General features: G+C 41.8%; 2 long non-coding RNA genes across 2 annotated transcripts; one reads left to right on the forward strand and one right to left on the reverse strand.

The window, feature by feature from the left end:
• Positions 1-7,880: 7,880 nt before the first annotated feature.
• Positions 7,881-115,715, reverse strand: LOC123602839. Its single transcript, XR_006714612.1, has 5 exons — positions 115,499-115,715; positions 17,060-17,137; positions 14,523-14,580; positions 11,113-11,218; positions 7,881-7,987 (listed from the first exon to the last, which is right to left on the reverse strand). It is a non-coding gene; the product is annotated as an uncharacterized LOC123602839 (long non-coding RNA).
• LOC123602850 lies at positions 78,560-80,308 on the forward strand. The gene is made up of 3 exons (XR_006714617.1): positions 78,560-78,643; positions 79,072-79,462; positions 79,728-80,308. It is a non-coding gene; the product is annotated as an uncharacterized LOC123602850 (long non-coding RNA).
• Positions 115,716-144,179: the final 28,464 nt, after the last annotated feature.

A 144,179-nucleotide genomic window follows, 5' to 3' on the forward strand; every position in this document is an offset into this window, starting at 1 on the left:
CTTTTGTCAGAGGTGCCAGGATCTCTCAGCTACAGCAGGTCACAGTGAGCAGTGTCTAGCCCGCTGTGATCGCCAACTGTAGGGGCAGAATTTTCCTTTTGCTCTTCTAGGTTCTTTGGCTGGTCTAACAATCAAATCGACACAAGGCATATTAACCAGAGAAAACCAAAATGATGTACGTTGGGAAGCCCCATAAAGATATGAAGATTCAAAAGGCAATCACAGAATAGAAGCTTCTAGAATACCTTGAGCTATGGAAAAAGTCTAGGGATGCAAAGGGGAGGGAGGTCTTTCATAAGAAGATTTAGAAGATAAAGGCTGCCCTGCTAGGGAGCTAAGTTTCTTAGGTAAGAAGTTATCTGCGCTAAGAGCTCTCTCCCTCTCTGGTGTAAATGTAGGCATATGAGGGTACAGGGAAGAGCTTTTCTCGAATCTGCTGGGTATTCATCACCTTTAGGTTAAAATAATCCTTTTGCCAAAGAAACATATTTTGGGGTGGCAAAATCTGCTCCCCTTCATAGCTGAATCCTAGATCTGTGATCAATTGCTCAGTTTAAACCAAAGTATATCCGGAGGATATCATTTTCACACCTCGGATTCACATTCAAAGTATTTTTCTGCTTCTTACAGTGCAAGAGAAGGAATGAAACCAACACTGGAAGCCAGATTTGAGAGGGAGAGACACCTGGGTAATCAGAAGGCTTTGTTCCCTAAAGCCCAGTTAAATAGTGTTGAGCTATCACTCAGTGCTAACAGAAACAGTTTTCTCTTGCATTGCTCTAAAACCAACTACTAAATAATGTTAAGATATCTTTGAGGCAATAATGTATAATCACTCACAGTTCTTTTGAAGGGAATGTGGCTAAGATAAAAAAAAAAAAAAAAAGAAAAAAGCCCAAAGGCAGAGAGCTTTTAACTACCAGCCATTTGGCAATATTACCATCCACACTCCCTCCTGCCCTACTCCCCTCCCTCCAACCCTTAGTATAAATCTTCTCTCTGGATTTAGCGTTGGACAGAGAGACTGTGAAGTCACTTAAAAAAAAAAAAGTTCTTGGTGTTGTTCTTCATTTGTTCTGTTCACTTTGGTACATTTTATTTATTTATTTATTTTTATTTTTTTTTTAACGTTTATTTATTTTTGAGACAGAGAGAGACGGAGCATGAACGGGGGAGGGTCAGAGAGAGGGAGACACAGAATCCGAAACAGGCTCCAGGCTCTGAGCTGTCAGCACAGAGCCCGACGCGGGGCTCGAACTCAAGGACCGTGAGATCATGACCTGAGCCAAAGTCGGACATCCAACCGACTGAGCCACCCAGGCGCCCCAACTTTGGTACATTTTAAAATATTGATGCGGTAGGGGCTCCTGGGTGGCTCAGTCGGTTCAGCGCCCGACTTCGGCTGAGGTCATGATCTGAGTTTGAGCCCCGTGTTGGGGTCTGCGCTAACAGCTTAGAGCCTGGAGCCTGCCTCAGATTCTATGTCTCCCTCTCTCTGCTCCTCCCCCCACCCCCACCTCTCTCTCTCAAAAATAAATAAACATTAATTTTTTTTTTTTTTTAAATATCAGTGTGTTAGCGTGCTGAGTTTTGAGGTTGTATATCCACCTGTTCTGGAAGAGGATTTCAATCCATCAGTCAGAGAACTCAAGTTGCCTCCATAGCAGGTGGTCTTGACCTCTAAGGCCAGTAAATATCAGATGACACAGAGAACCACCAATTGAGAGAGAGAGAGAGAGAGAGGCAAGCATGTGATTTCTCTCAGAAGCAACACTACTTATATCTTTTCTGCTTATCTTACAGATATAGAGAAGAGAGGGGAGCTGGTAACAAAGTCCCCAAAGGACATATGGCAGTCACAGTGTTGTCTCAGGTGCTGATGAAGAAAGGAATCCCACGTGATGGGCAGGCATGGTCCAAGCCTGTATGGACAATTCTTTTTTTTTTTTTTTTATAAATTTTTTTTTTCAACGTTTATTTATTTTTGGGACAGAGAGAGACAGAGCATGAACGGGGGAGGGGCAGAGAGAGAGGGAGACACAGAATCGGAAACAGGCTCCAGGCTCGGAGCCATCAGCCCAGAGCCCGACGCGGGGCTCGAACTCACGGATCGCGAGATCGTGACCTGGCTGAAGTCGGACGCTTAACTGACTGCGCCACCCAGGCGCCCCCTGTATGGACAATTCTTGATGTACCTTCAGATGGAAGTGTCCATGGAACAATCGTCATCTGTAGTGGCCTATTCACAGTTTTTCTTTATTCAATTTTCATATAGTTCTACTTGGAGATACTAATAGCCAAGGGAACAGTCTGAGGGTCAAGGTCTAGGTGTTACGTTTTCTCCCCAGGTAGTGGTAGCTATCCCAGCTTCTCTGTGCTCCAAGGCCTCTGAATGACAGATTGTTCTTTCTTAAATCTCAGCATTATTTCCTTTTTTTTTTCACTTCTGAGAGCACACTTCAAATAGAGACATTTCAAAAAGCAAATGCCCTCTCTGTGCTTCTTAAGGGATTTGCAGAGGTACGCTTGAATCTTTACTTTTTTCATACATATCAAATTTATCTATCTACCTATCATTTATCGATCTGTTATATATTTCAACTATTTTAAGAGGGAGCTATAACACAGTTGGGGCCAGCTTCCACAGTTGGTCAGTGAATCAAAAAATTTGCCAAGGAATCCATGAAATAGGAAACACGTATATATTAGACATCCATCTAGCAGCCTTTTTATGAGGGGATGGGGCGTGTCCACCAGTTGGGAAATTCTGCATGGATTTTCTTGCACATACTCATAACTTCTAGTAAAAGTATACAGACAATTAAGAAGCAATGAGCAAGGAGAGTCACTCCCAATAAGTGAGTCTCAGATGTTGACACATGAACCACTTGGAGGGCTTATTAAAATACAGATTGCTGGGGTGCCTGGGTGGCTCAGTCGGTTGAGCGACTGACTTCGGCTCAGGTCATGATCTCATGGTTTGTGAGTTCGAGCCCCGCGTTGGGCTTTGTGCTGACAGCTCAGAGCCTGGAGCCTGCTTCTGATTCTGTGTCTCCCTCTCTCTCTGCCCCTCCCCACTCATGCTCTGTCTGTCTCTGTCTCAGAAATACATAAATATTTAAAAAAATTAAAAAAAAAATACAGATTGCTGAACCCCATCCCTAGAGCTTTGGATTCAGTAGATCTGGGATGGGGTCTGAGAATATGGGTTTCTAGCCAGTTTCTAGGGGATGCTGATGTGGCTGGTCAAGGGATCACTCCTTGAGAACCACTGTTGGAGATTTTCATCAGACTTCACAGAAAATACGTCATATTTTATAGAAAGAAGAAATAATGTTGGTAAGTAGGAGAGGTAGTTAATAGAAAGTAGGTTGAGAGTGAATGTAAATATGTATGTATTAGGGCCACCCGGGTGGCTCAGTCGGTTGAGCATCCAAATTCGGCTCGGGTCATGATCTCGCAGTTGCTGAGTTCAAGCCCCGCATCAGGCTCACTGCTGTCAGCACAGAGCTCACTTTGGATCCTCTGTCCCCCTTTCACTGCCCTTCCCCCGCTCACGCTCTCTCTCAAAAATAAGCAAACATTAAAAAGTATATATATATATGTATTTTATAAACTTGGATATACAGCAATCCATATTCACTTGCATGTTTTCCCCTAGAGCACTTGTAAATTGACATATGATGTTGATAAAGTGCTATGAATAGCTGGCTTTACAAGAGGAGGAAGGAAGTCCTTTTAGGAAATGAGTTTGTTCTTTAAAACCCTTTACCTCTACACTGAACAAGTTAAGCTCTCAGGGCTTCCTTACACCCCTGTAAACTGGCCATGATTGCAAATACATGACAGGGTTCTTTTGAAGACAAAAGGTATGCTATATAGCAGTTTTTTTTTTTTTTTTCATGGTAAGTAGGGGAGGAAATGGGGCAAAATCCCTAAGGACCTAGTAGACAACAACTTTATTGAGGTCTCCTTGATCATGTTTTAAAAACAAAAGCATATTTTCCCTTTTTAATCTATAAGAGATGTTTGTTTTCATATAAAAATATTTTACACAATTTGACATTAACCACATTTATCTTTTGATTTTTTTTTTTTTTTTCATTACCCTTCAGGCCCAGGGGTGAGCCCAGTGCAGGGCTCACGACCTTGGGATCAAGAACTGGGCTGAGATCAAGAGTCAGACACTTAACAGACTAAGCCACCCAGGTGCCCCTATGTTTAGATTGCTGCTATGAAGAACAACTACTTTAGTTTGACAAACTTAGGAAAATGCTTTGTAAACAGGAAGGTATCACATTTTTCTTATTATTAGATGTTGTTTTACTTTGGCAAACATGTGAGGCATTCATTAGCGCATCCGCTGACTTCGATGTCTCATGTATAGATTTCTTGGGCTGATGTTGGGGCTTTAAATGATCAAACATGTGATAAGATTTTTTGTGTTGTTTTGTTTTTGTCCCGGTGTTGTCTGTAATCTTAAAATTTTACTTCCAGATTGAGTTTCAGAGATGGAACAAGGTCAACACCATTTTGAGAGTGTAATTGACCCATGGATTTATTTATTTCTCTCTCTCTCTCTTTTTTAAAGTAAGTTCTACACCCAGCGTGGAGCTTGAACTCACAACCCAGAGATCAAGAGTCACACGCTCTACTGACTGAGCCAGCCAGGCACCCCTTGTTTATCTCTTAATACAGTAACAAATTTAGGGACAGTGAGTGAATATAACAGCTAATGATTTCTGTGTTACATCGTTACCCCAGCTCTAGCATAATCAAAATTTTAAATGTGTATCTTACGTTCACAGAAAAGTACTGTTTTAATGTCATGTCTAACTAAAAGAATCTGAAAACAAATATTCCAATTTATGCATGATCCATTTAATCATTATTTCTTGAACACCTTTGCTGACACTGATACCATTTCCATGAGGGAGGTAGAGATACGTAAGACACAATTTTGATTCTTGTCATTCCAGCAACTGACCAGAGAGCCGTTGGACTTTTTCCCTCTAAAGATAACCATCTACTTAAAGCTAATAATCTTAACGGCACGGCTAAAGTAACTGGTCTGGGAACTGGGGAGTCAGACAGAGGTTGTTGTGAAACCCTGTTCAGCTACTCCCGAGGTATGTGATGGTGGGAAGGTGACTTAAATCTTTCCACTTGTCAGTTTTTCATTCTGTAAAATGGGGACAATTTACTGTGCAGGGTCTTGTGACGAGTGGAAACAATATATTTTAAAAACGTGATGGGGCGCCTGGGTGGCGCAGTCGGTTAAGCATCCAACTTCAGCCAGGTCACGATCTCGCGGTCCATGAGTTCGAGCCCCGCGTCGGGCTCTGGGCTGATGGCTCAGAGCCTGGAGCCTGTTTCCGATTCTGTGTCTCCCTCTCTCTCTGCCCCTCCCCCGTTCATGCTCTGTCTCTCTCTGTCCCAAAAATAAATAAAAACGTTGAAGAAAAAAAAAAAAATTTTAAAAACGTGAAAAACAGTGACCCGTGCTTAGATCTTCCATCTCGGCTCCTTTCTACTTGCTTTCTGAGTAGCTTGAGTTTGTGAGTTGGTCTCACGCCAGGACTTTTGGACACGTGAAAATGGATGCCTGGTTGCGTGCCCAGATCATGGTTCTGGGAGCTGCAATGAGATGGCCAGGAAGGATCCCCTATGGCTGTTCTTGTCGCAAGAGGGCAATGGCCATCGTAACCATGTACGATGTCACGTCCTTCCCTGCCCACCAGCGAAAGCTAAAAAGGGAAGATAGAGTTCATCTGTAATTGAATAGAACTCAAAGTTAACTTTATGGTTCAGCAGGGAGCATACCACAGTTTTACATTGGACGTGGAGATCCAAATTAAGCTTTCTTTTTTTTTGTTTTTTTACTCTCAAAAAATTTTTACTATGGGTGTTAGAAATGTCCCTGTGTAAGAGAAACAAGGACTGAGCCCCATTCCTTTCCTCTTTTAATTTTTGAAAGTCTCCGAGAGTAGATGGGTGTTAGGTAGGTACTTAGGAAGAGTTTCCATATAAATTCTGGAGCAATAAAGACCAAACTGGGAGTGCCAATACTCTATTTAAAGATGTGTAAATTAAGCATTGATCCATGAAGGGTTTATTGTTAATGTCTCATGTTAATGTCTTCAGGATTGCATAGGCAAATCAAAGATGCATGGATATTGCAACCATATATAAATTCGATAGTGGTGCAAAAAAGACCACAGCTCACCATGTGTTTTGATTGTATGTATAGTTTTCTTTTTTAACTCTTTAGAGATAAATTAGAAGCTTTAGGTACACCTGTATATGTTTTTGTGGGATACAAACACAGTGTTGGGGCTCAGAATGCTCTACCCTGAAATATGACAGACTGCATGTTGACTGTATTTAAACTGGAGGTATTTGAGAAATAGAAAGTACAGGGAGGACTCTGACCTCCCCCTTTTTCCCCGAAGCAGGTCACAGACCTTAATGTGAGGGTGCCTGGGTGGTTCAGTCCGTTGGACATCCGACTTTGGCTCAGGTCATGATCTCACAGTTGCGAGACGGAGTCCTGCTACAGGCTCATGCTGGGCATGGAACCTGTTGAAGGTTTTCTCTCTCTCTCTCTCTCTCTCTCTCTCTGCCCCTCTCCCACTTGCAGGTGCATGCATGCTCTCTCTCTCTCTCTCTCTCTCTCAGAAACAAAAAAAAAATTATAAAAGAACAAGCCTTGATAAGTGTGCCCCAGTTTACTACTCTTAGTTCAGACCCTTTCGTCCTGTCTCATTTTTCCAAGACTTTCCACTCTTCATCAAACTTAGTATAAAAACACATAGGCTTAGCTGTTTCTTCGGGTCCTCATTCCAAAGGTTCCTATGCCACGTGAATCTTATGTTAAACTAAACGTATCTGCTTTTCTCCTGTTAATCTGTCTTTGCCAGTTTAGTTTTCAGACCCAGCGAGGGACCCTAAGGGGGATGAGGAAAAGTTTTTCCTTCTCTCCACTATGCACATACCTCTGCGTCTAACGACTTATGTATTAATTCAACACTTGCTTTTTAATATTACTGGCACCAAAAAGCCCACCAAGAAATCGTCATAAATTTACTAACATCTAAAAGTAGGGTAAGTGCCCTGCTGCACATTGTTCGTATAATCCTTTCACCTCATCTCCTCTACATTTTGAAAGCCTGATATGCCTAATACCAATAGGTTTTGACTTATATCAATTTACAGCCAAAGTCCTTTGCCAAGAGTATCCCATGTTATTATTTGTGGATCTAAAAGCAGGCACGTCACAAATTATATTTGTCAGTAGGTCTCCCCTCTTGTGCCCTGGCATATAAAATCTTCCTTCCCTCCTCTTCCCTCTTCTCCACTTGCCTGGCCTTAGTCTTTCTGGGATCTGTGACCATTGGCTTCACACACAATTCCTATTCTTTCTCCTCTTTAATCACAATACGGGATTGGGGGACTTGGGTGGTTCGGTTGGTTAAGCATCTGACTCTTGATTTCGGCTCAGGTCATGATCTCACGGTTTGTGAGTTAGAGCCCCATACTGGGCTCTATGCTGATAGCACCAAGCTTATTTGGGATTCTCTCTCTCTCCCTCTCTCTCTGCCCCTTCCCTGCACGTGCACAGGAGCATGTGTGCTCTCTCTTTCTCTCAAAATAAATAAACATAAAAGAATAAAAAAAAAAAACCATACAGGGTTGGATGTTCTATGAATCTTGTCACACCATACAGAATAGAAAAATTCTTTATCAGTAATAAAGTAAGGTATTTACTCCCCCCCCCCGCTTTTTGTCCTAAAAAGTTTGTCATCAAGGTCTTCATGGGAATATAACAGTAAATTACCCTTTAATGGAAAAATCATATTTGATTTATAGATTTCTTTTCCCTCTAAGAATGTAATTTACCAACCTACCTTTAGTTAAGAATTGCCCGTGTTGGCTAATAATTAATGCATTTCTGTGACTTCTAAGTAACTAGCATTCAAATGTGGACCTAAAAAAAAAATCACAATATTCTTTTCATGATAATCTGAAATCTTGTAGGCAATGCATTAAAGCTGATCATTTGCAAATGAAGAGAAGTTACTCGCCAAATTCACAGTTTCCCATTTAAGAAATTAATAAAGATATCCCCAAATGGATCTCCATATGGATTCTGGCATAAAATTTTCTGGCGGAGCACTGAAACTTATACGTGGATACACATCAATAATAAATCATCAAAATCTAAGTGAACAACAAAGCCCCAGGCCACTTCCTATCAGTCAACTTTCTTCCATCTTTTGCCTTGTGGCAAGAAGTGTTTTGGCAAGCTTTCTAGGAGCGAGGTGTTAACAGTGCACAAACACAAGTGGCTCTGGTGCCGAGAAGAAGCATGGCTAGATTTTTGTGAAATGCAAACTCACTCCATCATCCCCCAAAGGAAACCGCGGGAGAGTGGGTACTTTAGTTTTTCTTATGCAGGAAGAAAAGAGTGTGCACTCCCAACAAGCACATAAAAACAAATAGTTTGTGGTGGATTTCGTGATAAGGAATGACTGCATCTCAAAAGTGATTTCTAAGGTTTGGACAATGACAGTGGTCAAAATTCTCCCAATAGGATATTTACACGGAATTACTGCAGCCCGCTCAGATTCAGTTGAAAATAGTCTCACACCAGCAGAAAAGGAAGTATTGACACAAAAATGGAAATTATTATTATTATTTTTTTCCATCTGGAACTGAAATTGTTCACAGGTCACAGCTAAAAGAGGAAAACAGGCAGATTGGTTACCCTTTCTTATTTTCTCAGCTGGACGTCACGCATGTCAACGGAACGTATCTGCACAAACAGCACACTTTTATATTCAGGAAGTGATATTTCAGAACAAGCTTTTGTAAAACAATACTCCATTTTCTGTGGTTTGGGGTAAAGCCAAGGCAAAATTTAGATTTCTTCTATTTCATAAATGAACTCTATCATAAACAAAACTAAGTCCGTAAAGCAGATTTATAACACGGCCATTGTATGGGATTCAACATGACTGCAAAATATCACTTTTGACAAAATCAATGCCACTGAAAATACTTGCTGCCAGAAGCGCTTATAATTACAAGGAAAGGCAATTGGTAATGAATTCTTTTAACTCTGAATTTCAAATCTTGGGACTGAATGTTGCCCATTATTGGAGTTCAAAGGCAACTATCTCTAGAATTGTTCTTTTAATGCTTGTTGGATGGTTTTAGTTGTTCTTTTCTTGTAGGCACACAATTGTTGTCTTGATCTTTGTGATAAAAAGAGCTTCGCTAGATCTTTGTAGTGAACCCAGTTGGCTTGGTAACATGCCTGTAGTCAGAATTCCAAAGTGGGGAAACAAAGGCTCAGAAATTATAGGCTGAGAACTGTTTGTTCAGGACTGTGGGAATCTTACTCTGGCCTGTGGAACCAATGGACTCTCTTCATTAGATCCACATTCATCCATAAACTCCCCAAATTCCTTGCCCTTTTGTCTTTTCCCAAACTAGAGCTTTAACCACAATAAAAACAAACGTGGCCATTTCTTTTATAAATCAATTCCTAACCAAAATTCCCAGTGTGCTATAATTCTTCCCCTCCGTGTCATAATTCCAAAAGAATGACATTACTCATTCAATGTTACATTCATTTCCATAATGAGGATGTGCCAAGGGGCAAGACTTTACTTAAAGGGGTGGAGGGAAAGGGCTGCAGTGAGGTCTCTTTGAATGGTGATGACGGCTTTCTCCCTGTCCAGATATGGTCCTTTTTCCCAAGTCAATTAAATAAGCAAATAGAGTCCAGCGTGACTATTTTAGGCTGCTTAGTTTAAAAAATTCAGTCCAAATTGAATTACAATGCAGTTCAATTAATTTCACCGAAGAACACCATAGGATGGGAAGAGAAAACGGCAATTTCACTTTTTTTTTTTTTTTTTTTTTGCTGGGTGTAAAGGTATTCTTAAACCCAGTGACACGACGTCATCTGATTAAACAATTGTGACTTGGAAATGCCAGGAATTTTCCTTTGTGTGCCTAAATAATGCAAGTTGAATTCAGCAGTGTTCATATAAATACTTTAATTACACTGAAGCTGTATCAGCAGGGAGTCATGGGAAGTATGTGAAACACTGGATAAACATTTTAAAAAGTAAGGACCATTCAAGGTACACAAAAGACAGGACAGTCACAACAACAGCGGCAACCACAACAAACTAGGGAAGCGGGCAGCTCAGTACTTTTTATGAGCACAGGGCCCCACTGTTTTCTTTTTATTTCCCACCATTGTTTTGGGGTAAAACACCTAAAAAATGGGAAAGATGAAGCCCAACAAAGCTAAGGGACCTAAAGAATTCTGAGTCGTGTCGTGTGCAAAAAGCCAAAAGAAGCCTGAAAAATAGTAAGTCGGATAAACCGTGTTGAGTTAGGCTTGGGTGTTAGATCTGAAAACCGAAACAAGGATACACACAAATTTCTTTCAGGAAAGCTTTAATAAGTGGTGTTTAAATTTAAAAAAAAAATTTTTTTTTAACGTTTTATTTATTTTTGAGACAGAGAGAGAGAGACAGAGCATGAACGGGGGAGGAGCAGACAGAGAGGGAGACACAGAATCGGAAGCAGGCTCCAGGCTCTGAGCCATCAGCCCAGAGCCCGACGCGGGGCTTGAACTCACGGACCGCGAGATCGCAAGATCGTGACCTGAGCTGAAGTCGGACGCTTAACCGACTGAGCCACCCAGGCGCCCCAATGGTGTTTAAATTTGATAAAATGCCTTCCCAGTGTGAAATCCCACACAGACCCATATCCACGGCTCACTCTGTTTTCTACATAGTCCTAGCCACCTTCCAAGTTTCCTTCTGAAATTTGTAGCCCCTTAGCATAATGGCATGAAAGTTTAATGTGGTGTCAGCTCCAGTGTCACGACTCACAGCCATTAATTATTGACCAAGCAATTCACGGCTTCATACAAGAAGGAAAATAAATAATGAGAAAGAAATCAGGCCACTTACCTTCAGTGGAACTTAGAGTATGGTTTTGTTTTTTTTGCCCTGAGTGTCATGGAGCTCGGAAACCAATCTAAACTGTATCACTGCAAAGGTGATGAATTCTCCCTGGCATATTTACCTTGTTCTTTCCTTGATCTTGCTCTCTGGTCTCTCTCTCTCATTCTTCTTTTTTTTTTTTTTTACTGTTTCATGTTGTATCTATTTGTTAAATGCGGCTTAAGTTTCTGAAAATAGATAGAAACCAGATAATTAAAATTACACATCCGCATAGTAAGGAAACCACATTATATATGAAAAAAAATGTTTAAGCATACTTTTCAGGCAATGTCCACATGGGAAAACAGGCAGTGGGGTGAGAAAAGTGTGGGAGAACTGAGCTTTTTGTGGATTCTGGGCACTTTTGGGGCTGGCTTTGTCTCATCAGCCGGTTTTGCTTCTGACCAGATAATCTTTGAACACCAGCATTCTGTGACTCAATAAAATGAGGAACTCCCGGGGCGCCTGGGTGGCGCAGTCGGTTAAGCGTCCGACTTGAGCTCAGGTCACCATCTCGCGGTGCGTGAGTTCGAGCCCCGCGTAGGGCTCTGGGCTGACGGCTCAGAGCCTGGAGCCTGTTTCCGATTCTGTGTCTCCCTCTCTCTCTGCCCCTCCCCCGTTCATGCTCTGTCTCTCTCTGTCCCAAAAATAAATAAACCTTGAAAAAAAAAATGAGGAACTCCCTATAAACAAACACAACTTTATTTTCAGATACTCTCTTTGAGCATGTGAATTAAAAGAAAAAAAAAAAAAAGAATTAGGTGCAGACTGAGGCTTAACTCGTGGGTCCTCATACTGGCTGATCATTACAATCCCTGTAAATTTGTAAAGCAAGCACAGGTTTCCAAGCTCAAGTGTGGTAATGTAGAACATTTTGCGCTGTGGTCTGGAAATTTGTGTTAAAAAAAAAAAAAAATTAACAAAAATTTCCCAGAGGAATCAGATGAATGGCCAAAATGATCCAAGTAGATTCCCCTGGTTGGGGATTTTATGGTCATTGCTACAAGGAGAAGTTCTCCATTTGAAACCATTTATTTTATTTTTTTTTAAATATTTTTAATATGTATTTATTTTTCAGAGAGAGAGAGAAGCAGAAAGAGGTAGACAGAGGGTCCGAAGCAGGCTCCACGCTGTGAACACAGAGCCTGATGTGGGGCTCGAACTCAGCAACCGTGAGATCATGACTTGAGCTGAAACCAAGAGTTGGATGCTTAACTGACTGAGCCGCCCAGGTGCCCCCATTTGAAACCATTTAAACCAGAGCGACAGAGCCTACATTTTCCATAACTGCACAGTTACTCTATAAAAACTGATGACTCCTGGTATAAGCAAATTCTCATTTGATACAGAGCTGTGTAAGCCTACTTCATATTTTTATGTCTTCCACTCATTTGGTAACTTTTCTCTTCAGGGTCCCTGTTTTACATTTATTTTTATTTTATTTTTTTAATTTTTTTTTTTAACATTTATTTATTTTTGAGACAGAGAGAGACAGAGCATGAACGGGGGAGGGTCAGAGAGAGGGAGACACAGAATCTGAAACAGGCTCCAGGCTCTGAGCTGTCAGCACAGAGCCCAGCGCGGGGCTCGAACTCACGGACCGCGAAATCATGACCTGAGCCGAAGTCGGCCGCTTAACCGACTGAGCCACCCAGGCGCCCCCTGTTTTACATTTTAAAAACACTATATTCTCGTGTTTATCTCCCCATACACAAAATGAAGGAAACTTTTTTTTTCCCCTGTTGGCTTCAAAAAACTGGTTCCAACTCTTCCGTAGAGTCTATAAACGAATGATATGCTTTCAATTTTCTCTTTTTCTGCTTAACTCAGTCACCGTAAGTTTCTCTTGGGTGCAAACAAGCGAGCACCCATCACAGGCTCGGTAAGGAAAGGTGGCGAACAACGGGTGTCTTTCAACATGCTTTGCAGGAGCTGCTACAAATACTCTTCCGGGAATACTTGTGTGTTTTGACAAGTTTGTGTCTGAATTAGGAAAAGTTTCTGAAGGGCAAAAAAATGAACTGCGTGCGTGTCTTGCAAAGTGATTTCCTCTTCTTGCTGGGGTGAGCAGACATTCCCTGCTGGTTTCACTCCTTGGTTCCACAGCTACCACGCTTGCTCCAAACCACCATAATAATCTCCAAAGAGCTCTCCCGGCTGATCTTCAGTAAATCCTGATCCCCTCTCCCACGGTAGACAATACAAAATGTATATTGTATCATTACATCCCCAAGCTCAAAAGCTTTGTAAGGGGAAAATGTCTCCCCCGACCCATCTGAGATTCTCCTGCCGGGGTGGGGTGGTGGTGGGGGGACGCTTTAAGTCAGATTGCCTAACGATAGATCAACAAGAGAAAGAAAAAAAAAAACAAGTTTATAACACGTGGGCATGCTCAGGGATGAGTACCCCAAAGGGCTTACCTACCGTTTTAGGCTAACTTAAGGAAAAGCGATTAGGGGATTCTGGGCTGGGGGGTGCAAGTTACGGGGAAGGGGACCAGGAAAAGTATGGTAAACAAGTTGTTTTGTAAGTTTTGTTACGCAAATTGAAGTCTATTGATAAGAGCTATGAAGAGTCCTCCTCTTCAGGGTAAGAGAGAGAATTATCATTATAAATGGTATCTGCTGGTTTGCACTGGACTTCAGCTCAAAATAATCCATATGCCAAAGAAGCAGATTCTGGGCTAGCATATTTTGGTACTCTACCCCGCTCCTTCCCCTTGCTTTCTGTAACCCTTAGAGGTACACTCTGTACCACAGTCTATAAAGCCCTCCCTCATCAATTCTGCCACTTCTCTTGTACTATTCTTTCTTCTGGCCCCACGCTCACTCTGTTCCATCACAGTGACCTCCCTGCTGACGCTACAGACACTAAGCCTGGTGTCATCTCAGAGTTGGGCATTTGCTAGTTTCATCCAGTGATTTGTATAACTTTGACCTTGGGGCCCCCAGGGGGGGCTTAGCCAGTTAAGCGTCAGACTTCAGCTCGGGTCATGATCGCACTGTTCGTGAGTTGGAGCCCCACAGTGAGCTCTCTGCCGTCAGCACAGGGTCTGCTTTGGATCCTCTGTCCCCCTTTCTCACTGCCCCTCTCTCTCTCTGTCTCTCTCTCTCTTCCCTCTTTCTCTCAAAAAATAAAGAAAGAAACTTAAAACAAAAAAACCTTTGACTTGTATTTCCTTCAGGTCTGTGCTGGAATAACTCCATAGTAGTGAAACCTTTCCTAAACATCGTCTTTAAAAACTACCGCAGCCCCACTCCCCCTACTCCATTTTGCTTTATTTCCCTCCACCGCCCTACACATCATCTGACACATATGCTCATAATTTGCTTGGGTACTTCCTAATTTTCTATCTTTCCCCATTAGAACGTAAGATAAAGGTGTTTCTGTTTTCACTGCGTCATCCTCAGCACCCAGAACATGCTCAGGAAGATAGGTCGGGTATGTAAGAAATAATATTTGTTGAATGAATGAATAATTAATCCTACGTACGGCAGAAGTGTAATCAAGGGTATTCATTCATTTGCTGGGTCAAGGACATTCAACTGATCTGTAAAAAAAAAAAAAAAAAAAAAAAAAAAAAAGCAAAACTTTAGAACAACCAAAAGAAATGACTGCATATCCTTTCCATGGAGTCTTTAGAGATTACAGTTTTTTACAACTCCGTAAAGTAGAAAGTAACTTGCAGAAAATGGATAGTCATGCAAATAGTTCTTAGCTACAGACAGGCAAATCAATTTGCAACTGCAAGTTTTAACTCGGCTACTCCACTGTGGGAGAAGCCAGTTTTGTATCTATTTGCCAATCCATTTCAATATTCTCGGTCTCTGTGTCTGCCCTTTAGATTCTTTGACGTGTGTTCCTTTTATATTTATATACAGAGCCATGATTTCTCCTCTTTTTGTAACTCGTCCTGTAACAAATTTGGGAATATGTCTTACGTGATTTTTGTTCTCTTTTTGCCAAAAGCTGATCTTTGGTGTGACTGTTTTTAGAGCCAGCCACTTCACGTCCCTCAGTTTGACTGCTCATCTCTGATGACTAAGTACACTAATAACTGGGAAGTAAACGTCATTCCAGAAAGGAGACATGGGAACAACAGATTGAAAGGCCAGGGCGGGTAAAAATATGGGAGTATACTGGGTGTAAAACTCTAGAAAATGAGAGAAGACATTGCTTTAGAAGTGGGCATTCCTTTGTTGATTAGGAAACAGTTCCTTGTGGGGTGCCTGGGTGGCTCAGTCCGTTAAGCATCCGACTTTGGCTCAGGTCGTGATCTCACAGTTCATGTGTTCGAGTTCCACATTGGGCTCTGTGCTGACAGCTCAGAGCACGGAGTGTGCTTCAGATTCTTTGTCTCCCTCTCTCTCTGTCCCTCCCCCACTCACGCTCTGTCTCTCAAAAAAGAATAAATGTTAAAAAAAAAAAAAAAAAAGGAAACGGTTACTTTCATTTGTGGATTAGGAACTGGTTCCTTTTTTTTTTTTTAATGTTGATTTATTTTTGACAGAGAAACAGAGCATGAGTGGGGAAGAGGCAGAGAGAGAGGAAGACAGAATGTGAAGCAGACTCCAGGCTCCGAGCTGTCAGCACAGAGCCCGAGGCAGGGCTCAAACTCACAGAAAGAGAGAGATCATGACCTGAGCCAAAGTCAGATGCTCAAATGACTGAGTCACCCAGGTGCCCTAGGAACTGGTTACTCTCTTAAGACACATCTCACTGCAGAGGCCAGGAGCGCTGATGCTGAATGAGAACTCTCGAAGAAAATCTTCATAATTAGGGGCACTTTTCATGATCACAAGTACTGATTCAACTACTGGAATTAGTCAAAGAACGATACAGTCACATCTCAAGAAAGTCAAATACAAAGGTAAAAAAAAAATGGGCAAACGATGTTTTGCGGGACAAACAGGTTTCGGTTTGGGGAGTGACGAGAAGCAAACGGATACTGTTGTCCACGTTGTGGACTAAAGCTAATGGGGGCGGGTGTGGGTGTGCCTACTCATAAGACTCATGCGGACACACTCCAGTGAGGCCTCCCACTTTTTCAAAGATCCCCTCTCTGAGATCTGGCATCACAAATGCCTTCGTGGGGCTGGAATTCACGACAAGGCACGCGGCTCTCGAGAAATCTTAAGAATTCAGAATATCCAGGGAGAAGGCGATAATCCCCACATCCAAGAAATCAGCCAAATTCCTTGACACTGACCGTAGTAGTCACTGGTGCTAAACTGAAATACCACCACCCGGCCATGAAGAACAGAGGTAAGCAGCAGTCCTGAGGGCAGAGTGCAACCCCAAAGCCTGGTGGCCACAGCAGGGCCTTAGACGGACAATAGATCCATAATGGCCCTTTGCTCTCCTATTCATTTTCCCTGTAGGTATTTTTTGTTCCTCTGTGGTGAGAAGGAACAGGCTAACTTGGGACTCTAGGGCGGGAGGGGGTGGGGGAAAACAGATTCTTTCCTTGTGGCTTCGAAAAAAATGCGGCTACCGCAGCTGTTATTTCTATGAAGACATCCAGTAGATAAAAGAATCAAGGGGCCAGGTAAAATAATTTAAGTATAATTGGCGACCAGGTTCTTACAGCCTGGAAAAGGGGGGAAACTGATTTGTTACTGAGGACCTAGGTCAAAGTCTTGTGCAGAAACATATGGTGTGTTTTCTTGATACGTTTCTAGACAGAGCCCTTTAGGGTGTAGATTTCTGAGGCTTAAGTTACAAATTTGAGGATTACGTAGACCCAGGCTTGGTGTTAAAAATGATCGATCTGAATAACAAAGCATTCTCCCCAGGATTATTCTAAGTTTTATTTGCTGGGGAGAGGCCATACAAGTCATAGGACTGCGACAGGTGCTTATTCCAAGGGCCTGGAGTAGAGAAGGTGCGGAAACCGTGAGTCTGGGTTTATTAGTTACAGTATCAGATTGCTGTTTATCTTGAAACTTGTACATACACGTTCAAGAATAAATCCTGTGAGAGTAAATTGTTTAGGTCCACATCGGTTTGGGGGTTTGCAACTTACTTACACGTATGTATGACTATAGCATAGTTCATCTGTTCCATAATCCTTTGGGCAGAAACTCTTAAGCCATGCCAGGGCCTAGCTATGTGTGAGAGAAAGAAAGAAAAAGCAAATAAAAATCCACCATGCTAAATGCTCTCAAGAGGGTCACCTTTCCAACCCAGTACCTGCCCCTAGGAAACACCGACACCAACGGCAAGTTTGTTTATGACTACGGTCCACTGCTCATCTGCACAATTTATTAGCCACATAAAATAGTTCGTGATTTTGTACTACGGTGGATTTGACAGATGTGTCCACACATCTTACATAATACTTGGGCCGGCTCTATTTAAATTTAAATTTACATACACTAGCTGAGAAGTTTCCAGGCTGGGTATATACCCTGCCCTGTACCTAGAGACTGAGAAACCTAATGTAAACTAACCATCACAGCTCTAGGAAATGTGTTCTTTCCATATTTTCTTTGCGTGACCAGAAAAAAAAAATGACCAGGACTTATATTTAGACACATATCAAGCTTCATCTTCTACTTTCAGAAGTGCAGGTTGTAAACGACTGTCTTGTTTCTTTTATAGAAACTCATATATTTCTACACAGAATTCCCTCAGCTAATTCACGACACTTGACATTAATCACATACACAGATCAACAAAGACTTTGCTTTCATATAGAAACTAATTTGGAACATATTTCTAAATTACTGCTTGCTATCGCAGTCAATTTAATTAGCTAGCTAATGACAATATCTGTTCATAATCAAAATAGTAAAAAAAAAAAATACCAAGTTTAGTAATTAGACCATATAAGTCCTTAACAACTCAATTTTATAATGGAAAAGTGCAGTGCTTTTAGTCAATTTCCTCCAAAAACTCCTCTATATTCAAAATTAGGAATTTGACAGCGTATTCTTCTGACATTTAAAGCTCAAGATGGAGTGGTTGCGTTAGAAAGCGTGGCTCCCTCCTGGATTGGATGTGAAATTGCCTGTAAGTCACATTACATTCCAAATCCATTTCCCCTCTAACCATTCTGAGGGTATAACATTTACTCTTTGTCACCAGTGTTCTTTTCTGTAAGAGACACCAATACAAATTGTAACACAATGAAACGATTAATCTTTGTTGGGCGATTTTAATGATTCTATAATTATAGAAAACTATAGAAAATCATGTTTACCCCTTTATCAACTCAGACACTCGGTGGCATTTCAAGGCTAAGACAAAAAAAAAAAAAAAAGGTGGTGGTGGGGGGCAATGCGAATCTCTGTGTTCTTGTTTTAAGAATATCATATTAACGAAAATCTATAAACCAAACGTAGATGGTGTCACAAATGCAAACTGACACATGGCTTAACGGGTGGCGGTGCAAAAATCCAGCCGGAAAAGCCCTAAAATAGGCTAATTTCATTTCTCCCAGCTGCCTGCCTTTCAATTCTTTATCTCAGCTATCGGGTTTGAATAAATTTCATCTCCCACACTACACGTAATGAGGAGGCAATGACTTATGAAGCACAGAGACCAAGTTAAGACAGAATTAGAATACAATTTTAATGAGACGGAGCTGGGAAAGTGGAAATGCTACTCATTTGACAGACTTGGCAAAATATCCAATATGATCTCAAATGCTCTTGCCTTTCTCCAAAGGGAACGTCAAATATTAAAATAAAAATTAAAAAAAAAATAGGACTCAGAAGGATTGGTTAGGGGTAGATTGTTAATGTGATTACACGCTGAAAATTAGTTATTAGAGAGGTAATCTAAGGATAGAGCAAATGTGTCTTAAAATGTAAGCGCGTGAAGTATAAATACTCCTGTGAAAACAAACAATATGCTTTGGTTTCTCTGGAAGAAAGAAAAACACATTAATATTCCGGTAACACACATCTCTTTGAAATGAGGTCCAGAAATTGTTGAGGAAATGGGGAGTAGACAAATATTTTCTTTGTTACTACTTACTTGGAACTCTATAAAATAATGTTACGATACGGCTTTGAGATACACCAAAAATAAGCTGGTGTGAAAACAAGATAAACTCAGGCGTGACGTTCTTTTTTAGAGGGTCGATATCCAATGTGAACCTTGTGGACAGGAGAAAGCATCTACGAGAGGTGGTAGGGACTGCCCTGGGGTGTGTAAAGGGAAGGGGTCCCTGGCTAGTAAGAAAGATTTGCACCAAAATGAAGGCATTTATTTTCACATTTGGAAAAAAAAAAAAAAAAAAAAAAACAACCAAAAAACCCCCCAAGAACATAGGGTATTTGTTCTATGAAAAACTTGGCTGCCTCAAAATAACAGTAACAACTAAAAGTTAAGGACTCCACCCCATCAAGAACAATGTAAAGGGATTTTCAAGAATGTTTTGCCACTCAGCTTATGTCATGGGATGTCCTGTCTTCTTCAGAAACCCTGTCCTCAGCTGGGTCGAGAGGGAGTCTGGGTCACATTGAACCACTCAGCAAGGCTACTCATATTCTGCATTTTAAATCCATTCCCCAAACATCCTCCCAGAGGTAAAAATAGCCTTTTTCTTTTCTCCTCCTGCTCCTACCTACTCCATACTGTTTCTGGCTTTCTTTTAGTGATTACTTCCTGTCGGTTTTTCTAGTGCATAAAACATCTGTGATTTGCTGCAGGCGCTCAATATTTATGCGGAGAGCCTCACAGCAGGTGCCACTTAAAAAAAAAAAAAGGCCCCTACGAGCCTGAGCACGCTAGTGTTATCCCATGACCTGAGGGTCACACTGCGGGGGGCTGCACAATGTTTAGTAAAGGAAGGCTCCTTCCATCAACAACTGATAAAACAGTGTTTTGTCTGGTAGACTCAACTTTTTAGGAAAGGATAAGCTAGTGTCTATATTAGTCTTCAAAAATGAATACATGGGGTTTCAAAATTATCTGTGGATATCCTCTTCTGATTTGCATCCTATAGTAAACAAAGACCAAAAAAAAAAAAAAAATCTACAAGTTTTCTAATGCTGATGGATAGTTTCCCTCCTGTGCCCCAAGCAAGACTCCCATGCCCCCAATCCACTTCCTTGACTTTGAAGTCTGGGTCCTCTAAAGCTGTGGAATTTCCTGGATAACAAACAATGCTGGGGAAGCTTTGTGGTAAGAAAATAAATTTGATAGCCAGGGGACCTGTAAATGTAGTATGCTTTTAACACCCCGTCACTGGGACAAAAAAGGGGTGTGCTACCTTTTCCCGTAAATGTCCCCATTCTTTACACAGCATGTTAGGAATTCAGTTAAAGGGAATTCATGGAGCCAATTGTAGCTTGTGAATCTCTCCAGCTTTCTTCTTGTTGTTGTTTTCCTCATGCTGACTCTGCAACATCACCCACTCCTGTAGCCCTTTCAGCCTGGTCCTCTATAGCGACATTCCATATTTGACAGGCTCTCCTTCAGCATACCTATTGTAACTGATTGGGAACACCAGGTCCAAAAAATCCAAAGAAAAGTCAAGGCAGTACCAGGAGTTTAAAAACTGCTTTCTCGAGTATAGCCAACAGATCACATTTTGGCACGTTAAAGGTAATCATTTTGGAGGACCGGATTAAATTGGTAGAAAAATTCTGTAATACATACGATATAATATACGACGTTATGCATGAAATAGTCCAAAACTGGAAGGCGAATTTCTGCTTCATGGGACAGATGAAAGAATCAACCTTTGAGAGGCTAAGAGAAAAATTACCAGGTATACTCACAACTGCAAAGAAAAGATCTTTCCCCTCTCCCTGCCGTTCCCGAATCCAGCCAGGGCACGCCGGGTTGTAGTCTGACATAAAGGCGGGAACCAATCAAGTTCTGCTGAATGGTTTGAAATAAAGGCGGGAACCAATCGAGTTCTGCTGAGTGTTCAAATTTAAATGTCAACCAGTAACAGCTCTGTAACCTCAAAAAAATCCCTAACTTGTTTGTGCCTGTCTATAAAAGAAGCTGTAAGATCCTCGCTCCGGGCCTCTTAGCGTCACCGGCAACGAGTGCGCGGAGGACCAGGTTCGAACCTGCAATAAACGACCCTTGCCCCTTGGCTTTGACTCCGGACTCTGGTGGTTTGTTTTCGGGGGGACTCTCGAATCGGGGCATATCACCTTCAATTGTCCGGCATGCTAGACATATGCACGAGGAGAGGTAACACTGTCAGCTTATGCCCATTCAAGATGCTTGAAGAAATTGTGACAATCACGAATAACAGAGTTTTATTCCGCAGCCCCACTCTGGCCTCTCTTCTACGCCTGCCACCTCCACATACACATCTGGTTCCTAATTGAGGACCAAACTGAGTCTTCAATAACCGAATATAAAATACTCTGGATCCGTCACTTGGCCAGTGGGTTTTGTAAGGCAAAAATTAAGGCGCTAGGTACTGTTGAACTCCCTTCAGTTTTTAGGAATCTTGCCCACAAAAGACGGAGGCAGACCTGAGACAGAGCCTGGGGCTTGGTGGACAGCGCATTGCCCTTGTCACACTCTGTGCCCTTGGTTGCAGATACTGTATCCCAATCACACCTTCTCTACCAACTCCTTCCTCCATTTTGGTTTTTAATTTTTTTTCCCCAGGGAAACTACAAATATACCTCCATTGTGGCAGCTCCTTACCATACTTATTACCGGTCAGTATTTCCCCCTAGACGGGTGGCCTCTTGAGAGCAAGGGCTCGACCTTGTTCCTATTCCTGTGTCTAAGGATTTCTGTATTGATGGTCAGGTGTTAAAAGGATGACTACTGGCATAGTGGCTAATCGTAGTGGCTCAGGCCACTGAGTAGTAGATAGGTGCTTAAGAAGCTGGACTTGGATTCAGGGACGGGGACCACAGAGTCCTAGTGTGTGAGAATCATCCTTCCGTATGTGAGCAGGCGAGAAAAACTAGGTATGCCTCCGCCCCTCAATTTCACTTTGGACTTTCCACAATGACACGGCAGAGAGATTAGGGTGGGACTGAATCAGACGAAGTAGGAAGTCCATTCCTAGTGATATCGGGACTCTCCAGGCAAATGGGGCCACTTCCTTAATCTCTCAGACTCAACTTCTCCCTTTAGAACTACTGGGATAATAGCAGCTGCCTCCCGGGATTAAATGAATTATCACGCGTGAAGCACCTAGGGCAGGCTCCAGAAATCTTATTGCCTTCTCCTTAACTTTCACCCAAAAAGTTTCTTGTCCCTGCTGCACGTGTGATATTTAGAAACTCGGTGTTGTCCGTGTCTAAGCAAGGACAGAGTCAAGGATTAATAAGCCTTGTACTGTTTTTTACAGGTTCCCCAGCCACACATCTCATGGTGAGAGGTTTTTCTGAGAGGCGATTTCTGATATTTTTCATGAATTAAAACTATCCAAGGAGTCAAAGGCAGCAAAGACCTTTGGTTTTTGTATTCCCTGATCCCTACTGGTGTTTCCTATAACTTACAGCTGGCTTTTGACAGGTACACAACGCATCCCACCTAGCCCATCTTCCTAGCCCTAGAGAGGACTTCTCTTGATTCTATTAGAAAAATTTGCAAAACATTTAATTGTAGTAAAAACCACAGAACATAAAATTTACCATCTGGACCATTTTAAGTACAGTAAAACCTTGGCTGGCGAGCAAAATCCGCACCAGAAACAAGCTTGTAATCCAAAGCACTTGTATGTCAAAGCGAAGTTCAAGAACCAGGGGCTCAGTTGTGATCACGTGACATTCAGCGTCACATACTACTCGTACTGTAAGACATGGCTCATTTTTTTTCTTAATTTTTTTTTAACGTTTATTTATTTTTGAGACAGAGAGAGACAGAGCATGAACAGGGGAGGGGCAGAGAGAGAGGGAGACACAGAATCGGAAACAGACTCCAGGCTCTGAGCCATCAGCCCAGAGCCCGACGCGGGGCTCGAACTCACTGACCGCGAGATCGTGACCTGAGCTGAAGTCGGACGCTTAACTGACTGAGCCACCCAGGGGCCCCAAGACATGGCTCATTTATCAAGTTAAAATTCATTAGGAAATGCTTGCTTGACTACTGGCAGAACAAGTTACTCCGAATCCAAGGTTTAACTGTAGATAGTTCAATGGTATTAAGTACCCTCACATTGTTGTGTAATGGATCCCCAGAGCTTTTTCACCTTGCAGAAATGAAATTCTCTACCCTTAAACAGCGACTCTCCATCTCCCCCTCCCCTGACACCTTGTTGGTAATTGTCGGTTTGGGTCTAATTTCATATGTGGTGATATAGAAACATGTATCTTATAATTATTAGAGTCTCTTTACAAAATAGCTAGTTTTTCGTCGATAAAACACCTATGTTCGTAAATGTGCTTTTGAAAATGCTCACTTTCTGCTACACATAGCTTTCGTCATCATTGCACCAACGAGTGTGGATCTTTAAAGCTCATCCTCACCAGTAAGACGCCAGATGAATACATTTGTGAGCTTCGGCTCTGATTTGGTTGAGAATGGATGATGATATCACGCGCTAGGATGGGGGTCCTGGAAGATGGTGATTATGTAGGAGACAAGCAGATTACATGCTCTTTAGCCAGGCAGGCTTATTTTCTCTGAATAAGCTACAACCCGGAACACAACTGCTAAATAAGCACCACAGTGAAGCCACAGAATTTGAAAAAAGAAGTTAACAACAAGGCAGGAGAATTTCTACTTCCAATCGTTGGTCCTTAGTATGTGTGACCAAGAATCCACTTCCATTTTCAGACTTCTCTGCTAACTTGCCACGTTGATTTCAGCTAGAAATGTAAATCCTAATATTACATCTGCCTAGCATTGCCATTTTTTTTTTTTTTTGCCTAAATGGTCACTCTATGTTTTCTTTCATCTTCATTTCCCATGTATACATAAAACGCTTTTTCAACATTAAAAATATGATCTTGGAAGAGGTTCCATGATGAGCTATCCTGAAAATAAAAAAATTAAAAAGAAAGAAAGAAATAAAAAGAAATATCATGACATTTATTGGGAAAGAATAGCAATTCCATCACAGGAGCACATTTCTCTTTACAAAAAATAAAATAAAATAAAATAAAGACAAAACAAAAACCCCACTCGTCTATTCTTACTGATGCATTTTGCCACGACCTGCATAACTAAGATGTCCCGAAGTTCAACAAGATGCCAGGTTTTAAAACCACAATAGAAAACGGGATCCACTGTTGTGTTTCTTCAAGTCAAATCATGCTGACAAGCAGAGGTCGCGTGAGGTCAAGCCCCCAAATGTCCTCCTGTCCCTTAGGAGGCTGGGAGGTTATTCATATGTTTCGTCAAGGAGGGTTTGTGGATGAGGCGGTCTTCCTCGGCACCCACCGAAATGAAAGGTGCACTCCAACGGCGCTCCCTGAAAGAGACAGGCGGCTTGCACAGAGCTGGCCGAGGATCCACTCTGCCGGCCCCTTCTCTCTGTGAGCTCCTGATTGAAGCGCCCTGGGATCCAGGGTTTCCGAGAGACCTTGGAAATGGCAAAGCAGGACCCCGCGCTCAGAACTGACAACACCGAGCTGAACAGAAGCAGCAGCAGCTTCTTCGAGAGCGCTCACCGCCTCAAATGTCACGGAGAAAAAGAAAAGCATGGGCGGGGGTTGGGGGGGGTCGGGGGGCTTTCATGCGATCCACAGACCTGAAACCGAATTACAATGCCGTGGAAGCAGAGGTTTTCTTGACCCACCGCACAGAAGACGAGCCAATGGTCATTACGGACAAAATAAATAATTGGAAACGGATTGCCTTCTGGAGTGAGCCTCATCAATACGATTGGATTTTATGTGGCTTGTTACATTAATTAGAAAAATCTGTACAGCACTGCTTGGCCTGCTAGGTGTAAGGAGATTCCAGAGAGCCCTAAATTATACACAAACCGTTAGCCTGAGCTCCAAGTTAGAGCTGAAAGGCCTTTGTTAACTAACCAGAATGAAAGGCGGTCATTTCTCCCCTGGGAGAATTGCTTGTTTCTTTATTTTTCTTAGCTTTTAAACACTTCTAACCATATTTTCCTCTCTTCTGCTAAGCCCCGTCATGAACAAAAATGTGTCTAGGGCAGCTTTTTGTTTTGTTTTGCGGCAAAACTGTTGATACTCCCATTGGTGTCCCGTGGAGACTTTCACTCAGACAAGCATCATAGTTGGGAGCTGACCTACCCAAAGGTGCCCGAGTTGGGTCCTTGAAAATCAAGAGGCCGTAAGGGCTGACCATGAGGGAGCCGTCTGCCCATGGGGCTGACCATGAGGGAGCCGTCTGCCCTTGCACAGGCTCCGCTGCGCCCAGAGGCACTAGATAAGGGTTATGAAGAGTGTGCCGTGCAGTGCTAAGCCGTTAACGGAACAGCAGTGTTCCATCCCTACCAGAGGACCATGCAGGGGACAGCATATTATCCTTAGCCATTAAGCCCAGTCACGAAGAGATGGCTTCCAGTGGGCTCCAAGATAAGGTGGGGAAGACTTTGTTGAAATGCAGACACAGCTGCGTTTGAAAATCTGTCTCGCGAAATTCAGTGCACTCTGGACATTCCTCCCTAGATGCTGGTTGGTCAGACAGTATTTACTCAGGCACATGCGGCCGAGGAGATAAATTTGCAAACACTCTGTTGTTTCAATAAAGATAAGTAGCAAAGCTGGTGATGTTATAATCAGGGACCTGTCTGCAGGACAATTTCGAACGAGGCAGCATATTATGGACATTTACACTATTTGTGAACATAGGGGAGTTTCTATGGTGAAGAGATGAACTCAGATTTTCACCGATCCACATAGTAGTTCTTTTATTTGGGTGTGTGTGTGTGTGTTTTTATGCCACCAACCTTCCAGAAAGCTGGGATGTCATCATGTGCACCTCTGCCTCTGAGCCTCTGATGATTCTCGTCATCGTGGAACGATTGGGCTCTGCCCTCTTGCTTCTGATTTGCTGGCAATAGACCTTCAGCTAACAGTATATCTGCTCAGCCGAAGATGGAGTGCTAATCTAGAGGGACTCGAAATGGCTCTGTCATTTTCTAGATGACAGCTCCTATTTTCCACTGGCTTCTGGCCCATGTGCTATCATCCATCTCTGTCAAGAAGACACTTGCTTATCTGGTTGCTAGAAATGCTTTTGTTAAAAACACGTAACTGCAGTTCATCAGTCTTGTGAGCAAGTTGTTGATTTTGCTAAACTAAGTTTAAACTCTGCTGTGGTTTTGTGATATGACATCTATTTTTATTAGATATTGTCATGATTATTTATAGTGTCTTAGAAGCACACTAGGGTTTACAAAAACGCGAGTTAATCAGCCAGTCGAGTGGTGTAAAACGAAACTTTCAGGACTCTGGGGTACACATATTAACATCATTCGTCATTTTTTGGCAACTCTAAATTAAGAAGTTACTTACTGAGAAGGGAGGGAAGTTGAATCAGGACTATAAGAAAAACAAAACTTAACGTAAATAATGTATGTTTCACAACAAACGATGGTAAGCGTTAAACGCTTTATTATAAAAATCGGTCATGTAATTATAACACATGAAATACTATCAACTACCAAAGAAGAGCACTGATTAGCTTGTAAGAAAGAACACTGTTATGCCAACCGGAAAATATTCATTTTGCTGATATTCTTTTGGTTTTGACCGGTGCGCTCATGTCCTTCTCGTTCAGTCATGACTTGACCACTCACACCTTGGGCAAACCCCGCGTAATGGGTCCAAACCAGCCCTAACCTTCCAGGGAGCTTCTGACGAGTTCACATCTAGCACCGTCAGCTAAAACTGGTTCAAACCCTCCTATCATATGTTAATTCCCAGCCAGTGAGGTTGCTAACAGAGTCCGAGGCGAGGGCATGCCACGTCATCTTTAAAGGGTGACGCCCAGATGGCAAAATCCAGTGCTGTTTCTGGTGGGCCTTTGTCACGCCTGGCCTGCCGGTCTGAACTACACCCTCTTTGTCTTCTCTCCCCTCCCTTCAGGCAAACGCAGACTCCTGGCCCTTCCCACCAGCTGCTGGGGGTCCGCCATGTGGCCTTATTAATGGGCACGGATGGAGAGGCCAAGAGGAGTCAGGGGATGTCTCTGTGTCTGCTGTCTACTTTCTCTCAGCCTTTTAAAACTGAGTGGCTATGACAATCACTGGAGAAAGGATAGGCAAGAGCTCGCGGTCGATTTGCTGCCCGCCAGATGCTTTTGCCTTGCACAGGACAGATGAGGCCAAGGCCTGAGGCCAGCACCACGGAACTCTCCTGAGATGTTCTCATCGTGGACGGGAAGTCGTGAAGCAGCTCCTGGGTGTGGAAACAGCCCTGGAGCCCTATCCTTGCATCCATTTCCCTCAGTTTTCCCTCAGTCAGACTGATGACACAGACTCTCAAGAAGAGATATGGGCCTGACCATTATTACTATCAGGGAGATAGCGGAGTAACACTAGTCATGTAAATAAAATGACAGACATGATCACAATGACTAAGCAAAGTGAGTAGGCATCGCTCATAAACAGAAGCACTGCCTTTCCTGAAAGGAAGAAGAGTATCAAAAAATGAAAAGAGAGAAATGGAAAGTCTTGGATTTATTTTCTTTGTGGCATAATAGAAATATGTCGGTAACAGATTGGTCTTCCCAACAGGGCAATGGTATAAATTTTACGACAAGGAATTCTATTTCTAAAAAGAAAAAGAAATGAAATTTAATAAAGAGCTTCCAATTATTTATATTGACATCCGAATAGTTGTAAATTAAGAGGGGAAAAAAGGTTTGATATGAAGGTAGGTTATTCTTTCAAAAACTCATTGCATTGTTTTGAAAACCGAATTTTATGTTGATTATTTTGCAACTTATGGGCACCTATAGCCATAGATATTTTTTAAAAATATCATGTGTCTCTTTTCTCCCTGCATCTCTGATTCCATTAAAAAGGGATGAAATAAGGGCTCTTGGGTGGCTCAGTCAGTAGAGCATGTGACTCTTGATCTTGGAGTTGTGAGTTCAAGCCCCACATGGGGGGTGGAGCCTACTTAAAAAAGTGGATGAGGGGCACCTGGGTGGCTGAGTCAGCTCAACGTCTGACTCTTGACTTCAGCTCAGGTCACACTCTCACAGTTTGTAGGATCCAGTCCCGCACTGGGCTCTGTGCTGAGTGTGGAGCCTACTTGGGATTCTCTCTCTCTCTTTCCCTCTCTCTCTACCCCTCGCCCACTCATCCTATCTCTCTCTCTCTCTCTCTCTCTCTCTCATTCTCCGCAAATCAACATTTAAAAAATGAATGAAATAATTCATATAAAGCAGAACAAAACCCAATAAAAAGTATATGAAATTCAGCTGTAGTAATGCGAATAATACTTTTAAACAATGAGTGCTTTGGAAATATACTAATCCTATTTGACTTTTTCTAATGTCATTTCTTCGGCTACCTTACCTATTGGTAAAAAATTAAATGCCTATGAAATTTTGACAGGTATGCCTTAGATTTTCAGAGTGGTATAGATCAATACTTTCACTTAAAAAACCACCTTGCAATATATGTCCTTATGCGGGAACAATAACGATGTATTGTATCAGATGAAGAAAGATCTTTAATATCTGTAGATGAGGGCTAATGCTTAGAATATGTCAAAAGTGTTAGCAGTAGCATGACAACTGTATTCTGAGAATGGAACCGGAGGAAATGCTACTAATCGGAGGGGAGAAGATTGGGGAAATAAATGATTTCCTAACAGGGAGTTAAGAAACACTGCTTACCAGGGCATTTTTATTCATTCATTTGAAGCACCCACACGGGATCATTTCTAGAGACCAGCTTTTTGCTGGGGTCTTGACACAGAGCTACATTCTCCCCTATGGAAGCAAAGTAGTATGGGAGTGAATGAGTCTGCATGCATAGGGTGCACAGAGAGAAAAACTGAGAGCTGGAAGGGAGATTGTAGGGCTTATGGTTCAATCTACAGAGAAAACGAAACCAAAGCCACCCTAGCACAAGCGAGTTGACAAGTTCAAAGCCGTGCTGAACCCAGGATGGGTCTCCTCCCTCCGAGCCACATCCATATCTTTTCTTTTTAAAATAATAAAGAAAAAGGTCTTATCAAGCAAAATAGTATGCCTTACAAAGTCTAATAGTTTGTACCTCGAATATGCAGTATCATTTGAAAAATAGAGAAATATCAAATAACAGCGGTGCCTGGGTAGCTCAGTAAGTTGAGCGTCTGACTCTTTTTCAAAATTTTTTTTTCATGTTTTACTTATTTTTGAGAGAGAGACAGCTTGATCGGGGAGGGACAGAGAGAGAGGGAGACACAGAATCCAAAGACAGGCTCCAGGCTCTGAGTTAGCTATCAACACAGAGCCCAACGCGGGGCTCGAACTCACAGACTGCGAGATCATGACCCGAGCCAAATGACCCAAACCGAAGTCAGATGCTTAACTGACTGAGCCACCCGGTCGCCTGCGTTTGACCCTTGATTTCAGCTCAGGTCATGGTCTCACGGGTTGTGGGTCCGAGCCCTGCACTGGGCTCTGAGCTGACAATGTGGAGCCTGCTTGAGATCTTCTCTCTCCATCCCTCTCCGTCTCTCTCAAAAAGAAATAAATAAACTTAAAAAAATAAAGTTTAAAAATGAAAGAAAAAAAGAAGCATCAACTAACAAAAACGCAGTACAAAAATGTTTAGAGTGTGACGTTCATGTAAAATACAAGTTGAAGCCATCCTACCTAGAAATGTAAAGGACTAGGGGGAAATGAACGAACAAGACCCAGATAGATATGAGATGGGAGGGGGGTATAAACACCATTTGTTTTCATTATTTTGGGTTCTACCGTATCAAATAAGATGCAGCAGACACAACAGGCTGACAAAGTGCCATTGAACATCAATGTCATCTGCTAGCAATGTGTCTAACAAGGGCTTTGCAGTCTAATTTTCCTCTGTGTAACTGGCGCTGTATTTGCCTGCCAGAGCCATGGTGACAGTCCCACATCAGGTGACATCTGGTGACATCCCACAGGATGGGCCCTGCAGCCAGCACCTCCCAGCCTCGGTGGCTTTGTGGTTCTACTTTATCCCAGAAGGACCACACAGCCACAGGCTTCCAGGAAATTAATCACAGGGCATTGCTTACTTTAGGAAAATCATACCTTCATCTCCTTATATCATTCCAGACATCAACAGCACTGGGCATAACCTCAGTAATAAAAAGCTGTACTAAAAATATTTCTTGAGCTCAGTTGCCCTGAGATTTTATTTGAGTTCCTGTTCCTTTCTCTGCAGATAGGAGGTGTCCTAGCTGGGAAGTATTCTTATCCAACTCATCTTGTATTGTGTCTTCTCTCTACATCCAAGAGGCACCGGATGCCTATTGTGCAATTGGGAATTGACTGCCCCTCTTCCCAGACGATACCAATCGGGACCGTTGCAAGTAATGGAGAGGGGCATGAAGTCAGCGGGGATGGTTTTGTGAGGGTGAGCACTTCAGATTTTGAACTTTCAGGGTTTTGAGAATATATCGTTTAGTGTAAGTTTCAGCCTCAGTTGATCTTAGTTCTAGCCAACACTAAGGTACTTAGTTGCCTTGGTACATAGCGGCTAGCATTTTAATTATTACTACCTTTATTCTCATTTGATTTAAGTGTGTCTGGAGGGGCAGGTCCCCCAGATCTTCGAAGGAAAATTCTGATCCCATTACTTCTGCTGGATACCGCCCGTCCTCTGTTGCCTCCACACGTACACGATTCTGCCCCCAGGGGGCCTCTTCCTGCCACAGTGGCTACCCATTCCTCTGTGTGCCATTCTTTGCAATTATTTACCTTGTATATGCCCTAGATGTATGTTCCTGGGTATGGAGACATCCAGCCCCGTTCTCACAATGGCTGAAGATGAAGCATCCTTCCCAAGCAGTGCGGTTATAATCCTATGCTCTGAATCAACATCAGGTGTGGTGTGAATTGCACACTTCATTGTTATCCCCAATTTGGTCTCATGAGGTGCCCAATTGACCACACTCGCTACTTTCCAAACAGTTACTTCTTCTAACTACTTATTAAAGCGTAGGCAATCCCATGGAAAATAATAATTATAAGAATTTTTGATGATTTCCATGAAATTACATTTGACTGTTGAAAACTTCTTATACACTTCAGTTTGATCTTGGCAGTGAACGTTATACTGTGGTCAGGAAATGCTCCTAAGTGTCTGGAATTTTCTGGAATTTTGGTCTATAGCTTTTGGGAACGCACATTTTCGGTGTGTTTTGAATTACAAGTGTTTTGCGTATCTTGAGGTCAAGGATTTTTATAAATACTCAAGTAATTTCATTACTTTTAATTTCATTAAAACATACACATTAGAGCCCACTGCCTTTTGTCCTTTTCACAATTTATAGAAGTTTTAATCTACCCAATTCAAAGATATTTTGGGTATGCCTCAAAAATATGAGCAGTCTCGTCATCAGAAATGTGAACCATACACAGAACTGACATGCAACTTTGAAGGACTAGCAAACTCATTGCATAATCAACTGGGTGAAATGCGTACGGTGAAATAGAAGCTTCAACTAAATCTACAGCTAAACACGAGCCAAAACTTCAAAACAGAGTCTTAAAGACTGCTGAAATTTCCCCAGTAACTTTGCTGTACATTGTAAGTGGATAACAGAAAACAGGTATTTGGAAAATCTGCAGTTTGGCTAATTTTTCTTTTGGCTAATAGGCTTTCAGCAAACTGACCTTGTTTACATTGATTTTTGGTAAACTGGCTCCTGAAAAATAAGCTTTTGGTAAATGAGTAAACTTGGAAAAGTTGACAAATTGGTCTTTCGGTCAACTGACTTTGAGAAATTGATTTGCAGGGAATTGGTTCTTTCACAATCCCCCAGAAATAAATGATGAATGGCACGAGAGCAAGATCGCACATGGTAATACCAATTAGGTGTCCAGTAAGACATCAATGTATTTTTTGGGGCCTCGAGTCAAGGAGTTATGATTATAGACTGAATTTGAGGACCAAAGTATTAAGTACGTGGTGGGGAACCACAGGGAGGACACAGGTTGAGATGGGTCTACAAGTGCCTCTTTCCTGAGGTGAGAGAGAGGGGTCCCACCCAGGCCAACAGGTCCAAGGGTTGGCTGTGTGGTAAAGATGACACCAGAGATGCCATCCTGATGAGATTACCGACACACAGGAGCAAAGATGGAGACATATGGGAGAGATGTAGTAAGAACAACCCTGCCTGGGGCCCACGAGAGAGACTGAATTTCACAGAGGACCACTATACCAACGCCTAGCGTTGGGGGCCACAATCCATTCTCATTGAACCCACAGATAATAGCAGCTGCAGCTAATCAGGGAGAGGATAGTACTCCAGCCTGGCTTAGCAAGGAGGTGTTTATGCCTTTCCCTTTTCTTCCTTCCCTCCTTGGATGAGTCTGTGACGAAAATGAAGACCCGGATGCTTCCACACCTGCCACCCCTTCTCCAGACTGCTGGAATCACAGGTTCCACGCAGCAGTGAAGGCAGGGAGGTGATCGTCTCTGCGTGCAGTGGGACCCTGGAGTTTTAAGAAAAAACAGACCTGACCTTTACAAAGAAAATGACACAAGGGGCGCCTGGGTGGCCCAGTCAGTGAAGCGTCCAACTCTCGATTTCGGCTCAGGTCACGATCTCCTACTTCCTGGGATGGGTCCCTAAGATGGGCTCTGCGCTGACAGCGTGGAGCCTGCTTGGGATTCTCTCTCTCTCCCTCTCTCTGTCCCTTCCCAGCTTGCGTGCACATGCTCTCTCTCTCTCTCTCTCTCTCTCTCAGAAAAAACATTAAAAAAAAAAAAGACACTATTATTTATAAGTAAAATTCAAGCAATTTAGAGGAACCCGATCTAGAAAGGAAATTTTCAACATAGCCTGGGTGGGGGGGAAGTTACTAGAAAAAAATAAGACCCTGTCAGGTTTAAACTTCAATGATTTGGACTCCTCACTAGTCAGTTTATGAAAGTCCATAGAATCAACCAGCTGAACGGTGGTAGAGCCACAATGAAAGTGTTTCCAAGGGGATGGAGACGACGGACGGAGTTTAGGGGAAATTTGAGGGAAAGGGTTTACAAGGTTCGGCAATAGAGTGGGTACGGAAAGCAAGAGTAGAGGACGACTCGTAGGGTTCTGGTTCGGATATCTTGTGTTGACGTTAACTCAGACACTGGAAAGACGGGTGGGACAGAAGAAAATAAGACATTAGGACTGGAGTTTTCAGTGCCTGTGGAGAATTGTGAAGGAGACAACAAGAACAGAGAGTGACTGAGTCATTTCTCTCCCTTTCCACACTTAACAGATGAATATAGAGTTAGGAATTTCCAACTATATATATATGTGTGTGTGTGTGTGTGTGTCTGTGTGTGTATAATATATATATATATATAATATATATGTAAAGGATTACTGAATACTGAAGTAATACTTAAAAGTGCTGTTCAGAGTAGAATATGCCCAATCAGGGGAGACCTTGTAAAAGATGTTTCAGTTCTACACATATTTTTCTACTTTGTTCAAAGTGTCTCTTTTATTAATTTAAAGACAAGAAACTTGTATTGTCTCATTTTCAAAAATAGGTCACATGTTTGTTTGTTTTTTTTTCTGTTTGGAAGAATTATACCTACTCAGAGTCGGAAAGGTGAAAAATACTGAAGGGAATGAACATGAACATGAACAACATGAACATGTTGTTTTCCATTATATAGATGTTTATTGTGTGCGTTTGAGTAAAAATATCACCTTGTATCCAGAATATAAGATCGAAAACAAGTTAAAATGAGCTAGGGAAATTGCTGATTTTTGCAGAACATTCCAAAGATAGAGAAGATGAACTTGTGACTGTGCGTGTCAGCGTATTGGTGGCAGGTGTATCAAGTTAACAATGACAGTGTTTGTGCTCTTAATATGAAAATAGAAAGTGTGAGTATGTCCTAGATACATGACAGCATATTATTTTGGTTCAATAGAAACAGATGTTATAAAGAAATTGAATCGGAAGTAATCTTGATGGAAATATTTGCATTACCTTATACACTGTGGAAAGAGGCAAATTCCTTTTGTCTCTTTTTTTTTTATTAAAAAACTTTTTTAACGTTTATTTATATATTTATTTAAAAAAATTTTTTTTTCAACGTTTATTTATTTTTGGGACAGAGAGAGACAGAGCATGAATGGGGGAGGGGCAGAGAGAGAGGGAGACACAGAATCGGAAACAGGCTCCAGGCTCTGAGCCATCAGCCCAGAGCCCGACGCGGGGCTCGAACTCACGGACCACGAGATCGTGACCTGGCTGAAGTCGGACGCTTAACCGACTGCGCCACCCAGGCGCCCCTAACGTTTATTTATTTTTGAGAGAGAGAGAGAGAGAGAGAGAACAAGCGTGAGTGGGGGAGGGGTAGAGACAGAGAAGGAGACACAGAATCTGAAGTAGGCCCCAGACTCTGAGCTGCCAGCACAAAGCCTGACACAGGGCTCTAACTTGTGAACTGCAAGATCATGACCTGAGCTCAAGTCAGGTGCTTAACGGACTGAGCCACCCAGGCACCCCACCTTTTCTGTTTTTACCTGTAACCTCAATTCTTCTGTGGGAAATAGGGATGGAATGGATCCTTTTTTTAAAATTTATTTTAAATGTTTTATTTATTTTTTTTTTTTTTTTAATTTTTTTTTTCAACGTTTATTTATTTTTGGGACAGAGAGAGACAGAGCATGAACGGGGGAGGGGCAGAGAGAGAGGGAGACACAGAATCGGAAACAGGCTCCAGGCTCTGAGCCATCAGCCCAGAGCCCGACGCGGGGCTCGAACTCACGGACCGCGAGATCGTGACCTGGCTGAAGTCGGACGCTTAACCGACTGCGCCACCCAGGCGCCCCTATTTATTTTTGAGAGAGAGAGAGAGAGAGAGAGAGAGAGAGAAACAGAGTGTGAGCGGGGGAGGGGCAGAGAGAGAGGGAGACGGAATCAGAAGCAGGTTCCAGGCTCTGAGCTGTCACACAGAACGTGACATGGGGCGCAAACCCACGAACCATGAGATCATGGCCTGAGCCGAAGTCGGGTGCTTAACCAACTGAGCCACCCAGGCACCCTATAGATACTTTTAAAGCAATACATAACCTAAAGCGAAAGTAAACTTAAAAGATAAAAAAAAAATCTGGTGCCCAGGATGCTTCCAGGATAAAGTATTTTATCCCAGCCCAGCTGTTTCCTTTTTCATCCAATGTCTGGACGATAAAAATGAAAGTAGAATCAGAAGTGACCAGCCTATTACAGTGAAAGTAGCATCTTTTTTTTTTTTTTAATTTTTTAGCGTTTATTTATTTTTGAGACAGAGACAGAGCATGAACAGGGGAGGGTCAGAGAGAGAGGGAGACACAGAATCCGAAACAGGCTCCAGGCTCTGAGCTGTCAGCACAGAGCCCAACGCGGGGCTCGAACTCACGGACCGCGAGATCATGACCTGAGCCGAAGTCAGACGCTTAGCCGACTGAGCCACCCAGGCGCCCTGAAAGTAGCATCTTAAGTCACGAAATGGACTGTGTCTTTTCCTTCTTTCTGATCTGTAACATTTCCAGGGGAGTTACTATTTTCATCTGCCTCATTTAGGGGTATTTAGACAAACCTGAGCTCTACCCGTAATGTTTTCTCACTCGTCATTCAATCATTAATTTTTTTAAAGTTTTCAGGTCCTAAGCCCTCACGCTTAGGCTTTTGATGTAGTTCATATCAATTTAATAATTTATCAGTCATGGTTCACTCAGAGAAGCAGAAGAGCTATGATGAATGAATACATATGAATTTTTTCTCTTCCTTCCTTCCTTCCTTCCTTCCTTCCTTCCTTCCTTCCTTCCTTCTCTTTCATTTCTCCTATCACTAATTTAATGTGTTTGGTTTTACTGTTGCTATTTACATATTCAATGCACTTGCAGTGCATTTTGTGTTAGGAGAGGTGAAGGCAGTGATCCAGACTTAAAATACTAAGTTTTTTAAATAGTAAGATTTCTACCGTCTCTTCCCCCCGATTTAGGAGTCAGTAGCTTAGAGGGTGTGCTGCCGATTGCATTCTAAATCAGAATTCCGGGGCTCTATAATAATCTGAGACGATCTCTTTCAAGCGCAGCACTGTCTCCTTTCTTTTATATGAAAACGCTCATGTGATTCATCTTCTCTTAATGTCTTTTCCTTTTTTACCTTTCTTAGATCAGGTTGGTGGAAACAGAGTCTGGGGCAGAGAAGTGCCCGCAGAAGGCTTATTGGGGAGGGAGTGCCTGTAAGCACTATATCCCTAGTGACGGGTGTAGGGATGCACTGGGCATTGACCACGTGGTTGCAGCTGAGGTCTTAGGCATTCCTGCAGGGAGCTCTGGAATGGGGACCGCCCTCCACAATGATGCCAAGGTGAGGTAAGGGGACCGGGTCTTTAGGACCTCGTACCAGCCAGTTATCCTCCCCTGAGAGGAGAACCTTAAGTGAAGCAGATCACTGTGGCCAGACAGCATCCAGAAAGTCTCTTGGCTGTGGTACATCAGGAGATGATATTCCCAGCCATAGGCCATTTATGGGTGGCCCTAAAGAAGGGCTCTGGGTCGGGGGCCACATACCCGCTGTGCTGCTAGACAGAAGGCAGTTCTCTGTGAATTTTGTTGTCGTTCTTACCTCTGCCCTGACGTGACAGCACAACTTCCACTCTGGTTGGATTCTAAAATCACCATAGGTATTTATATAGCGGCTTAGTTATTTTTGGCTACGTTGAGATTTTCTGTCAGTTTTAAAGCTGTTTCTTCATTCCCGTTTGTCTATGTGTGAAGAAAATTTAAAAATTTTAATATTTTATTTCCTCTGCCAATCATTTTTTTTTTTTCAACGTTTATTTATTTTTGGGACAGAGAGAGACAGAGCATGAACGGGGGAGGGGCAGAGAGAGAGGGAGACACAGAATCGGAAACAGGCTCCAGGCTCTGAGCCATCAGCCCAGAGCCTGACGCGGGGCTCGAACTCACAGACCGCGAGATCGTGACCTGGCTGAAGTCGGACGCTTAACCGACTGCGCCACCCAGGCGCCCCTCTGCCAATCATTTTTATAGGCAAATATATCTCGAAGTCATTGTTCCGGAATGGAGATCTGGGGCCAAACGGAACGCTAATTTCCAGAAATTTCACGGATATTGGTGTAACCTAAATTATGAGCACCCTGAGTGTCTTCCAGGGAAGGTCCAGTGCGTGTGGAGATAGGAGAAGGTATAAGGGAAGGGCATGCTCTCTAAAGACTGTGAGTTTAGAAAATTAGAAAGTATCAGCTACAGGTGACAGTAAAACAAACCAAACTGGCTAGGGTGATGGTCAATTTTATGTGTCGGATTGACCAGGTCAAGAAACTCCCAGACTAAACATTATTTCTGGGTGGGTCTGTGAGGGTGTTTCTGGACGAGGTTTGCATTTGAATCAGTAGACTCAGTTCTGGACACTGGCCTCCCCCAAGTCCACCGAGGGCCTGGATGGGACAAAAAGGCTGAGGAAGGAGGAAACTGCCCTTTCCACTTTCTGCCTCTTGAGCTAGTTCATTGGCTTTTTCTTGCCTTTCCACTAGGATTTACACCATTAGCTCCCTGGCTCCCAGGCTTTGGACTCAGACTGGGATTCTCCCACTGGCTTTGCTGGATCTCTAGCTGGTAGATGGTAGACAGTGGGGCTTCTCAGCCTCCATAATCATGTGAGCCAATCCGTCCAAACAAATCCGTTTATATCTATATCTATGTCTATATCTATATCTATCTCATATACATGTATATATGTATGTGTATATAGAGAGATATATATCTACCTATATATATATATATATATCTATATATCTTCTATTGGTACTGTTTCTCTGGAGAAACAGAGTACATTTTTTGGCTAATGTACTTAAAAAGTATGTGTGTGGCTGGATCCAGGGATTCAAATGATGTCACCTGGAACTGGTATCTCTCTATTGTTCTGCTTGGCTTTTATCTACAGAGCTATCTCCAACCTCAGACAAGCCCTCCCATGATGACCGAGGCTTCCGCCAGCAGCCCCGGACTTATTTCCTCTCCATAAAAAAAAAAAACAAAAAGAACAAAAGACAGGGCTCCTTTTCACTAGCAATTTCTGGACAGCATCTCTGTCTGAGACTCATTGGCTAGAGGGTAGAATATAATGATTAATTGACTTAGGACGTGGGTTCACCATTGAAACATATGATGCACCTACATGGCCTCAGAGTCAGAAAAGTGGGATTTTATTGGGGGAAAGTGGGGTGTGATTGGTAAAAAAGAGGAGAGGGATGCCAGGTAACCAAAAGAACACATGACTTCTAGAAAGAACCAAGCTATCTACTGGTATTTTCTTTTTTCTTTCTTGAAGTTTATTTATTTTGAGTGTGTGTATGTGTGTGTGTGTGTGTGTGTGTGGCAGGGGGTCAGAGAGAGAGGGAGAGCGAGAATTCCATGCAGGCTCCATGCTGTCAGCACAGAGCCTGATGTGAATCTCAATCCCATGAACCGTAAGATCATGACCCGAGCTAAAATCAAGAGTTGGACACTAAACCAACTGAGCCATCCAGGCACCCTGATATTTTCATTTAATGGATATTTAATGAATAGCTGATATATCCTGGGAACTGTATGCTGGAACACAGAGGAAAACAAGCTGAAGTCCCTGCCGTCCTAGAGCTTGTATGCTAGTGGGGAAAAAACAAAGAAACAGAGAAATATGTAACCTGTTGTCCTTGTTAACAGTTTATTGTCTCTCTGAATCTTCCCTTCTTGTCCTGCTCCGTAATACTGAAGCTGGGCCTGTGTACATTTCTACTTTTCCAGATGGTAGAATGTTAGATTTTACTAACACAAAGCCATGGATCAAAATGAGAGAGGCACGAAGATACTTCCTTTCGTTAGAGTAGGCAGTTAGTTAGGTTATAACAGGATACCTGGAGGTCAGCAACGAGGAAGTCATGGACAGCTATCAGGAAAGTCAGAGCCCTGTCCTGGCAACATTCCACAAGAAGCTGGATCAAACTAGACAGGCCCAAGATGGCAGATGCCATGACAGGAACCCCCTGACCAAATGAGGAAGAGAAAGCATGAAGACCTGGTTCCTGCCCCAAGTAATGAATATGCCATCTCCTAGTTAACAAGTGTCACTTAAACATAGAATCCCAGCCCTAGGCTTCATTTTCTCTCTCTCTCTCTCTCACTCTCGCTCTCGCTCTTGTATCTTGAGAGTGCACTTTTTGCTTTAATAAGCTTTCCCCTTGGGTCACTTATCTGCACCACTGTGTATCTGTCCTTACATTCATTCTCATGACAAGACCAAGAGCTTTTCGTGACTCCTTTGGGTCTGGCTGGGTTGAGGCCCCAGGGCCCAGGGTCTCCCCAGTTCACCTGGCAACACTTTCAAGAGTCTAGTTCTCCATTTTTATTAGGCTCAAAAGCCTTTATTAGGCTAAAAAGCCTGGAAGCTCTTGCAGATGAGCTCGAGCTGCATCCTTAGGTCAGGCTATCCCTACCAGGGTCACTTCCCATCAGTTCTGGTCTCCCACAACCTCCAGCAATGGTGGGCCCATTCTAGAGACCACCTCCAACTGTCCACAGCCTCTGCAAGAGCAGACTGCGTCTAAAGACTGGTAGAAGCCCATACCCTTAGACAAGTTTCTTTGCCATAGCCAGCCTGCTTGTTCCTGTGGTGGCCATGCCATTTCTGAAAAGATCTGTGCCTCAGCCTTGAAAGAGGGCAGCACTGTTAGTCCTTAGCTCCCTTATTGTGCATTCTTCCCCAGCCTAGAGGTAGTGGCTACCTTTTGCATAAGTTAAATCTAGACTCCTTAGGGTTTTCTACTAACCCTTTTATCACTTAACCACCTCCTACTAGTTAACAATTGTTTTTTTTTTTAAGTTTTATTTATTTGTTTTGATAGGGAGAGAGAGAGACAGAGACAGAGAGAGAGAAAACATGCATGCCATGTGAGCAAGCTGGGGAGGGGCAGAGAGACAGGGAGAGAAACAGAATCCCAAGCAAGCTCCACACTGTCAGTGTAGAACCCATTGCAGGGCCTGAACTCTTGAACTGTGAGATCATGACTTGAGCTGAAATCAAGAGTTGGCCGCTTAACCAACTGAGGCACCCAGGCAACCCAACAGTTCTTTACGTTACATTTTCCCTGCTTAATTATATAGTGTAGTTTCTGTCTCCTGACTGGGCGCTAATATGTAGGTCATACAGTGGTAAGTGCGAAAGGGAAAAAAAAAAAAAAAAAAAAAGGTGAGTTTGAATGGGAGAGGAGGAATTGTTTTGGATAAGGTCATCAGGAAAGATTTTGAGGCCAGAAAAGAATGGGTGTGTGAAATTTGTAGAGCAGATTGTTTTAGATGGAGCAAACGGTACATGCAAAGACCCTGAGGTGGGAATGAGCTTGGCATGTCCAATGAAGAAGGGAAGCCTAGTGTGACTGGGGTTGAGTGAATGAGAGGGAAAGCGGTAGGAAAGGAGGTCATAAAGGCAGTCAGGCATATATCATAGGGTCCTTTGTATCATGCTGAAGAGTTCAGATTCTGTTCTGCAAGCAATGCAAAGCCACTGGAGACTTTTGAGCAGAGGAGTAACATGGCCTGACTTGTATTTTCAAGAATCCTCTCTGGTTTCTGTACAAAAGAATCAATTAGGGCAGGTAACGGGCCTATTAATTCACGCAAAGCAATGGAGGTTGGGACTAGGTGTAGAGGTAAAGATGGTCGGAAAGGGTCATTTTCTGCCTCTATTTGAAGGTAGAGCTGACAGGGTTTCTTGGTAGGATGAAGTTGCCATTCGCTGAAGTGAGGAACATGCGAAGGAGCATGTTTGGGGGTGGTTTTGGGTTGAGCATGTTTGGGTCAAGTTTTTAGTTCGGGGCATTTTTTCTCAAATTAAAAAAAAATATATATTTATTTTTGAAATAGAGAGAGACAGAGAGACAGAGCATGAGCAGGGAGATGCAGAGAAAGAGAGGGAGACACACAAGCAGAAGCAGGCTCCAGGCTCCGAGCTGTCAGCACAGAGCCCGACACGGGGCTCGAACTCACAAACCGTGAGATCATGACCTGAGCGGAAGTCGGGCACTTAACTGACTGAGCCACCCAGGTGCCCCTGGGGGATTTTTTTTTTTACCATAGATTAAGTTTGATAAGCCTATTAAAATTCTAAATGGAGATACTGAGTGAGAAATGTGGCAGACAAGCTGGGGATTCAGGGGAAAGTTAGAGACCAGAGATGTATATTTGGCTGTTATTAGCATATAGATAGTCATTTTACTGGATGAAATTCCTAATGCAGAGAATACAGATAGATAAGGTGAGTCTGAGGATGGAACCATCGATCAATGGAACATTTAGAGGTTGGCGTATGAAGAAGAACCAGCAAAGAAATGGATGGGGGTGTCCAATGAGCTAGGAGGATCATACAAAACGTTGTTCTAAAAGTAAGGGAAGTATTTCAAGAAGGAGGAGGGAGGTAAAAATATTTTGTATCAATTGCTTCTGATAGAGGAGGATGGAACTTGAGGTTTGATCGTAGCATGTAGCCATATGGAAGTCAACGGTGACCTTGGCGAGAGCTGTTTTGGTGGAGCGGTAGGAACAAGAAATCTCATTGGATTGGCTTCAAAAGAGAGGTGAGGAAAGGAAGTGCAAATAGCTATTTCACAGCCCTACTGTTGTCAAGAGAAAGGAGGCCATTGCTGAATGGGTACGTTTATCAACAGAGATCGTTCAAGCATGCTTTCATGGTCATGGTTCACCCAGAGGGAAAACTGAGTTTGCAGGAAAGAGAATAAGTGCTGGTTAGACCAATATCCTTGCAGAGACGAGAGGAGGAAGTCCAGTGTACAGCTGAAGGCATGGTGATGGTCATGGTCCTTGATAGGAGGAACAGATAGTTCGTTTACACACGGAGCAGATTCTATGCAAGAAGAACAGGTTTATTGGTGAGATCCTCTGGATGCTCTTTTCGGTAACGCTGTTTCCTCAGAAAAGTAAGAGGAGATGCTTGTTGAGAATGAGGAGTGGGGAGAAGTTTGAAGTCTGTGGAGAGAGTATAATGTGAAAAATATCATTGGGGAATATGAGTTGACCAGAGAAATAAATAGCATGCAGGGCCATGAGTATGTACAAATAAGACAGCACATTCCTAGTAAGTGAAATTGACTCTCGCTGAAGCCAGAAGTACTCCTTCCCCTATGCTGCCTCCCAAGCCTAAAATGTGTTCATCACAAAACCCCCCGCACAACAGAAGGTCCAAATCATAGCCATTTGTCCATTTGAAGTATCCGTATCATCTATTTATGTTAAGAGAGAACTGGGACCAGAGCAGACTAGACATAGGAGCGTTAGAAAAATAGATGGACCCAAAAGCCTGTAAAAACTTATTTTTCAGCATCGGAGGCTTAGAATCCTTGGGCAAATACAGTCACAGGTATCTGAAACGCCAATGTTTTCAGGTCCAAACGAATCTTGGTGTGAAAATGGCTTCTCAGACTTAGGAATTTATAAACATATCCTTTTCTTTTTAATTTTTTAATCTTTATTTTTGAGAGAGAGAGAGAGAGAGAGAGAGAGAGAGAGAGATCATGCCCGAGAGCTGGGGAGGGGCAGAGAGAGAGGGAGACAGAGGATCCAAAGCAGGCTCTGTACTGACAGCACATTGCCCAATGTGGGGCTCAAACTCATGAATTGTGAGATCATGACCTGAGCTGAAGTCAGACGCTCAACCGACTGAGCCACCCAGGCGCCCCTAAACGTATCCTTTTCAGGGAGTCTTAAGTTTTGCAAGTGGATGGATTTTAATTAATGTGAACCACTTCTATGCCCCACATAGGTTAAAGTATTTGAAGAGGCAGAAGAAAGTACTAATTGCTGAAATATTTTTGTTTCCTGTATTGCATTAGGATTTATTTTCACCAGTATTAACTCACTGAATGCTTAAATCAACCTGAGCAGGTAAGTATTTGTGGTAGAGTACTTTGGCCTTCTTATGGCACTTTTTCCAGGGGAATCTGCCACCAGCCATCATTTGTGATTTTGTGGAAACTCTGTCTGCCAGCATGGACACATTATCCGGGTGATTTTTCAGCATTACTTTCCTTCTTCAAGTGGGCCAAGAGAGTCTTCTGGAGGAGTTGATATGTAGGGACTGGGAGAGAAAATGTGTGTATTTATTCTGTAATGAACTCATTCAGTGAATATTAATGAGTGCCTACTATGTTCCAGCCACTCTTCTAGGTTTGGGATATAAAACAGTGGGCAAATCAATGACTTTCTTCCCAGGGAATTTTCCTCCCTCTGAGACTGAGAACTATAAGAACTATACTCAGGGGGGCACCTGGGTGGCTCAGTCGGTTAAGTGTCTGATTCTCGATCTCCACTCAGGTCATGAAGTCACAGTTTGTGAGTTTGAGCCCCCACATCAGGCTTCGCACTTATGGCATGGAGCCTGCTTTGGATTCTGTCTCTTCTTCTCTCTGCCCCTCCCTCGTTTGTGTTCTCTCTCCCTCAAAAAATAAATAAACTTTAAAAAAAAGGAACTATATTCAGGAGATTCTACTTGTTGTGTTTTCTCCTGTCTCATCTGCCTGAGCAGGAAACAAAACAAAATAAAACAAAACGACCACCCCCCCCCCCCCCACACACACACAGGGAAACTGAGCCAAGAGACTGAGAAATATAACAGCACTAGTGTGTCAATCTTGGGTACTTGGTTTACGTCACACCTTATGTTAAATCTATTCTTCAACCTATAAGTTACATTTATTTTTTCTACTTCTCCTTAAGATAGTTTAAGTTGGATTTTCGTCTACACTCTAAAAAATACTTCGTGAGTGCCTCTGAATAGACTAAAACTCTATTAGGTGTGGAGGATATAGAGAAGAAAAGACATAAGATCTTGGCTTTATAGAATCTTATGATGGGGGGCAGGCAGATAATAAATAAATGATTAATAAAATTTCAGATAGTAATATGGGCTTGAAAAAATTGAAGAAGTGTAATGGAGTAGAAAATATATGTGTGCATGTGGAAGTGTGTGGAGATAACTTTATTTTAAAATGTCAAAGAAAGTCTCTCTAAGGAATTGACATTTGAGCTGGGATCTGGGTTGTCAGGGAGCCAGCCATGTGAAAACCTGGGGCATGAGTTTCCCAGTACAAGTACAATGGGAAAATACAAGTACAACGTCTCTGAAGTCCACATGTGATTGTTGTATTCAAGTATCAGAAAGAAGGTCACAATGAACGAGGGTGGTGGGTGAGGCATGATTAATTCATGCAGAGCCTCTTAGAACCTGCTAAGGAGTTTGACTTTTATTATAATTGCATTATGAATCCATTGGTGGCTTTATAGTAGAAGCATAGACTTATCTGCGTCCTGTTCCAAAAGAATTACTTTGTCACGTGAAGAACGAACGACAGCAATACGTGAGGAAAAGCAGTAGGGAAAGGAGGGAAACGTCCATTAATCCATGTGAGAGATGTTGCTGGCTTGAACTAGGGTGGTTGTGGTGAACACAGGGAAGTGGCTGGAATCAGGAGGTATCCTTAGAGCAAGTAGGGCCTCCTGATGGTTGAATATATGAGTGGAGGGTGTGAGGCGAAGAGCGAGAGAGGAAAATCAAGGAAGCCATACGGATGTGTCCTAGGTTCTTAGTCTAAGCAACTGGATGAATAAAGTAGGTAGAGAAGATGTGGAGAAGAAAAGTTTGGCAGGACTGAGGATGAGGGGGTGGATGGATGTCACAATTTCAATATTGGATGTGTAAAGTTTGAAATGTTTCTTATCTATTAAAGAGCAGATGTCGAGGAGACTGTTGTTGAATTGGCGAATAGGGAGCTTAGGAAAAGCATCTGGGCTGGACACATAAATATCTATTCTATTGGAAGCCATGACATATGGTGAGCTCTTGAGGGGGTGGGGATATCTATAGATGAGGGACAAGGACGGAGCCCTCAGACACTCGAACATTTAGAATTCAGGCAGAAAAAGAGGTGTCGGCAGGGAGATTGAAAAGTCATGGCTGCTGAGGTTTAAGAAAGTCCAGGTGATTGTGATATTAAGGAAGTCAAGAGAAGGAAGAGGTTCAAGAGAAAAGTATGTGCTCAGACTTGTGCACTGAGGGCCAGCTACTGGGAGTCCAGTAAGATGAAGATTAAGAATTGAATACTGGGGGCGCCTGGGTGGCGCAGTCAGTTAAGCGTCCGACTTCAGCCAGGTCACGATCTCGCGGTCCGTGAGTTCGAGCCCCGCGTCGGGCTCTGGGCTGATGGCTCAGAACCTGGAGCCTGTTTCCGATTCTGTGTCTCCCTCTCTCTCTGCCCCTCCCCCGTTCATGCTCTGTCTCTCTCTGTCCCAAAAATGAATAAACGTTGAAAAAAAAATTAAAAAAAAAAAAATAAAAGAATTGAATACTGGTTTTCTAAGTTGACCTTAAAAACTTAAGGGGCACCCGGGTGGCTCAATTGCTCAAGCGTCTGACTCTGGATTTCTGCTCACGTCATGATCTAACGGTTTGGGAGTTCGAGCCCTGCGTCAGTAGAGAGAACCCCGCTTGGGATCTTCTCTCTCTGCCCCTCCCCTGCTTGTGCTCACTCTCTCTCTCTTTCAAAATAAATAAATAAATTTAAAAAGAGAGAGCGAGAGACAGAGAGAGACAGAGAGAGAGAGACAGAGAGAGAGGGGAATTCCAATGGCATGGCAGTAGGGACAGGAGCTTATTTGTGGTTGGCTGAAGAGAGTTGGGGAAATTGGAACCTGGACACAGAGTATGGGCCATTCTTTCTGAAAAGCAGAACAATAACGCAGTTGCCAGAGGGAATATGGAGTCAAGGAAAGGTCACTTGCAGCCGAGAGTCCTGGCCAATACTGTGTCATTATCCTCATTATCCAGATGAGGAAATTGGGGCTTAGTGAGTGTACGTAACCTGCTCAATGACACATGGTTAATACGTAGCAGAATTACAGTTTAGTTGGGGCTTTTCTGCTGAAGTCCACACTCTTTCACACCATAAGGTAGGCTTTGCCTTTCACACTCTGTACAGTATCCACCACTAATAGGCAATATTCCGGTAAATATTGGCAATATATGCAATATTTGCATTATATTGTTGCTGCCGTTAGTGTTATTCTCATTTCCAGGAGTCCAGTATACTTATACCATGGTGCCCATGACGTGTGCCAGTCACACAGAATAAAAAAATAATATACCAAGTGACACCTGTCTTCCTAGACTGGATTCGGGAGCACGAAGAAGCTAACGGTTTAGCACATGATGAAAAGTTTCAAACCTTAGAATTCTTTACTTTATCATCGGTTCAGGGCACAAAGGTCAAAAGTAATCACTAGTTCCCAGGTGTAGAACACAAATTAATTTTTTCACGGGCGTTAAGAGCTGCGTGTTTGCCTATGTTCTGGAATTTTGGCATTTCTAATTGTCAGTTAGGTGATGGTAGAGGTGTACATCCGAGAAAGAATTCATAGGACAGTCCTCTTAGGATTCATTGTAAAGTCCTTGTCATTGTGTTTATATTTCCAATGTCTTCGTCGATGCCTAACCTTTCAATTCAACGCCCGCTGTGCCTGTTTACGGAGATACACTTTCGTCCTCTTAAATCATTAATTTGAATACTTATAATTTTTCTTGGTACCTTTCCTTCACATCATTTGCTTGTATGTAGGTGACCTTGACTCTGTCAGATATTCTTAACTCTTGTACAGGGTTTTGACTGAATTACATAGTCTAACTGCTTTCTGGTGTAAGCCAAGCCACGGGTACTAGGGAAGTGAAATCTAATTGCTGCCTCGTTGCTGATTCCCTTTGTGATTCTGGATAAATCACTAGCCTGCCCAGCTTCCTTCTGCTCTCATAACTGAGCTGGTAATCAACACTCTTCTCTTCCCAGACTATCAGGTTCCGGGTTTTTTGTGATGTCAAATGTTTCAGTGGTTTATGCTGTTTTTATTCCAGGGGAGGAGTAATACTTACTAATCTTACAAGAGTGTTGTGAAAATTAATTAGTTAATGTTCACAAAGTACTTTGAAGATTGAAAGCCCAGCGTAAATGCTTATTATTGTTTTATGCACACCAAGGACCTAGCTGGGCAGGCGAATGTGTTTCCCAGAGATGAAAGGATTGAACAACATAGAAAATTGTGGTTTAGTCCTGTGAGGGTGGCAAACAGGTTATTCAGGATTGCGTATGTGGGAATTACCCTCATCGGACCCTGATGGTCCACCAAGGCCTGGAAGACTGTTATTTGTGACTAGCGTTGACTTCGCAGCCAAGGTGGATGCTACTTTGTGATACTGAGGGTAACAATGAGAATGATGGTTTTCTCAGGTAGAGATGAAAGAAAGGAGAAAGGCAGCTCCAGAGCCCCGAGAGGCTAATGCTACTTCCTGCAGAGTCCTCAGAACCCTACGTGAGGATAAGAGGGAGTGCTGATTGATTGGAATCATGCTTGGTCGAGCTCCATCTGCCCGGCAGTTTTCCACTGAGGTCAGAGCCATTAAATAGAATCTGCAAGTCGGCAAATGCGTATCTTAATCCTGAACACTGCTGGAAGAGTTTGAATTGGTATAGCCTTTCTGGAGGAGAAGTTGATAATAATTATCTAAAGCATTAAAAGGATTCATACCCTTAAGCCATCAATTTCCCTCCTAGGAATTTATCTTTAACAATATTTACCTGCTTACTTTGGTGTTATTAATAATTGCAAAAATTTAAACAATGTAAATGTCCGATAATAGGGGGCTGATGAAGCAAATAATGGGTCAAATATAAAACGAAATGTTATAAGCCCTTAAAGTGAGATTCTAGACTGTGATTTGTTAACAAGAAAACATACTAAGTTAGCACATTAAGTTAAGAAATATATTAAGAAAAGCCAGCTGTAAGTATAATATATATCATGATGAAGAATTTTGAAGTATTTTTATTTTCTTATCTACTTATTCCTGCTTCCTAATTTCTCTTCACTAAGCATTTATCACTTTCAAATTCAAAAAAATCTTACAGAGAGAAGTATGAATGTCAACATCCATGGGGAAGGAAACATACAAAATAATATGATAACAAGACTGGTATAAACCTTTGGAAAAGATGAAATAAATATAAAAGCATTAAATGAATGATAGGAAAGCTTCATTTATCTCAGAGTTTATCGGCTTCTTCTTGGCCTCAATTTTCTCCGAAGCCTTCAGCCGCAGGGTGTCCCCTATTGGCCTAGTATCAAGCTGAGGCTTCGGATGCTGGGGATTTATTCTACGCCACGGGAAACACAAGCTAGCAGTACGGGGGAGTCAGGGTCCTGTGGGCAGAACCTTTGACCAAGGGAAGACAGGGGCCAGTGGATACAGTCTTCCTCCTTCTTCCCCTGAATGTACTGCAGTAGCTTATATGGCTCCCTCAAGACTCACATGCCAGAAAGAGCAATCAGCAGCACTCCATACACAGAGTTGGCCACTTCCATTAGGCACCCTTCAATTAGGCTCATCCCTTCTTCTCTGGTGCATTTCCCCTTTCCCTCACTTCCGTTTCTCTGCATTACACTCCCTAACAAAGTGGCAGCCCCCAAGCTTTTCCTCAGGCTCTGTTTTCTGGGTAACACCAAGCGAAGACACATTCTGTGAGACCGCATAGACGAAGAAACACTGGGTTTCAAAGGCACTTAGTGCCGTGTATTGAATCAGACTTAATAATAGCTAGTGGTTACTGACTGGTTTCTATGTGCTAGGCACTAGACGTTATGTCACTGGACCCCATAACAGCATTGATAATTAAAGAAACTTTGGTCCACAAAGGTTAAGATGGCTGCCCAAAGTCCTAGAACTGAACACCGGAAGTTAGGTATGTCTAACACCAAATCTGATGCCCTTCACACCACACGGTATATATAATCTAAAAACGTGTGTTACAGAAGAATCTTAGGAGATGTCTCCTACCTCAAGGATTATACCCAGGCTAAGAAGCTACAACTAGGACATGCAAAGTATCAGTGAAGAATGAGAGATAGTGTTTAGTAAAAGGTTGAATCGTGTGACACAGACTGTAATTGCTATCAAATTCAGGAATAAAGGAGACATTCAAGAGACTGGGAGGATGTTGGACCAAAGCTGAATCTTAATGGATGAGTATGACTCGAGAAGATGGAGGGAAGAGAGGACTAAGGAACTCAAGGCTGAGCCAACAGAGGAGACGGTGAGCATGACACGTGTGTAGAACAGAGGGAAATCCAGAATAAGAGAACAATGTCCTGGGGTGGGATTTAGTAAACTCAGTTTCTCAGGAGGCAGATTGTTGTGGCTCCTGAAAGCAAGCAGAACAGTCTATGTTTTTCATGTGGGAGGAAGGAGCCACTCAATCCTTCTGAAAAGGAGGAAGGTGTGATCATGCAGTGGACAGAATGATTTGGTAGGAAGGAAGAACGTAAAGGTAAGGAGGTGTGGCTATTGTGTTCAGAGTCATGAAATGTTCTAGTATGTTGCTTGGTAGATGTCAGAACTTTACTTTTTTAAAAGTTTATTTATTCGGAGAGAGAGAGAGAGAGAGGAGAGAGGGAAGGAGGGGAGGAAGGGAGAGAGAGAGTCAGAGAATCCCAAGCATGCTCTGCACTGTCAGCATGGAGCCTGATGGGAGCCTTGATCCCATGAGATCATGACCTGAGCTGAAACCAAGAGTCGGATGCTCAACCAATGGAGCTGCCCAGACACCCCAGAACTCCACGTTTATAAATTAAACACACAGGCAAGCACACACAGATGCAATTACCGAATGGTCTGTCATGGGTTCTCATCTCATGCAAATAGGGGTTAGAATTCTCCAGAGCCATCTGTCCCAGGGCTGCAAGCTCCCATAACAGTAATTTAATTTCAGCTAAGATCATAAGGAAAGATAGCATTTATTTAATATTTACTATGTTGTAGGCACTGTGCCAAGGTCCCCACATGTCATTAGTCATTACAACCCTTTTATTATCTCCCCTTTTCACTTGAAGAAACTAATATTGAGAGAGTTCAAGAACTTGCCTGAGTTTACTCGCCACTGAATGGAAACAGTCAGAATTCAAAACTGGATCTGTTTGAACTCCTTGGTTGCAGTCTCCCATTCCCTGACTCTTTCGGGAGTTACCCTCCCAAAGCCCTTCCCCTGGGAGAGTTTGGGTTACCTGGGACACAAGAGTGACACCTGTTCTTTCGGAGCATTGATGTCAATTAATTAAAATTTAAGAACTTCTTACTTGATGAGGATCTTCGAAGACTTTGCATCATTCTAGCTGGCTGACAGGTTCCCAAGGTGACTTGGCATTGAGGGAAATTTAACTCAGTAAATTCCCAGCATTCATGGACTAGTGTAAAATTAAATAATGAAATTCACCAACCTATTTACGCTGACATACATGTTCACAGTGAGGAAAAAAAAAAAAAGTCCCCAGGGGAAGAACGTTCTAGCAATTAGAAAATGGGAAGTGGTGACACCTTTTAAGAAAACCTACCAGTTTTCTCCCATGGGGGGAACTTGCTGGGCTAACAAATAGGACTATAAAGAAAACAAATAAACCTTGGAGATATATATTGTTTCACTGTAAAGGCTATCGAGCCCTCTGGTGAGCCTATTCTAGAAGCACTAGATTCTGTGCTTAGGTAAGCTGGGTGGTAACCTTCCTGGTGCAATTTGAGGGGTTCTGGCTGAGATTTCTCAATCTCACGGAACAGAACGGCACATTCATACTTACAGGTGCTTGCAATTTCAGCCATCAGGTATTGCCTTCTATCTTCGAATAAAAGCTTTGGGGCTTTGCTCCTTGCTTATTAACATGCGAATACCCCTGGGAGGTATAACACCTTGGATTCTTTTCAGATAATATGCTGAAGAAGATTTCAATTTAATTCCGTTCCTTTCAGTTCACTTGCCTTCAGTTTGATTCACTTGAGCCCCTACTAAGTGCAAAGCCCTTTGCTAAATCTTCACTGTGCCAGGAAGGATGAAGCAGGTAATTCATCTGAATACCTGATCAGACAGAGTTTTGGCTTTGTGGACTACAAACTCATAATGCTCAACTCTGCCATTGCAGCTGGAAAGCAACATGGAAATCTGTGTCTGTTTCCTCCCAAACTTTATTAAAACAGGCTATAAGCTGGAGGCTGATGTTGCTCTAAACGCTTATCATAGGGCAGAGGCCTCACTTACACGCATCCTCTGATGAAATAAAACCCCAAGAGGAATTTGTAGGACATTGTAACATAATCACTGGAAACACCCGGAAAAAACTGTAAAGATAATGATGCTAAGTGCCTCGCCCAGGTCCCGGGATTGAGATGGAATTGGTCCAGGGGCAGGATCTGGGCGCTGGGTATTTTCAGAGATCAACACAGTTTGAAAAGCATCACGGTGGGACAGTGCCTGGAAGCTGGTGCTACAGGCAGTGTAAGGCCAGGGGAATGGAAGTCTCTGCCCCCGAATCACATTAGCATTCTCCTCTCTGTGAATCTGTTTTTAAATGTTCATTTTTGAGACACAAAGAGAGTGCGTGTATGTGCGTGCGTGCACCAGTGAGGGAGAGGCAGAGAGGAAGGGGGGCAGAACATCCGAAGCAGGCTCTGGGCCGACAGCAGAGAACCCCACGCGAGGCTCGAACTCACAAACCGTAAGATCGTGTCCTGTTCCAAAGCGAAGCCGGGTGCTTAACCAACTGAGCCACCCAGGCACACCCCCTGCCTTTTCTTTTTAGAAGGACACTGGTCATACTGTGTTAAGGGCTTGTTCTGTGCCAGTATGACGTCATCTAACTCACGGCCTTGTCACATCTGTAAAGATCTTATTTCCAAATCAGGTCATAGTCACTGAGATTGAGCGTTGGGACACTCCCACACGAGCATCTACTTTATCCGTGTGTGTGAAGGGCCCAGGTTGCACGGAACAGTGGAAGGAACACCGGACTTGAAGCTCGAGGCAGATTGGGTGACTTGTGGGGCTAAGAATAAGGGAGATGATAATGAGGAGACGTGTGAGGAAATTTCGAAAGGGGAGAGCCCTGGAAAATTTAAAGTGCACAACGTAAGAGGAAATCAAGTAAATCAATTAAAATGTGATGTGTACGTTCTCGGGTTAGCAATCCCTTTCATTCCTCGGAAGGCACGAACACAGCCCGTTCTCATTTTGCCAGTTTGTTTCAAATCGGGGTTGCGCCTCTGGGTCAACGCCCTGCCTCCTTATTTTCTAATCTGGATGGTTTATCAGATCACAGGCCACTTTCAACCCGGCGCATACTGAGGACAGAGCGAGAAGCCGCAAATCAGGAGAGAAGGCTGGGGGAATGTGCACCTGACATTGGGTGGGATGTTGTGCCTCCGTGTCCTCCTCTGTAAGTTGGGGCCAAGAGAACCGATCCCGGAAACTCGCTGTAAATGTCTGCTGAAACAAGATGTCACGTTCTGAGCACAAGGCCAGTGGGCAATCATGTCAATAAAGTGTCAGCACCCAAACTTGGCATTTCAATTTTCTGCAGTTCAAAGCCAGGATTAGGACAAGTCTGCGTTAGGGGAGTAGAGGGGACAGAGACATCCTGCAGGATGCTAAAATGGCTCCTCAAAGAGATCACTAGTGCCCAGGATGGACAGAAAGAACATGCTGCCAATGCAGATGAAATCTCCTGGAAGCCCTGTCCCTGTACGTGCAGGACTGAGGGAGGGCCCGGGCCCAGCAGGCACCCTGTGCTACCTGGCCAGAGTCAAGTTCCCACTGAGTCTGCTGGGCAAATGCTGGTCCAAAGGACCGCTTACAAACAGAAGCAGCACCCTCCACAGCCAATGGAGGCTCCCAGGAAGGTGGGCGGGGGGGGGGTTGGGAAGGAAGTCCTGCAGAGGAGCTTCACTCCTGCCCCTGATGAGTTTGAGTTCGGAAAGAAATCTGGTTAGACACAATGACCATACTTAATGAGCAATACCAACAAAGCCCAGTCTTCCACCACTGAAAATGGAAAATTAATCCAAGGCTGGTGGACAACATCCAAAGGGCAAAGAAAAAAGTCTCTGTGTATTCATTTCCACCCTTTTTCCTTTTCCCAACTTCTTTGGAAACTCTTGCTCTCCTGGTCACTGTCTTTGGTGTGTACGTTCATGTTTGTCTCTCTGTGTGTAGGTGTGTTGTGTGCTTATGCATGTGCACATGTGGATGTGTGACCACATATATGTACATGTGCACGCATGCATGTATGTGCATTTGTGATCACGCGTGCATGTGCATACGTAGGCATATGCATGCATGCACATGCATATATGTATGTGTACATGCATGTACGTGTGCATGTGTATGCATATGTGCATTTGTGAACTTGTGTTTGTGCATGTGTATGTGTGCGCGCATACTTGTGCATGTGCGTGCACATATGTATGTGTCCATGTGCCCGTGTGTGCATTGGTGAACATGTGTGCATGTGTACACGTATGTGCACATGCACACATATCAGGCATACTGGAGAGAGTGTTCTGAGGCCTGTTATTGGACAAAATGAATCAGGATCAGAGACTCTCAATCAACAAGGGATGAGGTGTCTGAACTGAGAATCACTATCAGGCCGGTTTCTCTCCTCTCCCTCCTTCCCTGCCATCCGTCCAACTGGGTAAAGCCAGGAGTGTATTAATTGCAGAGTAAGGAGGATGCTCTAAGTGGAAGGGTGAGATGAAAGGGTGGAAAAGGTGAATTAGCAGGTGTCTGCTTTGAAATGCAGGTGACCTGTCAGCCCTGAAGCAATTGGGAATAGGAAGCCAAGCAATTGCCAACCTATGATGCATGCTAACGCTTATTTCCTTTTTCTGTCCTTAAATTGGGAAGCAAACTCCACCTAAAATGTAGCAGGGGACGGTATGGCAAAGGGGACTCTTTTTTTGTCTTCTTTTGTCCAGGAGTCCCATACACACAGTTCTGAATGTGGTCACGCAAGCAGTTGCCAGTGAGAAGTAAAGCAAATACATTCACATCGTTGATTCAGATCCTAAAATAATTAGGGGGGTATGTGCCTTTAGAGCACATCACGGCTCAGAAAGTACGAGATTACTTCTACTTGACTTACGGGGCGAGTTTCTGATTAAAAGCATTACACAACGCTTGTAAAACATAGCCATATTTGGAGTTTTCAAATTCTCATGTAAAACACATGATTTCAGGACGCATCAACTGTGCTTGGAAAGGCAGTGGAAGGGAGAAGAGCGGCAGGGATGCACAAGTAACGTCCGAGGCTGAGAAGGACAAGGGGTGGGATCACAATGGCTTTCTTCACAGGATAGTGAAGATGCCTTTGGGTGGTGATGAGGGAAGGCTTCTTCAGAAAATGGCAAGTGAGTTAGACTTCAAAGACGCGGCATGGCGACTCAGGAAGGAGAGTGATTCCAGATGAGGAATAATAGAGAAACAAGAAGGGTGCATGGGCTGTATTTTGTAAATGTGCTTTTGGAGATAAAACACAGGCAGAGGCAGACCGCTCTGTCAGTGTTTCTCGATCCTGCCTGTGTATCACAAGCCCTGGGAGCTCTTGGATGACCCCAGGCAAGAGGCCACCTTAGAGACCAACTGAATCAGAAATTCAAGAGGTGGGACCGAGACATCAGTATGCTTAGTAGCACCCCCCAGGGGGTTCCCACGTGCTGGCAAAGTGAAGAACCCAGCTTTGCTCGTGTCGCTTGCAAGGTTGGCCTAGGCTGGCATCAGGGTTTGTGCATTTTAGGAAGGTTCTCGGCATTCCCTACCTGGTAAGAGTGCCTCACTGTGCCTAAACTGTGTTATGTGGTTTATGCTGAATACCTGCTTTTCTTCTGGGAGTCTGGAATTTTGCTCTGTGCTGGCAGAGGGTGCCTACATGACCAGCCTACGGTACAAAAACCTTGGGCACCAATTCTAATGAACTTCCCTGGTAGACAGTGTTTCACATGTGTTGATGTTGCTCTGTAGCCTTTTGCCAGAATAAATCATTTCTGTGACTACATACTGGGTCCTGATGAATCATCAGATCAGGCAGTGATTTGGGGGGCCCCTAACATAATAAGAATGAAGAAAATTTTAGGACCAGTCTACTCAGAAAAACCAGGATTCTGCACTAGTCTGTTTTTAATGGCTGAAGTGGGTCCCTATGCCTTTGTAAGTCATAAGGGAGAAAGATTTGAATTGAAATGGTTTATGCAAGCCTTCTGATTATAATGGAACCTGAAAGCTGTTGTTTTCTACTTCCTTTAAAAAAAATATAAGGTGAGCACAGTGAAAAGAACACATCACAAAAATAAAATTTGAAAGAAGCAATTACTTAGTCTTTGTACCTGTCTTCTGAAATGTTGAAACTTGATGTTTTGTTTCCGGCTGCCTCAGCACCCCCTCCACAGGCTATGAGCGTGCAGCCCCAGTGACCAAGGTGCCCCAGTGTGATAAGGCTGGCCCCTGCCGTGCGTCTCCTCTCTGCACTCTGCTGACTAGTGGCTTAGGAAGATTCAAATGCCCCAAAGCAATCCCCCTGAGCCTTTCTTCGCGAACTCCAAATCCACCCCGACCCCCATAAAGGCTCTTGTGCATAGGTACTGGCTCTCTCTTGGCTTCCACCCATTGCGCTAATGCTGTTCCTTGGTGCTTCTCACATACGGCCCCCTTTAGGTGCGCAGCGACTCTCTCTCCAGGACCCGTGAGAATAATAAGCTTTGTTTTCCTGTGCCTTTCTTGTGTCCTTTCTTGTGGCCACACCTCAATGACCATCACAGAAAAGATCACAGAGCAGTATCACTCAGAGACATTTATTTTTCTGTGTACCCTTCCAACATAAGAAAAGAAGAATGTGATACGTTCTGAACAAGATAAAAAGGCTACTGAAGTGAACGTGCCTGCTTTATCTGTCTTAGCTCAGGCTGCCATAACAAAATACCATGGATTGGGTGGTGAAACAGCAAAAATGTATTTTTTTCACAGTTTTGGAGGCTGCAAGTCCCTGATTAGGTGCTGGGCAGGTTCAGGTCTGATCCCCTTCCAGGCTTGCCGTTAGCTGCCTTCTCATGATGTCTTTGTATGGCGGAAAGAATGCAATCTCTCTTCCTCTTCTTCTATGGGCAACACTTCTATCAGATCAAGGTTCTACCTTCTGACCTTGTCTAACCTTAATTACCACCATAAAGGTCTGATCTCCAGTCTGGTCACTTGAGGGGGTGTTGGGGCTTCAGTGTATGAATTTGGTTTGGGCACAGTTCAGTCTATAGCATTATCCTTCCTGACAAAGCTTTACTTGACCTCCAGCTGCCATCTTTCTTCAGAGCCGCCATCTTTCTCAAAGGAGAGGTTCTAACTATGAGCAGCATTCGTTTACCAGGCACCATGCCTCAGACACTCTGCAATCTGTTTTCCTCTCTCAAAAGTCCAGTGGAATTTTTCTCCTTCTTTCCTGGGTTTTTCACACACTTCATTTTTGTTTGCTGTTTTTTTTTTTTTAAAAGACTTTATTTTGAAAGAATCTCCACATCCAGCGTGGGGCTCGAACCCACAATCCTGAGATCAAGAGTTACACGATCCACTAACTGAGCCAGCCAGGCACCCCGGTGTTCACATACTTTAATTTCCCTGTGTCACTCAGGCTGTTTTTGCCCCCTTTTTTCTCAAAATGCCTTGTTCTCATCACTTTTCGAACTCTGAATTCACACCAAGTTTGTCATAATCCTTTTGCCCCATTTCTTTCTCTTTCAATTGCTTTTTAAAAACTTCCAGTTTGGGGGCGCCTGGGTGGCGCAGTCGGTTAAGCGTCCGACTTCAGCCAGGTCACGATCTCGCGGTCCGGGAGTTCGAGCCCCGCGTCAGGCTCTGGGCTGATGGCTCAGAGCCTGGAGCCTGTTTCCGATTCTGTGTCTCCCTCTCTCTCTGCCCCTCCCCCGTTCATGCTCTGTCTCTCTCTGTCCCAAAAATAAATAAATGTTGAAAAAAAAAACAACAACAAAAAACCTTCCAGTTTGGAAAATCTCAAAACTACAAAATTGGAGAGAACAGCATAAAAACCCTCATGTAGCCACCTTGTCATACTATGACCTATCTTGTTACATTGATATCTACCATCCCAGGATCGTTTTGATGGAAATATCAGATTACATACCATTTTGTACATAAATATTTCAGAATATTTTTTTTTAAGAGAGAGAGAGGGTGCCAGTGAACCAGGGGCAGAGACAGAGAGAGAGAGAGAGAGAGAGAGAGAGAGAGAGAGAAAGGGGGAGAGGCAGAGCGAGAGAAGCGGGGCTCACCCCAAGTGGGGGTCGTGCTCACTGATATGGGGCTCAAAGTCACCAACCATAAGATCATGACCTGAACTTAACCCTCTGAGCCACCCAGGCGCCTTATTTCTTAAATGTAATGACTTATAAAATCACAACCACAATACTTATCATACCTAAAAATGTTTGCAGTTGTGAAATATCAACTATCCAGAATTTCCTGATTGTTCACGGATATTTCTTTTTTGTAGTTAGCTTGCTTAAATCAGGACCCAAATACAACCCAAGGCGTTGCAAAGTTGATATGCCTCCCAAGTGTTATTTATTTATTTATATTCAGTTTTTTTTTTTTTTTTTTTTTTTTTTGGAGAGAGAGAGAGGGATCATGTGTGTGTATGTGTCCGTGCCGATAGGGGAGGGGGAGAGAGACAGAGGGGAGACAGAATCCCAAGCAGACTCCATGCTGTCAGCACAGAGCCCAATGCAGGGCTTGATCTCATGAACCAAGAGGTCATGACCCAAGCCAAAATCAAGAGTTGGAGGCTTAACCAACAGAGCCACCCAGGAGCCCCAATTTATTGCTTTTTTTCTTTTATGTTACAGAGAGAGTGCAAGCAGGGGAGAGGGGCAGATGGAGAGAGAGAGAATCTTAAGTAGGCTTCATGCTCCGTGTGGAGCCTGATGTGGGGTTCGATCCCACCTGAGATGAAATCAAGAGTCAGATGATCAACAGACTGAGCCACCCAGGTGCCCCTCAAATGTCTTTTAATTTACAGATAACACTTCCCTTTCTTCGTTATTTTTTTTCTTGATTTCTTTTGTTGTTGTTGAAGGAAGCAGGTTATTCATCCTCCAGGGTTTCTCAAGTTGAAATTTTGTTGATTGCAGTTCATGGTTATCATCCCTATAAATTGCTGGCAAGATCTCTAGAGGCATGATCAGATTCTAATTTTTTTTTTCCAAAAACATTTTAATTTCAGGATGTAATGCTCACTGCTGTTTCTTTTCCTTGGTCTCTAGTGTAGTTTCTTGCTAAGTCTCAATCTCTAGAGCTCAGTTCCTCTGTTCATGGTCTTTTGTTCCTACATCTTAGCTGTTGCTTTAAAAAAGCGATACAGAATATGAGCCCCAAGTGATAAAGGATGTTAGCTATGAAACATAAATTAAACATCATTGCAGGACTCCTGAACTGATGCTTTCCAATCCAATTCTGGAAGATATTTTGTGAATGAAGAGCCCAGAGTCAAATAATTTTGAGAAAACCCTTGAACGAATAAACACAAACCATTTTCTTTACAGTGTAATTGCACACTGTAAATCTAAAGGAGGGGGTATGGTAATCAGTGTTTCCTAAACTTATTTGACTAGGAACCTACCCTTCTTAAAATGATGTTTATTAAAACTCCCCCATAAGCAGTGTTCCATGGAACACACTTTGGGAACGCTGGAAAACTGGGTCTCAATGAAGGCAAGACTAGGGATCTTTCCTCTGTTTACAATCTGGGAAGCAGATACTTTGTCTTGCTCAACTGCTTTATACAGAATAGGTCTTAATTTACTTTAAAAAAAAAAAAGAGAAGAAGAAGAGGGAGAGGAATCTCCAACTCTCATCTGAGTTTGAGCTCAGTTTTTCGACAATATATTGCCTTGCTCCTTGGGAATACATTGTCATCAACACATATCAAGTGAAATCAACTTCCTCTCAGCTACCTGTCCCTAAACCTCCCTTTCCCCTTGTGCAATCGTACAATGTCTACTTTTTAGCAAGGGGCTCTGAGAATACGGACTATTTCTCAACATGGGAGCCGTGGTCTTTCAATGTGTAGCACTGTGGAGGGCAGAAATTCATTGGTCCTTAGAAATATGCAGGAATGTCTTATGAGCAGAATGAAAGATATGAACTCTTGATTACTTTCCAGAAACACAACAGGCTCATGTTTGATTGCATTTGGAATCCCTATGGCACTTGTATCCCCTTAAACAGTGTTTCCTTCATTCCTCCAGTGAATGTTTATCAAATATGCTTTGGTACTTTGGGCTGTACTCTGGGCTCTCTACCTTGAAGATATGCCATTGTTCCTCTTCTGGAAGGGCCTCGATGTGGTGAGTGACATCAGTCACACAAATAGATCATTATAACCCAGTGTGGGTTGTACAGCGATGTTTTACACAGGGAGGTAGGCAGCTCGTTGGCAGTTTCATTTTTATTAATCTTGCTGCTCAGAAGGCATTTTAAGTTCTCAAGCCTTGGGACAATGTGTCCTATCTTTCTTCTGTCCACATGGCATGGATTGAATTGGAATACAGTCAGCATTGACAAGATTCTTACTGGGAAGTTCACCTACACCTGTGTTCCAGAAACCACACATTCTAGCCTTGTGATCTGAATAGCTACCCAATATCCTTATCTTGTTTTCCTTCCTTTGTTGGGGAGAAATCATACAGATATAAACCAGATGAATGCTACAGTGTGGTATGATGGCATCGAGTGTGAGAGAAACAAAATACCGTTGTGGCCACCTGCCAAAATGGCCTTCTGTGATGTGACCATCAAAGCCAGACACTGTCACACAAGGTCTCTTGTGCATCCGGAATCAATTTCTTTTGTGATGTGTGTGTTTTCTATGCAAGAGAAGTTCTAGATTTAGGGAGGTTGAAGGGAGAAATTTTTAATCTCCTCACGAAAAATGACTCACAGTTAAGAGGTCCTTTACTCCAGCTACGATCACATGAAACATTCACAAATGGTCAGTGAATCCACTTATTGACTTTTATGACTTTAGCAGTCAAGTCACGGAATGTTCTTTAGCTCCCAACAGAAATTATCCTTGAAAGGTAGTTCAGAGCAAAAACCCCTAACTGGCCAATAAAGCCCAAGTGATTTTTGCTTCACATTTGGGGAGTAATTTCTTATGTCAATCACAGAAATTTAGCTTTCAATCTAATGCCAGATGAAAATGTTAATATTAAAGTGATAGCCAGTAAAAGCAATTTAGTTTTATGTTGCATAATTTTTCCTTTGACAAAAACTAAATTTCTCCTAATTAGTATCTCTGCAAAATTATAAGCCTTGTGCAGGCTTCGATACATAGAGTTCTATTTGCACACACATTCATATGTACTCTTACCCCTACTCACACAGTCCCAAAGTGGATTTGTGTGTCCACAACTACTCACATACTGTTCCCAAGGGCTTCTTTTTATGAAAAGAAGTGGGTCCTAGTTGATCGTATTGAGCAGGGAAATGCTAGGTGGGTGGTTTGGGTTTTGGCTGTTGAGAAGGGCCTATAGCTATATTTTAAAGGTAACTTAGTTTAAAAGGAATTAAACTTATTTTAACTTTCCAGTGGGGGTAGAACAAGATCTTTAATGATAGGATGACTCTTGGGACTGGTGTTCCATGGAAGGGATAGCCTTATAATCAATGGAAATGGTGGTTAGAATATTCCGGGTTTACTCCATGGAACAAGTCATTTATTACCTATCACTCCCGAGACAGATATAATTTCACCCATCCTTGTATCTCATTCTTTCACCCTGCAGATTCTGTACTGGCTGTTCTGTTTCTCTTTTTAGTCACAAATGGGCTTAAGCCACATTATTTTTTTGTTGTTCTCTTCTTTTTTCAAACGATTCACGTTTTGAGTAGGTCAATAATAACAACTGAAAATAGGAATAATAATACTGGGGGTGGGGATAAAGTACAGTACTTTGACCCACACTATCTTGTAACTGAGCTTCTCTAACAGCTTTGCAAGGAAAACAGGGAAAGTAGCAAGATCCCTGCTGGGCAGACGAAGAAACCAAAGCTTAGCGACCCTCAGTGACTTTCCTAAGGTCTCACCACCAGGACTGAGAATTGCTCAGTCTTAATCCTTGCAGCCATGTTGCAGATGCTCTTTCCACCATCTCTCATTGTTTTCACTGGGTACCCGGCATGCAAACGGGCGGCCTAGGTGATTGGTATGTGTGGAGTATTCCGGCGAACTTACTTAAAGGCAATGGGATAATCAGTCAGGACTGACCCAAATAGACATGGCTCTCTACCCACAGGAACAGCAGGTTACAACATGGGCAGGGAGCCCAGAATGTGTCTCCTCTCAGGAAGACGGACAGGAATCTCTCTGGAGACCGGCCAGGAGGCCAGAAGGTCTCCCAGAGGGTCAAGAAGGCTGCCAGGAGGAATCTATAATGCTTCCATTTTAGGTTTAAAAGACATTATAGTCACAGCAGGCATATCTTGTACTCTACACAATGTCGACAGAAATGCACATATATCGGCTTCCATGTAGATAGACGGTATCTCGCTGTGAAGGGTGAATCTACAGGCGGCTTTCTAGTTTTAACTTTCGGTCAACCCGATCAACGTAAACCACTCAGCACTGTATGTGGGATGACAGATACTTCCAGATCTTTGCTGATTGCACTAGCCGGGTAATTAATTTGGGCATAAGTCATGGTTGGACTGTTCTGCCACTGCATGCTTACATTTTCCTCATGGCTGACTATGGCAGAGGCTGCTAACATCTACCCTTCCTTCCTCCTTCAGTCATAGAACCCTGGTTTTATAGAGGACAGCCGGGGCACCATTAAAAAACCATCTTCCACACTCCACCTTGCAACTAGGAGTGGCTGTAGGGGTATGTTTTGGTCAACAAAAGGTTAGCAGAAGTATTCTGTGGGGCTGTAGGGGTCTTTCCTTAAAAGGCAGTGGTTTGACTTGCCTTCTTGCTACTTGGAATGTGGGTATGATGGTTGGAGCTGTAGAACCTCTCTTGAGGGGCACCTGGGGGGCTCAGTCGGTGAAGTGTTGATGTCAGCTCAGGTCATGATCTGCTGGTTCTTGGCTTTGAGCCCCTGTCAGCTCAGAGACTGGAGCTTGCTTCAGATTCTGTGTCTGAAGAATCTCTCTGTCCATCTCTCTGTGTCCCTCCCCCCCCCCCCCCACACACTCTCCCTCTCTCTCTCTCTCTCTCTCAAAAATAAAGTAAACATTAAAAAAAATCTAGAACCTCTCTTGGAAGCTCGAGGACAAAGGCAACATCCCAGGAATTGGTGAGTGAAGAACAGAAAGGAGCCTGAGTCACTCTCAACTCTGAGGAGCTGCTGTGGCAGCCATGAACTATGACCTCCAGACTTATTTTATGTGGTAGAGACATAAGCTTCTACCTTGTTGAAGCCACGATTCTTGAATGTTCCCATTACAGTGGGACCTTATGTTGAGTGATACATGGATGGGAACTAGGTGACAGATCTGAGAAGTAGTAAAAAAAAAAAAAGAAAAAAAGGAGGAAAAAAGATTTGAAAAAAAATTAAGGGGGAGGAAATAATTTGAAGAAGTCTAATAACCAAAGAGAATAAGCAAATTGTGTAATTGGACCATATTTAATTCTGCTGTTTTCCAATACTTTCTACTGTTACCCTTTGCCCTATGGTTTAAACACCATGACCCTGATGGCAGGAATGATACAGAGAATTAAGTGTCAAATTACCAGCTTCTAAAGGTTTATGTAGACTTTTAAGAGCCTACAGAGAGACAATAATATATATTTAAAAATTACTCAACTTTTTATTATGAGAATTTACAACTCATTCAATAGCGGGCATAGTATTATAGTAAACCCCAACTATTCATCACTCACCCCCCAAACCACCAGTCCATGGGTAACCTTGTTCCATCCAGCATTCCATCTTCTCCATTCTCATTACTTGGAAAAAAAAAACTGTAGGGGCACCTGGGTGGCTCAGTCGGTTGAGTGTCCGGCTTCAGCTCGGGTCATGATCTCCCGGTTCGTGAGTTTGAGCCCCGCGTTGGGCTCTGTGCTGACGGCTCAGAGCCGGGAGCCTGATTCCGATTCTGTGTCTCCTCCTCTCTCTGCCCCTCCCCCGTTCATGCTCTGTCTGTCTCTCTCTCTCTCAATAATAAATAAATGTAAAAAAAAAATGAAAAAAACCCTGTAAATTTTGGAATAATTTCACATTTTCAGAAAATTTGCAAAGATAGCACAGAGAATTTCCACATATCTTCACTCAGTTCTCCCTGTTGTTAAAAATCTTACACTTCCATAGTATACTTGTCAAAATGAAGAATTAATATTGATATATAACTATTAGTTAAATTTAGACTTTATTCTGATTTCACCAGTTCTTTTCTACCAGTTTTCTTTCTCTGTTCCAGATTCCAATCCAAGACACCATATTGCATTTAGCCCTGTGTTATTTTGAAGCATATCATAGATATTAAATATTTTCACTGGTAAATGCTCTAGAACACATCCCTAAAAGACAAAGACTCTTTAATGCAACTATAATGTTATCATTACACCCACAAAATATCAGTTCCTTAATATCACCTGCATCTAATCAAACACTTTCTTGTATGTATCATGTCCTTTTTTTTTTTATGCTCTTGTTTTCAAATCCTGGATCTAAACATGACCCAGATATTATGATTGGCTAATATGACTTTAAATCTCTTTTGTTCTACAGATTTCCTCTCTTCCTCCTCCTCCTCCTCCTCCTCCTCTTCCTCCTCCTCCTCCTTCTTCTTTTTCTTCTCCTTCTCTCTCTCTCTCTCTTTCTCTGTCTCTCTTTCTTTGCAATTTGTTTGTTGAGAAAACTGGGTTGTTTGTCTTTTAGTTCCACCATCTGGATTTTGTTGATTCCATCCTCAAGGTGAGGTTTTCCACGTTTCTCTATCCTCTGCCTCCTGTAAACTGGCTCTAGAGCTTGATCAAATTCATTCATTCCTTCCTTCATTCATTCATTCAATGAGTTTTGGCAAGAATGTTTTATAGATGGTGGTGGTGTTTTCTCCACCAACAGGCACGCATTCTCTGGATATTTCTCTTTTTGTGATATTTGTGGAGGTTGATGTCTTTTGTTACAGAGATTACAAACTGATGATGTTGTCATTCGAACATTTCTTATTGATTTATAAGCTGAAATATACTTCCCTCTTATTATTTGGTTATTTTGTCACACATCACATGAGAAAGCAAGACAAATACTGATTTTCTACCTTCATTTGACACTTTAAAACATAGTGAGTTGATCTCTTAGCATTCTTTAATGTGGACTTATAGTTCAAGGTCTGGGAGAAAAAGTGTTTCTTAGGTTAAAGAGCTGAATGCTTAGGGGTGCCTGGGTGGCTCAGTCAGTTAAGTGCCTGACTCGTATTTTCAGTCATGATCTCACAGTTCGTGGGTCTGGGCTCCCTGTCAGGCTCTGTGCTCACTGTGTGCAGCCTGTGTGGGATTCTCTCTTTCTCCCTCTCTCTCTGTCTGCCCTTCCCCTGCTTGCTCTCTTTCTCTCCCAAAATAAATAAATTCATCAAAAAAAAAAGCTGAATGCTTAAAACAGAGTATTTTTTTCAGTATTTCTACACTTTTAAGCTCAAGAGCCCAAACAACATATATATAAATAAAACAAGTAACAATAAAAAATAATGTATAATATACATAAAAATATATATTATGTAAATTCAATATAGTACCATGAGACATCGTGCAGGGAAAATGAAACAATAGCTTTCTTTCCCCTAATTTAACAGAAAGTGGGGGAGCATTAGAGAACAGAGCAGAGCCTGGATACTGATAGGATCCTGAGAAGAGGTGCCAAAGGTCCCAGTGTGTGTGTGTGTGTGTGTGTGTGTGTGTGTGTGTGTAGAAAACATGTAGGTAAATTTGGAGGACTCTGAGAAGGGCAGTCTTCGTGCCTCAGCTCTCAAAGGGTAGCTGGAAGAGTTTTAACTTCTCCGAGAATCCTCAGCACCAGTCTGGTCCTGGGGAAGCTGGCATTTGTTGAGGCTTGGCAAGGGGGTGGGCACGTAGGCACGACGTTCTAGAAGGCAGCCCCTTCTAATCCTATGGCCCCAGAGAAGTGCGGGGAGGGTACTGGAACCTGCAGGCATTGACAGGACTGGGCTGTGGGGCTTGAGGAGGCTTCACGGTCAGTTGTGAACATCAGAGAACAGGTGGGTGCACTGGCCAACTCACGTCCAGGTGGGCAACCTACACCCGACAGGGACCCTGACACCGAAATTAGACTAGAGATGGCCATAGGGAGAGCCTAGAACTGGATTTGACCAGCTATTACCCAGAAGAGATTAAGGTTTTTTTTTTTCTTGGTACAGTTGAAATAAATGTAGCTTGGGGCTTCTCACAAATCAGCAGAAAAGCTTCATCTCTCCAGTATAAGGCTCCATTTTAGTAAACTGATTTTTGTCCCAGAGACACGGAGAAGGTAAGATAACTGTCCTTTGAGGACTGTAAATTTAAATCTCTCTCTACAGACATAAGTGGTTTGATGTTTGAAAGGAAAGGAATCAGAGAGGCTGCTTGAGTTAATAGTAGAAGGCTGTCGATGAGCCAGGAAGCTGGCCTTCATTGGTCACTGAATTTGCTAGTGGCTGGATTTTGTAATTGTCAGCCTCTGAAAATGTGAGAAATAAATGTTTTTTTTTTTTTTTTAAGTTTGTTTGTTTGTTTGTTTATTTGAGAACATAAGCAGGGGAAGGGCAGAGAGAGAGAGAGAGAGAGAGAGAGAGAGAGAATCCCAAGCAGGCTCTGAACTGACAGTGCAGAGCCCAACTCATCACCTGAGCCACAATCCAGAGTCACTGGCTTAACTGATTGAGCCACCCAGATGCCCCTGAATGTGTCTTTTTTTAAGTCATCCAGTCTGTGGCATTTTTGCTCTATTAGCTCAAAGGGACACGATTATTCACAAGATTCACGTTTGTGGATTAGCCTTTTGGTCTCTAGGGTCTACCTCTCCATTTGTCTCACGAAGCAAATTTGAACTGAGCACTAGAAAGGCTGTATCATGATTCTGTAAGTCTAAGTTGCCTGTCATATTAAGTAAAGTAGCCTAAGGGGGTTCTTTCTTCCATAGATAGCTACAGTTTTGCCCATTTTGTATTTAGTAAAACCGAGCCTTACCCCCAGGATGGCAGATCGCTACTGTTGCCTACCTTGCGTTTGAGGAACTTTTCTTTTTCCCCTCACTCCAACCACAAAGTTCTTACTGCACTTGCCACTCCTAGTTCCTGGACTATCTGGCCACGGGAATGGTCATATGTGTCATGTCAACCAATAAGAATCTCTCTTGAGATTTTTTTTTTTTTTTTTTTTTTTTTTTTACAACAACCGGAAGAAAGAGCACTTTTGTCTCTAATGACAGATCTGGGAAGATGTGAGGTACTAGTAGTTACGAATTCAGCCCTGAAGAAAACTTTGGCATGCAGAGAACCTTAGGAAAGAGCAACACAGAGAATCCTAGTTTATCGGAGTCCTACTTCCTTTGGCTTTAGGCTTCATACCACCTTTACTGAGATTGGGATAGGCCAACAACAAAGACCTCTACTGGCATAAAGTAGATGAAACTTACTTTTGTTTGTAACCAAAAGAGCACCAATTAAACCAGTTAATGGAATTCAAGCCAAAGTCAATCACACATGGGCTGAAAACGGCGGAGGCCTGTGAAGTGGCTTAGCATAACTTTCAGAATATCGGCCCCACTTTCACTGAGGAAAAATACATCCGAGATAAATGGAAGAGGTGGGCCAATTTAGTTCAAGTTCTTCGCACAAACATTTTAAGCTAGTGTTCTGTTGACCCATGAAATCCACTGTGTAGCCCACTCCTCAAAGTGTCATGGCTTAGAAAGACTGAAGTCCAGGACATTCTTTACATATCGTTTTAATAATCCCCCAGCCTGAAGGTAATCCATGTATATATTTTTCTGGGCGACTACAAAAAAATACAACAAATACAACCAAGATCAGTAATTCTTAAAGGTACTATCTCAGTCACTATAAACCTTTTTCAAAGACAGAATTTTGGTATAAGTGGGTCTGAAAACTCCACGGCTGGTACAAAATGGATCCTGATTGAGGTTCATTTTACTGGATGGGGCACCTGGGTGGCTCAGTTGGTTAAGCATCTGACTTTGGTTCAGGTCATGATCTCACGGGCTCATGAGTTCGAGCCCCTCGTTGGGTGAGCTCAAGCCCCATTTTGGGTGAATCCTGTTTCTCTCTCCCTCTCTTTCTCTCTCTTTGTCCCTCCTGGGATTCTCTCTGCCCCTTTGTCACTTGCGCCCCCCACCTCTCTCTCTCCCAAGAAAAAAAAAGATTTATTTTACTGGATTTTCTTTCAAAGTCCGAGAGCGTAGAACAGTTGTTTAGGTATTGAGGGGCGGTCATGAGGCTATACTAATATATAACTATGCTACAATCCAAAAAATGGTCAATCTCTAAATACCTATCCATGTCTCCAGTTTTACCCTGTTTTAAACTATCTGTGGTCAGTTTGGCTTCCTCCTTCCAAAAAGAGATGTTACACTTTGAACTGAAAATATTTTCTGGTCATGATGAGGCTTAAACATGCAATTTCTTTCTATATTCCCCTCTGCCTATTTCTCTCACACCTACTCATATCCTTCTGGTTGTAATTTCAGCAGCCCTACATTCCCAACATCAAACGGAGGTTAAGTACCATGTTATTTAAACAAGATGAGTGTATTTGATAATGACTGAGTAGAAAAAGTGGAGGAGGAATACAGCAGAGAAGAGCGGCAACTCCCAACGGGAGGACAAGAGGAGAAATGTCTCAGCAACGCCACCCTCATCGGTCTCCTCAGTAAAAATACTGCTCTCATAACGTTATAATTCATCTCCCTAAATTTTTATGTTTCCCACTTTGGAAAACAGCTCTGCCTAGTATATAATTTCACCCTTTTATTATGACATTTGAGAAAGTAGCCAAGACTGGTGAGGTTTAATTACGCCCATCGAGTTATTTTGGATGTTAGTTTCTACAAGTCATTCACCAATGGGCAGGTGGCAGAAGCATGTTATTCCAGAATGACCAGGCTGAGCTAGGGCTAGAGAAAAATGCTGACTCCCTGCTGTGATGTTTGTGGTGTTGGGAGTACATATCTCGTGTGTTTGCTTCGGGGATCTCATTGTAGGATTTTAGAAGAACCGGCAGCTGATTTGTTTTCTGTTTCTTTGAATAATCTTAAAAAATGTGACTCAAGTGTTTTCAATTAGAGATAATAAAATGATGGACAATTGTCCTGAATTCACCGTTTGTTCTAGCTACTTTCCTCAAGGTACTATCCTGAACTTGATCTTGAAATGTTAATGCGTTCTGATTGCATGACTTTGTCCGAATGTGGCAGATGAAGAATGGAGTTTGCACTCCGTGAGAATCTGTACACTACAGTGTTCTTAGCTTTGGTAATGATATACCCCTGGACTGCGTGTGTGTTCAGAACAGACTACATGTGGACAGCTCTGGTCACTGGCGTAAACCTTTAATTACTGCTTAAATATAGACAAGTATTTTTTTTAAGGACACATTGTGGGTAAAGACTAAATCAAGCATATATATATATATATATATATACACACACACACACACACACACATATATATATATACATATATATACATATATATATATACACATATATATATATACATATATACATATATATATGCTTGTACTTATCTATCTCCTGACAACAAAACACTGAAAAACTTATAGAAGTAAAAATGTTAGTATTCTTACGACAGTATTAAATCACAATGCATAACATTAAATAATTTGATTTAGTTAGGATATTTATAATATACCGAATAGGATGTGAAAGTTCTGAGATTTTGCCGTAATAACAAGTTAGCCTGCCAAGGACATGGATTCTAACCAAAAACAAGAGACTTCTGGGTCAGAGACAAAGCTATTATTATTCACAGTAACAGCAGTAGCCAGACTGAGTATTTGCCCCAGTTTCTCAGGATCTGATTCCTACTAAGCTATACTGTGAAGGACAGGTGATGCCTGCACTTACAGTGGGTTACGTTACAGGAGAGGAACCCTGAGTTTAGGGAACAAGAACTATTTGTAATGGGCAGTGAGAACGCCTAAACTTTGCCGTGGAGAGAGATAGCATCTTTATTTTATGGGACAATAAACAAATAGGCCTTAATTTCTTTGGAGGGAAACACCATATCTTCCAAGGCTTTTTGCTATACAAACATCCTTGAAAACGTAGTCCGAAAACAGGCTGTCAGTGGCTCTCCTTCTATGATGTGTCAAAACAGGGGTGAACCAAGGAGAAGTGTCTTACACTGGATGCAGCATCCAGAAATGTAAATTTCTTTTTTTGTCTCTGTAATTAAACTGAACTTAGCTTTGGAATCTCCTTTTTTTTTTTTTTTTTAATGTGGAAAACTTCTTAAGATAAATTCGGTTACTTCTAGCTTAAGATGTATTTCCATTTATAAATTTCAGCTCATTTGAGATTTCCATACTGCTTTTCTGCATGCCTCTCAGGAATAAAATCGTGGCCAACACGAAAAATTATACTGATACTTACCACATAACGTTCTAAGATGCTCCTGTAAGTTAAGTCATTTAATCCCATACGTATGCGATATTCACAGTCTTTAATTTACGTGTGCACATGAAGGCACAGGGAAGTCACGGTGTTCCAAATCACACAACTAGGAAGAGGCACAGCTGGTATTCCAGCCATGAGGTCTCCAGAGTAGGTGCTCCTGACCTGTAGGAACCATATCACCTCCCTGCTTTTGAAGACCTCTGGGCAATCTGTGCCCCCAGAGACTTAGACACTATCTGCACCTCTCATCCAGGTTCAGTCCAGTTCCCTCTGGCTTCCGCTGTTGTATCTTGTCCTACAAGCCTAGCCCCTGGCTTTGTCAGCTCAACCGCCCGTTCCTTGTGAGACTTTCTGTCAACTCCTACCTACTTCAGAACTTCTCTCCGGGAACTCAGAGCTCCCGGATGGTGTGGAGAGGTAGTTCTGTGAAATCTTCCTTGAATCCATGCCTCCAAAGTGCCCCTCAGTGATGGCTTTTCCACTACTCAGGGTTTCAGGTCAAAACATGGTTTAGGGACACCTGGGGGGGCCCAGTTGGTTAAGTGTCCCACTTCGGCTCAAGTCATGGTCTTATGGTTTATGGGTTCGAGTCCCGCATTGGGCTCTGTGGCAACAGGGCAGAGCCTGCTTGGGGTTCTCTTTTTCTCCCTCTCTCTCTGCCCCTTCCCCATTCTTTGTTTCCCTCTCAAAATCAATAAATTAATCAATTAAAAAAAAAAACCCATGGTTTAAGTCAGTTCTACAACTTACTTGCTATATAACCTGCAGCATTTTGCTCTCTGCCCCTCGATGTCTACACCTCTGGAGAGATACTACTGTATTCCTCAGAGGGTTGACATAAAGATGAAATATGTTAATTTATACTTGGCAGGTAAAAGTCCTCCATTAACTGTTTAGCATATTATTACATTTGAGAGGAATGTCAGGAAACCAGTTAGGAGGAAGGAATTGACAGAAACGTAAAGCCAATAAAACAGGTTCCAAGTTAGATGTGGTTGTGGGTGATCTTGACAAGTTTAACTCTTCTGCCATACAGATGGAGGCTTTAAAGTTTGGTTTAGTTTAGTTACAGGGTAACAGAAGAACTTTTTCATTTCTGCACCCTGAGCCTTGTGAATCGTAATTGTGAAGTCTTTGGGGGTATATGTTATCATGCAAGCTAGAAAATGGTGTTTTTAGAAAATAACCTCTTCTTTTCCAGTATTCTAAGACTTTTTTTTCAAAAAATTTTTTTTTATGTTTTATTTATTTTTGAGAGAGAAAGCTAGAGCAGGAGTGAGGGTGGGACAGAGACAGAGGGGGACAGAAGCTCTGAAGCAGGCTCTGTGCTGACAGCAGCAAGCCCGATGTGGGGCTCAAACTCACAAACTGCAAGATGATGACCTGAGCCGAACTTAGATGCTCAACGAACTGAACCACCCAGGTGCCCCTAAAACATTTTTTTAAGGTTTATTTATTTTTGAGAGAGAGAGAGAGAGAAAGAAAGACAGAGTGTGAGCAGGGAAGGGGCAGAGAGAGAGAGGGAGACACAGAATCCGAAGCAGGCTCCAGGCTCTGAGCTGCCAGGGCAGAGGCCGGAGCGGGGCTCGAACTCACTAATTGCAAGATTATGTCCTGAGTCGAAGGTGGACGCTTAACCGACTGAACCACCCAGGTGCCCCTCATCTTTTTTGGTATTCTGATACACACTTGGCGTTTATACAATCTTATAAGGTTTTGTTCTGTTAAGGGAACAGCAACAGCACTCCTCTCAGGCCCCTACTGACAGCTATATTTTTATCACATTTCCTAACATTCCTCTTTACCAGCTACTGAGTGAATTGATATTTAATTTCTGGTGGGAAAATGGTAGCTTCTTCATGGCATTATGCATTCTCTCTGTTGTGTGATTTAAGGCTTTAATACTACGACCGAGTGTTTAAGGTTTTGTTTCTTGATATGAAAACCCAAACGTTTAGCTCTTAGAGAAATCTTCCCCCTCTCAATCACTTGACCCTTGTAATTGAACACCGGAGCATCTGAGACTTTCTCTACTATGTATTTATAAACTGTACCTAGCCAATGAATTCGCTTATTTTTTCTGAGGCATCTGTCCTCCATGTAAGGCAATCGGCTATCACCCACGAATAGGCAGCATACTAATGGCAACAAGGATGGGAAAGAAAATTCCTAGATAGCGTCTCAAAATATGTCACCTAATATACATAAAATGTGCCAGATAGCAAGAACTTAGGCATGTATTTTAGAAAACAATAAGTGTTGGTGACTTGAACAGCGAAAATCAAAATCTTGATTCTTACATTCATTTGAGCTTGCTAAATTTAAGATACCTATGCCCATGGCTTCAATTTCTATTTTCTTTTTCTCTGAAAGTAGGGCCAGAAATAGGTCAAGGTGAATGAGGCCAGGGCGGCACTTGCCTACACAATTTAGGAGGTACCCAAAAAGTCAGTAATTAAAATAAGTCATATTTTAAGGCAACTTAAAAAAAAAATCAAAATTAAGGCAAAAAAATCCATGATGAACAAAATATCAAAAGTTTAAATAAAAACGCCGTGAGTATTGTCAGCTTTCTTCAACCTCTTTGTCCTATGAAATTAAGCAATTAAAGAATGTTTCCTTATGAGCTTTTCTACCTTCTTATTATTACATAACAAATACAACTTTTCTCCTCCTTTCTCCTTTCTCCCTCATCATGGAACATGTGGCCTGCCCTTGAAAAATGAGTGAAATCTTCACGGCTTTCTTACCACGCTGGCAAAAACACAACAAAACAAACAAAACTATTAATAGCATTTTAATACTGGGAGCCAGTGAGGCAGATAATATACTGGAGACAATCACGTGGACATTACATTAGTTCTTTGAAACCGAAACCAGCCTCAGAGTGTGCCGGAAAGGTGGCTGAAAATTTGAAAATGGTTCATCATTTCTTTTCTTTTCTTTAAAAAAAAATTTTTTTAGGTTTATTTATTTTTCAGAGAAAGCGAGACAGAGTGCTAGCAGGGGAGGGGCAGAGAGAGAGGGAGACACGGAATCTGAAACAGGCTCCAGGCTCTGAGCTGTCAGCACAGAGCCCGACGTGGGGCTTGAACCCAGAACCAGTGAGATCATGAACTGAGCCGAAGTCAGAGGCTTAACCGACTGAGCCACCCAGGTGCCCCCATCATTTCTTTTCTAAGCTGGAACCATCTAAGTATTGAAGAAGATGTTTGGGGTTGGGCCAGAGTAGACCGATGAGGCCAGAAACACTGACACCAGAAAAAAGACAAGCTGGGCATAATCAATAGGAAATGACCCATGACTCTGACCCCAAGGGCCAAGCCTGAGGGCTTCTGGAGGTGGGTGGAGTGAAGGGTGCAGCAAGAGAACGTCTCAACGGACAGCCAGTTCCCGATATGACTCTATTAATCTGAAGGGTCTCAGGTACCCAGTCTGACAGACAGCTGGGTGGAGGGAGGCTCCTCCCACCTCCCAGTTGTCATAACTGTGTCATAACCTTTTTATTCCAACATCATCATGGGCTGCTTTTAAGCACATTTTGATAGATGGCATTTTCCGCAGTGTTAGTAGTGGGAGGAGGGGTAGGGGGAGAATCTATTTGCTGCACAGACAGTTTCTGTGATTTTAACAAGACTTCCCCACCCCCTTCAAGCCCAGCCCTGTAGACAGAACACATACTCGCTTGTTACCACTCGCCTTGTGGCCTCTGGGATTCCTTTCTCTTCAGCTGTGTTTCTCAATCCTTTGCAGCTCTCCAAGGCAGAAGTAGCAAAAGCAGCAGGAAAATGGCAAAGGAATACAAGCTTGTGCTGTTTCTGGAACACAGTGAGCTTGTGTCCACACTCTGGAGGTAGAAATTCTGCCTTAAGAAAAATATTCCACTACAGGGCTCTTTGTCTGCTTTCCAAAGCACACAAAAATGGATTAACTCGAAATGTAGGCACCCAAATGCCTGACACGGAGATGACCCTGATGAAAACGACTATGCACAGAGTGAGAATATAGACGGGTCCTCAGGATTTGAAAAACAGCGACTCTGCACCCGCCCCCCCCCCAGAGCATACATAACTCACAGTGGTGTTCCGGAGGGTTATGCTAGAAACACATGCCCTTCTTAGAGGGGTAGCTCCGCCCCCTTTTCTCCCAGTCATCAGTGTCTTTCTGAGATCAAGTAACAGACCAAGCTTTCAAAGAGTGTATACTTGCTTTGGTCAGAATTTGTTAAAAAGTAAACCGAGCGCAAAGGTCAGTGTTTTTACCATTTGCAGAGACAAGTTTATTTTGGGGCACACCACTTCTAAAATTTTTTTTCAATGCTTATTTATTTTTGAGAGAGACACAGAGGATGAGTGGGGGAAGGGCAGAGACGAGGGAGACAGAGATTCCAAAGCAGGATCCAGGCTCTGAGCAGTCTCGAGACAAGCAGAGCCCGTCTCGTGGCTCGAACTTGCAAACTGTGAGATCATGACCTGGGCAGAAGTCGGAAGCCCAACCCACTGAGTCACCCGGGCGTCCGTCAGGCACACCAATTCTAATCAACACGCTGCAGCATGGTAAGAGACCTTGTCTTGGAAACCCCATCCAGTATCTTCCCATCTAATATATGCATTCACAAACCCATGTAATAACATGGCACGTTTTGTCCATACTCTGGTGCCATTTGAGAGGGAGTTGGGAAGCAAGATATAGGAAATTTTTGGAAACACATTTTCATCCTTTCTATAAGGCCTTGCAGAAACAGCAATATCTGCCTAATAAAGAAGAAGCGGGGGGCGGGGAGGGTTTGTTTTCCTCCAGTTGCTGCGAATGGATGAGGCTTTTTATGGGACTACTTGGAACACTCTTAGCAGACAGATGGAGCCAAGTGAGTTTTATTCTAGGTACGAGAGGATCTTCCCTTTCGAAGACGCACAGCACAAAGAGCAGTTGCAAACTCGCCCAACGAAAATCCACAGGACCCTTTGCAAATGTATTACAAAGGAGTTCCCAGAAAATTACAGGAAATTCACGGAGCATGACTAGCCCACTCATGTGACCTAGTATGATGCTTGCTAGAGCAATAGGGTGAAAAGGAAATTGTTTCCTTTCCTATATTTTAAGAACGTTCCCTTTTGGCAGGACATAATCTCTTAAAAATGATCTTGCTTTCAGAGAGCTACAAATATATCATTTAGGGCTTTTTGTATGAACGTGGGGCTGATAAATTTAGATACCAGGGATGGATTGCAGGTTTTTCATTACCATAAATCCCATGTCACATCAGCAGCATGATGGAAGCATTTTGATAGATAACATAAACTCATTAATCACCACTCTCTTAAACTAAGCACCACAGAAAGAATTTAAAATGTTCCACATTCCAACATTTGTGAATGCCTCCCCTTTTAAAACTGCCATCCTTTATTAGTTCATGCTGTTTAAGATAGCTTGAGTTAACTCCATGAAAAGAGACTGTGTATCAAGGGAAGAAAGAACTGGGAAGGGGGAGGGGGGAGGAAAAGGAGGCAAGAAGATTAAATTCCATCTTAAATCCAAACACGGGCTAGATTGCATGCTAGCATTAACGTCTTCGTCCTCTTCCCAGAGAATGTTGGCAGACTTCCAATTTATTAAAACAACAATCCAATGCTGATCTTCTCTCTGTATACACAATTCAAGGATGGATCATTTACTCAAACAGAGTTGTTCACTGAGGTATAAAAGCAAAAATGCATTTTAGGAGAGGTTGTTTATGGCTATTGCGTCAAGCACTATACTGCCGTGCTTCGTACAAGTAAACCTGATCATTATTAAGTGAAAAGAGAAAGCCGCATTGTCATTCTAAAAGGAGTACGCGCAAGTTATGTCCAGGCATTTAATGATACAGCTTAAGCTTGTGAAACTGTGCTAAAGAGAGGTGTGTGTTCCTCTGAAAAAAATATTTTCACCTGCCAAACAGATGCATTCTGGGATGAGTATTCTCTTACAAAATGTCCACCGCGCCCCTTCCCCCCCCCCCCCCCATTCCCGACACAATGCATCACAGGCTTTATTTCCCTGATGGGTTTTCCTACTGCACTTAACACTTAGAGAGTATCTGTGAACATTTAACCCTTTGGGCATGTATTTCACGATTCAAATGAAGTTTACCTGTTTATAAAAGAAGAGTAAAGCAAACGCAGACTCGATCTTAGCAGAAGAATACAGTCGTGTTTCTTTTGTCACATAAAATTATGTAATTCAACCAGCTGTTTTCAGGATCACAAGTTCTGCTGGGTACCCAAGGGCAGGGACAAATGTCAGACAAACGGACTTCACACTGGAAGACCCGTCTCGAGCAGCAGACCTGGTCCCAGGGAAAGCAGCCTGTTAAGTGGGCTTTGTTTCCAGGTAGCATTTTGTAAATTTAAACAGTTGATAATGAGTGATACTGAGTGGTGACTGACTGAATGGCCGTTGAACTTTGAAGATATGATTCAGCACACCCTGGGAGAACAGAGCACAATAACATTAAACACCAGATGGTATTTCAAAGCCTATCAGATACGCAGATTCCTTTTTCTTCTCAACAAAAGATCGGCAAGGCCTCCTGTCTAAAAAAAAATAGTAATTAAAAAAAAAAAAAAAAAGGAAAAAAGAAAAAAAAAATGAGAGAAGAAAAAGAAAAAGCCCATTAAGATAAATGGGATGATTTGGTTTTGTCTGGCCTGACTATTATAGGAAAGCCATCTGAATGGGTCATATTACAAACCAGACTCCAGATCAAAGGCAAGCTACTGCCGCGGTGGGTCAAACTGATCTGAACTGTGTCAACCAGATCAGCATGAAACCCTAAACTATGGCCAAGAAAACACGTCTTTCTCAAACAGAGACTGGACCACACCAATTAACCAAAGCATTTGCCTCTTTACCTCAGTGGAAACCTGAGAGGGTTTCGCTGGTCAGGCCACGGTGTGGACACACATGACAGACTGGGACTCCCGTAACATCGCTTAGATTGTTGGGTTCACGAGTAAAATCATCGAACAGTCCAGCAAAGAAGTCACTCAAGAGCCGCTGCTCCCTTCATAGTAACATGTGATGTGGGTTAGAGAAGACTGAATTCACTCCAAGGAAATGACAGCTTGCGTGACTGAGTGTGCAGACGATGGTGTGGAAGGAAAGTGTGATGTTTGGTTTTAGGCGTCAACTTGGCTGGGCCACGGGGGCCAGAGGTTTGGTCAAACGTTATTCTGGATCTTTCTTTGAAGGCGATTTTTTGATGAGATTAAAATTTAAATCCATGAACGGTGAGCAAAGCAGAAAATCCTCATCCAATGTGTGGAAGGCCTTAATAGAACACAGACTGACCTCTTTGAGGAAGAAGAAATTTCTGCCAGCAGATGTGCTTTGGACAGAACTGTCACTCTTTCACACGTCCCCAGCCTACTGATCAACCCCATCAGATTTTTTTTGGACTTGCCAAGGCCTCCACAATTGCGTGAGCCCAATTCCTTGAAGTAAATCTCTCTCTATATATATAAAGAATACATCCCATTATTCTGTTTCTGTGGAAAAGCCTTGTGTAATATGGAGAGGTACAAAAATAATGAAACCTCCCAACACCTTTGCGTTTGAAAAATGAATTAGCTGGACTCAGTGATCTCAAAGATCTGCTCCAGGGCTAAGATTCTGGGCAAAGCTGATTGATTAGGGTAGTAAAATGTAGAGGTTAGGGCTCTGGCTCTGGAAAGAGACAGATCTAGTTTGGAATTTTGGCTCAGTCACTGACTAGCTATGTCATTTTACCCAAGTTCCTTAGGATTCTCAGGCCTCAGTTGTGGGTTGTTTTTTTTTTTTTCTTTTTTCCTTTTTTTCCCCAAGCCTCAGTTTTCTTTTTTTTTTTTTTTTTTTTTTTTTTTAATTTTTTTTTTTTTTTTCAACGTTTATTTATTTTTGGGACAGAGGGAGACAGAGCATGAACGGGGGAGGGGCAGAGAGAGAGGGAGACACAGAATCGGAAACAGGCTCCAGGCTCTGAGCCATCAGCCCAGAGCCTGACGCGGGGCTCGAACTCACGGACCGCGAGATCGTGACCTGGCTGAAGTCGGACGCTTAACCGACTGCGCCACCCAGGCGCCCCTGCCTCAGTTTTCTTAGTTGCAACATGGAACAGTAATATATACCTCGGTACAGATTAAAAAAAAAAGGTGGACAAAAAATGAACAAAGATTTAAGGAATTACAAAAAAGGAACAGAGAGGTATAAACCACAAATGACACCTCAAAATTTCTTTGTGAGATCAGGAGGTTTGGTTATAAGTCTCAGGTCATTCAAACACAGCAGAGATTGTCTTAAACTTACGGGCGCCTGGAAGATACAAAATCTTCTCAGAGCAATGACTCCACTGGGTGTCTCACCACATCCTCCCACCACCAGTGATTGGGGCTATTGGGGGAAACTTCATGAAAAAGCCATGGGCTTCTCAGAGAAGCTGGGCTCAGCATGGAAGAAGGTGGGGAAAGCCAGACAAGGTGGGTGGCTTAGGGACACAGATCTAAGAAGCATTCTGAGAAAACTGGCCTGCTCACAATGGAGTTCTTTTGTCCTCAAGAACTCTTCACTGATGTTCCATATCACTCATCTGGGTTAACAAATCTCGTATTTCTGTAATGAAGAGACCTCTTTGAAGATGAAGGGACTCTTTGGAATTTGCTTTTGTGAGGGCATTGAGGAGGTGACTATTTTGAATGGGAGAGGCACTATCTTCAGAGGATAGAGTCCTTTGAAGGAGCGGAGGGTTGGTTTGGGTGGACGAAGGGAAAGAGGAGGGAAAGAGGTACTTAACACAGCTCCCGGATATGATCGGCATGTTGGCAGGAAGAGAAGACCATAGGTGGTAGGAAAGGCTTGAAAATTAGAAGCCATGCACATGGCCGATGGGAATGTAACATGAAGCTGTGCTGTGGAAAACAGTCTGGAGTTTCCTTAAAATGGTAAGTGTAGAATTGCCATATAAGCTAGCAATTCTACCTCTAAGTATATACCCCCCAAAGAATCAAAAGCAGGTACTGAACACATACATGCACTCACATGTCTACAGCAGCACTATTCACAACAGCCAAAATGTGGAAACATCCCAAACGTCCATTAATGTATAAATGGACAACTGTGGTATGTCCATTCAGTGGAGCATTATTCAGCTATAAAAAGCAGTGATACAATGTATATGAATCTTGAAAACCTGTCACTAAGTGAAAGGAGCCAGACATAGAAGGCCTCATCTTACATGGTTTCATTTCCCAGAAATATCCAGAATAGGTAAACCCATAGAGACAGAATGCAGAATATTGGCTACCAGGGATGAGGAAGAGGAAGGGATAGGGGAATAGCTGCGTCAAGGGCATGCAATTTTCTTTTTAAGGTGATGAGAATGTTTTGGTACCAGATAGAGGCAGTTACACAGCGCTGTGGAGGTACCAAACGCCGCTGGAAGATTGATGTTATGTTATATAAATTTCACCTCCATTAAAAAAGAAACAAACAAAAAACTAACATCTGTGGAATGTCCTGGTGATAGCAGAAATAGAATCTGGAGAAACAGTGACTCACTCAGGTTTCCAGACAGACGACCATGGATACAAGTAGCCATAACAAATCTGACGAATTCGCCGCCCAAGTGAGCAAAAGAAGGAGTGCCAGCCTCTATGCTGCCAGAAACCCCGTGTCCACACGTTTCTTGGTAGACATCCCTAAATATCATCGCAGGGCAAAGCAGCTTTGAAATCTGAAACCACTACTCAACAATGAAAGTGGTATGTCTTTCCCTAGGCACAGTTTTTCACATAAAGACTGGAACAGCTCTCTTTGCTGGACCACTCCCTTCCTTCACTGACACTCTCTCGTCCCCAAACTACTTAATTAGGTTACATTAGGGGCCTGTTTAGGATGCCAGAGATGCCCACCGTCAAGTCCGATTTTAGCGGGGGCTGCAGGCATTGAAGGGTTTCTGTGGGAGCCAGTGGCCTAGTTTGAGGTAAATAATAAGCTCTTTACTTAACGCCCTATCTCTCTTTTCAGCTGGAAACAGTCTGCATCCTTTTCTCTTCCCAAGGTTGGGCCAAGGGAAATGCTACGTTCAGAAAAGATGAGCGTGTCAAAACCCCCGGTGATTTCTAACGCTTGTGGAACACATTGCATAGGAGCAATTTAGATGACAAAGAGAGCACCCTTCAGTCCAGATTTACACTGTGTTCCTATTCACCGACACATCAGCAAACATTATAAATGCCTTGCCTGGGTAATGAATGGCTTCTGAGCGAGTTCCTGGGCTGGCAGCGGGTTTGAAATTCTATAGAGTCAGGCAAGGGGGAAGGTGACTAGGATAGAATTACGGGAAAGGATTAATGAGGGGGTGCTGGCTGAACATACTGCTCTACTGTTCTCTCCGTCGCTAGACTGAGGACTCTCTGATTTTTTGCCTCTAGGACTGTACTTTTATAACTTGAAACAAGCCTCTTTAAACAAATCTGCATCAGGCAATGTGTCAACACTTCATTGGTTTCAATAGAATTAGTTTTCTAAATGCTCTTTTCTGAAGCAATTTTTGTACTTGAAAATGCATTACAAGGAACATTTACTATAACTACAGTACAGCGATATAGAATATGACAAGGAGGGTTTTAATCAGTGCAAGCTACGACACCGACCACGTTCATGCTGATCCTCCCCCTTCCCCTCAGCGTCAGTGTTAATCAACCCAGGAACCTGAGGTTATTTTCACTGGTATTTGCTGTAAATAATAGCCAGGACCTTAATTGTATTTGCCCAGAATGAACGCGGCTAACAGCCTTCCAAAGACACCTCGGCAGGTTGTGATTTAATAGCCTTACGTAACTCAGGCCCTTATGCACCCCAAGCCAAATAAACCATAACGTCGTTCTGCTAGCTGAGAGATAACATGCCAGAGCCTGAACAAAGTAGGGGAAACCACACGTCAGCACTCTGTCAGACCTGCCCCGGTCAAACTCAGAACACAGCTAGGAGCGGCCAAGACTTAGCCAAACATTCAACATCCCCAATTCCTACACGTTCCGCAGGACACGCTCTCTTGGTGAGACGTCTGTAAATACGAGCGCATGAGGGCCTGCAAGATGGCCAAATAGCTCCTTTATACATCCTTCTCATCATCTCATCCTAACTGTGTGGTTTGCTTGCTTTTTTTTTTTTTTTTTTAATTCTCTAAAAGGGAAATAGAGGAAGACTAGGGGCTTTCAAGTGCTCTAATAGTAAGAGATAGTGGATTCTATTATGAGAACCCATTTAACCTCGTTCTACTTCAATTTCACCTCTTTCTAAATGTGGCTGGCATAGAGATAAAAGGGCAGTGGCCGCTGTGTCTCTGATGCATCACAGTTCACAAAGACAGAGATGTGGGGGCAGACAAATCCTACCAGACAAATGACTGTGTGTTAGGTGTCCCAAATATGTTCTTTTGGCCTTGCTAGGAACCAGAAGGAGAGGAAAATGGCTTCTCTCTTCCTTGTTCCCCCTGAGATGTCTCATCGAGTTATCTTCAAGAGACGCCGAGGACGTAACCAAAATGGTAGTTTCGGGTCATAACGGCCCGGGGCAGGTTCCTCGTCTTTCCATTCTGCCGATGGCGGACACTTAGACGAAGTACTTAAATCTACCAAGCCTCGGTTTTGTCATCTGTACCATTGGCACAGGACCTAATTCCGGTTGCCATGAAGATTACAGATAATGATGCCAGGATAGTAGATGCTCAACAAACGGTAGCGGACGGTATGGTTCTTGTGAAGAGTTCAACTGGGAACAATACCAGGCAGGCAACATTCAGTAAGGACCAATTAGTGGCTGGGTACCGTGCAAAGCCTGAGATTTAGTTCCTTAGACGATCTCACCGCTGTTAGGTAAGCAGGCGAGTATGTGTGCGATTCCTATCAAAAGTGGTGAGTACCATCATCAAGATAGATACCGCATCCTGGTGGAGCAGGGGCATATGGGCGTGTTCTATATGAGACTCCTGTAGTAGAAAACAGTTTTCAACTCGAAGCAGGTAAACACGCGGAGCTCCTTCAAATCGATGGTCTTACAAAGGACCGTTCCCCACAAATTAGGGTGTAGCTAACACACAGAGAATTGAATGAATGGATCTTTTTGCCTCCGTTCCATTCATTTCTTTTAAATCAAGATTTTATTGTTTCAGAGCAGCATGAGGTTCACAGAAAAACGGAGGGGAAGGTATAGCTATTTCCCGTGTCTTGCCTGCCCCTGACCTGCTTAGCCTCCTCCATTATCAGCATCCACCCTCAGAGGGATACACTTGTTACAAACGGTGAACCTACACGGACACACGGTAATCACCCACAGATCACAGTTTACCTTACAGTTCAGTATTCTCACATATGGAGTGAAAAGTTACATTAAAAAAGAATCCCATGACTTTGACTTGTGTTTAGTGTATAGTCACATACATGGCTCTTTTCTATGACTTAATGTTGCAGAAAGTATAGTTTTGTGTGTTTTTAACTCATCTGAAAATTGAGTTGATTATAAGAAAGCAAAGAGGCTAGGTGCTATGATTCAACAGAAGCTTGAGAAAGAGAGGACAGAAGATCCTCATAAAAGTACGTGTGGTCATCAAAACATGCACTCCCACTCTTTTCTACAAAAATTGTACTTGACTTGATACCCCCAAGAGGGCCTGGGATGGCCAGTTGTTTTGTGATTCTGTTTACCACCGTAAGGACTTTTGATCATGACATACCCTTTACAATTCTTAAAATACTTGCTTAAATTGGACCACAGTCATCTGGGTAGATGATTAGAAGCCAAAAATGTAAAGTTTAATTATCTAGTTTGATATTTTGGGGGCCTTTGCTCTATAGTCTCTTTCTCATTGAGATTTTTCTTGATTCCTCTATTAAAAATTTCAAACCCATTCAATAGAGTACTGGAAGTCCATGCCATAACAATCAGACAAGAAAAAGTAATAAAAAGCATCTAAATTGGTAAGGAAGAAGTAAAGCTTTCACTATTTGTAGATGACATGATACATATATAAAACCCTAAAGACTACCAAAAAACTACCAAAATTAATAAATTAATTCAATAAGGTCACAGAATAAAAACTCAATATACAGAAATGTGTTGCATTTCTATACATTAATAATGAAGTAGCAGAAAGAGAAATTAAGAAAACAATTCCATTTACAATTGTACCAAAAATAATAAAATGCCTAAAAATAAACTTAAGCAAGGAGGCGAAAGACCTGTACTCTAAAAACTATAAAATATTAATGAAAGAAATTGAAGATGACACAAAGATATTTGTTTGGAAAGATATTCCACGCTCATGAACTGGGAGAACAAATATTGTTAAAATGTCTATACAACCCAAAGCAATCTATAGATTTAAGACAATCCCTATCACAATAGCAACAGCATTTTTCACAGAACTAGAAAAAAACATCCTAAAATTTATAGAGAACCACAAAAGACTCAAATAGCCAAAGCAATCTTGAAAAAGAAGAACAAAACCGGGAGTATCACAATGCTCAATGTCAAGATATACCACAAAGCTGTAGTAATCAAAAAAGTATAATACTGGCACAAAAATAGACACATAGAATAGAAAGCCTAGAGATAAACCCACAATTATATGGTCAACTAATCTGTGACAAGGGAGGCAAGAATATGCAATGGAAGAAGACAGTCTCTTCAACAAATGGCGGTGGGAAAACTGGTAAGCAACGTGCAAAAGAATCAAACTGGACAACTTTCTTATACCAAACACAAAATAAACTCAAAATGGATTAAAGACCTAAATGTGAGATCTGAAACTATATAAATCCTAGACGAGAGCATAGGCAGTAATTTATCTGACATTGGCCATAGCAACATTTTTCTGTATACGTCTCCTGAGGCAAGAGAAACAAATGGAAAAATAAACTATGGGGACCATATCAAAACAAAAAGCTTCTGCACAGCAAAGGAAACAATCAACAAAACTAAAAGACAACCTATTGCATGGGAGAAGATGTTTGCGAATGATAGATCTGATAAGGGGTTAGTATCCAAAATATATAAAGAACTTCTACAACCCAACATAAAAAAAAGTAATCCAATTAAAAATGGTCAACAGACATGAATAGGCATCTCAAAGAAGACACAGATGGCCAAGAGATGCATGGAAAGATGCTCAACATCACTCATCAGGGACATGCAAATCAAAATGACAATGAGATATCAGCTCACACCTGTCAGAATGATTAAAATCAAAAACTCAAGAAACAACAAGAGTTGGTGAGGATGTGGAGAAAAAGGGACCCTCATGTGCTGTTGGTAGGAATGTAAACTGGTACAGCCACTGTAGCAAACAATATGGAGGCTCCTTAAAAATTAAAAACAGAATTACTGTATAGTCAAGTAATTCTACTACTGGGTACTTACCCAAAAAATACAACTACAATGCTAACTTGAAGGGATATACACATCCCCATGCTTGTTGCAGCATTATTTATAATACTCATCTTATGGAGGCAGCCTGTGTCCATCGATAGATGAATGGGTAAAGAATAGGTGGTACACACACACACACACACACACACACACACACACACAATGGAATATTACTCAGCCATAAAATTAAACTTTGCCATTTGCAACGTAGATGGATCTAGAGGATATAATGCTAAGTGAAATAAGTCAGAGAAAGAAAAATGCCATGATTTCACTCCTATGTGGAATTTGAGAAAAAAATGAATAAACAAAGAAAACAGAGACAAATAAAAAAATAGAGTTTTATTTTATTTATTTTTTTAAGTGGACTTTTAGCTATAGAGAAGAAACTGATGGTTACCAGAGGGAAGGTTGTGGGGGGATAGGCGAAATGAATGACGGGGGTTAAGAATATATTCATGTGATTAGCATTTAGTAATCATACAATTGCTGGATTACTATATTGTATACCTGAAACTAATATAAAACTATATGTTAATTATACTGGGATTTAAAAAAAAATTGCAAACCCCATTTCCTCTCTCTTCCCTGCTTACCTTTTCACCATAATACTACCTATTTACTTACTTTACATATTCTTTGTTTCTCCTGCTAGATTGCACGCCCCATGAGGGTAGGCATTTTGCCTTTTTTCCCCCCTGGAAATCTCTGGTTTCCAGAACAGAAACATGTGGGCACATGGAGCAGTTGGGTGTTAAGGTCTGTTGAATGGTTGATAAATTACAGATTTATGTTTGAGTTACAAAAAGCAAAGCTTAGAGAATGGTCCTGAATGAGAGGGTTGGAACAAGGGGATTGCAACTGCTCTGCGTATCTAAGTAACAGGGAAGTTCCTCTGGAGAGAAAGAGAACAGGGAGAAAACTACATTCAGATAAGAGAAGATTGGGAAAAAGGGTCCCTTGGGGGTATTTTCAGCCTTTAGTCTTTTGTTCACCGATGGAAACCTAGGATGTGCCTACACATAGTGTTCCTGTTCTCAGCATGTGACCCACCACACGATCTCTGTCCCATCTTACTGGACTTGAGAAAGGCACCTGACTTGAGGGACCAAGACAGAGATTTCCTGGCATAGACGATGGTCAGTGAATGCTGATGTCTGATTTTCTTTTTTTTTTTTTTTTACTACAAAATTTTTTTTAAATGTTTATTCATTTTTTTTATAATATTTATTTTTTTTAAATGTTTATTTATTTTTGAGACAGAGAGAGACAGAGCATGAACGGGGGAGGGTCAGAGAGAGAGGGAGACACAGAATCCGAAGCAGGCTCCAGGCTCTGAGCCGTCAGCACAGAGCCCGACGTGGGGCTCGAACTCACAGACCGTGAGATCATGACCTGAGCCGAAGTCGGAAGCTCAACCGACTGAGCCACCCAGGCGCCCCAAAACGTTTATTCATTTTTGAGAGAGAGAGAGAGAGAGTGTATGTGAGAGAGACAGACAGACAGAGTGCAAGTGGGGGAGGGGCCGAGAGCTAGGGAGACACAGAATCCGAGGCAGGCTCCAGGCTCTGAGCTGTCAGCACAGAGCCCAATATGGGGCTTGAACTCACGAACTGTAAGATCATGACCTGAGCTGAAGTCGGACGCTTAAAAGACTGAGCCATCTGGGTGCCCCACTGGTTGCTGATTTTCAGTTTGAAATTGTACCTTGTACTGTGATGTAATGAGCTTGTCAATTTCACATCTCACTACATAGTGGGACACACAATAGCAAATTCAAGCTGAGAACATTACAAATGATTTATTTACAAATTATAAAAGACAGAGTTGAGGGAAGAGCAAAATTAAGGGAGAAAGAAAACATGAAAGAAGAGGTGAGACCTTGAAACTAAACTTAGGTTCCGTATTCGAGTATTAGAGAACATGGAAAAAAGGCCAAGAGAAAATTACAAAACACAATGGAAGAAAATTTATTATTGTACCAAAAAGACGAGACTCTTCATTTTAAATGGAGTCAAGTGTGGCCATATGATCTAGACACTGGGTCATGGAATTTTGGTAAACCAACCTAGTGGCAAGACTCTAAAAGTTTAAAGAAGAAAAAAGTCCTGTGAAGTTTGAAAAGAAAAGAGGAGGAAAACCCCTAAGTAATAGGAAGGCATTAAATAAAAAAAAATGGTGGAATTAGCCTATGCATACAAGGGAAAGAAATGCCAGAATGTTAGCTGGGGAGCATGGAAAACAGTGAGTCCTAACTAGTACAAGGTGGACTCCAAGACTGACACCAGGAAGAATGAAATGGGTTCACTCAATTGCTGCAAAAAACTAGAATGTCTTACTGAAAATAATGAGGAAGGGGTATGACAATACCGATGGAGGGAAAACGTTGTCAAGGAAAGACGTGGCCAAATGTGATGCAAACTGAGATACGGCATGATTTTGAGATACTGATGGAATCTAAAAAAAAAAGGATCCGTTTGACCTCATCACAGAAGCATGTTCCTTCAGACCCCCTACAATTCATCACACTGGATCAGAAGCAGAAACAGAATCTTACCATACAACAGGGCTTTTCTGGAGAAAAATACGTTTTCATTGTCATATACTAGCCATATTTTCCAACATCAATATCAACCTATTAACAGAGCATGGAGGAACTGCTTGCAACGTGGAACAGAGCCTAAAAGTCATCAGGTATTATGACCTTAAAGCAATGGTATAGCTGACAAAAGATAGTGGATGGGTATACAAGGGAGGCGCGGAGAGTTACAGAACCTGCGCTTATACGTTGAGATTAAGACGTGCCCTTGCAGTTTGATGGGAAGGGATACAGAGTTTTAGGCGTATCATTTATATTCTCAGCTATAATGGATAGAATCCCCTCACCTACCACAGGACACAATGACCAAAAATTGGGGAAAAGAGGAGGAGGGGATTGCAGATAGGGGATGTGAAAGTGAGCTAATTGTCATCTGTCATGGTAGAACATTCAAAGAAAATGTTCAAAGTTCACAAAGTAGGAAATGGAATGGTATTTATTACTTATGGCTGCATAAACATTTCCCCCGTAACTCAGACGTTTAAAACAATAAACACTGATTACCTCTGCCCACCCTGAATTTGAGCAGGTTGGCTGGGGAGTCCTGGTCCGTTTCTCATGAGGTTGCCATCATTCTAAGGCTTGAGTGGGGCTAAAATTCACTCTCAAGATGGCAGGAGGCCTCCCTTCTCTCCACCGGGCTACTATAGTGTCCTCATGATAGAGAAGCTGCTTCCTCCGAGTGATCCAAGAAACCAATAAAAGTTGACCCCTGAACAACACAGGTTTGAACTCTGTGGGTCAACTTATACGTGGATTTGTTTATTTTACTGTTTATTTTTGAGAGAAAGAGAGAGCACAAGGCAGGGAGAGGCAGAGAGAGAGAGGGAGACACAGATTCCGAAGTAGGCTCCAGGCTCTGAGCTGTCAGCACAGAGCCCGATGCGGGGCTCAAACCACCCATGGACCGTTAGATCATGACCTGAGCCAAAGTCAGACACTCAAACAACTGAGCCACCCAGGCTCCGTTGCAGATTTTAAAAATTTTGATAAATACAGTACAGTACTGTAAACGTATTTTCTCTTCCTTATGATTTTCCTAATAGCCTTTTCTTGTCCCTAGAATACATGTAACATACCGAATATAAGGTAATCAACTATTTACGTAATTGGGAAGATTTCTGGTCAACAGCAGGCTATTAGCAGTAAGTTTTGGAGGAGTCAAAAATTATATGTGGGTTTTCTTCTATGCAGGAAGCCTCTAATCTCCACCGTTGTTCAAGGGTCAGCCGTATTACCTAGCCCCAGAAATCACATGTTGCCACTTTTGCAATATCCTATTAGTCACATAGCTTATTCTTTCTAGAAGTGGACCTCACAAGAGCATGAATGTCAGCAAGTGAGGATCATTGGCAGCCATCTTGGGAGCTGGCTACCACAAGAGGTATGAGCCTATTATTTAGAGATGTGGAGTAAATATCAAAAGCACAAAACAGAGATATGGTTAAGTTTTTGGGGTACTATTTGATTTCTTTCTATATGTACATATCAGCTTGATTAAAAATAGTTCTAGGAATTTTTGAAAATGTAGAAAAATATGAAGCAGTAAATATTACCAATAATAGTTTTCTACAGACGCTGCTCACATTTTGCTTTTCAGTCACTGTTTTCTTTTTTTTTTTTTAATTTTTTTATGTTTTTATTTATTTTTGAAGAAGAGAGAGAGACAGCATGAGTGGGGGAGGAACAGAGAGAGAGGGAGACACAGAATTCGAGGCAGGCTCCAGACTCTAAGCTGTCAGCACAGAGCCCGATGCGGGGCTCAAACTCACGAACCATGAGATCATGACCTAAGCTGAAGTCGGACGCTTAACTGACTGAGCCACCCAGGCGCCCCATGTTTTCATATCAAAGCATGTATATGTATAATAAGCATAAGTAAAATAATAAATTTCATTCTCTAAAGATGATTTGAAAACTATTGCTCTTATATGAAGTATAATAATTATATATATTCATTTTGAAATGTTTAGAAAATCATCCACAGAGCCATCATTCATCTAGACCTGCTAACTTTCGAGAGACTATCTTAGACTCCTTCTCGCTCTCTCAGTCCAGATATATATCTTGTGTAAAGTGGGAGCATTCTGGAAAACCTGACTGTAATGGCTATATTTTATTCCATTAGAAAGGTCTATCATAATTTATCCTCCTGTTATGGGACATTAACTGTTTCCAATTGTTATTATAAGAAGTATTATATTATTATATAGCAGTCATAGTGTACATCTCTTATTTCTATTGGGTAAATTCTTTTTTTTTTATTTAAAAAAATAAAAAAATTTTAATGTTTTTTTTTAATTTTTAAGAGACAGGGAGAGATACAGCATGAGCTGAAGAGGGGCAGAGAGAGAAGGAGACACAGAATCTGAAGCAGGTTCCAGGCTCTGAGCTGTCAGCATAGAGCCCGACATGGGGCTCCAATCCATGAACCATGAAATCATGACCTGAGCTGAAGCTGGATGCTTAACTGACTGATCCACCCAGGCGCCCCTCTACTGGGTAAATTCTTAAAAGTAGAAAGACTCTGATGAAGTTTATGAATATTTTGAAGGACGTCGAAAAAAAAAAAAGCAAACTTTCCTCCTGAAACCTGTGTGGACACGTACAGTACGGTGTATGAGAACACATGTCCCACCACACCGTTGCTGACTTTTGTGCTGTTATCAGTACATATTGTTTGGAAAAATGGATGATTCCCTAAGGACAACTTGAGCCAGAGAAAGGAGTTAGGTTCCAGTTTTCAGATGCAAAAAGGAAAAATCAAGCAGAACAACAAACAACAAAACTCTTAACCCGTTGGGCTGCCCCAGTGGAAATCACCAGAAGTACATATAGGGGGCATCTATTTGACGCCTTCTGCATCATTATTTAATAATCCCTCCTTTGCACAGTGGACTCTCTCCATTTTCCCTACTCTCACGCTCATAAACTCTTAAATTACATTTACCTTTACTGGGATATAAAGGTCAGATGTAATTTACCTAATAGAACCAGTTGATGGAAATCTATACAGTGGAAGAGATATTAGTCTTGAAAAACGAAGAACATTTTGTCCCTGCCTCTGTGCTGCTCTCAGCATGTTTTAAATACGACCCAGCATTTGTTAATGGATACCACATGTCACCATCTTTAAATGACCTTATCCATCTTATCATCACAATTTCGAACTAAGAAAAAAAAATACCCCACCACCAAACGATCCTGAATGATACTGCTTGTCATGTTAGCTTGTCAGCAGCCTTGACATGGTCAGTAATTCTTACAGATATTTTATCATTTACTGGATTACAATGAAAATAGAAATCTCTGGAAAAATCTCTCGCTCAAGTTTTGTCTTCTTGGCTCTCCATATAAAGATAGTGACAAGAAAGAAATTATTTGATTAATTTCATTCTCCTAGATAAGCAAATCTGATCATTCCCACCTGGGACTGGATCAGGAGACCTGTGTTCACATTTCTGGCACGACTGCTCATGAGCTTTGCCCCTTCAGAGGGACCCCCAGTGCCCCCTCTTGCTCTCTGTTGATCAGATGAGGCCAATAATGTCCAAGCTAATGCTTGGAGCTTAAGGATCGAATATATTTTTAAACCTTCATTTATTTTTTTATTATTTATTTATTTATTTATTTATTAAAAAAAAATTTTTTTTAATGTTTATTTTTGAGACAAAGAGAGACAGAGCATGAACAGGGGAGGGTCAGAGATAGAGAGAGAGACAGAATCTGAAACAGGCTCCGGGCTCCGAGCTGTCAGCACAGAGGTCCGACGCGGGGCTCGAACTCACGGACCGCGAGATCATGACCTGAGCTGAAGTTGGACGCTCAACCGACTGAGCCACCCAGGCGCCCTTAAACTTTCATTTAGTAAGTATTATGCTGGTAGTAGGAGTCAAGAGCGCAATGCAGATCTCACAATTTTTTAAGAAATTATTTCTTGGGTTAGCTCAATTTTTCAAGAAATTATCTCTTGGGTTAGCTCAATTGTTTCAAATTATTAGTAACAAGCCAATAGGACTGGAGCCAGTTTGCTGAATACCACCAATTTTTGCGGCTTTTGATCTATACTCTTTTGTTATTTTAAGAGTTTTAACAATGATTCAACTAATGGTATAAAAATCCTTAAAATGATAACATTTTACGAATGATATGCTTTATCTTTCTGGTCTCGTGTAAGGGTCTCACTGCTCCCCTCTAATATATTTTATCCACATTTGAACAACTCAGGGCTTTTTAGCCAGTTGACTAAAGAGATGAAGACGAACAACTTTTTTTTTTAATGTTTCAAACAGTTAACGTTTATCAAATCGCAGCATTTCACTCAGAATTGGTCATTTTCGCAGTGAATTTACAAAGCAACACTAAACAATGAAACATCAAATTATATACGAATATAAGTACCCAACAGGATCTTCTAGAAGTCTGCCATTTCCTTTCTTTCAAGAATAAATTCCAGCAACCCAATCAATCCTATCATTGTCCAAAAAGAATATAGCTGATGTCTCTGTGTGACAACATCAATGCTGCCTTTAGTACCTACACAAATGCTTTTTAAAAAGCCAGAATCCTCCAAAGGCATTAATTGCCAATATGGAATTTCATAGAGATTCTCTAGAGCAGATCCCACAGAGTAATACCATACACCCACAGGTAACAAACCTACTTCCCTAAGAGGCAGTTTTGCTACCTTCTCTTTCTAGAGCTGCTATTTGTTGATCTTACTGGTCTGCTCAGGGGCCTTACCTTATTCTTACTTCTAACAACTTGTTGCCTAAAAGGAGTCCCGCTCTTCAGTTTCATTTACCCTGTGAGTAGTAGGGATTTAGGTGGACAGAGTCATGTCGTGTTGGTCCCGTGTGCCGAGGTCCCGGCAAGGACCTGCCAGACCTTCCCATTCTACATCTCCACACTCTGTGGCCTTCTCTTGACCCAGCTTTGACTTCAAAACTGAGCTGAGACTTTCTTTTCATTTCTGCTGGAGCAATCCTAACTTTGTGCGGGACTAAGGATGCTTCTTCCTCGATAAGTAAACACACTGACATGTGAAAAAGAACATATGTTTGAAGAACTGTTACCATCAAATACGCTGAGATATGAGTAGTCTCACTGGCAGGAGGTTAAGCTGCTCGTTCGTGCTAGAAATAAGGATGGGGCCACATTGCAAGAACTTGTCTTCCACCCCTGGGCATTGGTTGTCCATTCAGCTTGTGGCCTGAATCTCACTGGGGCCAATATCGGGGCTTTCTGAGCCCAGCCTAAGAAGGGTTGGTCTTGCCTCCTCAAAGGCTAACTGGCTACGGGACGTGAGTTGGAATGTGAGGAGCAGAGGGAATTGCTGGGAAAGCCTTTCAGGGTCTGGGGCCCAGGTAACGTGAAATCAGTGGTGATCTTGGAGAAAAATGAGGAGAAATGGGGGCCCGGAACAAGACACACATATAAATCGACAGGCCTCAGCAAATGATTAGAGGTACAAAAGGGGCCCAAAGAAGAAGAGGCTCAAAAGTGATTCCTACGTTTTGAACCTGGCTGCTGGCGAGAGCAACACTGAAAACTGGTGAATCACATGGGATGGGATCGTGGGAGATCCAATGTTTTGGGTTCAGGCACAGTGAGTTTGATGTGTCAGTGGGTTTGCAAATACCTGTGGTCTATAAATAAAAAACACATTATTTATATTTAGATTTCAACTTTTTGGCTTACGATAGTCCATCACCGCAGGCTAAAAATGTTCGGATGTTTATTTTCTTCTGTGCACTTTCCTGGGCTTATCAGGTTTTCTTGCCAAAACGAGGCATCTGCAGCTTAAGGATACAAGTTGCTCATCCAAAGTAATGTCAGATTTCGGAATGTATGATTTCCAGAACTGGAGTACTAACATCACCCAGATGTTGTAAAGCTGTGGTGTTAAATTCACCCAGATGTCTCTGATTGCATCTAGCTCATCTCAAGTTCTTTGCTCATCTTGTGTGTTCTGTTCATTTAATCTGCTATAAATCAGCGTAGCTTTGAATTTTTTTTTTTAAAGGAAGTTTGAGGAGATCCAATGATATGAATGTGGAGAGAGTATAGACATCGTAAAGATATTCTTAGGTCTCGTAACAAAACAAATCCGTGAGTATGGGCCCATCAGTGGGCTCTGGGACGGAGAGGACGCTCAGGGACAATCTGGTTCAATTCTTTCGTTTTACGGATGAGAAAACTTCGGTTGTGAGGATTTAGAAGATTTCATGAAGACAGAACAAGATAGCGGCAGAGCTGGCGTTAGATACCCGTAGTATCTGGTTCAGGATTACGTAAGTGGATTGGGAAAGCTGTGCTTTTGTTTCTCTGTTTGGCATTTAAATGAAAGCAAACTGTATGGAGAGTAGATCGCTCTTACTTTTTTGAAATTTTTTTAAATGTTTGTTTGTTTTTGAGAGAGAGAGTGAGACACAGAATCTGAGCAGGCTCCAGGCTCTGAGTTGATGCGGGGCTCAAACCCAGGAACCGTGAGATCATGACCTGAGCTGACGTCGGACGCTTAACCGACTGAGCCACCCAGGCATCCCCTGAGATCAACCCTTCTACAGCCCATGTTTCTTCACGATGGACAATGTCTTTATAAGCTAGCTGGCATCTGTAATGTGTTCTTCGGAAGCAGGAAAGGTGTATCTACAGTTAAACTTGTGCCTAAAGCCAGGTTTGCATTTCCATCGACTAACAAACACATTCCGCCTTCTTCCATAAAAAAATATATTTTGTCCATACATACATATATGTATATATGTACACAAAAGCTTCATTTGGTCCCACGTTTGCTACCCGCTGCAGTCCTATTTTTTTGTTTCCCTTCCCAGCAAGTCTCTTACAGAAGATGTGTCTACACTCACTCCCTGCAACTTCTCATCACCCATTCTCTGTCTCTTGTTCTCATTAAGGCAAAATTTACATAACAAAGTGCACCACTGTAAGGCCCACAATTCAGTGGTGTTGAGTACATTCAGAATTTGTGCAGCCACCTCCTATGTCTGGTTCCAGAAACACTTCATCAGCCCCCAAGGAAACCCTGAACCCATTAACAAGTTGCTCCCCATTTCCCCCCATCCCCCAGCCATTGGTGTTCTTTCTGTTTCTCTGTACTTACCTATTTTGGATATTTCATGTAAATGAAATCATAAAAAACGTGATTTTTTTTTTTTATGTCTGATTTCTTCCACTTAGCATAATGTTTTCCAGTCTCATCCACACTGTAGCATGGATCTGTACTGCATTGCTTTTTGAGGGTTGAATAAGATTCTATTGTTCTATCACTGTCTTAAAACCACTCCAAATGCTTTTTGTCTCACCATTTTCAAACATGCTCTTATCAAGCTTACCAGTGACGACTAAGTCTCTAAATCCAATGATAAAGTTTGTCTTTATTTAACAAGATTTATCAGCAACATGGAGCATAGCTGACACTCTTCTCCTTTAACTGAATTCTTTGCTTGGGTTCTAGGAGAACACACTCTGCCCGTTTTCTTCTTGGGTCTTTAGGCATTTCAATGAATCCTTTGTGGATTACTTTTTATCTTTTAAACCTTTACATGGAGTGCTTAGGGGTTCTCTGGCGAACCTTCCTTCTTGATTTACTTGGTGGTTATTCATTTAATAGCACTGCTAACGTTTAATTTTCAGAAAAGGCAAAATCATGACTTTCATGCAAATCTATAACACATACATCTAATATTTTATTCCCCTCATTAATTAACAAGGGAGTGAAGATACTAAAGCCGGTTCAAAGAACACCTGAGGAGCTACTGACCATTTAGGAAAGGAATGTGTTGTAAAATAAAGAATGTGTATGGTTTTTGTCCTGGGTCCAGAGAGGAAGCTTTCAGTGCTTGGAATCTCCCAACAGGGGAGCCTTTTGTTACTGATGGTGAGCCCCTGGAACCACACCTGAGTTTATGCTAGTGAAGAGACTCCAGTTAGGCTCCTAGGTAATTCTCAGATGGAGGCCGGCCATTCCTGAACACTGGGGCTTTGAGCTGGATGATAACAGCCCGACCTCCAGGGACAGGGAGGCAGCTAGAAACTGAGTTTATGGCCAATGCTCCGATTAATCGTGTCTGCGTAATAAAAACTCTGAAAACCAAAACTTGGGGAAGCTTTTCTGGTTAGTGATATATGTCCATACAACACATCCTGAGGATAGGGAAGTTTCACATTTGGGACAACCCATGTGTTTCTTCATCTGGCTAGTCCTGATTTATGTTCCTTATGATAAAACTGCGGTTGTAAATACAATACGACCCTGAGTTTTGTGAAGTGCTCTGGCAAATTATTATACATACGGATGGAATGGGAACGTCCAAGTTTGTAGCCAGTTGGTCATAAGTTGGGAATCCCAGAGCTTGCAGCTGGTGTCTGAAGTGAGGGAAGGCTTGTGAGCCCTCAGCCCGTGGACTGTGATAACTCAAATAGTGTCAGAGTTACAGTGCGGAACGTTAAGACAAGCTTTCAGGATTATATACAAAATAGATTAATGTTTTATAGGGTTAAAAAAGCCCATAGTTTTCTGCTGGACAGAAATTATTTGTACTGCTACCAAACAAAATTGTATAAATTAGCATCAACTTTCTGGAGCTTAAAACAAAATCTTAACACTCTTTAGAATCATGGCTACCAATATTTTATTTCCAGCTTGCAAGCGACTCCTGATCTTTAGGCTAGGACTGTCTGTTGTCTAAGAAGCGTGGAAACACAAGACAAGCAGAACTGAAATGTCAACTTCTTGCTGCAAACATGCTTGATTTATACATTTACCCAACTCTGAATGGCCTATTGGGTCCTTTGCATCGCTCATCTGTGGCTTCTTTCCTTCTATCCCATGTCATATCCAATATGGCAGCAAATCCTGCTGGGTTCTATCTTCTAACGTCTTCCCGAATTTGACCAGTTCCCACCACTGTCCTTGCTAATATGTTGGTATAATGCACTATCACCTCCTGTTGATGATAGCACCACACTTCCAGTTGGTCTCCCTGATTTCTACTCCCATATCCTTGAGTTTACTTTCAATATAGCGGTTGTATAATCCTATGAAAACACAAATCACGGGCACCAGTTGGTTGAGCATCCGACTTCAGCTCAGGTCATGATCTCGCTATTTGTGAGTTTGAGCCCTGCGACGGGCTCTGGGCTGACAGCTCAGAGTCTGGAGCTTGCTTCTGATTCTGTGTCTCCCACACTCTCTGCCCCTACCACATTCTCTCTCTCTCTCTCTCTCTCAAAATAAATAAACGTTAACAAAAACACCACACAAATCTGAGCATGCCAAACCCTGCAAATGCTTCCTGTCTCAACAGAGTGAAAGCCCAGATCCTTACCATAGTCCATAAGGGCTTATGTGAACCAATCCTTTGTTAGTTCTCTATCTTTCTTCCCTGCCATTCTCTGTCTTGTTCTCTTGAAAGCAGCCACTTGGCCTTTTTTTTGGGGGGGGGGGTCATAAATATGCCATGTGTTCACTCTTACTGACCTCTTACTAAAACACTCTTCTTTCATGGTTTGTACCCTCATCTCTTTTAAGTCTTTGCTCAAATGTCACCTTGGTAAGGTATCCTCTGACCACCATATTTAGAACTTCATCCTCGGTCCCCACTCTTCCTACCCTGCTCCTTCCTCTGAATTATTTTTCCTTAGAGCATTTATCATCATGCAACATGATACATAATTTGCTTATTTTGTTCATTGTGTATTCCACTGAAGAGAATATAAGCTTCATGCAGGCAAGGATTTTTTTTTTTTAATTTGTTTGTTTTATTCACCAAAGTATCCCTAATGCCTATAACAGTTCCTGGCACACTGGAATTCACAAAATATTTGTTAAATAATGAATTGTGACATATTGATATTACTGAAAACTGAAGAAATACATCACTAGCAATTTTATATGCAAATAAAAGCTGTCGATCATAGTAGTTTTGGGTAGCTATATAGTTTTCTTCCATGGTTTGGAATTGATTTAAGAGGCAGCTTGTGAGCCATTAATAATGTCATTTTAATTACTCTATAGTTACAGCTCATTTTGGATCCCAAACTGAATTACCCATCTTGAACAGCACCTTATTCATCAGACTTGGCTCTGATAATGACATGGTGATAAGAGCCATTTGTTATTTTCAATAATCTTTTCCTTAGTCAATAATTTTTTATTTGCAAGTCACAGATATACACTTAAACTATCAAGGTGATATAGTTTGTTCATATATTAATTCACATCATGTCTTCTCTGTTTTTCCCTTGCCAACTCTCCAAGAATACAGCTGGACTTTTGCCTTTCTTTCCCTTAGGATGGTTGAGTTGCATGGTCAAAGCAGAAAGAGCCTGAAATCAATTCTCTTCCTGGTTTGTTTGTTTGTTTGTTTAGAGAGCCTCAACTCTTAGGCTAGGGTGACCGAGGGTAGGAAGGGTAGGTTGGTGCCACTGAAGACAGAGTGAAGACAGAAGAGATGAGAGGGGCAGAGATCTTTTTCTTTTTTTATTTTTTTTTTTCAACGTTTATTCATTTTTGGGACAGAGAGAGACAGAGCATGAACGGGGGAGGGGCAGAGAGAGAGGGAGACACAGAATCGGAAACAGTCTCCAGGCTCTGAGCCATCAGCCCAGAGCCTGACGCGGGGCTCGAACTCACGGACCGCGAGATCGTGACCTGGCTGAAGTCGGACGCCTAACCGACTGCGCCACCCAGGCGCCCCGCAGAGATCTTTTTCTTAAGGCTAAGGAATAGACTGTGCTTGGGGTTCCCTCAAGACATCATTATGGCTTCTGTGTTCTCTCCCCCAAAAGGAAAAGAATGTTGGAAGACAAACATTGTATGGTGCTTACAGGGTTCCTCCTGAGTGAAGAGGGGTTATACCACAAGGCTTTTCACTAAGTCCAATGAAAATAAATAAAATTAAGCCTCCTGAGGCACTAGATTTCTGAAGCACAAAATCTGTCAGTTACCCAGGAAAATGACTCCACCATATATCTCTTATGAAGTTGAGTCTCCTTTCCCTCTTTGAAGACTAGCTTTGTTTCCTCCCCAAATGGCTTCCCTAAACCTGGATTTATATCACTTCCTATTCTGAGAAGCGTTCTGGGAAGAGTCAGTCAAGCTTTTTTTTCTAGCACTAAGGTTTCTGAAATTTGCATTCCCTCTCTATGAGAGTTGTGAGCAAGAGTTGAAAAAGAACGTGGCAAGTCAGTGAATGTATGAGTAAGTCACTCTGCTTTAGAAGTCTAGTACCCAGAATGCTTTTGTGATGAATTCCTTGTCTCTGAGGCAGAAAAACTCGAGTTTGGTATTTAAGGTAAACCTTGTCCATGAAAGCATTTTTTGGATGGGAGATCAAAAAGCCTTAGGACTACATAGGAACAGGGAGTTGGTTTTTTATTACCAAAGGAAAATAGAATTGTCTACTGATGAGACACTTGGAAGAAATAAGTCAAATCCATTTGCGGATCATTAATGGGTGGAAATGGGGCCAATTTACTGTTACATGTGAAAGGCTAGATAGGGGCAATTAGGACCACAGAAACCTAAGCATCAAGTCTTTCTAGTCAATCACAAGACACTTTCCCAGGATTCTAAAGACAGACCCTTTTGCAGATTAATAAGAGAAGTAAGGAAAGAGTAGACCATTTCTTTTTTTCTTATTTCGAAATCCTGGCTCTCAGTTAAATTAAAAAAAAGATTAATTTGACTCTATGATCATAAATAGGTTGATTATATAAAAATGAATTGCAAGTGAAGAAAGAACAGGTCCTAGACCTATAAGAAACGACCAGTATAGATTTATAAATAATGTAGCAGTGTGAAGTTTTATAGATAACTGGCAAGTTACTAGGTACAATGAGCAAATTAACCTGTGTGTATGCATAGTTTTATTTTCTGATTGTAGGGAATATTTTGGTAAACTGAACGGAAATTTTCTCTGAAAGTTCACACTAGGCTTGGTGGTTTAAAATGTCACACAGCTCAGGTACACCTGCAAAAATGTTCACGTAGGCCTGGGAATAATACAAGTGATGCATATGTTATGATAGATTTAAAGGACAGAATAGTGTCAATCCCACTGCTTTGATAAGACTATGATCGTTGATCTTTTTCCGACACAAAGCATCTACCACTGAATTGTAAAAATTGTTAAAACTTAACGAATTTCATATCTAAGGATAATGTTATCACACTAGTATCCAAGGACAGGGAGACAGATTTTTAGCTGGTTGACTTAATTTTCAGCTTCACCTATTTCCCAAAATTATATGAGTAAGTTACAAAAAAAATCAAACACTCGAAGACAGGGTTATTTTGCATAAATACAGACAGACAGACAGACCACAAAATAGATGTAAAACATCAAACTCACTCTCTCCTCAAATACATTGCTTAAATGGTCTAAGATGTACCCATTCACTTATGGTGTTTGACTTGTGCAATATTTTCTCTTTTTAATTCTTTCTCGATATCCTTAAAAACATATTAACTACCACTCTGTGTAAATAACAAAAACATAATAAATAAGAATATTGTCAACCCATTTCAGAATTAAATACCAGATTAGGAGCTACATTTTAAACTTCTGGATCTGTGAATTATTCAGTTTACCATTTGAGTGGCACGAAGCACCCATTCGTTGTTTGTGCATCTAACATGGGACTTGTTATTTCTTCCTATTCACACATACACACACACACACACACACACACCTACACATATGCATATATATTCATGTATACATATACACAACACACATACATATGTGTATATATATATATATGTATATATATATGTATGTGTATATATACATATATACATATATACATATATACATATATATATACACAACACACATACATATGTGTATATATATATATATATGTATATATATATGTATGTGTATATATACATATATACATATATACATATATACATATATATATGTTCCTTATCAGATTTACATATGTATATATGTATATATACATATATATACACATATATACATATATATGTATATGTTCCTTATCAGATTTTTAATCCCCTAAAGATACTCAGTAACTCCTGTTCAACTTTGTATTTCTTGAGGACAGAGCCACACCTATGTGGTCATATAGGGCATTAAATTGGGAGCAAACCTCACTGGTCTAAGACAAAAGAAACAAGACCCATCTTGTTCAGAAAGGTTTTCCTTAAACTGAAGCAAGCCTTTGAAATAAGGGTATAGCCCAGCTAGTGAAGTAAAGTTCTTATTTTTCGCTTTAAATTAAAAAAACAACAACAACAAGTTTCCAAAAAGGTAAAGAGTGTTTCAAGACTCTAACATAATATATGTGAGGGGGGAGGCAATTTAGAAGAGCCCCTCAAGGTCCTGGATGGCTCAATCGGTTAAGCATTAGACTCTCAATTTTGGGTCAGGTCATGATCTCACTGCTCATGGGTTTGAGCGTCACGTCGGTTTCTGGGCTGACAGTATGGAGCCTGCTTAAGATTCTCTCTCTTCCCTCTCTCTCTGCCCCTCCCCGACTTGGGTTCTGTCTCTCGCTCTCTCTTTTTCTCTCTCAAAATGAGTAAACTTAAAAAAAATAGAAAAGCCCCTCAGATGGGCAAAATGTGGAAGGAGAAACAGAGACAAAAGGGCTGCTATGTAAAGTACAAACATTAAGGTCAGGTTTATTATCATTCCATCCTTGTCCCAGAATGTATTTGTTTCAGTGAAATAATAAGATATTCAATGTTCTCATGTTTTCACATTTTGTGGGTGATTCTCTTTTCTATTACCTTTGCTCACCTTTCCACTAAGCAATCCCACTCATTGCAAAAAATGTTTTAGGATCAAACCTAAGGTTAACAGCCTATCCAGTAATTTTCTTTAAAATTATCAAAATATGGCTTTTTTTCAATATATGAAGTTTATTGTCAAACTGGTTTCCATACAACACCCAGTGCTCATCCCAAAAGGTGCCCTCCTCAATACCCATCACCCACCCTCCCCTCCCTCCCACCCAAAATATGGCTTTTCAAATGCACAAAAGATGCCACCTGAAAAGAACCAGTAAGAATTTTAAGTGCCTAAAAGAAAGATTACAGACATTATTAATATTTTATGTCCCTTAATTCAGATGTACATGTGACTTTTAGTGAAAAAATTTGGTCAAAGGTTAATTAAAAATGATAAAGACAGTTGTCATATTCTCCTTTTAAAAATTCATTATTCACAACCATCAGTTGTCTAATAATTCCAAATCTTAAAGAATAAAACAAAGAACTATCAAGCAACTCTGCCATGCCAGGTGGTACTATGCTACGAGGTTGAAAAGAGTAAATTACTAAAATATGGTCTGTGCTCCAAGAAATGAAGACCACAAAGCTTTGGGAAGTTTATCTTTGGAAGAAATGTTGCTTGAAACAAACAAACAAAAAAAGGTAGGACATGGGAATTTTGTAAATTCTGCAGGCTGAGAACACATATTATTGATTTTAAACAAACAAGAGAGCCTCGTTCTGGCGCCTTCTCTGCTCCCTCCATGCTTCAGTCAATTTCTCCCAGGGTTCTTACAGCAAAATCATGCGTTACACCTAGATGAATTTTAATGGCTCTAATAATTATTCTTCTGTTTCCTCAGAATATTTGATTGATTGCAACTTTATCCTCCCTCTGCAAAGAGATTATATATTTGCATGCTTTGATCTCAATGCCACTTGAGTCTGATGTCATCTTACCTACATTTTCCTGACTGTTGTCTCAATTTATTTGGAGGAAATAACAGCCTCCCTTAGGGTTTTATTCTCCTATGCACTCGGATCTACAAGTAAATATGAAGGTGCATTGGCAGGGTGTGGGAAGCTTCTAGCAGACTGCCTCTACTCTGTTCGGGAGAACACACTGGCCACGGTACTGGGCCATCTTACAAGAAGCCTGCTGTGTGCCAGGACGTCTCAGCCGTTATTTCACTTAAGGGCTTTATAAAATAGTTTTAATTCTCTTCAGTTTTAGTAAGAGAACACTGAAGATACACAATTGGGCCAGGCGTGGATTTGTGTCTGCACGTAACCCAATCTAAGTTCTCTAAAAGATCAGGATGGAAGAAAACATTGTGTGCTTATTTCAAGTAAACGAGACTGGAGACACTTGTCTTACCATGCATATGGATGCTGTATATCCAAGCCAAAAATAGAATCTAAGGTTAGTTTTTTAATGTATATTTAAAGTTTGCTTCAGAAAATATAAGAAAATGTACATTATACATATATAAAATTAAAGTCTATACCTTGGCTTTTTAACCATTTTGGGGGGAGAAATTATTCTGAGCAGGATAGCTTACCGTGATTTGGGCGCTTTGCTGAGGCTTAAGAAATTGTTAGTGCCAATTCCAATTTGCTTACTTCATTTACTTTGCACCTAAGATGTAAATTAATCATTGCTGGTAACATCAATTTGGTTGTAATTAATCATAGAGGGAGGAGTAAAGCAGTCATATTGGTGCCAGCCATATTAACTGCCTTATCTGATTGCTCTTGTGTAATTTTCCAGCACTTTGATGAATATACAAGTCAAGAAATACTTTGGGGGCTTCCAAGAATATTCATAGTATCTTTGGAAATAGATTTGAAAGCATTATAAATAGTTGATTGCTGCTTTAGTTGAAGACTTTTTTGTGACTATTAGATTTATAACTTTTACACACACACACACACACACACACACACACACACACACTTTGCCCTTGCTTTCGATAAGTGCTTTCAGAGCAACTGAAGCTAAAAATGGACATTCTACTGGAGTCTTGGCTGCATGTTCAAGGTCAGAGAGAAGCAGATCCCAACAAAGAGCAAGTATTGATGTTTCCTACGCAGTTTCCGCCCATCAAATAAGTATTGAGGAGAAAAGATAGCTCTCATTTGCAAGTATGCAATATTTATTAGCTCTTGACAAAAAGTTATTGATTTTTATAATATTATATTCAGAATATATCCATACATTTACTTATGCCTAACATAACTTTAGGTGATTTACAGCAAACAAATAAACGAATATTACACTGATACAAGAGGTATGATGTAATAAATCAGCGTATTTTACAATCTTCACATGCCTTGTGACTCCCTATCCATTGTATCAAGCCATTCTTTTCTTTAGAGTGAAGACAAATCCCACCTACAACACACAAGTCAGAGTTCAGCATAGAGTATCAAGATACGCTTTTCAGGCCACAGCAAAATAATAGGCTTAAAAGCTGGGCTTTGCAAGCGTTCTCACGGAAGCAGGAGGAAGGTCTATGTTACAGCGTGTTTGCTGGCTCCCCACCGCTCCCCATGGCAGAGTGGATGATGAGGTCTAGGGCTGGGTATTATCCTGAGCTGGTGCTCCCTACAAGTGACTAGTCCTGTTGCCTCTCTTTGGCATGGCCCTGGCATCTGCTTCTGAGTTCACGGCCCCTGCCTTGAGTCTGGTCCTAAGATCCCTTTACCCTCTTTGGCACCAACCTCAGTCCTCTTCACATTGATGAGTCTACTCTCTACTTTTCCATCCTCCCATCAGAGTATAAAGGGAGATGGGGGTCCCGAACACGCCACATATGGGCCAGGGAAAGCTGGTGCTACTATGTTAAGTCCACTTGCTCAGATACGTCCCCGGTTGGCTGAGGTAGTAATGAACATGGAATCTCTCTATGAGGCATGAAAATTTCTCAGGCGCAGCCCAATAAACCAAATGAAATGAAACCAAACCAACAAAAACCAAGGAGAAGTACCCTGGAATTTCCCAGATGGCATCTGGATGTTTCTACCTACCCATCCTCTTGGGATTTTGAGCCCACCACCACGCTCTTACTCCTTATTCTCTTCTCCTTGGCTCTTCCCCAAGCCCCAGAACGTCTTTCTCTTTCTGCTTCCTGTCTTATAGGAATTTCCCTTATTACACATTCTTCCATTACCTCTGTGATGTGGCTGACAGTAAAATTGGATGATCTCAGTTTCCTAGGTTTGGCCCTGGGTATGTAGAGGGAATATTTTGGTACTTTGAAAAGCTTACTCATCTCTGCAGCCAGTCGGTAACTTGGGAAGTACGAGTGGGAGGAGGCACCCTCAAAAATGAGCAGGGACTGTTCTTGGAATATTCCCAATATTTGAAATACTGGAGAAAGGGAGCAGTTCAAAATGTAAAAATGTAAATGGGAAAAGACAAGTCTATTCTACCCATGTCCCTTAGGCACTCAGATATTGTCCACAGAGATAGTCACTGTTTCCAGGGTCTTTTTTTTTTTAATTTTTTTTTAAACTTTTATTTATTTTTGAGACAGAGAGAGACACAGCATGAACGGGGGAGGGTCAGAGAGAGAGAGTGGGAGACACAGAATCAGAAACAGGCTCCAGGCTCTGAGCTGTCAGCACAGAGCCCCACGCGGGGCTTGAACTCACGAACCGCGAGATCATGACCTAAGCCGAAGTCGGACGCTTAACCGACTGAGCCACCCAGGTGCCCCTGTTTCCAGGGTCTTATATCTATATTCCCAGAAGTTTTCTGTGCCTAAACACGTATGTATATGTAGTTTTTTCTCTTTTCAAAAGAATTTGTAGCATGCTACCCACAGTGTTCTGTATCTTTCTTTTTTTTTTTTTTTAACTTAATATACCTTTATCAGTACATATTACTACCCAGAGAGGGGGCTTATACCTCTTGATGGTTGCACAGTATTCAAATATAACAAAGTAACACAATTTACTTGACCAGGCCCTCTTACCCCCTTTTGGTTGTTTCAGTACTTTTTTTTTCTAGCAAACAATGCTGTGATGAATATCTTTTAATGTTTGTTGTGAACATGTGTAGGTTAATCTATAGAATAATACCTAGAAGTCGAATTGCTGTATCAAATATAATTTTTTATTCGGATAGATACAGCCAAATTCTTTGCAGCAGAACTGCTCTTACAGTCTTATCAACCTAAATAGGAAGGACTGTCTGCCCCCCTGTGCCTTTACCACCAGATTGTATAAACAATCCTGACAGTGAGAATTAAAAAAAAAAAAAATGGTGTCTCAAAGTTTGCACGTGGATTTTATTTTTTTTACAAACGAAGCTGAGTATTGTGTAAGTTTTTAAGAGTCTTTTTTTGGGGCGCCTGGGTGGCGCAGTCGGTTGAGCGTCCGACTTCAGCCAGGTCACGATCTCGCGGTCCGTGAGTTCGAGCCCCGCGTCAGGCTCTGGGCTGATGGCTCAGAGCCTGGAGCCTGTTTCCGATTCTGTGTCTCCCTCTCTCTCTGCCCCTCCCCCGTTCATGCTCTGTCTCTCTCTGTCCCAAAAATAAATAAACGTTGAAAAAAAAATTAAAAAAAAAAAAGAGTCTTTTTTTAAAGTTTATTTATTTGTTTTGAGAGAGAGAGAGAGAGAGAGAGCGAGCAGGGGAGGGGCAGAGAGAGAAGGAGAGAAAGAATCCCAAGCAGGCTCCGTGCTGTGAATGCAGAGCCCGACTCAGCACCTGACCTTACGAACCATGAGATCATGACCTGAGCTGAAACCAAGAGCTCGAGGCCTAATTGACTGAGACAGCTTAAGAGAGTTTTTAATTTTCATTTGTTTTTGTCCTTTTTTTCCCCTATTTTTCTTTCAATGTGTTGGTTTTACAGATTTTTAGGCACTCCCTATGAATTAAGAATACTAGCTTTTAATTTGGGATATGCTGTTTGGACATTATTTCTTATTTGTTTATTTGTCGTTTAGTCTGTGAACGGTGTACTTTGATACGTACAAATCTCTTATTACGTTATCCAATTAATCCCTTTTAAATTTTTTTGGTTCTTAGTTTTATGGCATATTAACAAAGCCTACTGTATGTGCAGATTATAACAACAATTCTCCCAAGCTATTAGCAATTCTCTGGCTTCATTATTTATGTTGAAATATTTGATCCATTTGGAATTTATTTTCGTATAATGTGCAAAGTAGAAATTGAATATGTTTCCACGTGGTTACCTAGTTGTCTTGTGACCACTTATTGAATAACCATTTTTCTACTTATTTGAGATGTGAATTTTATGGCATTATGTAATATATAATATAATATAATATAATATAATATATTAATATATTAATGTTTATTTCTGGAATTATAATGTTATTATAATTAATTAATTATTAATATTAATATATTAATGTTTATTTCTGGAATATCTATTCATTTTGTTGATAATTTTGTGTATTCATTTACCAGTACAATGTAACTTTAAATACTTTAGTATTTAGTAACTAAATACTTTGGTATTTAGTAACTTTAAATACTTCAGTAATGAAAGTTGATTTTTTGTACATGTTACTGCATTTTGAACTTACGTGATTAAAACACCTAGCACAGGTCATATTTCTACGAGAATGAAAAATTACAAATGACAGCAAAATCGCCAACGAATAAAATGATACCACAGAACCCATTTGGAAATCAGTGTCACACATATGTCATTGCTAAATACTGAGCATGGCTGATGTCAAAAACGGTCAGAGTTCTCGGACAAATATCAATATCTAGAGTGAGGTTTAAGAGAACAGCCACTTAGTCATTGAAATGGTGTGTTTTAACAGGTACAACCTTTCCACTTGGAAGTGTGGTCCTGATGTTGATTTTCTTACCTGGACAACATGACCTACACTTGCTGCTGTTAATTGGATTGAGTTGGGGCTACGCAGCCAGAAGAATTTAGCACAGACGTTAATCCTTTCTGGAGAATACCAGCCTGAGCCTGACAGTGTCTAGGGCACAAGGTCAAAATCAGTACGACATATTAATACTGACCATGAGGAGAAAATGGAAGTTTTACTGCCTAGAGAAAACAATATTATCATTATAAGCCATACTGCAATCAGCTAATTTTTTATCAATTAAAAGGCTTATGTCATCTTTTAAGAATAAAATAATATATACTCGTACAAATGTACACAGTAGAAATGAGCCTTCAGAATAGAATTTTGAAGTCTTCTTCTCCAAAGAGAGTACCCTGAAGCATTATGGTTATCATTCTGGTGAGCACTGTTTCAGAATTAATCTAAGAGAGATGTTTTGTTTTGTTCTATATGGTAAACTTTATATTATTCGTTTTGTTTTGCATCTTGATCTTATTACTTAGTTTGTGGTGGACATCTTCCCATGTCAACACATGGCCTGACTCATTCCTTTTTTGCCTTGTGGTAAATTTTGCATTAGCGATGTTCTCTTCATAGAATTTATTATCATCGTACTTTAAATTATAGAAAGAAATTCTGATAAAACATTCAGCAATATAAAATTGAAATTAATGCATTAGGGAACAACTCAGAAAAACAAAAAACTATTTTCATTCATCAAATAGACACAAATAAAAAGGGAATATGGAGAGATGGACATTCTCGACATTTCTACATTTCTTTCTGGAAAGGAATGTAGTTATAACTTCTATAAATTAAACATATCCTTATTATTTGGCTGACCATCCTTCTTTGTGAGCATCCGTAGTGCACAGATCAAAACCCCAGGATGCAAGGACATATGTGCAAGGATTTGTATAGTGTGGCAAGAAACTGGAAAGTACCCAGAGGTCTACGAGTCATGTATGACAGAACATATCACAGGTAATAATGATATAGAAGATTAAACTCTTATTTTAAAGATTTGTTTGAATTAGACTTTCAGAATGGGCTTTTGAATGAAAACAGCAAGCTGAGAAATAATATGGTACAAGATGAACTTATATTTTTTTGAGAAAAACATAAACACACACACAGACACACGCACACACGTGCACACATGCATGAAAACAGGCCTGAAATAATAGACTACTAAAATTGCTTCCATGAATAGTGATGATTTGATGATATAATCATGGTTTCCTTTAGAATTTATACATGATGGTAAGCATGTATATCTTATTTTTATAATTTAAAAAAGTGAATAAAGAACACTTAAAATGAAAAAAAAAATATATGATTGGATGAACAAGTTTCATAGAAAATACCTTTCTATTCTCATATAAGGTTTAATGATTTTAGAGGCAGGTACTTAGAATTTGGTACAATATTCTGAGCATCAGTAGTAATAATGGAGTGGTGCTAGATGATGCTGAGTAATATACTGCCTATTTTATTTTATTTTATTTTATTTTATTTTATTTTATTTTGTTGTCTAGAGAGTGGGTATCTTGCTTCAGTGTTACTATTCTTCCTTTTTCTTTAAATGTTTATTTATTTTTGAGAGAGAGTGTGTGTGTAAGTGGGGTACCGGCAGAGAGAGAGAGAGAGGGAGAGAGAGAGAGAGAGAGAGAGACACGCAGAGAATCCAAAGCAGACTCCAGGCTCTGAGCTGTCAGCACAGAGCCCGACGTGGGGCTCGAACTCACGAACTGCAAGATCATGACCTGAGCCGAAGTCGGACACTTAACCGACCGAGCCACCCAGGTGCCCCACTCTTTTTCCTTTCTAAATGATTCCTAGAAAAAGAGATGCGTTTGAAGAAGGCTAAGGAAAATATCACTTTATTAATAACTGCGCATCAGCCTCAATACCAGTGCTGCAAGCCTGCACCTCACCACCCATGGCCTTCTTTGTGCTTGATCCAACGGAAGCCTAGAGCCCAGAATCAAAGTAGACTGAAGACAGGCCACACTACATTGCTACGCCTTCACTAGAGGATCGCCCCCTTAGCAGTCTCATAGGACAAAAAGATACCTCTGCCAAAATAAAGGAAATAGGGTGAAAGCAGAGCCCCATGAAGGTTTATCTTTGCTTGCAGTGTATCTTCCATAAGAAAACATGGGTGACCAGTACCTTGATATTTGTCAGATTAGCACTCTACCCCCTTGGAAGATGGGTTTCTTGCCCCGGATGCCCACTCACCCTTGAATAAGAAAGAGGAGAAAAAAGAGGGAAGAAGAAAACACCCTCGTCCCTAAGAGGACCCAAGTTAAGAAGATGGGTTGGAAGAAGACCCTTGGAAGATGGGTTTCTTGCTCCGGATGCCCACTCACCCTTGAATAAGAAAGAGGAGAAAAAAGAGGGAAGAAGAAAACACCTTCGTCCCTAAGAGGACCCAGGTTAAGAACAAAAGATAAGGATATCATCTTTTAAACATCTAAAGCAACAACTGGAAAGAGAAGGGAAATTAATCGTCAATTACCTTTTTAAACTTTGGGGGGTCATGAAAATAAAAGCCATATTTTTTTCCAAGCACTTCTAGGTTTTTCAAACCATCTGTGCTTCGAGGAGAATTTGGTACATGTGTTTTTAGTTAATTTACACTTAACTCATCAAAATGTTGACTTGTTATTCCAGCTATTTGATGTCTCAGAAATCATACACACATTTTAATATATGTTCAAAAGTCTTTCCCCCATTTGGATAAGGAAGTCATCATCAGCTGGCAGTAAACAGAACCTGGAAGAGCTTAAGTCTGATTCTGACAGAGAAGTGAGGAGATTCCAAGGAGTTTGAAACTCGGCAAACTACTTTCCACGCACACAGTGACAAGCACTTTGAAGGGAAAAACATGAGAAGTGACCCCCAAAACATCAAAATCATCACAAGCATAAAGGGAGTCTCTAGGATATGAAGATGTTTAGTCAGGGGACTTGCAATATATATCATATTAATTCTATATTCCCGAAATAAAAGAATTTTGAGATCAGCACAAAAAGCCCCATGCTGGTCTCTGTGTACCAAATACTGTACAGAAGCCAGTAGGTTAATTTTTCCATGAAAAAGAACAAAGGATGTTTTTGAACTTCTGATGATCCAATGATCTTCTTCCTTTTAAGTAAAATGTATTAAATGCATATCCAATAAAAGGTCCTTTATATTCACAGCAATAGGCTGGAAACAATTTTTCTTTTGCCCCACCTTGAATGTGTTTCTAGACCAGAATGCTTGAGTAAAAGCTATCACCGACTGTTGTTTGATTGTCTGGTTTTACACCTGACTAAAGCTTCAGTTAGATCTAGAGTAATTCTCAGGATATTTGCACACAGACTCTTGAGAATTGTTTGATGCAAGAACCCGGCCTTTTGTGACGGCAGACAAGGGGTTCAGAGACTGAGCGCAGACTATGGAAGGCATTCTGAGGCCAAATCTCATGGAAGTACAAGAGGAACCAATTCATGTCTAAGAATGACCCTAGACAGAAGCCGAAGATTCCAGATTTGGAGCAGCAGATCAATAGGAACATGAAAGACACTGGAGGGAGCAGAGCAGCCAAGAGATTGGGGAAATGTTCTAGGGGGTGGTGTGGGGGGTGGAGAGGGCACAGACAGACACAGAGGTCGAGGAAGGGCAGTTTGGGGGCAATTCTCATGATCATGAGCTCCTTGAACGGTTTGGCTTGCTTCTCTGTTCTGGGATAAATTCAAAACGTAATACGGTAGCAGGAACAGAAGGAAACACAATAATCATCTCACCCAACTTTATACATTTTAGCTCTCTCATTTTTTTAAGTTTTTATTTATTTATTCTGAAAGAGTGCGCAGGAGGGAGAGAGATAAAGAGAAAGGAGAAAGAGAATGAGAGAGAGAGATGAAAAGATGTGGGGGTTAGAACTCACAAACTGTGAGATCATGATCTGAGCCAAAACCAAGAGTCCGACGCTTAACAGACTGAGCCACCCGGGTGCCCCTGGTCTTCTTATTTTTATAATTGTGGATTTTGTTGCTCAGACTGGATGGGTAACGTTTTACCCTAGGATGCTATAGCTAGTTCAGTGTTGGGCAGAGTGACCGTGAGGCCTCCCTTTATTTCCAGGCCAGTGTTCTTTCTACGCACCACATCCCAAGTACATTCGTCATTTCCTGTTTCCTTTTGTCTTTTTAAAGTTTCCTTTTTTTTCTTCTTTTTTTCCCCACTTGCCTCATTCATTCCCACTGTGACTCGAGATTGAAGAAGTGACAAAACGTCACATCCGATGCTCCGGTGCAAGTATTTTCAGAGGGGGTCACAGAGATGCATGTTTGTTTTGTGAAGTTTCACGCTCATTCTCAACATATGGGTTCAAAGCTGTGAACCAACCATGAACCTTGGGAGCTGGGAGTCGACAAGATGGGACTAATATGTAAAAGAAAAGGAGGTTCAGAAGGACTTGTTGGACGTCCGTTCTCTTTTCAAAAAGAACATTTTGGTGAGTTAAGCGTAAATGAGTTGGGAACACACTGATTTTATTCGCTTGCCAGATGCATGGGTTTAACATGAACGGAAAAAAGCACTCCGAACAACACGATGTGAATTTTATTGGTCTTTTTTTCTCTAGAAGATGGAAGCTGAAAAATGATGGGGACAAGTGAATTGAAAGCCATCATGAGTTTTAAACGCATGTATAGCACATGACACTGTCAGACGGAACAGTAAGGACATCTGGGCTGAGAGCTCTCATTTTGAAAGCCCTGGTATACTTTCAGTGGGTGACTTCATTATAATACTGAAAGAAGTTTCCAGGCAGGTTTTTTTTTTTTTTTTTTTTTATCTGAACTTTCTGTCTGAGAATAGGGGACAGGGCTGTGAGAAATCCATTTCATTGTAAGGAATGTAATGCTTCAGTAAAGGTTGTAATTGGGCAATTAGAAGACAAGAGATAATAAACGACTTGGTTTAACATATTAAGGCTTTCCGAAAAATAAGACAATCTACTGGATGATCTTTTTATGTATCATTTTGTCTGCCTCAGACATTTTACTTTGGGTAGTGCAGGTCGGATCTTTGCGGAATCCTGATGATTTCCACCAAAAGAAGTAAACAAACATGTCAGTATTCTCGTCGTCTTCTGGTATCTCTGCCTCTTTGGCCAACTTCATGGGGGGATATTTGGTAATTATTCTATGATCATTATGTGAATCTTTACGTGATCATTATGTGAAATTCTTTGCTTTTGTTGTAGGAACACTCCATAATTAGCTAAATAAAGTTCAAACCTTCTGTACAGGCAGTATCCACAAACTCTTTTTTCAAAGCAATGCGTGTTTCTTGATGCGCCCACGAACTTCTAAGACGACGTGTAAGTTTATGTAAGCGCTCCCTGGTTAGCTTGTGACGGGACTCTCTTTAGAACACGCTAGCAAAACTGAAATCAAACTGTTTCAGATGCTACAGTTAGATGAAATCACAAGGAAGCTATTCTTGGAATTTTATTAAAACGCTATGTTGGTTGGGACAAAAACACTCACGTCTATGGAGTAGAGCATCCTCAAAACAGTGTACCTTTACTGATGGATCCAGGCCACATCACACAGCCCGAGTGCACGTCAGCCTCACATCTGTCATTAAATAAGTGACTCAATTTTTTTTTTTCTTGCCGCTGTTTCGTGTACTTCAAATAGAAAGAAAACTGGGCTACGCTTCAAAATTTAAATACGGTGAATGAAAAGGCTTTGTTCACATTTAATTAAATTACTGTTTATATGCCATATGTTTGATCAGACATTGCTTGTATCCCAGATGGAGGCAATGGGGAGGAATAAGGTATAATTTTTTTCCCCCTCTTCTCCGAGTACAAGGCACAAATTGAGATGATTTTCTAAAAAGTGTCATCACAGTGACAAACTCATAGGGCCACTGCTGTGACATCAGCCCTTAAATGATCCCTTCATGGCTCATCAACTCTCAGAACTGTAAAGATAACCTGTCTGAAGATAGGTAGGACCCTGGGCTCCAGAAGACAATACATCAGCTATTTTTGAGACTCTCTTCGTGGAACTTTCCTCAGGTATACTGCTGCTCTGATGTGGTAACACCATATTCATCAGGATTTCGGATCAGGTTTATTTTGTAAATCATAAATAAAAAATAAAGAGACGTTGATTTACAGATGGCAACTTAAGTCACGAAAATGTAAATTCAGTAACATCTCCTGCAGTGTGAGTTGGAAAGAGAGAGAGTCACTGTGTGGGAGTTCCCTAGGTTCAGAGGAGGCCCTTTTCTCTTTTTTCTCTTTTTCTTTCTTTCTCTTTTTTTCACATTCCTCACTCACCAAATGGATGTGCTTTGCAGAGAGGAAGGGAAGAGTCCTTTTTACCATATGAAGCGAGCATGTGTTTTTCTTGCTTTTGCTGCTCTGCTGTTTTTGCCATATTTTCTGAGTTCAAGTCTCTAATCAGTTGGTGGGAGTGTAGATGTAATGACATTTATTTTGGAAAACATGTTCTGCTAACATTTTGTAGTAATGTAAGCCATTTAATTCTAAAATTGGCAGCTGAAACTAACACTGTGTCCACATAAACAACTACTCAAATGTTTTAGTCAAAGGCATTTTGGGCACCCAGGGCCAGGACATCATTTCTGGGTCTGCATACTTCTAAAAGTCCAAGTTTGGCAGGCAGGGGCTTACCTCCAACCCACACAGACAGAACCTGAAGAATCTTTCCTGTGCTCCATGTACACAAAAAGAGGTCCTCACCTTTTGTTTTTATTTTGTTTTTATTTAAAAAAAAATTTTTTTTTCAACGTTTATTTATTTTTGGGACAGAGAGAGACAGAGCATGAACGGGGGAGGGGCAGAGAGAGAGGGAGACACAGAATCGGAAACAGGCTCCAGGCTCCGAGCCAGCAGCCCAGAGCCCGACGTGGGGCTCGAACTCACGGACCGCAAGATCGTGACCTGGCTGAAGTCGGACGCTTAACCGACTGCGCCACCCAGGCGCCCCTCACCTTTTGTTTTTAAAATGAATAAGTAGAAGCAGAGGAAACACATAAATGAAATTCTTGGCCTCAGCAGTGGTCTCGAGGGGTGGGCTGATTTGTTCTTCGGAGAGAGGGACAAGCCAAGCAGTCGGGGAGGGAAGTGGGGAGGCTTCCCTGTGACTGCGACACACATACTAAGCTCAGATTAGAACGCTTCTCATTTTCTATTCTCTCCAAAGGGCGGAGGAGGAGAACCCATCTGCCATCTTGGTTTGCCAGATGAGACATTCTCAGGACAGGAGTGAGGGCACTCTGATACTACAGGACAGTAGTCATTTTATTTTTTGGAGCATCTACCGTAGGCTAGGTGGTGTAACAAACCTTTTAGGCCTTATTAAAATATCACAAAACTCCTGCAGTAGTACTATAGGTGAATAAGATCATAATATTTAGAATAGAATACAATAGGATAGGATAGGATAGAATAGAATAGTATAGAATAGAATAGAATAGAATAGAATAGAATAGAATAGAATAGAACAGACACAGGAAGTTTGGCTAATTTGCTACAGTCCTGCGACTAGCAAGTAGCAACATGAGGATTTAAATTATGGAATCTACCCCAGTGACCATCTCCTTCCGTCTCATCATCCAGATCAACACGGGACACAAATTGTGGGCAAGCAAACCAGGGAGAGGAGGGAAGCGAGAGAAAATAAACAATGTTGTGTGATAACCGAGTGACGAATATTACCACGCTACTACTTAGGTTATTTAAATCCTTGATCTATGGGAGAGAGTCATGAATGCACACAAATTTGAAAGTGGTCTTATGATAGATACTTGACAATGATTAAAAACACACCCTCCCCCGAGAGGCTTAAAGACACACACCGGAGTCTTTAGTTTTACTAAATGCAACAGTTGCCCAGGTTCACGCTTCTGAGTCATCCTTAATATCATCCTCCTTCTGATATGCCAGGGCTCACCTTGTCCCAGCCTTGTTTTCCTCCCGTTTTTCTCCACTTCAGGGACGGGTTCCACCACCTGCTCTGTGCACAAGCCAGGAGCCTGGGAGTCATCCTTGTTATCAGACTCTTCCTGGTGGTCCATGTTCAATCTTTTACTTATTCTTATTTTTCTTCCTAAATACCTCTTGAATCTGTGCATTTTATGTTTGCCACCTTCTTCATCATTCCACTATTACCTGGATTTCTATAATAGTTTTGTCCCTCTGACCTCTGAACCAATGAGCACAGACTAGGCAGGAGAATGTGTTAGTGAGGCAGACCCGGTCCCACCAGCCTCCTGTCTCAGGTCCAAGACTGTCCGGATCAAGACAGAAATCCTTAACGTGGCCTGTGAGGCCCTGTGTCGGCTGGCCTCAGTTCTCGATCTTCACCTCATAGTACTCCCCTCTTCTTCTCTGTACCTCATCACCTTGACCTTTCAGTTTCTGCCTCATGACCTTTGCAAATACTCTCTCCCAAATCCTTCTCCTCTTTCCTGAGTGACCTTGAACTTACCTTTAGTTAGTTCTGCATTCCCTTCCCCCCATCAGGGGCCCGCTTTCCATACATCTTCTCTCAGCATCCTCCCCTTCCCTTTGCACAGTCTAACAAGAGTGATGAAAAATACCTGCTTGTCTATTTCCCTGAGCAAAAACTGTAAGATCAAAAACCCAATCTGCCTTGTTCACCAGTCTACATACAACACATAGCACAGAGCCTTTCACATATTAGGTAGCTAGTTAATCCTTGAATGATGAGATGAACAAATACTTCCTGATCAGCTTCAATTAAGGAAGAGAGTGAGTCATCTTAGAACTCTCACTGTAGGTTCCTAGAAGCAGTCACTATAGCTTTTCTTCTTGTTACCATTGGTGGTGCCATGATGCCTGGGAGATTCTCACTTGTTGGCTTACTGAATCTACAAGCTACGTGCATGGAGAGGAGGCCCCTGCCTATTAGGAAGCAGAATATCCTTCTGCCATATAAGACCTAAGTGCTTCACCTTCTACGCGAATTAGGGAGCTGTAGGGCATACCTTTGATGATCTAGATTCCTCTTTCCTCTTGTATCAGTCAGGGTTCCCCAGAGAGAAACTGAACTACCAGGATATATATATGAAAGAAGGAGTTGACTCACACGATTTTGGAGGTTGAGATGTCCCGTGATCTGCCATCTTTGAACTAGAGAAGCAGGGAGTCTGGTGATGAAGTCCAAAGGGCTGAGAGTTTGAGAGCCAATGGTATATATGCCAGGTCTGATCGGAAAGCCTGAGAACCAGAAACACAGAGTATAGGAGAAGATCAAAGTCCAGATCAAGAGGTCAAGCTGAGAGTAAATTCAACCTTCTTCCACCCTTTTGTTTCCTTCAGGCTCTCAGTGGCTTGGATGGTGTGATCCTTCACTGGAGAGAGCCATCTGCTTTCCTAAGTCCACCAATCCAAATACTAATCTCATAGGCGAACACCTAAAAATAATGTGTAGACAAGTACCGGGGCTTCCCGTGACCCTGTCAGGTTGACACAAAACTAACCATTACACCTCTACGGCCAGATACACATCTAACCCTCCTGGTTTGGGATAGTTTGGTTTCACTGTAACTTTCGGAACTGTAGCAGCTGAGATTCTTGTCGATCATTTGTGAGCTTATAGTTGTTGGAAATCTAATGGAGACAATCCACTAACTCTAGTAAATAGTACTCATAAATTCTCAAAGACACACTTCACATGCTCTCCTTAAAATTACACTAGAGATGCTTACAAGTATTACCTGTAATGAGTAAGAGGATACAATAAACAGTCTTTATAAAATGTTCTAATATAATCCAGTAACTGTGGGAAAGTTGTTAGCTACGGTTAAAGTGAAGAACCTAAAATATTTCCATTTTTTTATACCTGGCTACAAATCCTTCCTTCCTCCCATCTTTCCCTCCTTCTTTCTTTCTCCCTCCATACCTCCCTCCCTCCCTTCCTCCCTTCCTTTCTCCTTCCCTCCCTCCCTCCCTTCCCCCTTCCCTCCCTTCCTTTCCTTCCTTCCTTCCCTCCCTGGCTCCCCCTTCCTCCCTTCCTTCTCTCTTTCCTTCTTCCTTCCTCCCTTCCTCCCTCCCTTCCTTCCTTCCTATGTAAGTCTTAAAGTGAAAGTTGTGTTCAATTACTTTAGTTATATGCACATTCTAATTTTTCAACATCACACCAAAATGCCAGTGTGGAGTTCACAGATACAAATACACTTAGTGATTAGCTTCACCAATGGAAGTAATACCCCTGAAAATGATCCAATATTAAAAGAGAGATAATACTAAGAAGTGAATGACTGGTATGAAAAAAAAGAGTTCTAGATCTTAGAGTTACAGTCATGTTCCTTTTCTGTAAATTATTTGCCAGATTGTCGGTGTTTAGAAAGTTAAAGTATGATATTAGATTCTGGTAGTTTGCTACGTTATCCTAAAATTAACATGTTCCTATATTTGGAGCAATGACCTAGAAAATAAGATTGACTGAGTCATTTTGTTAAGTCTCCTTATTTTTCTGTACCCTAGGTTTCTCGGTATGCAGGCCTGATAAAAACTCTGTGCACATTTCATGGGCTGGTTATTCCTGCCACTCTGACTCTTGTCCCACACAATGACAACTCAAGAGAGAGTGCAACATAAGAAAATTTGAACATCTCCTCCCATAGCATTACGCATACAACATAATTACTACTATTGTAAGTACAAGTGGGGAAAAAGAAAGAGACACTTCAACTTTATCAAATCTACTGGTTTAACCGAAAACAAAAAAGAATCCATCAATGTAGGAAAGTGAGATATTACTCTAGTTGGGTCAAAATAATAATTTGAAGGCATTAGCTAAATATGAAATGGCACGGAATCAGTCGTAAATTAAACCGAAAAAATCTAGCCTAACAGAATCACAACTACTAACATCGCTCTAGTTTTTATTCCTGAATGACAGAGCATTGTTTGAGATATGTACCAGTTGCCATTGACGATAGTCATTCATTGAGTTTAAAATCAAAGGGTGCAGGGCGCCTGGGTGGCGCAGTCGGTTAAGCGTCCGACTTCAGCCAGGTCACGATCTCGCGGTCCGTGAGTTCGAGCCCCGAGTCGGGCTCTGGGCTGATGGCTCAGAGCCTGGATCCTGTTTCCGATTCTGTGTCTCCCTCTCTCTCTGCCCCTCCCCCGTTCATGCTCTCTCTGTCTCTCTCTGTCCCAAAAATAAATAAACGTTGAAAAAAAAAATTAAAAAAAAAAAAAAGGGTGCAGCAGAGACCATATTAAATAAACAGCAAGTTTTCAATTTTTTACATTATATATATATATATATATATATATATATATATATATATATATATATATGAATTTGAAACAACTGCTGGATTTTCTCTTTTATTTAAGTAGTAATTACATTTCTTCATTCCACTTTCCACTTCAAGTATTCATCACTTACTGACTTACCGAGATTCTGAGGTTAAAAGGCTAGAGGCAAGCTGACTAGATTCTACACATTTTTTTCTCACTTCTGAAACTATGGATGCTGGCTGATCAGGATCAATAGATATTGTGTTAATGGAAGGTTCATTTTGTCCCTTTACTTTTACCACCCTGGTTTCCTCTTTGACGTACAATATTTTGACTTTCGTCGGTTTCTGATTTGGAAAGGAAGACAGGTTGATTGCATGTCAGAGCGTCCATACAGACTCTTGAAAATCATCCAAGGGGCGCCTGGGTGGCTCAGTCGGTTAAGCATCCGACTTCAGCTCAGGTCACAATCTCGCGGTCCGTGAGTTCGAGCCCCGCGTCGGGCTCTGGGCTGACGGCTCAGAGCCTGGAGCCTGCTTCGGATTCTGTGTCTCCCTCTCTCTCTGCCCCTCCCCCGTTGAGGCTCTGTCTCTCTCTGACTCAAAAATAAATAAATGTTAAAAAAAAATTAAAAAAAAAAAAAGAAAATCATCGAAGATCCACAGAGATTTTAGAGAAAGGGAGTCTCAAGTCCAACACCCACTTTTAAGGTGCAATCCTTGAGAATCAGGGAAGTTTCATGGCTTGAAAAAGGTCACATATTTGACCTTTTACAAGTGGATCCAATATGGCCCAGTGACGGCAAAGTGACAGGAACTTCACATCAGTGACTAGCTGTCACTTGCCACCAACTTCAGTTTCTTGACATCACTCAAATTGTGGCTTTTTAAAAAATTTTTTTAACGTTTCTTTATTTTTGAGACAGAGAGAGACAGAGCATGAACAGGGGAGGGGCAGAGACAGAGGGAGACACAGAATCCGAAACAGGCTCCAGGCTCTGAGCGGTCAGCACAGAGCCCGACACGGGGCTCGAACTCACGGACCGCGAGATCGTGACCTGAGCCAAAGTCGGACGCTGAACCGACCGAGCCACCCAGGCGCCCCTCAAATTGTGGCTTTGAATGGTTGCTAACTGTTACCTTGTAAGTGTACCTTGTACCCCTAGAAAAATCAAGCTCTTTGATTTTCTTTTGTCCCCATAGTTGGCCAGCACAGTGCAAAACACCCTCAGTAAAAATTTAAATGAGCCTCTTTGGTAAGTTCTTTTGCTGTTATCAGATCTCCTGAAATGTTTAATTCTGACATATTTTTTTTCTTTGAAAAATAAATGAAAATCTTAGTCACTGCCATAGCCAGAGTTGGTCTGTGAGCACGGTCTGGGCTGGTCATGCCCAGCATTCTATCATTGATTCTGTTCCAGCATGACTATAATTTGAAATACGACACAATACGAAAAAATATTTTTAACTTCCGCCTGGACTCAGAGATTAAAACATTCTTTTTTTTTTTTTTCCTGAGTCAAGTTCAAGTACAACCTCTTTGTTTCCATTCTTCTGATCAATATCAGGAAAAACACTTGCCTTCAGCTACACCACCATCACACAGATGTCCCTCATTGTGCATTCTGGGGGTTCAAACACTTGCCCAGTTCTGTGCATTCGCTTTTCAGACGCAGACCCTCACGGGGGGCAGATACGGGCGCGGCTCCCAGGTGCCTGCTTCCTTCAGCTACTGTTCGCCGACCTCCGGTTGTGATTTTCTTTCGCCACTATTCTCCTGGCTCTGACAAAAGACAATCACCCTTCCGGACCCGCACGTGGCTCCGTGAACACATCCAAATTCTGTTGCTTCAACACTGTTGAGTGACGTGCCACGTCCGCAACGGCAGGCAAGCTAATGTCACGATGCGTTTTGAGTCTTTGAGAATTTTCAGTTACTGATCTTGACCTTAAACAGGTCCCTGATTATTTCTTTGTGCCTTGCCCTAATATTGCATTCACAGACAGGGCATGATCACGATTCAGAAAAGATTGCATTGTTTCTTCCCGGCTGCCCACACTGAAGAAATCTGGCGTTTGTGAAAAGCATTTGGGAATCAAATGTCTTTCAGATTTCTCTAGTATGGCTTTATATTATAATCCTAAAATTCTTTTCCTTTTCTAAAAGTGAAGGAATCTGAAGCTATGTTTGGCCTCAGGCTTGTTCACATTAGCTGCTGGGCTTTCAGAGGTCTTCTGAATACAAGTGATGCTTCTAGTGGACACAGGTGACAACTGGAGAAATGCAGATGAGCGAGGGTATGGTAGTGCATCATCAGCTCAAGGAAAGAATATTCGAGAACAACTGGTCTTTCCCTATTTTATCACAGCAAAATGCCCTCCATTCCTTATCTCCCCCCTCTCCCACCCCTTTTCTTCCCTCCTTTGTTTAGTTTTTATTTTCTATTTTCTTGTTCTTTTTGCACGTCCGGATATGGTTATCTGTCTGTGAGGGAAGAGGGTTTCTCTCATCATGCTGACTTAGGGTTACCCAGGTGCAAGCTTCCTCAAGAATTGGAAACGGTGTCCTAATAAAGGAGATAACATTTTTTATTTCTTGGATAAGGACAAGTAAACTAACTCTGAGTTTGAAAGTTAATGGTGTAGATGACAGCCAACTTTTAGCAGGCAAACAAAACAGTTTGAATACGACAAACATGGATTTTCTTCGGTTAGAAAACCATCGTTGAAAAGAGCTAAAAAAAAAACCAGACTCTGGTACTTGCCTGAGTATGGGTGAAAGGCATTTTACCAACACTTCTTTTTTTCTGGCAAAAATATGTTATGTTAATGACCTTAAAACCCATTTTAAGGTTTTAAGGTCATAGCCCTTCCTTGTTCCCATTTTTTTTTTTAACGTTTCTTTATTTTTGAGACAGAGAGAGACAGAGCATGAACGGGGGAGGGTCAGAGAGAGAGAGGGAGACACAGAATCTGAAACAGGCTCCAGGCTCTGAGCGGTCAGCACAGAGCCCGACGCGGGGCTCGAACTCACGGACCGCGGGATCGTGACCTGAGCCGAAGTGGGACGCTGAACCAACTGAGCCACCCAGGCACCCCGCCTTGTTCCCATTTTTAGTGTGACTTCCCATTTATGCTACATGTCCACAGGTGTCAAGTATCACATTTAAAGAGATTATAAATAGAACCCAAGTCCATAAGTAATTGTAGCAAGAGATGTAGCAGGAATTCAAGCCTTCCAGTTAGCCCAAACACTCCTTATACATGTTATAAGTTTGTGTTCGTGTGTATGTACCAGTTCCCGCTGTCAATCTCTTAAGGAGCTGCTTGCCTCTGGCTTGTACATCAGAAGATCCTAAATCATATTGACATCCCGAACCTTGTTTTACTCAACTAACTGTATTCTGAAAAAGAAATTGTATGACAACTTTTGGAATTCTATTTTTTGGTAAAATATTTCCAATGGTATTTTAAAAGAGCATCAATATTAACCTTCATATACTTAATGAATTAATCATATTCAGAAAAACTGAGCCATGGAAATATTCGCATATTCTGCAAGGCATACTCAGACAACTTTTTTGAGGAATTAAATGGTCTTACTGCATGGAGGAAACATGTAACTGACAGATGCAGATGTGAGTGTTCTAATACATATACAACTCAGTAGCTACAGATGTAGTTTATGACATTTTCTCCCACACTTGCCCACACATTTTAGAATTAGAAAATCTATCATGAGAGATCAGGAATATTGTCTAAAGTTTGCCATCAGTATCTTCTTTCCACCAGAAAAAAAAAAAATCACCCACCATCATTGACTTACCACAATTATTCGGAAAGGGTTTTTTTTTTTTTTTTTTCCAAAAGGTTAAATTCATTTTTTACTCTAAGTACTTAGCACAGCGTGTCAGCTTTTATTATTTTTATTCAAATTTCTCAGTCTCTCTTGAGACTCTCTTGGTTTTCTAGCAGAAACCAGATCAAACTAGCTTAAGGAAAATAAGGTTTTTAGTGGTTTCTGAAAATTTGATGGCATTGGCTTCAGGCACAGTTGAATTCAGGTGATCAGTGCATTAGGAAACAGCCTTTTTCCATCTCTCCATTCTTCTTTCCCCGGGGTTCACATGTTTCAGAGGCTGGCTCTCTCTGCAAAAATGCGTGCCAGGGTTTCCAGATAAATATCCAGTTATCTTCAAGAACAGCAGCCAGAGAGTTTCTTTCATCCTAAAGTTACAACAAAGGCTCCAGGTTGAGTCTCATTGGTCTGTTGAGTCTACTTGGCCCGACTTGAGCCACTTAACCATCCAAGAGTGAGCATGGATGGCCAGCGAATGCAGAATTCCAGTTAGCTGGGCCTGGGCCACATTTCTTAGCAATACCAGAACCATAAGGAAAGAGAGCTTGGAAATCAGGAAGGCGAATGTATGCCAGCCTGGCAAAAAGAAAGCAACAGATGTCTGTTGCCTTACTGAACTCACCCACCAAACATTTCCTGAGTTTCTCCTGTGCTTCCTGCGCTGACTGTGTGTGTGAGAGACAAAGTGTGTGTGTGACTCACCCTAGAGCAATGGACACAGCAGGAAGGAACTCAAGGGTGAAAGACCTAATCCCTCCCCTTAAAGGAGAGACACCTGCAGGCTCTAAAAACAGTAAGAAACAAGGACTCTGTGATGAACTTAATGAACTTGTTGATACCGGTGGTAGAAATTCAGAGTAGGAGAAATCTCTGCAACCGTAGAAATGAGAAAGCCCACGGAGGGGTGAGGGAGGACCAAATGTGGAGGGGAGGGCGGGACCTTGCAAGAGGCTAGGGAAGTGTTGGTAAAGACTCACAGCTCAGGTGCATGCAGCGTGGTGGTGAAACAAAAGAGAACCAGGTCTAGCAGCCCTGACGAGGAGCGTAGGTCATGGTGGGTGGGAGGGAGGCGCATGCCTGCAGATGCCTGGATGACCTGGAAAAGTTTCGGCAGGAACTGCTACAGAGAGGCAGAGTTGAGACCGGAGAATAAAAGCATTTCAGGAAGACAAATCTGGTAACAGGCTGTGGGATGTCTTACAAAGAAGATGGCAGGCGTGGAGAGCGGTGGAGGGCTACTGCAGGAACTGTCGACTATGGTGACAAGTTCTGGGAAGGATCCTGAGGCTGTGGAGAAGGAGAGGACACAATGCTGAGAGAAATGTCAAAGGGAAGATCCATAAAACTTGGAGGCTCTAGCAGACACAGAGGAAGAAGGAGAAGGTGAGTCTAAACAATCAAGCCCAGGGCCCAGATCATGGAAGAACCCTTACGAACTAGCGACAGGAGCCATCACGTCATAGTATTTATGCTGCATTCCTCAGTGGCATTCTCATTCTCCACCATCTACTTTAACTACTTGCATGCATTCGTCAGGAAAGATGATGACTCCATCTTTGTCTCTCCAGAAACACAAAGTTTGGCATTTTGCACAGACGATTCAATGGTTTTTTTGTTTGTTTGTTGTTGTTTTTCGTTTTTTGTTTTTTTTTGTTAAATGAATTCTACAGAGGAGAAATAGCTTTCTGGGAGCTGAAAAATGTATTTGGCCATGCATGTTAGTAACAGGATGGCAACAAGGGGCATCTCTTCAATCTCTAATTCTTTGTTCGTTGTAGTCCTTTACTGCTATGGTTATCCTTCTTAGGGGATAGATGTATCTCTCTAATACAAATTGCCTCACAGCAAACTATGTCCTGTGCTATACAAGCTTGTAGCGCATTTCCAGGTTACCTAATTCACCTAAGATTTCTTTCAAAATTATAGCAACAGAAGCAAGTCTCCCTCTGACCTCTTAAAACTCTTGGTGTTTTCCATTTAGGTCTGTAATTTAAGTGTTTCTAAGACCACAGAATACTACTGAGTTCAAAGACCCTGTTAGGCTTTGTTTTACAAGCAAGCACAACACTGAGGACATGCTACAACAGATTACAAAGATGTAAAAGATGAAATTTTCTGCAGGGTTTCTGCAAAAAAAAAAAAAAAAAAGAGAGAATCTAAGTAAACAGATGTAAGTATCAACACTAACCACCACGTATGATGATAAAATGAAGCTGGAGGCGGAAACCATCCTCATTGGCCCAGAATGATGGCAGAAATGCAACAAGAGCTTCATAAATGTTTCCTGAATACATGAGCGAGCCAATAAATGAACAAATGAATAGCATTCTAATGATGGAAAAAAAGTCACGTGTGAGAATGTTCATGAATCCTCATGCACTGAAGTGTGAAGACACTTGGTCTTCAACAACATCTCCTCCATGATCTCTTTGAACCTTTGGTGTTTAAACTTGACCTTGCATTGAAATCACCTACAGGGCTTATTAAAACACTGACTGCTAGGTCCATTTTTGAGTTTCTGATTCAGGAGCGCTGGTGTGTGCCCTAAGAATGTGCATTTTGAAAAAGTTCCCAAGTGATACAGAATCTTCTCTCCACACTCCAAGAAACACAGTTTTGGCGTCGGATAACAATAGGATACCTCTTGTGAAGCTTGTCTTCCCTTAAAAGAGACTGACCCCTCAAAGACTGCCCTTGGAATCATGGCATAAAAGAGCTATAAACTTGTTGTGGAGTCCATATATCTGTGCGTAGGACAAAAAGACTCCATCTGATGAAAGATGCATTGCTGTGCAACATCAAAGCCATTCGGGTAGTCCCAGGAAAATTAACCACAGGGCACACCTCTCACACTCCTTCCCGACAAGCACCGATTTATACTAATTGCAAAATGAAGGTGGAAGCAATACTAGGAAAACGAGGGCTGAAAACTCCCTTCTGAATTTCAGATAGTTTAATAAAATGCTGCAGCAGCACAAAGCTGTAATCTGTTTCCGCATACCAATTTGTGGACAGCGCAAGATCACATCAGTGAGGAAACTGCATCTCCTTATCAGGAAAGACTAATTGGAAGCTACAATTAGCTGGGTAGTAAATGCCAGGAATTCTAAATCACAATCACAAAGTAGCCTACATTTGACACTCTAATATAAGGGGGGTGGCCACTGAGCAGAAAAGATGGGATTCTTTGCGTGGAAGAACAGAGGCTCTTATATCCAAATGAGCACGTCTCAATATGGAAGACTTGCTTTGTTCCTTGACTCATACACACTCAAATGCAACCTTGTTGAGGTGGGAGATGAAGAAGGAAAAGTGAGCAACGTTGGAATGGCTGGTATGTTTCATGGATGTGAAACGCTGCGTTGGGTTTTGTCTCTTTCTTCCATTAGGCGTTGTTAGGATGCAGACTCAGAGTGTGATGAGTGCATCTCCAGGGTAATTTGAATTTCCTAGAATGATTTCATTATCCAAAGTCCTTTACTGACCTCTGATCCTAAACCACCTTTACAGCGTTTCCTTCTTTGTGGGAAGCCATTGGCTTTCCTGAATTCCCATGAACATTCTCACACGTGACTTTTTTTACATCATTAGAATGCTATTCATTTGTTCATTTATTGGCTCGCTCATGTGTTCAGTAAACATTTATGAAGCACTCATTACATTTCTGCCATCATTCTGGACCAATGAGAATGGTTTCTGCCTCCAGGGTCATTTTATCATCATACGTGTGGTTAGCGTTGATACTTTCGTCTTTTTACTTAGATTCTTTTTTTTTCCCTTCTAACACTACTTTCCTCATGGTGTGTTCCTCATCAAACATCTACAATATTTCAAAAATAACAGTGTGACAAGTGCCTGAAGAGATAAAATTTTTTACCTTTTCAAGTTGGAGAGGAATAACTTGAAAAGTGTTTTTAATTTTCTGCTTCTAAAAATGACAACATGTGTTCACTTTCACAAAAGCTTTTGTTTTAGCAAAAGCATCAGACTGTTTTTTTTCCCCCTCACTGATTTAAAAAAATATATATTGAGTGACTATTTTATGGTGAGCATTGTTTTAGATCTTGGGATTTATTAGTGAACAAGACAGACAAGGCTCCTGTCCTGGTGGAGATCACATGTTGATTGGGGAGACAGACAATGCCAGAATAAACGATGTGGTATGTTAGGATGTGATATCTGCCAAGAGAAGAAGGAGGTGTAAAGGGGGTAGGGCATGTCGAACACATGGATGTATAGATTCTCCTACTGTTGGTGAACAAAAGTTTTGACTTGACCGTAACCCCGAAAGCAGAGATGAGCCTTGACATGTTATTTTCTTTTTTTTTTTTTTTCAACGTTTATTTATTTTTGGGACAGAGAGAGACAGAGCATGAATGGGGGAGGAGCAGAGAGAGAGGGAGACACAGAATCGGAAACAGGCTCCAGGCTCTGAGCCATCAGCCCAGAGCCCGACGCGGGGCTCGAACTCACGGACCGCGAGATCGTGACCTGGCTGAAGTCGGACGCTTAACCGACTGCGCCACCCAGGCGCCCCCAGGTGAATCTTTCTTTAATGTGAGGATTTATTTCTAACCAATGGCCAACATAATACTTAAATATTAAACACTTGAGGCATCTCTTTAAGCGGGAGTATGAAAACGCTGGCCATTATCATTATATGTGGATTATATTTATGTTATATTGTGGAAATATTGTTATATTGTGGAAATTGTGACCTACACAATAAGACATGAAACAGAAACAAAAACAAATAGTGGAACTATTACAGAAGAGGATTATTACCGAGAAGCGTCAAAATAATCCGCGGAAAAATCCTTGTAGTTTGTGAGACTCAGCAAAGTGGCTAAATACAAGGTGAATATACACATACCTAGATAATTGCATTACACAAACGCTATGTAGTTAGAACACAGAGTGACAGAAAAGAAATTTCACTGATCATAAAAATAAAACCTATGAATCTTGGAGGAAGTACCTAAGAAATATGTGCAACTTCTATATAGAAAGTGACAAAACTACTCTAAGAAATAAAAACAAACAAACCCCAAACTGCATAGGTGGGGAGCCAAATCTTAGTTTAGGATTGGGTGAGTGATGTTTCTAAATGATATAAATATATGGGCTCATCATACATTAATGCGTAGGTTTAATGTCATTACACTCAGAGGATTGCAGTAAAAAACTTAGGTCACTTTTATCTCACCCAGGACAATGAAGGGTGCCAAATAAGAGGTTAATTCAGTGCAAATGAGTTATAGGTCTAGGAGGCAGAAAATAAACAATGAAGCGAGAGGATCTTGTATGTTTCTACAGTTTGGCCTTTCAGAATCACTCTGTGAGTTGTCAGTATCCCTATTTCACAGAAAAGGACATTGGGACTTAGACGTGCTGAGTGCATTCTTGAACTCCGGGACACTCACCAGATTTCAGAAATGTGCTTATAAGGGTTCTTTCATAAGGGTACTGACGGCAAGTACATCTTTAGTCTTGTAGATTTATTGTCTGTTTCACAGTGAACATGAGAGCTTTCTGAATGGTAGCTTTCTCTGATCCCATAAGAATTCCATGCCAATCCAACACTGGTTACATTCCATAAAATGATAGCAGCAAGCCAGGAGGAAAGAAGGCTGTAATATTCAATTGTCTGTAACCAATGTGTTAGGAGTCACCGTCTTTCATCCAGACAGTACAGTTGCATTTTTAAAATGACATCTATTACCACATTAGAGGCAACCCATAACAATCCCTTATAGAATGTTTGTCTCAATTGTGGTTATTTAATGTCATTATACCAAATTTCAAAATGTTCTTATGGTAAACAGACCCAGTGAAATGCTAGATGAGTAAAAGCTCATTTTCAAGTTCCAAGAAGCCAGTGCTTCATTTTCTCTCTCTCTTTTTTTTTCTAACTTATTTTTTATTTGTAAAAAAGTCTCCAGTTTCCTGGCCTTATGAATTGCAGGGTTTCCTTTCTAAAGGAAAGGCTTTCGTGAATTCTATTATTTATGCAGTCTTAGAACAAATTCTTCAATTATTTGTCATAGCCCTGACACGGCTAAGCTGTCATGCACATATATTTTTGATGAACTTATTGTAAAAAGGAAAAATAAACGTATGACATTCACACACAGGCAAAGATACACTTAGAGTCCTCAGATTAAAACTTTTTATTAAGTTCCGGCTTGGGGCAAATTTAAACAGCTGAGTTATAAACCCATGAATCAAGAGGTCAGATTGAAGATGTTGGCAGATTCTTAACTCCAGGGTGACCAGCAGGCATGACCTTCAAAATGTAGCAAACTACGAGAGACAGCGACGACGTGTATCTTGGACCAGGTCCTAAGCAGTTAAAAGCAGCTAGGGATTATTTTATTCCAAACTGTGGTTACATTCATGGTTTCCAACTATTTGTTAGCTCCTTTTTTATAGGCACAGGGCACAGTTATAATGATATGCAAACAAAATAAAAAATAATTAGCACTATCTTTTATTGTTCTAATTTAACAATATTAAAACAACACAATATTGCTTTGAAGAAAGTGGTAGAAGGCAAATGGTCTTAAACAGAAATGAAGTACCAATATGTTGGCATATTATTATCTCCACAACTAGGCTAGATAACTTTCTGTATCTCTGCCACAGGGCAGCCATGCATACAGCGAGATAAAGAAATTTAAAAAGAAGTCTCACAATCCCAGGATTGCTTTGACAGTTTTAAGAGCTAAACGCAGGGGCGCCGGGGTAACTCAGTCGGTTAAGCATCTGACTTCGGCTCAGGTCATGATCTCACAGTTCACGAGTTCAAGCCCCACACGGGGCTCTGTGCTGACAGCTTGGAGCCTGTTCAGGATTCTCTCTCTCTCCTTCTCTCTCTCTCTGCCCCTCCCCCACTTATGCTCCCTCTCTCTCTCTCTCTCTCTCCCTCTCTCAAAGTAAATAAAGAAATATTAAAAAAAAAGACAGCATTCAGAAAAACAGAAAACCAATTCTAAATAATGACAAACATTGACTTTTGGAGTCAAAAATATGTCATCGACTTCAGCAAAAGAAAAAAAAAAGACAAAGTAAATGTGACAAGCCCTAGAATAATTATTAGATCTAGGTTCTGGGAACACTGGACTTTATTATACTATCTTCGTACACTTTTGAAATTTTTAATGATAAGGTTTTTTTTTAAAAGCCAGCACTGGGGCGCCTGGGTGGCTCAGTCGGTTAAGCGTCCGACTTCAGCTCAGGTCACGATCTCGCGGTCCGCGAGTTCAAGCCCCGCGTCAGGCTCTGGGCTAATGGCTCAGAGCCTGGAGCCTGCTTCCGATTCTGTGTCTCCCTCTCTCTCTGCCCCTCCCCCATTCATGCTCTGTCTCTCTCTGTCTCAAAAATAAATAAACGTTAAAAATAAAAGCCATCACTTTGGGGCATTTCAGGGGCACAGTCCAACTCTTGATTTCGGCTCAGGTCATGATCTCCCAGTCTGTGAGACTGAGCCCCATGTCGGGCTCTGCACTGACAGTGTGGAGTCTGCTTGGGATTCTCTGTCTCCCTCTCCCTCTGCCCCTCCCCCTGTGCTCTCTCTCAAAATAAACGAACTTAAGAAAAAAGTCAACACTTCAAGACTGCATTATGTGATGATCTCTTGACTTCACCTGTGTGTGGGAACTTGTATTATGACCACTTCAAACAGAGCTACGAATACCTTCAACAAAATATCCAGAATTTATCATTGCACTTGGGTTTTACTTTCATTATATAATGCTTGAAGTGCTTTTGGTATCCTTTCTATAACTGCAATACTCTTGTAGCACCGGGATTTACTCAATTACGGTTATGGCCTCCGCAAGGAAAACTGCTTCATCCGATTCCCATCCCTAAATGTCCAACTGAGTCTCTTCTTAGCATAGCAATGACACCAGCTGTCAACACATTTCGAAAGAAGGTTTAGAATACCGCACACATTGAGTCACCTTGGATGTGAGCTCAGCAGAATAGTTAATATGATGGACAGAGTTGAAGGAATCTGGGAGAAAAGGAGACTGGCGGGCGCCTGGGTGGCTCAGTCAGTTAAGAGTCTGACTTTGGCTCAGGTCATGATCTCACAGTTTGTGTTCAAGCCCTGCGTCGGGCTCTGTGCTGACAGCTCTGAGCCTGGAGCCTGTTTCAGGTTCTGTGTCTCCCTCTTTCTCTGCCCCTCCCCCGTTTGTGCTCTTTCTCTCAACAATACATAAACCTTAAAAAAATTTTTTTTAGGGGCGCCTGGGTGGCGCAGTCGGTTAAGCGTCCGACTTCAGCCAGGTCACGATCTCGCGGTTCCTGAGTTCGAGCCCTGCGTCGGGCTCTGGGCTGATGGCTCAGAGCCTGGAGACTGTTTCCGATTCTGTGTCTCCCTCTCTCTCTGCCCCTCCCCCGTTCATGCTTTGTGTCTCTCTGTCCCAAAAATAAATAAACGTTGAAAAAAAAAATTTTTTTTTAAAAAGAACAAAAGGAGATTTGGAGATGTCTTCATAAACTAGGAGAAGCTACTGAAACCCCAATTTCACTTGGCACAACCTCCCATTTTAATCATTAATTTTTTTTTAATGTTTATTTTGCAGAGAGAGAGAGACAGAGCACGAGTGGGGGGAGGGGCAGAGAGAGAGGGAGGGAGACACAGAATCGGAACCAGGCTCCAGGCTTTGAGCTGTCAGCACAGAGCCAGAAGCAGGGCTGGAAACCACTGACCGCAAGATCACAACTTGAGCCAAAGTGGGATGCTTAACCTACTGAGCCACCCAGCCCCCCCTCTCTGTTTTTAATCTTAATTCAACAAGTTATCTTTAAGTTTGTACTCATTTGACAATTTGTTCTGAACTTGGCACAACCTATCTGGTTAAAGCCCAGCTCATGGAGATCAAAGTTAAGGCCTTATCGAGCTTCTGTGCTCCTCATCTAGAGCAGAGAGAAGCCAACTGACCAAATACCAATACTTCCTTCTATTCCTTATACACGGGATCCCTAAGTCCTGTGTCAGTGAGTCTCTCAAACAGCCACCCGATTTGCTGAACCTACTGACCCACTTTGTTCCTGTCCAATCCATCCTGTTGGGAAAGACTTCCTGGAATAACCACGCATCATCTTCATTCTGCGTATCTGAAGCCACGATCCGGTCTTCTAGATTGGAATTCCCCCTTCGTCCCCTTCCCAAACCTGCCTGACCCTCATCTGTTTTGGCCACACTGGTTTCTACCTTCTCCTCCCTGGATCTGGAGCACTTTCACCTCCTGCTAGGGGTTAACCGCCAACAGAGCCCAGCTAGTCATATACCCTACACGGAATGGGCCAGTTAAAAAACATGGGATAGTCATGGCATCTGATAGTGGTATATACGTATGTTAATTTCCATCTGTATCTGAAAGGTGGTCATATCTTCTCATCGGGATTTCCCAGGACAGGGGTGGTGTGCTGGCATTTAATCAAAAGGTTCACTTTGCACAGGGGGCTATTCTAAGGGTCTCAACTCGCCTCAGGACTGATTTACAGCACAGATTAAGGACATTTGCATAATAAAAGTTAAACATTGTTTATCATTGGTGAGATCACTGGATTGTTAACTGGCAAAAACAGATCATTGAAATGGGCTCTCGGCAACTTTAGCGGATCCACGATATTACAGAAATACCTTCACATCCTCTTCTCGTTCCCAACACAGGCAGGGCTAGAAGTTAAAAACTCATCTGGTACCTCAAGTTAGATTGTCAGTTAATGCTGTGTCCCACCACAGATTTAGAGAATTTTTTTTACGTTTATTTATTTATTTTGAGACAGAGAGAGAGAGAGAGAGAGAGCACGTGTGCACAGGAGGGGCGGGGGGTGGGGTGGGGAGAGAAAGAGAATCCCAAGCAGGCTCTGCACTGTTAGCACAGAGCCTGACACAGGGCTTGAACTCACAAACAGCGGGATCATGACCTGAGCCGAAATCAAGAGTTGTGCACTTAACCAGTTGAGCCACGCAGGCACCCCTAGAGAATTTTTAATCTCTAGACTTGAATATAGGATCATCTGCATCCTACAGCTTTAAAATTATCACGTTTGCTTTAGGTGAAGTTTTCATTAAGTTTTTTTGAAGTTCCAAAAGGACACAGGGATTGGACTTTATCAAGTTTGCTTGCTAGTATATTCATTCATGCCTACTTGTTAGGGTATCTAAGTGTAGCGGAATTCAGTCAGGGACCTACTTTCATTATGATCTCAGAGTGGAGTTGGGTAAGCCTCATTCCCTGTAACCATATGCAGCCCCTGACATCTACCAAACTGGCTATGTCAGTTTATAATAAGGTGTAACACGCCCATACGAATTTTTTTATATTTATATAATTATGTATCCACCTACCCACTTACCTACCGACCTACTAAGCCAAATTTCTTGCTTTCCAAAACCTTCTTGCTGAGGAGTTAGCAAAGCAGGGCCCATAGTCCAACTCTGGCCCACTGACTATTTTGTAAGTATTCTTTTCTCTTTTCTTTTCTTTTCTTTTTTCTTTTCTCTTTCCTTTTCTTTTTTTCTTTTCTTTCCTCTTTCCTTTTTTTCTTTTCTTTTCTTCTTTCTTTTCTCTTCATTTCCCTTCCTTCCTTCCTTCCTTCCTTCCTTCCTTCCTTCCTTCCATATAAGTAAACTTTTCCTGGAACACAGCCATGCTCATTCATTGACATCTCTGGCTGCTTTCACTCTACAATGGCAGAGTTGAGTACTTGTGATAGGGGCTGTGTGGCCTGCAAAGTAAAATTATGTTTACTTTTTGGCCCTATATATGAATATGTATGAAACACTTATAGATGAATTTTTAAATTTCTTGGTAATTTTATCTCAAAAGACCAAAAGCTCTCAACGTAGGAGAAAGCAATCGAAGAAGAAGGCATGGTCCTATCTTAGAGCTTTGCCTGATGGGAATGGAACAGAAGGATCTCTAAGTAGATGTATTTGTACACAGACATACACATACAATGAAGCAAAGAGAAGGTCTGACTTCCCTCTGAATAGACTCCCTCATGCTTTTGACTTTATTGTGATTTAATTTTCAAGTTAAACCTCTAAAGCCACTCCTGGGCCTTACTTTGTGAAAGTCCAGGAGGAATTCAGACGTTCTGCTAGTCAGTGATAAAAAGGAGACCAAGCCTATCCATCCTCTTGAAAATGGGAAATTGAAGCTGGACACTAAGTTGTTTTGAGTGCCTGCAGGAGGCCACCAATTGTTATAGAGTATTCTATTCATGTTTCAACGAACTTGAGATGGATAGAGAGTTCTTCCACCTGAAAATTGTTTAGACATGCTGAGTAACACTTTTAATGTATCTGTTGCATTCTCCGGGATTTACTTATTTTGACCTGAGTGACTATTTACCTAGCAATGCCTCTTTAGGTTTGTAATTCAAATTGAGTGAAAAAAAAAAATAGAGTTTACCCACACATTTACCTCCGGACTCCAGTTAAGTCCTTGTGCCTGCAGAAGGTGTCCATAACTAAAATTACTATACGAGTAAAGAGTAAAGGAGGATACAGGATGAATGTAATCATTGTATTGACGAAGTAAACTTAATTCTTGGTTCGTGACTGATTCAGAGAGTAAGAGTCAGCATCCATCCTTTGGCCAAATATTGGCACCAAAAAGTTGAATTCGTAACATTATGCCCCTATTTCAATGATTTAGCCTCAGAGAGAGAGAAACCTTGCAGCTATGCTCATCCCATACTACCGTACCCACCCACACACACCCACCCACACACACACACACACACACACATTCATACACACACAGTGGCGCATTTTTTACAAATATAAATCCAAGTACGAATGAGGTCATTAGGTTCATTCATTCATGTCAGGTATGGGGCTATAGGTATTAGGTCTATAGCAGTGATTCTCGCAGACAGGGTCTTTTGAAGCTTATAGTCTGGAAGACTGAACTCTCAGGAAAATAAAGGGCAAGATTTGGAGCTCACCTTGATTTTTCTACTCTATTTTTTTTAAGTTTACTTATTCATTTTGAGTGAGAGGGGGCGGGGAGAGAGAGAATGAGCAGGGGATGGGCAGAGAAAGAGGGAGTGAGTGAGAATCTCAAGCGGGCTCCCCACTGTCAGCCCAGAGCCCCACACAGGGCTCGAACTTATAAACCGTGAGATCCTGACCTGATCCTGATCAACAGTGGGACGCCTAAATGACTGAGTCACCCAGGCGCCCTGATTTTTCTACTCTTAAACCAGTAAACTTAGGGGAGAGAAAAACCAACCCGATGTCCATATGTTTCTTAGAGTTTCGGAATATATGTATTTCCTGGGTTTTGAAACTCTTTAATATTGACTTAAAAAATGATTATGGTTAAGCTTTTCTTTCACTATTAAAAATGCTTTGATTTTTATATGTGTCTGTTACCTTAACTGAACATTCACAAATATATTTTAAGAGCCCCTCAAGAGCACAACTTCTGTGTTTTAGAAATCATTGAACAGCCATATCTAATAATTTGTGTTTCAGAAAAACAGATTGGTGGCAAGGTTGACCCTTATTCATTTATTCATTCATAAATAAGTGATTGTGTGCCGAGCTGTATGCTGGGGGCAGATATAAAGGAGAGTTAAACATTAGGAGAAGGATGTCATAAATGAAGTCACAATGATTGGAATGAGTCTCGTCAGAGGGAAACCAAGGAGAGCAAGGACATCCCCTTCATAGTAATGGGGACTGGCTGATAGAATCTCAGATTGAATTCTTGACTCAGGGAGTAATCAATATACAATGATGTGAAGTGGAATGTGCATCAAATAAGAAAGAATGTGTGAAATGTCTGAAGTGAACAATTCAGCGTGTGACTTGTTTGAATTCTGCAGGTAATAGGTAGAAGATATTTCAATTGATTTCAACCAACCATGAGAGACCATGAAATAGGAAAAATATTTAAGTCAGCAAGGTGAAACAGATCCCCTGTACCCCATCGTCAGGCAGTTACTTTATCTTTATAATTAAAAAAAAGAACTTTGGGCATTTGTGTAGCCACACTTAGGCTATCTGTTCCTGAAAAGAAACCCTGCAAAATTCTGCAAAAAGTGAGTTTTCAAAAAATCGTGACTGTCATAAAAACATGAAAAAGGAACATGTGTTAAAGTTTTAATCCTGTTCATTAATTAATGAGGGAACCAAGCAGATTTTCTCATTGTCAGCCCAAAGGAGAAACTTAAGAACAGGTAGGGCATTCACAACTAGATAACCCTGAGGAGTATCTTTTAGAGTCCAGGCAATGCATAGTTTTTCACTGAAGTACAAATTCCTTCCTACAATTCTAAATATGGAACTAGAACATTTTTTTTTAACCTACAGTGGTTAAGGATCATTAAAAACAAAGTGAACAGTCCATTCCATTCATATTTACCCACAGTTGAATTTCTTTCAAAATTGGAGTGAGTCCTCTCAAACCCTGCTACTCCTTTATCAATGAAGAGTATGTCATGTTCTAAATTGTCACTTCAACTATATTCACATCATCTTCACTAGGAGTGGATTCTGTCTTAAGAAACCAGTTTGTTTGCTCATCTATAAGAGCCACCGTTTATCCATTCAAGTTCTATCAGAAGATCACAGCAGTTTGGTCACATCTTCAGGCTCCACTCCTGCTTCTAGCTCTCTTGCTGTCCCCACCATATCTGCAGTGACTTCTTCCACTGAAGTCTAGAACTGCTCAAAGTCATCCATGAGGGCTTGAATCAACTACTTCCAACTCCTATGCGTTTTGATATTCTGACCCCTTCCTATGAATCACCAATGTTCTTAAAGGCATCTAGAACAATGAATCCTTTCCAGAAGGTTTCCAATGTACTTTGCCCACACCTGTCAGAAGAATCTTCTCAATAGCAGCCATAGCCTTAGGAAATGTATTTCTTCAGTAATAAGACTTGAAAGTGGAAATGACTCCTTAACCCCTGGGCTGCAAAATGGATGTTGCATTTGCAGGTTTGAGAATAACGTCAATCTCATTGTCCGTCTCCATCAGAACTCTTGGATGACCGGGTGCATTGTCAATGAGCAGTCATATTTTGAAAGGAATCTTTTTTTTTTTTGTTTTCTGAGTGGTACATCTCAACACTTAACTATTAAGTAAACTCAACACTTAAACTATTCAGTAAACCATGTTGTAAGCAGATGTGCTAGTATCTAGACTATGCTATTCCACTTATAGAACACAGGAGAATAGATCTGGCATAATTCTTAAGACCCTAGGGTTTGCAGAATGGTAAACGAGCAGGGGCTTCAATTTAAGGGTCACAAGCTGCATTAGCCTCCAGCAAGAGAGTGAAATTGCCCTTTGAAACTCTGAAGCCAGGCACTGACTTTTCCTCTGTAGCTATGAAAGTCCTAGCTGGTATTTTCTTCCAGTAGAGGGCTGTTTCATCTACACTGACGATCTGTTGTTTAGGGTAGCTCCCTTCGTGGATTATTTTAGCTACGTCTTCTAGATAACCTGCTGCAGCTTCCACATCAGCACCTCCTGCCTCCCCTTGCACTTTTATGTTACAGGCATGGTTTCTACCCTCAAATCTCATGAACCAATCTCTGCAGCTTCAAGCTTTTCTTCTCCAGCTTCCTTACCTCTCAGCCTTCTTAGAACTGGAGAGAATTATCCTTGCTCTGCATTAGGCTTTGGCTTCAGGCAATGTTGTGGCTGGTTAGATCTTCTGACCAGACCACTAAACCTCTCTCCACGTCGGCAACAAGGCTGTTTCTCTTTCTCATCATGCATGTGTTCACCGGAGCAGGACTTTTAATTTCCTTCAAGAACTTTCATTTGCCTTTACAACTGCGCCGAATGTGAAGGTGCAACAGGCCTACCTTTTGGCCTCTTGGCTTTCTGACATGCCCTTCCTCACCAACCTCAATCATTTGTAGCTTTTGTTTTCAAGTGGCAGACACACAACTCTTCCTTCTCTTGAACACTTAGAGGCCAATATTGGGAAATGAACTGGCCTAGTTTCAAAATTGTGTCTCAAGGAATACGGAAGCTGAGAAGAAGAAGACAGACGGGTACAAGCAGTCAGTGGAGCAAGCGGAACATTACCCACTTATTAAGTTTGCTGTCTTAGCACATCGGCACGGTTCACGGTGCCGCAAATGATTACCACAGTAATATCAACGGTCACAAAGACGAAACCAATGAAAACATTTGGAATATGCCAAGCATTACCAAAATGTGACGCAAAGACAGAAGGTGAGCAAGGGCCGTTGGAAAAAATGGTGTGATAGACGTGTTTAATGCAGGATTGCCACAAGCTTTCAACGTGTGAAAAACATGGGTCTGCAAAGTATAATAAAGGGCAGAACAGTAAAATGAGGTAGGCCTGTAATTTGCCTCTCGGTTATCCTGAGCAAAGGAAACAACCTGGTTTTATTTTTTAAATGCCCAGCTCCGAATTACACAAAGGGAAGGTTCTCAAGAGACAAAGTCTTGGACCAGCATTTCAGCTGGGACCACGGAGCCACTCAGATTCTCCTACCTCATTCATTTATTTATTCCTAGGGTGAAGGGTGAAATGAGTTTGCCAACCAGGGTAGGGAGAGAATTAATAATACGAAGTAGACTCTGCAATCCCAGCCTGGTTCTAAACAACCAGCTGTCAAGATCCAGGCACAGAAGGCACAACCAGAGTCAGCCAGTATGCTGGATAACAATGCGCTTGTGATTTCAGTGTTATCTTGGCAGTGTTTTCCATTTCAAGTCTTCATAAAACAGAAAGTGTTGTAAAATGCTACGATTTAAGAAAGCAATTAACATACCTTGCTTAGAAAACATTTGGCAAAAGAAATATCTGTATCTACAACCATAAAGCAAATGTGTGATTCTACTTTTATTTAACTAAGACGTAAAAAAAGAAGCATTCTCATACAGTTCCTCAAAAGCAAGTAGTTTCAGGGGCGCCTGGGTGGCTCCGTTGGTTAAGGATCCAACTCGATTTTGGCTCGGGTCATTGCACGGTTCGTGACATCAAGCCCCGAGTTGGGCTCTGAGTCAACAGGGTGAGTTAAGAGCATGGAGCCTCCTTGTGTATCTCTGTCTCCCTCTCTCTCTGCCCCTCCCTTGCTCATGCTTTCTCTCTCTCTCTCTCTCTCTCAAAATAAGTAAATAAATAAACAAACATTTTTATGTTTTTTAAAGCAGGTAGTTTTTTTTTTTTTTTTTTTTAGCAGGTAGTTTCAGATAAGCTAGTTTATTTGTTCAACACATTCAACATCAGTGACTGGTTTTTGAGGATATGGTGATTAATATACACAGAACTTTTGCTGTGCTTTTTTTTTTTTTTTTAATTTTTTTTTCAACGTTTATTTATTTTTTTGGGGACAGAGAGAGACAGAGCATGAACGGGGGAGGGGCAGAGAGAGAGGGAGACACAGAATCGGAAGCAGGCTCCAGGCTCCGAGCCATCAGCCCAGAGCCCGACGCGGGCCTCGAACTCGCGGGCCTCGAACTCACGGACCGCGAGATCGTGACCTCGTGTGGCTGAAGTCGGACGCTTAACCGACTGCGCCACCCAGGCGCCCCTTTTTTTTTTTTTTTTTAATTTTTTTTTTCAACGTTTATTTTTTTTGGGACAGAGAGAGACAGAGCATGAACGGGGGAGGGGCAGAGAGAGAGGGAGACACAGAATCGGAAGCAGGCTCCAGGCTCCGAGCCATCAGCCCAGAGCCCGACGCGGGCCTCGAACTCCCGGACCGCGAGATCGTGACCTGGCTGAAGTCGGACGCTCAACTGACTGCGCCACCCAGGCGCCCTGCTGTGCTTCTTAACACTCGTTAAAAGTCAAAGACACTTCGGAGAATTTCACAAAACTGATAGTACTTCCCAGGAAAATGTACAAAATCTGCAAAAAATCCATTTATTCGTGTTTTCCAAATTATCTTCACCATAATAATGATAATGAGGAATGAGAAAATATGAATGATAGTAATAGGCGCTGGTTACTATCCAAGAGTTAGTCATGGGGTAAGTGACTGAAATGTAGGACTTCATCAAACCTTAAATATTCTTTTTTTTTAAAGTTTATTTATTTTAAATTTTTTTTTTAAGTTCATTTATTTTTAGAGACAGTGTGAACACACGTCTGAGGGGGAGAGGGCAGAGAGAGAGAGAGTGGGAGAGAGAGAATCCCAAGCAGGCTCTGCGTTCACAGGGCAGAGCCTGATGTGGAGGTTGATCCCACAAACAGTGAGATCATGACCTGAGCCGAAATCAGGAGTCTGCTGCTTAAATGACTGAGCCACCCAGATGCCCCTCAAACCTTAAATATTCCTATCTGGTCACTTTAGTATCCCCATTCTACAGATCAGGTGACTGATAGATAAGTTATGTAGGTGACTCAGGGTCACCTACAGTAGCCAAGATATGGCTACTCATCTTGAACAGCTACCACTTTTGTTTTCAAGTAAATATATGGCATGCAACGGAATAAAATCCTAAATAGTTTGCTTGTATATACACCTAAGTCCTTGTTTTGCCGTTTTGCTATTACTGCCATGTAATATCAAGCGTTCAAAGAGAGAATGGTTACTTCTCACAGTTTTAGGGTGAAAATGGGAAAAAAATGAAAACAAAGTAAGATGCATGGAACTTTGGCAAAAATAATTATGTAGCTCACAAAGGAAATATCTGGAAACTATCAAGAAAATAGACTATAAGGTCTTGATTGCACGAACAGGACCCAAAATCTGTCCTTTCTGAATTGATGATGTCACGCAATCCCTTGACTCATTTCTCTGGAATTCATAGTTACCCATCATTTTGCAGAGTAGTCACATAATTTCCCTCAAGCTATCCAGAGGAGCTACAGAAAATAAAACAATGATTTTATGTCATTGCTTTGCTAATGCCCTGGGAGCTATTCAGCCCACCCACATTCTATCAAGATGCCATTATGGGAAGAATAAGCTCTTTGTAACACAAGGCAATATAATTTCAAGAATGTGGTGTTGTGTGTGCCTGTCATCATTATAAAAACGTCTATTCAAGGAACCCACAGCCATCTCATGGTTCATCTCTTTCATCCAATTCTGCACTGGATCATTTGCATGTAAAATTATCAGAAGAAGGACTTCTGTAAATTGAAACCCAGGGTCTGGTTCACTTAGGAACTCAATCCTCCCCACCTCTCAATTCCATGTGCTAGAGTGAGGAACACAGACACCAGGTAATAGTGAGGCCACACTGGTTACTATATTTCATCACCTTCTTAATTTCTATGGATTATGTTTATGATGCCAGGAGAATCAAGAGTGACGTACGGATACAAAAACAGTACTGCTTTTGCTCTATTGTAGATTGATGTCCCACACAATTTAGTATTCTCCGCCCTGCCCCCCCCCCCAGCCCAGAATGAAGAGAAGCATAAAACATTGTTCTATATTTGTTTTATTTAGGAACTCTGTGTTTACTTGGGTGGGGGGGGGGTGTGGGCAGTTTAACATACTGGTTAAATGAATAGCCTCTGGAGATAAGATACTTTATGTTCAAATCCTGGCCCAACAATGTTATTTGTTCTGCACCAGGGTTCTAAAACTTTCCAGTGTATCTAAATGACTTGGAAGCCTTGTTAAAATGCAGATTACCAGGCCATTCCCAAAGATTCAACACAGGTGTGAGACAGACCGCCCAATAATTTGCATTTTTAATGAATTTCCAGGTGTTGCTAATACTGCGAATCCAGAGACCACACTTTGAGAATCACAAATGCATCTCAGAACCTCAGTGTCCTCATCTGTAGGGATACTAACTAGCAGTTTTTTTTTTTAATAAGGTTGTTAATTTCCCAAATACCATGATTTAGCACAAAAAAGCAAAGCAAGCCAAAATGGGTTATTTCAATGTAAATTATAACCCATCGAAGAAATTGTGCTGTTTTTAGTTTTTTAATTGTGCTATTTAAGTAAATCCTGTATGCGATAATCTGGGTTGTTGTTAAGAATACATGACTAGGGGCGCCTGGGTGGCTCACTTGGTTAAGTGTCCGACTCTTTGATTCTGGCTCAGGTCACGATTTCATGGTTCATGAGTTCGAGCCCCACAGTGGGCTCTCCGCTGTCACCGCAGAGCCTGCTTCAGATCCTCTGTCCCCTTTGCTCTGTGCCCCTCCCCGACTCATGCTCTATCTTTTTCTCTCTCACTCTCAAAATAAATACATATAAAAGAATGTTTTTAACAAGCATGTGACTAATTTTTCGCTCTCGTAAAAAAGTTACTCGCTTTATCAAGGATTTTCAATCAGACCTTGAGAATACTCATCCTCTCTATACTGGTTAGCACCAACTTTTGATTCATGCCCAAGAATATGTGCCAGTTATGACAGACACTATTGGTTGTCTTCTGATTATTCCCTTTTCTTTCCTTTTCATCTTTGACTCCTGATTCCTCCAGGGAGCCACCTACCTAAAAATGGCCACACGCCTTAGAGAAAGGTAGACTCCTTTCTTTACCTTGAACATCCTGATTCATGTAAGCCCCTGATGGTGGTCTTACTGTATGAACACAGGATGCAATTCTGGTCACAGAGAAATATGGGTGAGTCTTCAGGTGGCTCTTCCGGGAAATGGTTTTTATTCAGATAAAGTACCACTTAGGAAATGCCACCTTCTTTTTCTGTTGGCTCGAGAGGCATAAGTTGCTTGGTACTACTTGGTACCACTCCCCAGTGGTCTCATGGCCAGAAGGGGAGCCGGCCTGAGAACAATCTGATACAGTGAGGACGGGAGAACGGAGATGAAAAAATATCCAAGCCGTTGACAGAGTTAACTAACCTTGGAATTGCTTTATCTTCATGCTGTCTGTTATACAAGATAATGCGTTTTCCTTATTGTTTAAACTACTTCCAATTCTATCTCCAGCTATTTGCCACTGAAGGTGTCTTAAATGATAAACCAATTTATAAAGCATATTATTCTTGGAATTAATTAAAATGATCAGAGCAGTCTATGCCAGGGGTCTCATTTTAGCTGCAGCATTAATGGACAATGTGACTGAGCAAATTATTTAACTTCTCTTGGCTTCAAATCCCTCGTTTGTATAATGATGCATTGGCTGAATCATCTGGAAAGTCACTCCAAGTTGAAAATGCTGGGACTATTTGATTCAGTGCCACATGAAACACGCTGATGCTCTCTATGCCCATTGAACAATGGATTACACATGTGTAACCTAACAACGACAATGCAATGACATGTATGTAATATGATGACCACACGCACTTTTACAATAATTTAATATCACACTACTTATACGACCTCATGTAAGCAGAATGAGTATCTGGTCATTACTATGGTGGAATCAGTTAAAAAAAGACAGTTCTTTAAATGAAATAACAGCAAGAAAGAACGGAGTCCTCATCTTTTCAATCTGGGGGGAAGATAAGAAAAAGATTCTCTCAAGGCACATTCAAATACAGAAATACGCGGGCGTCTGCATGGCTCAGTCGGTTAAGCGTCTGAATTTGGCTCCGGTCGTGATCTCACGGTTCGTGAGTTCGAGCCCCACGTTGGGCTCTGTGCTGACAGCTTGGAGCCCGGAGCCTGCTTCGGATTCTGTGTTTCCCTCTCTCTCTCTGCCTCTCCCCTAGTGGCATTCTGTTTCTCTCAGTCTCAAAAATAAATACACATTAAAAAAAATTTAAATACATAAATATGGACATGGGTAAGTATTTTAAGTTACAGGTCATTTGTTAAGATGATAAGAAATGAGACCAGCAATCTTTTTTTTTTTCTCTCTAGAAGTGTACTTATCTGTGTATCCCCCACCTTTATTGCTATTATGGGTGTATTTCATACATTGTACGACTCACGTATGCAAAAATATAATAGGAAAGTTTCTCTACAGCTGCCCGTACCGTAGCTTTTGGGCCCATAGCCGCTAACAACAAAAAATAACAAAACAAAAAGTCAAGGTAAAGCACTTTCAGATTTTTGTTAGCATATTCTGAGCAAGTATCAGTCAACTGAAGATATTCTCAACTATGCCCTTCCTTTCCTTCTCTTCAGTTCCAGGCTGGTTGCACTGTGGCAAGGACATGGAGCCAGTCACTGGCGTTCAGTCCCAATGCTTTCCAACGACATATAAATATCCCTCTGCTCTCACATCATGGCCATTTATTCCTGGTGCATCCACAGCCAATCTGTCTACGGCCGCCATTCTTCTTCAGCCACACACTTCCTTTGGCGTCCTTCTGGTCCTGGCTATGGAGTGCTTTTCTGATTTCTAAGTCCACTGACTACTCAGCCGCTTCCTTGTCCTTGGAGACGGAGGAAAAGGTGAGACACTCTCCCACTGTCCACCAGGCAGCCGAACAGCTCAGGGTGAGCGGGACCATCTGCCTTCTCTGCTTATTCCTTTCTGCCATCTGGTTATCTCTGTCGCTGTATGTGTAACTCTATATACTATCTGCTCCATTACTCCCAAGTTTTTGTTGTGGTGGAAATATCCACAGCCTTTCTCTAGCAGGGTTCCCACCACTTCTACTCCATGAAGACACGCGTGATGTTGACGCGAGGGCTTTCGTAGGAATCCCACAACCGCCTTGCGCCTCACCCAAGAAGCAAGACACCATTCTCTGGTAGCCACACCCAAGCTTGTTTGGGTTCTTTACGGAGCGCTCATCCCTGGGTCTGGCCTTGGGGAGGCAGCAGCAGATCCCCAGCTCCCCAGCTTTGGATCCCTACGTACACCCTTCTGATCCCCCCCTTCACAGCTGGTGGCATGCTCGTATCCTCTTGGGTTAGAATACTGTTCTTACACCAGGTCGTATTCCTTCAATTGAGTTATGGCTTGAACTCAGGGCTGTGAGCCCCTACAGCACCTAATCTTGATGTGTAAAGTCACATGGGTGGACAAAAAAAATTATCTTCATAAGCTTGGTCTTTGCTATTCGTGGCCGTTGCCTCTGCTGTGAGTTCAAAAAACCAGAAACCAGAGAGGAAGAGAAATGCCGAAGAGAAACACTGTGGCAATTATTTCAGAACTTCGCCTTGTCACGCTCTAAAAATAAGCAACTTGATTTTCTGTGTTTTTTCTCAAAACGACGCATGTATGTGCTTATCCTCAATTTATGTATTTGTTTGTTTATTTGTTTAGTTATTTAGAGAGTGCAAGTTGGGAAGACAGTCAGAGGGAGAGGGAGAGAATCTCAAGCAGTCTCCACGCTCAGTGTGGAGCCTAGTGAGGGGCTCGATCCCACGACCCTGGGATCATGACCTGAGCTAAAAACAGGAGTCAAGGATGCTCAAATGACTGACACCCAGGCACCACACTTGTTTTCTTTTTGGCTATGCCAGCATCATACTGTGCTTGAGCTCTCCCTTTCTCTTGTCACTCTAACTTGGTGCCTCCATAGTGTCTTCTGTGGCCACTGCTTTCTTTCCCTTGCTACAGCTCTTGTGTATCAGAGGCTTTTATTGCTTTTCTCTTTGATTATTGTGGACGTCTATTGACTCATTTCTATGCTTTCCTTTTCTGATGCTTTACTTATTTTTGAGAGAGAGAAACCCAGCAGGAGTGGGGGTGGGGGTGGGGGAGGGGCAGAGAGAGGGAGACAGAAAATCTGAAGCAGGCTCCAGGCTCTGAGCTGTCAACAAAGAGCCCAACACGGGGCTGGAACTCACGGACCAT

This window comes from Leopardus geoffroyi, chromosome A1, assembly GCF_018350155.1.
Source record: "Leopardus geoffroyi isolate Oge1 chromosome A1, O.geoffroyi_Oge1_pat1.0, whole genome shotgun sequence".
Lineage (NCBI taxonomy): Eukaryota > Metazoa > Chordata > Mammalia > Carnivora > Felidae > Leopardus > Leopardus geoffroyi.